At 40.0% G+C, this 144,179-nt stretch overlaps 5 protein-coding genes across 8 annotated transcripts; 3 read left to right on the top strand and 2 right to left on the bottom strand.

Annotated features, from left to right (window-relative positions):
• Positions 1–15,760: 15,760 nt before the first annotated feature.
• On the top strand, positions 15,761–26,904 carry c1ql4a (complement component 1, q subcomponent-like 4). Its single transcript, XM_030138404.1, has 4 exons — positions 15,761–16,154; positions 16,422–16,834; positions 16,959–17,808; positions 25,581–26,904. Exons 3-4 carry the CDS (start codon positions 17,266–17,268, stop codon positions 25,758–25,760), a joined length of 723 nt encoding a protein of 240 aa, XP_029994264.1. The 5' UTR covers positions 15,761–16,154; positions 16,422–16,834; positions 16,959–17,265; the 3' UTR covers positions 25,761–26,904.
• A 1,939-nt stretch (positions 26,905–28,843) lies between these two features.
• On the bottom strand, positions 28,844–36,741 carry LOC115422222 (myosin light polypeptide 6). 3 transcript variants are annotated; one of them, XM_030138402.1, is made up of 8 exons: positions 36,550–36,741; positions 34,336–34,482; positions 33,921–33,948; positions 31,691–31,834; positions 31,410–31,583; positions 31,196–31,273; positions 30,702–30,757; positions 28,844–29,363 (listed from the first exon to the last, which is right to left on the bottom strand). In XM_030138402.1, the coding sequence occupies exons 1-7, from the start codon at positions 36,724–36,726 to the stop codon at positions 30,729–30,731; spliced, it is 777 nt and encodes a 258-aa protein (XP_029994262.1). In that variant the 5' UTR covers positions 36,727–36,741; the 3' UTR covers positions 28,844–29,363; positions 30,702–30,728. The 3 variants fall into 3 exon arrangements, with proteins under 3 accessions (XP_029994262.1, XP_029994261.1, XP_029994263.1); XM_030138401.1 differs by having other exon boundaries at positions 30,723–30,757; XM_030138403.1 differs by lacking the exon at positions 30,702–30,757.
• Positions 36,742–48,107: 11,366 nt separating this feature from the next.
• Positions 48,108–51,107, top strand: neurod4 (neuronal differentiation 4). The gene is made up of 2 exons (XM_030139505.1): positions 48,108–48,303; positions 49,264–51,107. The coding sequence occupies exon 2, from the start codon at positions 49,270–49,272 to the stop codon at positions 50,335–50,337; it is 1,068 nt and encodes a 355-aa protein (XP_029995365.1). The 5' UTR covers positions 48,108–48,303; positions 49,264–49,269; the 3' UTR covers positions 50,338–51,107.
• Positions 51,108–57,266: 6,159 nt separating this feature from the next.
• On the bottom strand, positions 57,267–60,909 carry birc5b (baculoviral IAP repeat containing 5b). Its single transcript, XM_030139613.1, has 4 exons — positions 60,684–60,909; positions 59,389–59,498; positions 57,526–57,643; positions 57,267–57,431 (listed from the first exon to the last, which is right to left on the bottom strand). The coding sequence occupies exons 1-4, from the start codon at positions 60,807–60,809 to the stop codon at positions 57,345–57,347; spliced, it is 441 nt and encodes a 146-aa protein (XP_029995473.1). The 5' UTR covers positions 60,810–60,909; the 3' UTR covers positions 57,267–57,344.
• An 11,401-nt stretch (positions 60,910–72,310) lies between these two features.
• Positions 72,311–139,668, top strand: znf385a (zinc finger protein 385A). Of its 2 annotated transcripts, XM_030138532.1 has the most exons (8): positions 72,311–72,968; positions 106,218–106,369; positions 114,570–114,680; positions 120,759–120,933; positions 129,482–129,847; positions 134,287–134,471; positions 135,228–135,320; positions 135,771–139,668. In XM_030138532.1, the coding sequence occupies exons 1-8, from the start codon at positions 72,959–72,961 to the stop codon at positions 136,017–136,019; spliced, it is 1,341 nt and encodes a 446-aa protein (XP_029994392.1). In that variant the 5' UTR covers positions 72,311–72,958; the 3' UTR covers positions 136,020–139,668. The 2 variants fall into 2 exon arrangements, with proteins under 2 accessions (XP_029994392.1, XP_029994393.1); XM_030138533.1 differs by lacking the exons at positions 72,311–72,968; positions 106,218–106,369 and adding an exon at positions 109,120–109,514.
• Positions 139,669–144,179: the final 4,511 nt, after the last annotated feature.

Raw genomic sequence — 144,179 nt, 5'->3', positions numbered from 1 at the left:
GATTAATAATGAGGATGATGACATACCATTACATTTTCAATATTTTGACTTCCCCAATATACTGAAGTATAAATATACATGGAATGAAAAACACATGTACTGCAAAAACATCTGACTGATTATGGGTATAGAACACAGTAAACAATTTTCCTTGTATTTGCCATTTGGGAAAAAAATAAAAACATTTGTAGATAAACAAAGAAATCCTATTTAATCTGCCTCAGTCACTTGTTTGTGGTCTGGATCAGACTAAGATTCTCCTCAACATCACAGATGATGTTAGTCCTATAATAGCACAGCTGGGTTCAGAGTTCAAGGAACTGGAGCACAGTTGAGAAAACTGCAAAAAACATAAATAAAGGAAAAATAATTTCAGTGCATTCACCAGTATAAACAAAATGTGTGTTTTTTGGTGGATAGCGTCATGGTTTAGGATGTTAAAAATGTCAGCAGAAGCCGGAATAAAGTTTAAGGAATCAAGAAAAACATTTGTCAGCCTATACTAGTATGTGGTTAGTTTATTTTAATGTTGACACAATTTCTGAGTTAATTTGAGGTTTTTCACTGTTGGTAAAAGTGAAGAACAAGTCCAGCCTGTGCTCCTTTCATGTATTTTATTTTAGCTGTTTGTCTCCTATTGTAGTTTTATATAATCCTACTACCAAACACATAAACAAAGAAACCAATGTGGATTTGGAAGTAAAAACCTGACTTAAACAATATTACATAACTTAATAAGCAACATGAATTATTCTGGTAAACTTATAATTAAAACCACCCGAGGATGTAATGTGTCCAATAACCACAGTAGGGTTACACTAATGAAAAGTTAACCTAATGTCACCTTCAATAATAGGTTTAAGAAAGTAGCGTGAGATACTCCTGGGTAAAATGTCCAAATAAAAGAGGATACAGAAGCAAAGGTGTCAGAAAAGTGGGCAGTGATGACTGGGAGTACAGTTGGTGTCGGCTGCTGCCTTATCGGTACAGACAGCTGCCTGTCAGCCAGCTGAGCCCATGCAGAGGAGAGGTGTCTGCTGAGGAGCTGGTGTCAGCAAGGTGAGAGCAGAGCCTGGCTACGCTGAGCCGAGCTGAAATGGATGCAGAGGAGAGAGCGTCTTCTGCCTCTGAGGGACACAGATTTTCAGCGAGGAAACAGAGACTGCTGGAGCAGGAGACTCAGCCAGACAGAACATGAAAGCCAAGAGCGGCCATGACACTTGATGGACACAAACGCAGGAAGAGAAGCTGCCTCCTCCTCCTCCACCTCCTCTACCTCCACCTCCTTTTCCTTCTCTTTCCTCCCCCTGCTCACTTTTCCTCTCTTTTGGCAATGTTGTAGTGAAACACGACCTCTGAAGATGAGGGGAAAGGGGAAAAGGAGAAATGATGTTCCAGATGCAGTGACTCCCAGTTGAACTCTGGCCCCCTGTAATATGTGGTCTTTGATGTAGCCCAGGATGTTAAGAGAAATGCAGGGGAGCTTCAGAGAGCGCTCCATAGGCCAATCATAGACTTGTGGCATGCTGGTAGAGAAAAAAAACTAAGCTGCCAGAAAACCACATGCATCTTTCAAGAGAGACCAGGGGTCATGCAGGAAGACAGCTGAAAACAATAGAGAGAAATGAAAAGTGACACGAATTGAAAGGTAGGTAAATAGCTGCAGGTGGATGGAAGTTTGTTGTTGGTATAAAATGATGCAATGTAGGCTCTGGTCATGGCGAGGCTGTCAGGTTCTTTAACAAGGCTTGGCAGGCTGGTCAACGCACAAGCATTAACATCCACATTTCATAAAAACTAAATTATATATTCATCCAGCGATGCATGGAATCCTTAAAGAAAAAAACACTACAAATGTTATTGATCAAGACTGTAAGCAAAAGTGAACAAATTTCTTGTTTCAACTCACACCAGTCCACATAAAAATAGCATGTGACACGTCTCTTCATGTCAGCTGCCTCAATGAATAAAGGGTAACAAGCTTGACAGTCAAAGGCCGCATAGAGTCTGAGAATTTGTCTGATGAAACCGTGACAGATCTGGAAATCTTGTCATGTTGAATCCTGCAGAGAGGGACCTCATCTTCCGTTTCTCTAGGGTGGTGGGGGCGGGTGTCTTTACATGGGAGAGGGGTTTCATCGGATAGTGTTGAATTACAGTGATGTCTTCTTATTCTGTCTGCAGTGATTGTCTTGTTGTGGCAGTTTGAGATCCACCTGCCCCAGCTGTAGGCCACATCTGCAGGCATGATGGATCTTGTCCACAGGGGCCGCCTTTTCCAAATGCCACCGTTACTCACCTGCTTTGGTTTCAGCATTTATCGCGATCTGTCCTGGCAGCTCAGCGGTGCGCTATAAAGGATTGCCCCTGGCACTTTGACAAACATAAACCTAAACAATAGGCTAGTGAGGATAATGTAAACATCTATGCGTATATCAGTTTTACAGATGAGCAGCTATATTTCATTGCTATTTCCTATTTTCTCCCTGAGACCACAAGCGGCTGGCAGTGAATCAGATGTAAACAGGGTGATCTGAGACCAAACTTGTCATCTCACAGCTTCAAAAATCAATAGAGCCCTACATTCTGCCTCTAATCTCAGCACATGTGTGGAGTAAGCTTGGGCTGAGCGGCCATGAAAAGGAGGCAGGCAAGCAGAAAGAGGAGTAAAGGGAGGGAAGAGAGGAGAAGATGAAGGGGGGGTCTTCTCATGGGAAAATAATAAATGGAGTTGACCAAATTAGACTGGAAAGTGAGAGTTTCCCATTAATAAAACGTGCCTACTTCTGTGTGATTTCTTCATGTAATTCGCCCGGTAGATTTCAGCCCCTGGTGAATGGATTTTCTTTTTTTTTTTTTTTTTTAATGGTACTTTGAGTTGTTTTGAATTTCAGACGTCCAGTAGCAATGTGTCCTTCCAAAAAGCAGTATTCGCATAAAAACACTGTAATCAGTCTTCTCTGGAGATATTCAGCACTGTAAGATTGACCAAACACACCTAATGTAAATTTAATGGTTAATACACAGTTTTAATACGGAGTAGCTCAATAAAATGTGACACATTTTTGCTTCAAATATGGAGTAGCATTAGCATTTATATATGACTTTTGCACATTATCTATTATATTCCACACTTTTTTGTAGCAAATTGTTATATCCACCAATGGTGATGGTTTTACTGGTAGGTGTCTGTTTGTTTGTGTCTTTTTCTGTTTGCAGTCTAGCATGATTTTGAACCAATCCTCTGATATAACAAAGACAGAGGTGCATTTTCTTTTAATAACAATTCCAGGTCAACTCTAAGGTCACAAGGTCAAGAAAAATCTTCACATTCCGAATTTTTTTTTTACTTGCCATTCTTGTTTATTTTTTAAAGAATTCTGATCTGATCTGATTTTAGTCTAATTTACCACATAGATGTATAGTGTCAAGACCTAGTGTCAAAAAAGGTCAAAGGTCAAGGACAGAGTTTCTACAAATCATGTCACAATTTTATTCACATGTTTCTTCTAATATAAACTGAGGTTTCTTTGGATCACTGTTTTCCAGAATATAATGTAATGTCTTGAGTAATTTGCATACTTTTACATGTATCATGCTGGGGATGATATATTGTTGTGGGGAATTTACCTGCCTTGATGGAGGTTTTTGCTTTTGAGTTGCACTCTTTTATATGTAATACAATTGTATGGTACACTGAATTAAAGTGACTGAAATTATTTTAGTCTCACAAATGAGTGAAACATGGAGACATAAAAGCAAACGTCATGACTTGGTCCCAAAAGCCCCATCAAAAAGTTTCACATTAAAATCAAGACTAGACTAGACTAGACTAGACTAGAATAGAATAGAATAGAATAGAATAGAATAGAATAGAATAGAATATTGTGCAGTCCAATTTAAACATTACACACACACTCACAAACACACACACACACACACACACACACACACACACACACACACACACACACACACATAGGTATTATTACATTATGAAGTGAATTTTTTCACATTATGTTATTTTATTATGTATTTAAGACCTTTTTACAGCAATTTATGTGAACATTAAATTAAAAAAGCTTTTATTTTAACATTTGATATTAAAATGTGACCATTGGAGGTTTTTATTTACATCATAGAACATCTAGATTAATGCAATAATGCAACATTGTGGCACAATCAAATAAAAAAGTGCAGTGTTGAAATTTACAGTGCTGCAAGGACCTTGAATGACCTTATTAGCAGGTTTTTCCAGATTTTTACATACTGGCACATATTCACTTAAATATTATGTCTGTTTAGAGGCACTTTGCACCGATTGTTTATTCTGTCTTGTTCCCACTGTATGACACCTAAAGGTAACACTGACTTTTATTAGATTCTTTCTATCACAGGGGTCTGTCTGTCGCTGTAATGACTGTATCAAAAGACCTTCCATTTGAAGAGGAGACAGCAGGCTGTTGAAGAGACCAGAGGAAACACGAAACAAGGAAAAAACACACAGAGCTGAAGAAAGAGGTGGAGGTTTAGAGAGAGGAGAAAGAAAAGGAAAAGACAGAGAACTAGGAGGAGGTGGGGTTAGTGGGAGACGCTCCACTGCTTGGCTGACAAACAGAGGGTCCCTCCAGAGCCAGGCAGATGAGAAGGAGAGGAGGAGGAAGGGAGAGGGGTGAGAGAAAAGGAGGGGAGTTTGATGTGGGCAGTCAACCCCACCACCCTCCAACAGCCTCTCCCTCGCTTCCTCCACCCTCAGCAGAAAATCTATGCCTGCTCTTTTAGTATTCCTCCCATCTCTTGTGAAGGCTCTGCGGAGGGAAGACTAGACAAGTGGACTGCTAGTGAGGCTATGGCCAGCGGTGTGTGATGCTAGCTGGGAGTTTTTTTCCCCCCTTCTTCCTTTTTAGGATGGGGTGTTTGCACAGGGCTGACAGGACAGACAGAGCGCCCAGCCACTTGAAAACCTCCACCAGGGACCTGAACTGGACACATCCTCCCTGTACACCTCCTTCTTCTCCCCTTCCTCTTTTTTAACCTGCAGATCAATGGGTCTACGGTGCAGACTGCCTGTTCTCAGACTGGACCTGAGAGCACTGACAGTCAAGGAGGGCACTGTGATAAAATAATGAGTGTAGCCGAGTTGGAGCTGGATATAACCTACATCACTATTTACATATATATAGGCCTGTCACAATTATTATGTAATCCCCTTACTGCAAGAATTTTGCATAATCGTGATAATCCGCTCTATTCACCTGTATCAAAACAGCTGGATAAAACCAACAGAACTGTCATACTTCATTACTATTTCTACATTATTTTCCAGATTTTACTGGTGCCCTTGCCATTAGATATAAAGTTTTCAATAACAGGGCTAAACTGTAGCTCAAACAACCCTGACTTCATTGATCTTAACTGTCATTACACTATTTTTGTTCATTATTGTGTTTGCTATTCTTGTTTTTACCTCCGCCAAGGAGGTACACTTATGCTATATTTACTAAATGCTGCTGACAGTCGGGGACCTGAGAACAATATTTTGTTTCTGTGTATTTTTTTATATGCTGAAATGACAAATAAGCCTGAATCTGAGGTTATGTTTTTGTCAGTGTTGGTTTGTTTGTCTGTCTGTCTGATTGTGTGCAAGATAACTCAAAAAGTTATGGACAGATTTGGATGAAAATTTCAGGAAATGTTGATACTGGCACAAGGAACAAATGATTAAATTTTGGTGGTGATCAGGGGTGGTGGAGGGGTGGGGGGGCCACAGGGGTCCACTGATCTGCCTTGGAGAAGGTCTGCGCTCTCCGAGTGCTTTTAGTTTTAACCTGCACTGTTTGTTTTTTGATGTTTTCTTTATCTATTGATTTTAATATTGTTTTGTAATGCATTTTGTCTCTCTGTCTGTTAAGTGTAGTTTCCTAAAATCCTAACCAGTGATAAAATCTGTAAATTAGCGACTACAGATAGTTCTATACACATTGCACTGGTTGCATTCTGATAAAGCTGATGTAAACAAAGATGGAGGAAAACATAAACACAGAGTAGGGTATTTCTAAACAGGATTCTTCTTTGTATGTATCTTCCAAATAAAAGAGTAAAATAATCAAATGTGATAATACTTTGTGCAGCTTCTTTTATTTTTATCTTTAATGAATCTAGAAAACAGGATCTATATAAAATTAAACTCACAATAATAAGAGATTTGGACCATATCACCCACCCCTGGTAGTATACTGATCCATTATTTAAAAAAAAACAAAAAAACCCAACTCTTTACAAGAATCATAGCTGACAAATTGATCTCACTTTAACACATTGTTAGTGAAGCTGTAGGAATAAATGTCAGAAAACAAAACAAAATGAAACACTATAGGGTGTTCCCATACACAGATGAAATATATAACATATGTGCACTGATATTAAGAGTGATGTTGACATATTTGTTGCTTTTAGGGTGATATATTATCATTGTACATGTGCTGTATATTTTCTGATATATGTTTATAAAATACATGACACCCGTTTAGTAAAATGTGTGCATATAAAAAATATTAAAAAGGGTTTTTATGAACATGAGATATATGTCAATATTTGGAATTGTTCCAGTTTCTAAGAGCCTTTACAGATGGTTTACACATGCTGTATATGTTCATAAACTGTGTGTTTCACTTCATATAGACACATTTTCCATTTTTATTATGGACTGAGTGACACAATGGCTTTGGATGACATAGGTTCATAAGCTGTGGACAGAAATATGGGTACACGTCACACCTGGTACGAGTTTCCATTCCCAAATGATCAGGGCAGTTGTTGTCAATAATTATCACGATAAATTTCAATTCAATATTTAATCAATAAAATGTAAAGGTTGATTTTTATTCCAGAGTGAGAGGTGAAGAAAGCAGATGGTGTACAATTATTATTTATGGTCAGAATTGGCACATTTAACACAATTATAATACATGAGCATAAATTAAGTAAAAAGCAATTAGTAAAAAATGTAGATGATAATCTAAACCACATCAAATAAAATGTTAATTACAATGCTATTTATTGCAATATAAAATTATATTATGCCATCATTGTTTCATATCCCAGCCTCATTACCAATGAAACACCTGAGTTCAGCCCTCGGCTACTTCTGTCCATACTGTGTATAATACGATGAACAAGGACACAACAGTGTATTTCAAGCAAAGCCCTGCACATGCTGCCCTGGTGCCATAAATAGATGCATTACCACTCTCATGTCAAGCAGTGTTAGGAAAATCTTTACCTTTTTAAAAAGTACACAACAAAATAATGATGACACATATGGTTCCTCAGTATTTTTTTGATAGTGGGTGACTTTGGGTTTCCATTTAACCTACAAAGACTGAGCTTCATATCCTGTGAAACTACTTCTGTTTGTCTGTCTCACCTTTAAACATCTTTTCCTTTAAAAATGCAAAACCGCTATTCAGTAACTACCACTACAAGGCACATAATCCATGTGCTTTGGGGGTTCTGAGAGGTAAACAAAAAAAGGTGTGTGTGAGAATTCTGCTCTCTATGCAACTGGTGTGTGTGCGGATTATAGTTCTTCCCTTAATAAATAAATATTAATAAATGTTGTTGCTCCCTCTGATAGTTTCCCTGTCTGAGTAAATTATCTGTAACCACAGTCACACACTGTCAACCAGTGTCTGGGCAAACATTGTAGTGATATTGATCACCTGTGTGCCCATAATCTCCATTTTTACTTCTGCAGCATGACTGCTAAACCACAGACACACAAAGCTTTATTGTCCTTAACATCGTCTTTCAAAATAGGCCGTTTCTCTGTCACCTTGAGCCTGGTTCGTCATGCTTGTGTGATCACTTTAAAGGTCACAGCTTGTAGCTACTGTCATTAGCTGTCACTCTCCCACACTCCCTCCCTTCCTGCTTCACTCCTCCTTCAAGTTGCTCCGTGTCACGCATTTCTCTCTTTGACTGTGGAACACGGATCAGAAGGCCATCCTTGGTTGGACTGTGAAGGCTATGAGTAGGGAGAAAAGATCCTGGTTCACAATAGACCTGGTATGTGTCTCGGTGCAGATGGAGTTGGCGTACACATGTTTATCAGTGTCTCTGATAGAGGCACAGTTCCTTTAAGTATTACAAAATCAGACATTATCAGTTTGCTGCAATTACAGAGACAGAGGATATCTAAGGGCCTTTTTCATCGCCTGAGGGGACAGAAAGAGAAGATGCTTTTCAAAACCTCAACGCCAACTAATCAAGGTCTAATATTTGAAATTGCAGTTAGAACATAGATTAATTATATGTTTCATCGGGGAGTGGATAACACAACAGCACTAGACTGTTTTCTGAATACAAACACAGCAGTTAATGAACTGAATTTTGCTTGAGCACCCAGATGAATACACAGGGAAGACAGGAAATTTAACTTGCTGCAGGAAATCCAACTGACAATATGAGACAGAAACAATACTGAAGTGTCTTACATTCCATCAGACAGTGTGATCACATGTGGTTAATTGAAACATATTTGAGTGAGAGGAAGGAGCCAAAGAGGAGAAGAAGTGAAGAGACAGCAAACACAGGTGTGGTGTTTTATCTGCTGGGGAGGTGAGGGGTAATCACGGTAAACTTTAATCAGTTCAGATCAATTATTCATGGTCAGGGGCCTAGCGAACTGATTTCTAAAATGCCCCTTCTCTCTCTCTCTGACAGCCCTGTATGAATTATTCACACTGCATTTACACAAAGAACTCCATCTCTGATACCTGATCAGTCAGTTAGAAACATTATGCAACAGGGAATGTCAATTAGAAATTGGGGAACAGGTCTCCTGATATGTGCACAATAAAAAGAATGACAAAGAAAAGTAAGTGGATAACATACTCTACGAAAAGCCTTGAAGAACCTGAAACTTCCTGATCTTTGGGAATTATTATTCATTGAGAGAGCGAATCTCGGCTTTAATGGGCTCTGCCAAAGTCAAGATGGCTCCTGTGGTGTGTGTCCACTCATCATCTATCAGTTTCTCCACCTGAACTCCACCTACAATGTATGCTCCATCAGACCCTGCTCCATGTTAAAGCTTTAATCATTTCCCTTCCAACTCTGTCCTCCTACTCCCTCAAAAACAACTCATTCAGCCCCTGCTGCTCATTTAGAATGATGCCTGCCGCCTCATTTTCATTCTTAGCAAATCGCTCTTGTGCCCTTCCTCATACAGTTACCTGTACCGGCTGCCGCAGGCTGTTTGTGGGGAAATTAAAACCTAGAGCTCATATAAAAACACACGCTTTGTTCCTCAAGGCCATCATCCAGGTCCATGCACATTTGACCACTGAAATATGTTCAGCCTCATCTTGCTGTAGTTGTTCTTCCACTTGGTCACTGCTGGGTCCCTGAAGATATGACCTTCCTTTTCTGGTCTGTAAAGCAGACTCACCCCTGATTGTCCCTTGTTTACTGTGATGTATCCTCTCAGCTTGTACACATACTTTTGTGTAGAGGAAGTGAACAACTCCTTATGGTTGCTCCTGTGTGACTTACTCTCTCTATTCTTCTGCTTTCCAGTGGCAACAATACCTAACACAAGCAACTCTTTGCCTATAAATGAAACTCCACCAACTAAGAGCCAACAATGGGCAAAAATCTAAAAGAGACTTAAAGCACACATAAATTATAGATCTAACACTTTCCTTTTAATATACATAAAGGGAGTTAGAAAACGAGGTGTAAATTCCCCCTTTGAACAACAAAATTAGGAGATGTAGTGTAAGTTACAGGAAGTCAAGGAGGAAAGTGTACAGGTGAGATTTTATTCCTTTTATCACTTTAAATAAGCAAATGTACACAGTATGAAAACCAACAATTTTCACACCACATTGTAATTTGGAAGAATATACTGCTGCACCTTCAATCTAGAATGAACTGTCCCTTAACCAACATGTTTTTGTATGGGACCCAGCGTGTAGACAGTATTATAAGGGCACAGTGATCCTAGTTTTTGACATCCCTCAAATGTTCCCTCGAACAGCAGACATGACGAAATTTGGTCCAGATGATAAGACTGTCACCAAATTGCTTCAAATTTAGGTAAAATTGTGAAAAAGATATAACAAACCTAAGTATCCTGAAACTGAACTCACAGTTAACCAACACGCTGTTTCATTCTAGGTTTTTTGAGGACATTCTGTACCAAAAGTCTCTGAGAACTTACTAGTACAAGGACAGAGAAGGTAGAGGGATGTTGGTACAGAAGGGGTGGTCTCACAGAGAAAGGCAGATAAATAGACGTTGGAGAAATGAGAAAGTGTAATTCTTCCCTAGCACAATTTGTCATACCTCGCCTGTCAGCCACCAACCATAAGTCACCAAATAATCACTCTCAATAATTTAGAGGGATCGCTCAAGTCCTCCTTGCCCTTGTAACACATTCCCATGACATGAGGTCAAACCGTGTGCCCGCTGACACTCTAAGCTCTTTATAAATGCAGTTTGACCAGAATGGGTTTGTCTGGACTGACTGTATCGCTGCGGTGCATGACAACAGGTTAGAGGGAGGTGTGCAGCAGAAGGCAGGATGTGTCGCTCATTCCTCGCAGTGTTTCTTAGCAATCCTGCATCTCACTGGCTGGACTAATAGGCTATCACAGTTGACATCTCCATGGGAACGTCCCACTGAATCACTAATACACAATTCACTGCTGGTTTCTTACATTCCAATAATATCTGTCTATGCTGTGCAGACACTTAGAGTGAGCCATGTTTGTTTTTGTGGTTCAGTGTCTCATATGTCCACAAAAATTATATCATATAGTAAGGCCACAGAACTAATTACATTTAACTCTTGCAATTTATGATTTTAAGTGCGAATTCTCATAAATAGACTTGTAAAAGATAATTGAATGAAAGGACTGAATGTTGACTACTCGACATTGACTGAAAGAAATTATGAAGCAGATAAATGTATCATCTCTCCCACAGTAAGTGTCTTGCTTGGGACAACCGGACAGTCCATTCATCCTCGTCATGTTGCTGTCAGAGTCCCTCTGCAGGCGAGTGATGACCACCCTTGTCAGACCAAACGCTGTCTGTCTCCCTCTGAATGATAGAAATGTACAGAGCGTCTGTTCAGAAGGACGGATCAATTTCTTTCAGTCTGTTCCTTTCGTCTCTGCACTTTCCCTTGTCATACATTGAACATCTTTGTAATCTCTCCTCCCTCAAAATGGAAGATTTGGGTGTTTTTTTTCTGTTTCTATCTCAGTGTTCAATCCACACCTTTCGTACATTGGTGAGTTTTTGCTGTGACATCTGTCCCTGCTGTGTGTCACTCCTCGACCTTTTCTCTATGTGGGTGCCCATCATCTCTTTTGTCTGTGACTGCTGGCTTGGGTGATCATGTGTGTGGTGCGTGTTTATTTCACTGCGTAGCACAGGAGGGGATCAGCACCAACTTGGGGATGCTCGGAAAATGTCATTGTTTGGTTGTGCTCTGCTTTATGACACAGTTTATACAGCGGCAATGATTTTTTCTTTCCCGTGTGGCCTTCTGCTTTGTCTGCCTGGAATCAGGAACGGTAAATAAGTGGTAATGGGAGTGAATGGGAGGGGAAGTCAGGCAACGTCTTTCTGTCATCACTTTAGAAGGTTGCGACCCTAAAGCACGGTGGCACAGAGCTGCTAAATTATTCAGGCTGTGTCTCAAGCCCTGATCTCTGGAGAAGACGGGCCTGTGATTGCTGGGAGCGGACTGACTGACATTTGCACATGAAAATCGCCTCTGTTTCCCCCAAACACCAGTTCTGCTCAAGGAAAACAGTAGAGGGACCTTGGTTTTTGTGTGAGGAGGCAGCGGGTTGCATGAGGTTTGGTCGAAGGTGTTGTAATTAGCAGAACACAGCTGCCACGAAGCACAACACACAGCAATGAAAGCACTGAAATCAGAAGTGGTGAACGGTGAACAATCAGAGGCTCAGGCTCACTCGACATGTTTGTACATGCTTGCAACTCCTCAACAAACTTCTACTGCATCATAAAATTCACTTTCAGGGAAAATGAATATCTAAAAAGTGTCAATATAATGAGCATAAACACAGCTTGAAAACTGGAGTGGCAGAACAGGACCTCTGGGATTAGCTAACTCATAAATCATCTTTCTGAGTAGGGTCAAGGGCCATTTGACTGAGACATGAGCAGAAATGTGATTTTATTTTCTCACCAATAATGCAATATTACAGTGTGCATATCGCAGCATACATATTGATTAAATGCCAGGATTTTGTGTACATAGAAATTTTAGATGTCTGGGATTAAAAAAAAAAAAGAAAAAAAAAAGAATCAATGTGGTCTAAAAAGCAACCACATGCTTCCTCTGTTAATCCCTATGATACATTACACTGCAGAAGTTTTTTTATGTGTTGCCAAGCATGAGCATTATAGCTATTCAGTAATTGCAAATTGAGATTTGTTTTATTATAATTTATTATAATGCTCAGAATGTTGTTAACAAAACAGTCTACATTATTCCAAGTTGTTTGCTGTTATTTAGCCAATTAAAGCTGGAGTGTGTTTGATTAATTTCACACTCCTTCCAGAGAGCAGTTAAGGAGAGAGAGCAGCAGTGTGCGAGGGAGGAGAGTGAGTGCATCCCTATGTATTCTGGACCATGTCTCTGAGCTGGAGGCGAGCGGAGCTGGGGCGAGGGGTGGGGAGGTGCAGGGGATAACTGGCCCTGCTGGGAGGGAGGGAAGAGGAGGGGAGTACAGCCACAGAGAGGGACTGCAAAAAAAAAGGGAGAAGGAGAGGGTGGAGCATCAGACAGATGACAAATTGTGATTAATAAATGTGGTTCTGGACGGCAGTGTGGAGGGTTGTTATTAATAGACAGAATTAGAGTGGCTGTGCAACTCAATCTGCGCACTGTCACTCTGCATCAGGCCCCATAATCAGAGCCTAATGAAACAGCACAACACCAGGATGTGGACATCCACACCTGCACACACTGCTTACAAATTTACACTTATTTTACAGTAACACATGCCTAGGCAAATCTGGAATAAAATACTACTTTTCATGTCATGGCACAAGAGCAGTGTGACATGTTGAAACTCAATCACCAGAATAAAATCTTGCCATTATGCATTTCTGCAAACTATGGACATATGTAAACAAAAAAAAAAAAATACAATAAAATAGAAGTTATGTCATATATCGACATGTCTATATTCAATATATGGGTGTTTAAAGACAGCATATTTTTTTGCCTTTTTATGGTTTACTGCAGGTTTAAGGAAAGATACCAGGGCTTGGTTAATTAATCTTTGAACTGTGTCAACACAAGTATATTTTCTATTTGACGTGGATCCCATTTCTTATTTTCCTCATGACATGTAACACAATAGCATGATTTTCACTTGTTAAAACAAAACAAATACACGTACCTGACATAAACTGTTGTACTTCTGTTATATCTTTTTCATAACTTTTACAGTTCCCATACATTCTGTGGATTTATACTCACCCCAAATCATGTCTTTATATCCCTAATGACCTCTAAATCGATTTACAAGAGTAATCTACATAGCGGGTATGGGGGATTGATGACTGTATTCCTGTCAGTGTTAACAGTGGAGGATGTGAGCGGTGGTCCCCCTGGGAGTGACGGCCCTCTGGCAGCTACGTGCCTTTTGGGAAAGAAATGTCATCATCCCTCTGAGCCAATACTCAGTATGTGATGGTCACAGTCGCTGCACTGGTGTTGATTGTGAGATGGCCCTGCTATCTTTGAGGAAAACCAAAAAACTCACATACCAATACACCTACATACAGACACTGTGCATTGTATTTCGTGCATGTAAAGAGAATTTGTATTTTTTCAATGTTGACATAAATGTCTGAATTGAAGAATGTGGAGGAAACATCCAAACAAAACAGTCATCGCAGAAAAGAAATATAACATAATGTGAGTAATGTTGTCGTAAATATGCTCCTGCCCCTCTCTTACTTGTTTGCACAGAACAGAGCAGAAAAACGCTGGAACTGAAATTATGCAGGAGTGTGCACAAAGACAGAGATTTATTCTTGGTGTATCATAATATATGAAATGAATTATTTAACAAACTAATAACTCAAACAGCCCTGTTCTGATTCTCCTATGGCCTATGTGAGGCGCAATGAAGTTAAAGCAAGTGACATGATAAAGCAATCGCACTGAATAAAAAAAAAACAAAAAACATTTCATCAACATAATGCATAATGTTGAAATTTTAGGTGAGTGTGAATACCAACGGGAGCAAATGAAGAAGATAATAGGGAGAAAGGGAGACAGACAGCTGAAAGACAACCGCATATTTCAATATTAATCACCTCAGTAATATTTTAACAGGCTTTAAAAATCCAATCCTGAGCATATTGCCTCTGAATGTTGGCAATGATTATCTGTCCCATGCTGCTTAGAAGACCTCGGAGCACTGTTCTTGTGGGCCAGACCGACTAACCTGCAAACTCAGACTGACGCAGCATTTAGCTTGTCCCTGCAGCTCAACGCTAACATTTCCTAACAGAAATACCTCAAAGCTATCTCTACCCTGCTTGAAAAATCTCTCCACCTCAATTTTCCCTGTAATCCCACCCATCCTTGGAAAAGCACCTTAAAACTGGGTGAGTATCCGCCTCTCCATGTCTGGAAGGATCAGGTCAGATGATCCCTACATTTCCAGACAGTGGTCATCATATCATAAGGAGAGGGAGGTCGAGGAGGTGGGGGTTGATGAAAGGGGAGTCATCAATACTGAATGTGGACCTATTCCTCTTGCTCCCACTGCTTCACCCATTAAACTTTAAACTCACAGATTATGCCTGTCAGACAGGTGATACAAACCTCCAAGGAAATGCTGATTTGAGGAAAAATTCTGCTTGAGATATGTGATAAGATATTACAAATAAAAGATGATCACTGGTGAATGTCATTTAGTAGCTCAGCAAAAGGAAATATGTATTTTCACTGAACATATAGACCATAACCATTTCAACAAAGACTCATCCCTGTCTGCTGAAAGAAATGCCATCGTCTTTGCATTTTTCTTCATGTGTATGTGTGTTTGTGTGTGTGCTGAGTGCAGGCATTGTAAGGTTTTAGGTGGAGGAAAAAGAGCAGCTCCATGTGTGGGGCAGGGTGTCTCACTAATGAGGCTTTATAGCTGTGGGATGCGAGTCACACACACAGAGAATGGTCTAGGGAACATTTAGTGTCTCCTCTCCATTCCTCACACATCACGCCGAAGCAGCTTTTACTTAGTCACCCTCCTCTGTCCTCCCTTCCCCGGCACACAGAAGATGAAAACATCTGCCTTCGTTTTGCAAGTCTTTATGAAACATTTGTTTGCAATGAGTTAGCTGCTGACAACAGGTGAATGCCAGACTAACAAGGCATTACAGGGAGCATCAGTGGAGTGTGGTCTGCACTGTTTTCAGTTCACAGCCAAATGCATCTGCAGTTATGGCTCACAATTGTAAACATTTAAATTACCATTCAATCATGTTTCACTTATAGTTAGAAATACATTTAAAGTAATGTAATAGAAGACACAGCATTCATTTTCAATGACAACAAATTATATTATTGTATATATTGATGGAGAGAGAGAGAGAGAGAGAGAGAGAGAGAGAGAGAGAGAGAGAGAGAGAGAGAGAGAGAGAGAGAGAGAGAGAGAGAGAGATCGGTCTAACAGGTGTTGAGTAGGACTGCCCACGGACCAAACCCCAAACACTGATACGATAGGCGGTACAGTGGACATCCACTGTGGGTACGAGCGCCAGGCTGCCGTGCGTCCCTTCTTTTGGAATTGAGTTTTTAAAAAAAAAAAAAATCAAGCGTGGTTGTAAGTATTTGCCAGGAATCATTTACGGCATTAAAACTCTTTTTTTTTCTTCCTTGGAAAGAAAAGAGGGGATTACGCGCTGCTTAAGAAACTCTCATCACTTTGCTGGCGTCTGGTGTGCGTGCGCCCGTCGGCTCCACACCTCTGCGCCTGGCACCGCAACAGTCCAAAGTCCTTCAGTCAGTTTGGTGGGACGCGGACTGGACTGACACACGGATAATTTCAACCAGTGATATTTTTGGAATATAGCCTAATGAACAAATGGTAAGTTTTATTTCCCACTTTACCTTTGCCTTTCTTTTTATATTATGAAGTATACACATTAGTGAATAACGCACCTGTATCACTTTAAAAATATGAAATATAATATTCGTACTTATTTTTACTGAGCATATTTTATTTTATTTATTAAAAATGTAATCTTTACATCTGATCTTTGTCATATGATTCCTCGTCATATAACGTATAAACTGAGATAAATGAGGGTAAATTTATGATTGAGCTTTTTTGCTTTTTCCCTTTGCTTTCCAGATCCAGATATAACCTCAGAAGGAATCTATCAAATACACTTCCAACAAAATTATTTTTTTTATATGTGGACGGTGGAAAAAAGTTATAAGAAGCAGTCATAAGATGATTGTGTCAAGAAAAGATCTCTGAATAACATTTGTCACACAGTCATGGCATTCAGGAAGACATTCATACTGAGTGTTGGGGGGCTTAGAGGAAAGAACATTTTTCTTTGAAGAAACTCTAAATTATACTTCATCCAACAAAACAAACAATACATCTTCTCAGTCCTCAATGAGCTGAGTTTGGCACCAGCCATCAGCATACTTTTAATAAGCTCTGCTTTGAAAACAACGAACTCACTGCCAGTCATGGTTTCTGTTTGATGCTGAAAATTGAAGTGAACTGGAGGACAACAGCAGAAGTAAAAGGAGGTGAATAATACTTCATCAGATAATTAATAGTTTTGTATTGTGTCAAAACAGATACAGATTCATGTGTGTATTCCCTTAAGCATTGTGGTGTCTAATTTTTTTTCTTCTTTTCTTTGAATTACAGGTATTTGAAACCCTTGTTGGACACCGTTATCTTTTCTCTTGGAACATCTAATCCAGCTGTTTGCTGTTCTCATCAGCTCTGGCTATCTGCCATTTTGCATTATTTCCTGTTCTTGGCTGTGTAATATACCTCTTAACCCCCACTCACCCCACTACCCTTAAGCACTTTTTTATTCCATACTGGTTCTCTGAGAGGCTTCATCCTGGCCGGCACTATTCCAGCTAAGGGGGAAGAGGACTTCCTGACGCTGGCCGCCTCACGGCTCAGCCGCAGGAAACGTGTCATTGGAGCTGCAGTAGGTGTGGCCATGGTTCTCATACTGTTGGTCGCCATTCCTCTGCTGGTCCACACAACCAAAGGGGGGAACACTGGAAATGCAGGAAGCCATTATGAAATGCTTGGAAGCTGCAGGATGGTATGCGACCCTTACTCCACCTCTCAACCAGGCCAGGAGCTGACACCCGTGTCCCCAACACCCCAGGATTACTCTGGAAAGAAGAAGTCTGGCCTCCGGGGGCCTCCTGGGATTCCTGGCCCACCAGGAGCACGTGGACCTCCAGGAGAGCCAGGCAAGCCAGGGCCGCAGGGGCCTCCAGGTCCAGGTCCTGGTGGCTACTCCCCTTCTCTCTACACTCCTAAAATTGCCTTTTATGCAGGGCTACGCAAACAGCATGAGGGGAATGAGATACTAAAATTTGACGATGTGGTGACCAATGTGGGTAACTACTATGAGCCCAGCACCGGGAAGTTCACCTGCCCTCTGCCTGGCATCTACTTCTTCACGTACCACGTCCTAATGCGAGGTGGTGATGGGACCAGCATGTGGGCAGACCTGAAGAAGAACGGACTGGTTAGTGAGTGAGCGTGTGAGCATGTGGGAGAATAGGTGCACGTGCAACAGAAGATGTGTATGTGTTCATATGCATGCACACATATGACCATACATCATTTTTTTCCAGTTATTGACCATCCTCTGTTACCATTGACTCACATTCACCTTTGCACAATTGAGCTCTTCAAATTCAGAGCACATTCCACTTAGCAGGTGGCAACATGACAGGCAAAGAATGAAATAGAAATCTTTCTCCTCATTAAGAGGAATCCATGGTATACAGTCTGAAATCGCAGCTACAGTTATTTGCATTCCCACATGTACTGTGGCTAAATGACAAGTGGCAGAATGCAGCTGCCACCGCCAAAAGGAACAGTCTAATTAGTAACTATCATACACAGAGCTTGATTATTGCCTAAACAGCAGTGCAAAAGAGCACAGGAGAAATGTCTGTCAGTACGTGGACTAGTCAGTTTACACCTCAGCTAAATAAATAATGAATGTAAAATTGACAGTCCACTCATCCACTCCCTCATTCCCCAGACACTAATTAAAGACACAGGGGCTGATGGGGGGGTAGAGGAGCGAAGAGGTGGGATAAATCACAAGGATTTCATCAGAGGACTCCAAATTCAGGAAACATTCTTCAAGTTGCTTTTATAAATTCATTCATTCATCAAGGACATTCAATGCTAATATCGTCTACACAGACTTCACTCTCTAAACATGTGGTTTATCAAAGAATAATCAAACAAGTGCACACAGGCTAAAACACCTCATGTTTACTTTAATACTGCAGCTGCACTGAACTAAATAAGACAATACATTTAGACTTTATTCGGTGGAAAAGGTAAATGTTTAAAATTATATTTTACTACCATTTAATTGTATATGTATTAGACTGCAAAGGTGAATTTGCATCTAAGGTGCCTACCTAATGTCTGAATTGTCATTCAAGTCATCGTAGTCTGCTTAATAATTTATACATCTTAGATTAGATCCTCTGAACACCCGCTATACTTTCCTCCTCTAACCCTTACCCAGCTTGTTCATTGATTCTCCATTAATTATCTTTTCACTCAACTCAATTATTTAACCTCACCTCGGTCCGTCTGACACCTATCATGTGCCCCCCCCCCTTAAATAGCTTTGTTAAATAGAGCACTCACCTAACAGGAGTGTCCTAAACAGAACAGCCGGTAGATGAAAATGGAGTGTAAATAAAATACTGCAGAATGCCTGATCATGTTTGGAGTTATAGAAGCCCCGAGGCAGGCGGGTACTCCGCCTGAGGCCAGTCAGTGGCTAGAGTTTGTTAAATGGGCACTATGTCTGACAGGTTGCATTCCTAACTGTAGAATCAAACGGCCTGTTTTACCATTGCCGTAGGTGCTAAAGCTTTATTGGATATTTTGTCTGACCACATGTTTTTTTTAATTTTTTTTTTATTCTAAGCCAAAAAACAGATTGCTGGAGCAACAAATGTACCACTTCTCCTTTCTGTGAGTGTTATAACTTTTACACCCTAACAGATAAGGTCATTTAACTCACTTTTTTTTCCTTTGTTGGCCGCTCGACAAATTCAAACTCACAAACACACAAGCCTCGACATGACAGGGACATGCTGAGATGTCCACTTGGAGAGAGTGAAAGGGAGAGCAAGACAAGACTAGTGAGTTGACGGAAGATCAGGGGTGGAGCAGAGGAAGATAGATGACTTAATGGAGGTATGGAGACAGTGGGCTTGTAGACGAGGCATCGGGGAGGCTGGTAGTGAAGGCCAGAATGAGATCAGGCCCGATGACCAATGGACGCCCACACAACACGTCTCAGCTTGACAAGTCATCAAGGCCGACCAGACAAAGAGAGAAAATTGGTCTATAAACTGTTTTTGCACCGGTTCAGTGTTTAGAGATCCCATTAAAGTACTAAATTAATTAATTCTGCGCTTAGTGATAGATTTATTCAGGGAATGCTTAACAGCCTGTGCAGCTTTAGTCATATATTTCATAATGATGCTTAAATTAACAGTATTGGCTGCTGGAGTGAGTCATGGCTGGTTCACAGGTTCAAGGCATTTCACTTATGTCAGGTGACAGGAGTGTGGTGTAATGCGAATGCCAGGATCTCAGGAGGATGTGCTGACTGAGGCCGGGCTTCCATGGGATTCCTATAGATCCAATACCTATTACTTTCACTTAATCCCCACTCTGTAAAGCCTACCTGCTCACACCTCAATCTAACTTTCACAAATCACCGCAGCATGACAAGGCTTTCAGATTCAGGGGATTTGTGATTGAGAGGGGTCACACTTCAGCTGCTTCCATGTTCGTAACATGCCGGTAACTGACATACAGAACAGCTCTAATGTGTGATGGGAATATTTGCACAACCCTATTCATGTTCAGTTGAGCAAACTTCAGGTGTGTTATTTGCACACAGAAAAAGCATGTGCAGTCGGATTTTCATCCAGCTTTAGAGGATGATGAATCCTTATAATATTCTTATAGTACTTAATGATTTAATATTGATTCAGCCTTGTCTGACTGCCATGGATAAATGGCTTGTACACTACTTAATATTCAAACTGCGTAGCAAATGTTATTAAGACAGTCTATGCTAATGTTGGTATGTTTTATGCTGTGAAGGCAGGCAATATGTCATCCATGCCTTCTTAACAGACCTACTACCCCCTCTCCTCATTAATTTGTTTGTATGCTGTTCACCTATTCATGTATACTGCGTGAACGCACCACCCTATATCTATATTAAACATTCTTAACACCAAGTGCAATGTAGTCAAATGGATACTAGCTTGGCTCCCATTTAATCTCTCCCTTGTTTTTCACCTGTCATAGACTCTTTTAATAGCTCTGTTAAAGGTCAAGTTATTTCACAGAGTAGTGTTAAAATGTCATCACTCACTGTAATGAGCGGTACCTGTATTACATGTACATGCTACAGGTGAAATATTATTATAACATCATATAAATTAGCCTGAGCTGGCCCAGAGAGAGTTAAAAACACAGCAGAGTGTGGTCAAAATGCGATCTATTTTGTGCCACAAGAAATGTGAAAGCAGGATCAGTTTAAAAGACAAGTATACTGTCTCCTTTAAAACAGTAATTAAGCACATTAAGACATTTTCACTCATGCAGTGGGCAGGTGTGACTGTCATTGTGCTGTACGCCACAGACTGTAATCCTGAATGGCAGTTAATAGCAATCTAAGGTAAGGCCTGATGCTATAGTCACTTGTCGCCATGTAATCCGTGGGCTCCCAGAGGAGAAGGGAAAACCTATTCAATAAATATTCTATTTCCACAACATCGCCCCCTCAATCCTTCCCCAACCCATCTGCTATGTGCTGGGGTCCCTTAGGTAAGTTTAACAGCTACTTTTCTATTGTCTCTGCTCTAAGAGGTCAGTATATCACAGTGAATGAATCCTGTCAGTTTTATTACCAGTGGAGCACGGCACCACAGATAAAAACAAGACTTCATATACCCCCCCCCCCCCCCCCAATCTCCCCGGTCTCGCAAAATAGCCTCGCTTGATCAGTCTGTTACCCTAGACCCCTCCCTTCTCTTCCCTCAACCCTCTGGCCCTTGTTTTTGTTTTGTTTTTTTCCCTGTCTCCTCTCTTTTTGTCTTTCCTTGTCTGTCTCCTGTGTTGCGGTTCCACTTGTATAAATGACACTGCAGCTGCTCCCCACACCACCTCCACCACCGCCTTCCTGCTTGATTCCTGCTCGCCTGTGGCCCCCTCTGCTCTCAGGCACGTTTACAGGAGGCCCCGTAATGAAAGCAATAGGCGGAGACAGAGACAGCCACAGGCAAGCCCTAGGGGCCCCTGCCTCACGGCTCACAACCCTTCCAGCTCCAAGATCAGCTCGGTGTGCCGCCTGGTTCACACGGATCAGACTGTGTCCTCCAGCTGAATCCGTCCCCTCTGTGGGAATTCCCGTCCTAATCCCACCACGGTTCCCTCATGCCTATCTGTACCAGATCTGCATTTATAGGCGTCTTGTATTATCCTGTCATGCACAGGAGCATGAAGCACCAATTATACACTATATATATCACACACAACCCTTTGATGAATGAGTGACTGATGAATTCTATTCTGTTGTACAAAATTCAACCAGGCTGCCTTGTGCATGAAACCATGAGAATCTAAGATGACCTGAAGGGGGGGGATGAGCTCTGTACATCTCCCTGTGTTACACTGTTTGGCCAAAATAATGAGCAGGATGACATATGCCTGGTGTCGATAGAAAGTCACAATAACAGCATCACTGTCAGAAGCAGCCAAAGATGCAAATGTGATATTGGCTGTCACTATACATGTCAAGTAGAACAACAATATAACCTTTGCAGTTGACAATGGATTGGTGTCATTATGTGAGAGATGGTCTTGAGAGGGTCTAAAAAAGGGTAAATTATGGTCAGTGTTTAATTATACTCATTGAACAGTCTGAGCAACTTCAGGATAATCAAAACTTTTTGAACATGAATTATTTATATAAGTGACATCCAAGAATATGTGAAACATGTGAAAATAGATATAATACAAAAATAGCTGTAGCAATTGTATTTTTTTCACTCATCAAGTGTATACTGTTCATAAAAAATAATATGCTGATTAAATTAAAAAAGTTTACACAAGAATTAGTCAACTTTTTTTTAATTCAACCTTTATTTATACAGGTGGTCCCATTGAGACAAACAGTTTTATTTAACAGACAGATCTGTTTTGGACAGATATAAAACAACATTTGGTATCATATTTGTATAAAATGTGCAAAAAACAACACAAGATTTGAAGGCATGGACAAGCATTAGCAGCTCTCAGGTCATAGACAGTTTACCTTTTATTTCCTGGCACATTTCACAGCCAAAAAAAAAAAAAAAAGAAGCCATGTTTAATTGTGTTTATTCAGACATTTCAAGCATTATACATTTGTGCAGGATACAATGTTTGAAAGATGCAAGAGTCTGAAAAGGAATAGGCTGAAGCCTAAGCTTATTTTGCCTACCCCCTTATTCATATCACCAAACAAAATGAAATAAAACAGCTACCAATGCTTTTTGCTTAGTAACAATAGCAACAACAAAAAAACAAAACAATTTAATAGTTTGAGTAGTGGAAAAATTGACATTCACATTCTTCGTATATTTTCATAACATTTCTTTTAAACATAAATAATATTATACAGTCTTTTAACTCAGGATTTAACTTGTTCCAAACATTTACTCCAACAACAGAAAGACAAAATTGCTCCATATTTGTTCTAACATTAGGTTTTTTGAACACATTACTTCCTCTGAAATTATAATTACTTTCCTGCATTTAAAAAAAGCTCTGAATATGAACAGGCAGCTGATTATTTTTTAGTTTGAACATAAATTGTGCTGTTTTAAAGTAGACTAAGTCACTAAACTTTAAAGCTTTTAACTTGAAAAAAAAAAAAAAAATTTGTGTGTTCCCTATAGGATACTTTATTGATCATTTATATTGGCCTTTTGTGAATGATGGTAATTGGATTTGTATTAGTTTTGTAAGTATTGCCCCACACCTTGATGCAGTACGTCATATAGGGGAGAACAAGAGAGCTATACAGCAGATACAAGGTGGATATCATCAATAATGTACAGTATAATATACACTGATCCTTCACTCAGTCCCATAGTCTTTATTTTTTTCTAGAACAGGTAAAAAAAAAAGAAATAAAATAAATATGTATAAATATAAATATATATATATATACTGTATACTATATATATATATACTGTATACTAGCACGCTGCCCCATGGAGAACCACGGGCTCTAGATTCTCTGATATAGTTCATTCCTTTCCTTTCTTGATAAATTCCACTGTCATTTTAAGTTGAATAACCTCTCAGCTGGCATATCTGTTTCTGCACATGAAATTTGACTCCATGGCAATGTGGTCCTATTGTTTATCTCTTGCTAAGAAACCCACTTCAATGATGATTGTATGATTCTGGGCATAGCAACATGATTGGCCATTGGGAGGCCATCATATTCCAAAATTACCAATAAATCCAAAAATTTTGGTCCTATCAACTTGCCGTTTTCGCTAGTCTCTTCCTTGACCAAAAATACATAAGTATGCCAAACTACAGCAGTCAGACCTTTCCGGATTTTGTGTGATACCCGAGACACACACACAGAGAGTCCACTTCCCTTGTATAATATAGATACCAGTATCAAATAGTTCTGCACAAGACATTAGACATAAAACAAGACAGCTGTCATTAAAGCATTATAGTTTATGCAAAATGGCTGTTTTGGATAGATACAAGGATCTGAAGTCTAATACCAAAACAATGTTGAAGTTGAAATAATAGATGTGGTAAGTATCACCAAATAGATATGAGTTAAGATTAGAAGCACTTCCCTGCTCATTAGAGAGAATAGATTCATGCTTAACCGGCGGTCACCAACCTGCTGAAAGTTGACACATCCTCCATGACCTACATCTCATTTATGGAGATAGATACAGACAGTGTCCAGGCAATGGAACACAACTGATAGATGGGGGATAGGTGAGTAGACCAGGGCAAAATGGATTGATGCAGGGGGGGAAAGAGGATATTTTTTTTTCAGTTACAATAATTCAGGCTCTGTTGCTCGTCAACTGACTGTTTTCAAATTGATGCATGCTTACTGGGGAGAAAAGGGTCCCTGTGATGGGGATGACATGATGGTAGTTGAGTTGCAGATCATATTCTGTGGCTGTCATAGATATGTGCGTGGCTTGTCTGGCTGCTGACATAGATTGAGTGCTCCCACTGTAGATGGACACTGAGCCAGACACAAGGCCACTGATGGCTGACATATGTCGGATGATTGGGGCATCTCCATCAGAATTATTGATACATCTTGTTCAGGAGGTTTTTAGGGATGCAGCATGGGGTATGATTATAGATTCTGCATTTGTCAAAAGGATATTAATAATGCAACATTTAAAAGCAGCAGCTAAAGAAGAACAAAAAGTATTCTAGTGGATTACAATAAATGAAAATTGTTGCGCAGTCTGGTGTAAAGCCTACAATAATAATTAAAACCTTTACAGCTACAAACAGCAGAGATCTTTCCTGACCAGCTGTAATTCAGTCCAGCATGTGTATTTAAATCTCTACAATGAGTAAACCCAATTAAATGTGTTAACAAACAAGTAAAGATCCACTGACACTAGGTCAATAAGACCACGCTCACATACAGCATGCAAATGTGAAAGTGTCTGGCTTAGGCCTAGCCACTCAATATCATGCATATTGAGTCGACCTGGGATCATAAGCAACAGGTCAATAGTCGGTGTGATAGTAATGCTGTTTCTCGGCTGAGCTAGTTTCCCCATAGACAACCTGTTGTCCCCAGCGAGCCAACTTATCTCCACATCCCAATCAGATGTTCATATAGGTTCTTTTGGCCCTGAGCCCCCTGTCACAGCAGATCAATAAGTGGCCATGCTTTTAGCCCACCTCTGGGGTCACAGGTCACAGTGCCATCCATCTGTTTATCAAGTGTGAATGTGGACTCCATCAGGGGGTGATGTCATTCTCATGGGTGTCTCTTATGAAAGCTGTTAATAATTGATTAACCTGGAAAATGGGTAAAAATGTTTTACGGTGGTTTCCTTTTAAAGTGAGGAGCTGCTGAGTACTAAAGGCTGTTGAGTAAGTGGCAGTGACATTTGCAAGTGTTTGTTCACTTTCGTCCATGTTCTAATTGTCAATGCGTATGTCCTCTGTGGGTGACAGGTAAGAGCCAGCGCCATCGCTCAGGATGCTGATCAGAATTACGACTATGCCTCCAACAGTGTGATCCTGCATTTAGACGTGGGCGATGAGGTTTGTGTGCAGCTGGACGGAGGGAAGGTCCACGGAGGGAACACAAACAAGTACAGCACCTTCTCCGGTTTCCTCATCTATCCAGATTGAACCTAATCCTTTCTCACGCAGAATGGAGTGATTAGATACACACTGACATCATACATATTCACACTTACACAGACAGCTATGCACACACTATTCAGACCCACACACATATGCATGCAAGAAAACACACAAACACACACACTCAAACAACACACATCCTAGAATACAACAGACTACAAAACAGTGAATACAGTAAAAATCAGAGATAAGTGGAATTAAGAGGAAATGTATGATACTGAGCCAACGATCAGCTGCATTTACTGGCGCCTTTTGTGTGCAAAATGAATTACTGAATATGTACAGTATAGGTGCACATAACGACTGCACATTGTGGCTCTAAAATATCTAAGATATTTTAATGTGTTCCATATTTACTGACATTGTGAGAACAAGAATATAATAAACACCATCAGTCTGATTGTTTTTAATGCAATAATGGTGTTAAAAGTGCCATAAATCAAGATGACTAAGCTGAGACAAAGGCACCCTTACTGTATGCCAAACAGCATTTACTTTAACATGACCTCTAGTCTTTCCAGTAACCTCTGATTAAACAATCTACTACTTTTGCAAACATTTTTTTGTGAAATATTTGCTTCCCTATGCTTTAAAGTGAATTACCCCAGCTGACATGAATAAAATCCCTGTTGTGATTCACCTTGCAGTGGGAAAGTACTGATTAAAATGAGGCCAGTTGAGTAAACTCCGATGTTTGACCCATCTTTACTGTTCCCATCATGACATGGGACGTTCTACAGATGGTACTTGTGTGTGAGGAAGTTTTAACTGCCAAGTGCTTTTTTGATTCTGTGTGTATAAATACTGTATGATACTGAGGCAGTGTGGATGTGACAGCTGCGGTGTTTTACTTCAATTCAATGTTGTACAAAACGTTACAGCCATGTTAATGGAACTACACTGCCATACCTACATAGTCCTTTATTTTTGAGAAACCATGTCAAGTATCATCATATGTATAAACAGTAATCTTGGGATGGGATATCTGGTATGTTAAATAGGCTGAGTAGATAATTACTATTAAAATATCTACATTACTGCTGTCTTTTTTTGTGTTCTTACGTGGTGTTCTGGTGTGTTGACAGTCAGGACTGAATAAAGGCATGTACATTTAAGAGACATAAACACACGCAGACCCTTGTTCGGTTTTATTTGAAGCGACCACTTAAACTCACTGTGGAGAATTGGATCTGTGGAGAAGCTGTGTGGACTACATCTGAGATCGAAGCAACAGGGGCTGACCACAGCTTCTGCCTGCTACAACATGGATTTCCAATACGTCTTAAGACACAGTCTAACACACAAACATTAATACCAGTTTATTGATCCCATCTCATCACACACAGAGGACCTACAAAATCCAGCCCATGTATACATTTTAACTGTAACAATATTGTGATCAATTGCATAAAAACAGACCAAATTGGTCCAGTATTCGATGACGCTTAACACTCTTTGGTTTTCAACCCGCAAGATAATTTATTACAAAGCATTAAGTCATGTATCCGGGAAACTGGTTAATATGAACTTTTCACTCACTTCATTGATATTTGCACAGTGATTTTATGGTTATGGTGTGCTCCTTCTCCCACTAACAAATCCACTGTATCCATCTAAATCTACATTTCTGAACATACTCAGAAATAAAATGTACAGTGCTGTTTTAAGTAGCCCAAACAGCCAAGAGCAGATACTGAATATGATTTAGGCAAAAACAATTATGCTAATGTATTATTGTGCTAATAATTTGCATTGCTTTAACTTTAATAGGATATGTAACTGAGGTTTGGGAGAGACTTGTTTTTTTCTTCAAATAATTTTTCCATTATTTTCAATAGAGCATTCTTTATAACTGAGTGATATGTCTTATCCCTTTACCTTCTCAAATGTCATGGAATGGCTGAACTATACACTTGATTAAACTGTACCTGTCACTCTATGATAGACTATTATCAAATACATAGAAAAAACAGCTATGTTAACAAATATACAGGTAGAAATGACTAAAAAAAACTATTATTTTAAAAAGTTGCGGATAGTTGCTGCAAATTTCCATGTGGTTTTCTGCACATGCCAACTACTCAAGTATATTCATAAGACCCTCTTAACAGTTCCTTAACTGGAGTGAGACATGCATCATCACCATGTTAAAGGAGACAAATGTTGACACCTCCTAGATTACTAGCAAAATGGAAGTACCTAATTAGAGTACAGATCTGATGGCATGCTAGACTTAAAGGATTTGGTGAATCTGTTGCTTCTGAGAGGAGAAAGAGGGATGTTACCGCGCCATGCCTGGGCCCAGCCCCCGGCTCTCTCTCCTGGCAGATTTCAGTTGAAAGTTAATTGGACGGAGAGAGGTCTGAGACAGGCTGCGCTGAGGCCCATTAGTGATTCCCCTGTCGAATGCAGAGCCACGAGGATCACAGACTCACAAATAGGAGGATTAAAATAATCAATAGCCTTGACTTCCATCGACCACACACATACACACACTGAGTAATTAGTGGGCAACCTATTCAGCAGTGGACTGTGACACCCTCCTGAACCTTACCCCACACACATAAGCTCCATACTCCAATAGCTGTGGTGCCTAATGAGGGGAAATAGTTGTGGCTGCTTGTGAGGAAAATGAAGAAAAGGTCAGGAAGCCACCAAACAGTCTTCTACTTCTCATATGCCACTTGTGCCACCGAATCATTTCTCTAAAAATGTACAGCAAAACTACAGAGCTCACTCATTTTTAAAATGAAATTTGGCCTGATTTGAAGCACCTACACACCAGGAGAAATTCAGGAGTGGCATACAACTATAGCATTTTCTTTAAATCCTACAAACTCATGAAAACATAAAGAGCTAATTATTACATTCCTACTGCAGTACCTACTGTACAGTCGTATAATACAGAAATAGTTTGATCTGTAGAGTCTAGCAGCAATACTGCCCCCTTGTGTCATTGTAGAGCAGTACAAATAAAATCATGTATCATACCTTCACCATAATGCAAAACAGCAAAGCACAAAATATTTTCCAACTGCAGTAAATAAATCAAGTCTCAAAAATCAGGATGGGTTTTCAGGAAAAAAACATTTATTTAAATGCAGCAAATAATGAGAGTGACTAAAAATGAGTGAATCCATTAGAAATGTATCCTTTTACCTCAATACTATGGCTTTAAATATATTGTATTACAGCAATATCAGTTTTCAGAGCCAGTCTTAGCCAATAATACAGTAGGTTGTTGAAAGTTACTACAATATATTAATGTCCCTTCCCGTGTTGACACAGCAGGTATCAATAGTTACAGTATATCATCATCATTATCCAAATTTAAGTGGTCTCAAGTGCTGCATCTTGGAATGTTATTGCAAACAATGCAAGCACAAAGCTGCATGCACATGTTTTGTCAGGCCAATTTATGATGTTTTCAGGGAATGTAAAGGCACTTCTTAAATTAAATGTTTAAAATGAATCTGTGGAAATGTCTGGAGGGACTGTACAAGCAAACGGCAAAAAAGGTACATGTGACAGGGTAAAAAAAGTCAGATGCTCGTCATCTTCAACCATTCATGACCATCCTGACCAGTTCTGTAAAAAGCAGAGAAAGAGACATATTAGAGTGTCAGTTTAGAGGTCTGCAGAGACCTACCCCAACTACAGCATGTGAACCTCAGTTTCCTTCTCACCGATCCTTGGTGAGCATGCTGCATTTGGAGACAGATCCCACTTATTCTACTGACCCAGAGGAAAAGGGGGGTTGAAGAGGGTACTGAGAAAGAGGAGAGGTAATCATCTCTATCTCCTATTCAGCCAAAGCAGTTGGCCATGTCTATGATCCAAGAAGAGCTGGTTAGAGAAGCCATCCTCGCTGTATGCTTTCCTCTAGTGGAACAGCAAAGAAAGGAGGGAGAATATCAAGGGAGCTAAAGTCCAGTCAGAGAGCGGCCAGCTACAAATTCAGCTTCCATCAGTACAGAGAAGAAAACAATCAGCACAAGAGCAATTTACTGCACTTCTCTGGTTAGTAGAAAAAGGGACTGGTCCACTCTCCCAAAGCTGGTGGCTATTTGCACATGTAAACCTATCTCTACTGTAATTCAATGTGAAAAGACCAACACCACTAGAAGAAGGCCTGTTTTAACTGCACCAATAACATGCAAATGAGATCAGAACAACTACACCTTGACCATCACACCCTAACCCAGTCGGCAGAATAAAATGCTGCAAATGTACTCATCTGCAAACCTGTAGTTTGTCATTGCACTTTTTCAGGTTTTTATGTATTAAACCAAATCCTGGTATCTTTCGGAAACTAGGAAGTGTTTTTATTATTACCTCTTAACAAAAAATGAAATGAGAGTAAAACATTGCAACAGTGATGCGCATATATCTAGAAATTTTGGTTGAGAACATACATATATCAAGAAATGCTTATGTGAAATGCATCTGTGACTCAGAAACACCACACTTAATGTATCCATAGTTTGCAAAACAGTACAAAGCAGCATTTTATTCTTGCAATGAGTTTGAAAACCCATCAGTTCAGTATCTACCCTGACCCTGGCCACCAGGCTTTCCCTGAATGAGACCAGTCTCTTCCCTGTGTGTCCACCATGTCCCCTTTATATACTGAGGGGAGTCCCAGACACATGCAGAGGGGCATGCTGCAGCCAGGGGCCAAGACAGAGGGCTGCAGGAGAGAGAGACAGAACAGCAGGAGGCTACATATGGGTCAAAGCCTCAGGACTAATGATGAGAGGGACCACCAGGCTTTCCTTCTGGTAATAAAGAGGGCAAACCTGTCACACATATTGGTCTTGTTTGCCAGAATTAAGAGAGTGAAAGGCTAAGCAGTTGATTAGTGCAACAATGTCATGGTGGGATGGGAGTGTGCAACCATTAAAAAGCAGGAATGCCTGGTAGTACCATCTCATAGTATACCCGTACCGGCCTTCAGCCAGACATGATGTGGCGGACAAATGCTGCAGAGGAAAAACAGTTAACATATTTTAAGCAGTTGACATTTACTCTGGGCGTCTTCAAGCAGTTAAGTAACCGTAAGTGTAAAATGAGAGCATATAAAAGCCAATAACATTAACTATCAGTACTTCATTAGACTAAATCGAACATTAGCTACCTGTCAGTCTAGCACTTACAGTGCTTACAAAATAGCTATTATAACTAAGATAAAAAGCACAATTGCAATTAGTTTATTACCCATAGATGACTTGGCAGTAATATCTTGTGTCAAAACAACACTACGACACAGGGCAACACATGAGCAGCGACACACATCAGATTGTCAAGACTAGTCACAATGTCACATTGATTAATATGCATGTTTATAGCGATGTCACACAGCCTCTTCCTAATTATAGCAAGCATGTGATCTTGTTACTATTCATTTCTTTTGCTCTAACCTTCATAATTGATGGAACCATTTGCATCTTCATGTCCTGCCAAGAGCGTTTCCACTTCTTCCTCTGTCATTTTCTCACCTGAAAATGCAATGTAAAAATCAGACATAAATTCTACTTTTAAACAACTGTAATTCAACATGAAGTAAATCAGATGAGAAATGAGAAATAGCAGTAATCACAAAAAGTGTCAAGAGTGACAAAATGTTTAACTTGCCTAACGTGGTGAGGACGTGACGTAGCTCTGCTCCCATTACTGTGCCATTGCCCTCCTTGTCAAAGACACGCAGTCCCTCCACAAAATCCTCCATGGAGCCCTGATCTTTATTCTTAGCAATAGCCTGGAACATGGGCAGAAACTGCTCAAAGTCCAGCATTTTGGAGTTCATGTCTGGAAAAACAAAAAGAAAAACAAATAAAAACCAAGGTCTGCAACTACTTTTCAGCTGCATTTTTACATTTCAGAGACTGACTGTGTTGAATATTTTCTCCCCTTACCCTCAGCCTTGGGATTGCCCAGGACTTTAAGCACCTCAGCGTTGACAGGGTTCTGTCCCAGGGCCCGCATGACATCCCCAGCCTGGCTGTAGCTGATCTTACCCTCTCCTGTCTTGTCAAACAGCAGGAAGGCCTCCTTAAACTCTGTAGGGTACGTAAACACACAAAGAATTAAGAAAAGAATTAAAGGGTTAAGAATAACTATAGTATACTAAAAAGATGAGCAAACATGCAAAATATGAGCAGGTGACATGGAGATAGAAAATCAAGTGGGAAAAGTAGAAAGTAGAAAGACATGAGTGCAAACAACACAAACAAGAAGCAGCAAAAGAGAAAGCAGATATGATGGCAAATTATGACACTTGTCACCTGGTACTCTGCTTAATTTAGAGTGAACACATGTATTTTCAACATACTTTCCATACTTGGGTTTCATTTGCTGCAATAGGCAAGTTAAAGCTTCCTCTTTTGGATATCCAACATCATGAACAGATTACATAACTACATTAACTCTCAGATCTGTATATCATTTTTCACAACAATACTCCATTCCAAAGCTCTAAGAATAATAAAAATAAAAAAACTGAACTCTGCAGACTTTATGCAATGATTTCAATCTTGATTGCATCACGTAATCCAACCACTAAGAAAACAGCCTGCTTTCCTGATGAAAACACACTCATTTTATTTAGTATGAAGTGCATTTGTGTTAGTCATTAGGTCAGTCTGATATTTTTCCACAATGCAACCAAAAATGTGCAGAAACTTCACCAACATGGCACGCTTTAGTATGAAGGGCAAAAAACATATGACCTCAGTTTCATAAAAAAACAAAAAACAACAAACAAACATGCACATAACTTAAAGTGAATAGCACTGAAATTATTTAATCTGCATGATTGTTTAACAAGTTACCACCAGAATTTCAAAGTTTAGGGAAATAAAGAGTTTTACCAACAATATGTATATGACGTATTAGATAAAAATGATATCTTATGGTTTAAAGACCTTGGCTTGACCCCCAGCTGCCCACAAAGTCTCCTTGGGCATAAATATTTCACACTACTAAATAATCAATAAGGCTGTGAGTTAGGCATGTCTCCTTGAGAATTAAAATGAGACAGAGGTTAAAAAAAAGTTTGAGGAAGTACTGTATCCTCTTCAACTGTCAGCAATGCAATCTTGTTAGGGATCAAAAAGTCGATTACTTTGGCTTTGTTTTAAGGTTATATGATCTACTAGATAACAAAACAGTGAGAGTTTGGAACAGATTTTCAAATAAACTGAAAATAGATTTCGATTAAACAATATCCAGATATGAGGCTGAGCAACACTACTGTTTTGGGACAAGCTTTTCCCAAAAAAGTTCAGACACTATTGTGGAGTTTTTCCTGTTCTCAGGAATGTGCCTCTTTCCCTTCTGGCATGTGAGTACTTTTCCCAGCACCATATTTGGTATTAGAGGAGTGGAGGAAAAGAGGAGGAGAGAGAGTAGCTATAGCCTATTATGTCAGTGGTGATTAAACAAACCAGCCCCGAGACAAAAACCAACCACCACTGTATCCACACCAAAAAAGGACACTCTTCTGAAGATGAGCCGCTTACAAGATAACAGACAAAGTTTATGGCAAGCTCACATAGGCAGGGATGACTACAGTGAAACAGAACAAGGTTTAACAGATATGAGTTTTGGCAGTGTCTAACAATAATAATAATAATAATAATAATAATAATAATAATAATAATAATAACGAGTGCATGACTGCCACATTCAAACACATTGCAACACACAGTCTATGCTTGTAAGTAGGTATCATTATCTTAAATGCATATTATGACTATGCTGGCAAACTAAGCAACGGTTAAAAGCCTCTTTCATCCACATTTAAGACGGGTTTGGCTGATACAAAGCCAACATGCAGATCACACCCTAAACACACCGAGATAGCCATCAGTTGATTTCCTCAAGCAGCCCCCTTACACTGACTTACCATGAATCTGATCCAGGTTAAACTCAATCTGGAAAGGACAAGCAGTTGCAAGTGGAAAGTGGTGAAACAGTACGAAAATAAAGAAGAAAAACTTAAAGCCTAAAACCACGGCTACTATGACAGGCGGGCATAGAGCAGGGCGATAGTGGAGATAGGGCAAAGTATCATCTGAACAAAGCAAGAGTGAAGGCATGCAAAAGAAGCAAGACTTTGTGTCACAACACAAACTCAAAACTTACCAAGGATTTGATCTTCCGAGAAGTCACACTGTTCAAAGAGAAATTAGGCTAATGAAAATGGTTCCTGTTGCGACGGGCAAAGCTAGCTAACATTTTCTTTAAGAAAGCGTTTCGTCTTATTTTCTAGATAGTTAGGCTCCGTGTCAGCAGAAACTATTTACCTAAAGCACATTTAGCTGTGTTTTATCTAGCAGCCGCTATTCTGGTAAACCTTACTGTTAAAGTTGTCAATCATATTAGCTAACGTTAGCTTATCTGAAGTTGCACTTCCGCTAGCGAGCTGCAAATCGAACCAAGAAATCCTTACTTAATTTAACATCTTTGCAAAATTAGACCTTATCGAAACATTATTTAAAAATCTAACAGTACAATATTGATGATTATTCTGTTTTAGTCGGATCGAACAAAAACCCACCATGGCTGTTTGAGCTGAGGTGTGTCCGAGGCGTCGGCCAAGCAAAGAATGTGACGGGCTTCTGAGTACAGCAGGGGGAGAAAAGGAAAACTCTGACGGCCGTGCGTGATGACGCACAGCACGCACCACGTACAACAGAGGGCGGGCCTTGAACGTTCATTTAGTCCATATATAGAAAGCGGACAGTTTATGACAGAAAAGCACGTCCAGATCCAGCCTTAAATGACTTATAAAGTATGAAACGTATGGAAGTATACTACAGCCAGGCCAGGGAAACAAAAATAAAAGTATCTAGTAGGAAAAGTGTCATAATATACTTAGAATCTAAGAAAATATCTAAGTGTTAGATATTTTCATGTTATGTGAAAGTATTTTAACATCGTTGTTAAGGCTGTTTTCAGGTTATAAATATTTTGACATTATAGCATCACATTTTGATGTGACAATGACATACACACTAATCATGCGATAGTGATAGTTTATTGATATGACACAAAGTATTTAATGTTAAAATATAGTTTATAACATTAGCCTGCCACTACTGACCTTGCAGTCATATGCTTCCACAGAAATGATCTGATTAGCACCTAGTTTGTGACTGAGGTGGCATTTACATGGAATAAGCAACAGGGTTACAGGCTCTATGCGACACATCAGTCTATAAAGCCGCATAAATGAAAAACAACACTTGCAACACAAACGTGAGCATGGTAGCAAAGCATAAGTGCAAAGTCTGATGTGGGCATCAGATGATTAATAGCCTATATTCACTCTCAGCTATTCAACACATTTTGGATTAAAATCTTTACTCAATTGTCTCAAGCCTTCCTTTTGTCCTGTAAAGTTTTGTACACAACAATTCAAATTCTTTGACAAAGTAAAAGGAATCCAGAACTTTGCAAAAGTCCTAGGATTACTTTAGGTTTATTGGTTTAGTAAAGCTATAATGAGCACGCATATGCATTTCTCAAATTTGAATATATGGGAAGTATGTACAGCAGAAAACACAGAAGTTTCAAGGAAAAAGCATCTTCTGTAAATAACATGGTAGTATGTAGTGTGACCTCCCTTTGCCCTTAACATGTCTTTAACCTTTTGTTCAGATGATATGAGATTTGTGGCATTCAGTTCCTGATGTTTTACACCAGGTTTCATTCATCTCATGTCACATGTTTGTAATTGTTCATTGTGTACGTGTCTTTTAAGGCTATGCACAAATTCCCTAAATTTATCTGAAGGAAAGAGAATGATAAATAAATATGTACACTCATTTCAACCCTGCAAAAACAACAAACCCAGGTGGCCCAATATTTTTGCACATTACTGTTTATTCTCATAATATTAAATATAGACTAACATTGAGGTTGAGAAAATATAACCTAGTTTATTCCGGTTTTATGCAATCTAATGCAGTTTTAAATGATAAAGACAGATGTTTTGATACATGACAGATATTTCTTTTATTATCAAATGGTTGTGATAAATTAGACATATTGCATGAGGGGCTTTCATAACTGTAAAATTACATACTCTGATACTCTATTTACGTGTATGCTACTCTAAAGAGAGTTACAAATTGGAGAAAGCTTTGAATACAAATACAGCGACTAAATTCTTCAAGCTATTTTCTTGATATCTCACTGTCTTTAAGTATTTTTACACGAATAGTTTTTCATTCACTGGATCTTTTTGGAGTGTATATATATATATATATATATATATATATATATATATATATATATATATATATATATATTTTTTTTTTTTTTTTTTTTTTTTTTTTAAATATATATGAATAAAGCAAACTGGGGTACATAAAATATCCTACTGAGTTTTTAGGCTACTAATTTGATGGAATCACCCACCTTATAAAAGAAATAGCACAGACTGGGGCAGGAAAGAACCCTTTCCTCCCTAAGGAGGCCGGATGACACTCAGTGCCCCATTTCTTTTCTTAGATTAGAATCACTCTCATTACAGATTGATGCAGAAAGTTTCATTGGACAGATTAGTCAAATTACTGCAGACATTCTCATGCAATGTTTGTCGCAAAACAGATCATTATTATGTATCTTTGGCAGGCTAAGTTTGATAAGTGTTACTATAGGCAGAAATTTTGATGAGTGAAAGATTTGTAAGTAATATAATGTAAATGTCCCACATTAGCCTTTACACAAATTAATATAAACTGTACAATACTTTAAGTTCACTCACCTCCAGAGTACTGGGATCAAATGGTGAATCTGAAGGACGTAGCATCCTCGGCTTCAGCTCAGGAGCTGGTTTTGGACTTTGAGGAGTGGCAGGGAGGCAGGGGAAAGGGGGTCCCAGTCTGGGCTGTGCCACTGGTGAAGGTGACTTCTTAATGGAGGCTTCTCTTTTAGGAGCCATTCTTAGCCTTTCTTAATGCTCTAAACTTAGGCCGCTCTCAGATCTCTGCACCAGCTACTGGTATGGCTGCTGAGAGCTGTGAAATAAAAGTGTGTCAGATGTGTGTATCCCGTGGTTGGGTGGGGGGAGGATGATGCTGATGATGCTCAGGGACAGAAAGGTGGATGAAGCAGAGGTAGATGTATGGAGAGATTTGAGTAATACCGTCTGCTAAAGCGTAGGAGTAGAGTAGGAGACATGAAAGCTTTAGTTGGGAATAAGGAAAGGGATTGAAAAATACAGAACCAGGCTCAGCTGGATGACTCCAAGCATATGCTTTTATTTGGGTCAGAAATGCATGTATGTGTGGGGGTGAAGCAGTAATCAGAGGAGTTTTGTGTCAAGCTTAATACACAGACATTAGCCAGACATCAGTGGTTTTATTGCAATAAAGAGGTGTTTTAAGTCCTTTTCAATACATTATTACAAAATACTGTCTGCAGAGATTGTCTGAACTCTTCATTATACAGGTAATAAGTTCTATGCAGATGGAAAGGATAAAATTTTAATAATTTTACTAATAATTGCCTAACATGTGTAGGTCACCTTTGTGCTGCCCAAACAACAACAACAACCATCATCATCATCACCTCTAAAAGTGTGATAGCGTGGTATCTGACACCAAAATGTGAAGTGAATCTGGGCCCCTGAATCTGACTGTCCAGGACCTCTCACACATCCTCTCCAGTTGTCCTTCCATAGACGACTTTTGGAAGATATCGACCATGGAGACCACTTGCAGTTTTGGAGGTGTTCTGAGCTGTAACAAATTTTCCCATTAAATAACAGTAAAACACAGGCAGCTAGAGTTGCCAACAGTTTACTGTTATTCTACAGTATCCCTACTGTAATCTACAACTACAGTTTATTACTGTAAAATGTATTACAGTACTGGGCTGTAAATAATGTACCTTTTACAGTAAAATGCTGTTAGCCACAGTTGCTGCATTTTACTTTAATTTTACAGTAACTTTCGTATTCCAAAAAAACAATATTTTACTGTAAAAGGATTTTATGTAATATTTACAGTATAACACTGAAAAAAGCTAAGAGTTTAACATTTCAAATAACATTTCAAAGTACAATATCAAACAAGGGATGACCTTATAAGATGGATCTTTTATTAAATTCACTGTCAAACATATTATGTGAATTGGCTCAAAGTGCATAGGTTAGTACATGTGCCGTGAATTCAGTTTGTCTCCTTTTTTTTTCTTGAACTTTATTAACAAGAGATTGTACATTACATTACATTAACTGAAACTACCACATCAAACACATTCAGTAGTTAACACATTTTCTTAAAGTCTTGCAAGAACATTCAAGTCAGTCTCTCAAAATGAATGATTTGGTTACAGCTTGAATACTTTTCTACCCTGTTTTCTGCAAAGAGCAAAACACAGTAAGGGAATAAAGAAACCTATAGTTGCACAAGTGAGACTGGAATAAACTATACTGAACATAACTAAGTTCTGAGGCTGGTTACCTTAAAATGACTGCACCTGTCTAGAGTGCGAAAGACTTATCTCTGAAAGTGAGGTCCTCTGTACAGATGTCTTTTGTGTTATATAAAGCCCCACTCAAAGAAATCATTCAGAAATCAGGAATATTTTTTCAATCCCAGGATGAGAAATTATTGATTGCTGCATACACAGAAAAAAGAGAAATGCAAAATACTAGTTAAATATACAATAGTATAATACAATAATAAAATCCAGACAGATTGAAAAATCATTTGAAGTTTATGATTAACCAATATTATTGCCACTTAGTATGAATATTATTAGTTTGATATGTTCAGAATGTAGGTAATAATTGGTCAAATGTGTTGAAAGTATGTTGTTGCATCTTCTGCAACACCGATTCACCAATAAAACCCATTCAGTTTGATAAATGACAGAGGCTGGACACACTTGTTTTACGTTCAGTTATTGATATCTTTGCTGAAAAATAAATAAATAAATAAATAAATAAATAAATCACTTTTTCATCAGCTTTCTCTGTTTCTGATACAATAACCCTTGATTTTAAAATGTGTGCTTATGAAAATCTACATGATCAGTAAATTAAATACAATTGACAGAAGAAAATATTAGAATAGATGGAGTCTGCTCCTACCTACTTGGGTGCACTGATAAAAGTCTATGTTACCCCACGACCACTCCGCTCATCTATGAAATGTTGTCTGGCAGTCCCCAAACCTTGTACAAGACAATCCAGGCTCTTTTCATGGGTCGTTCCACACTGGTGGAACAACTGACCAAGCACTACCAGAACAGGGGCGTCCCTACCCGTCTACAAGATGCTCTTGAAGACCCAGCTCTTCAGAGAGCACCTGTTGTCCTAGCACTTTCATACATTCCATTTTAAATGTATTATCATATCTATTCTGTTGTTTTTACTTGGTATTTTTATTTCACTGTTTTTGAGTGTACATCTGGTTTTATGTCTTTTTAATCTATTCTTGTATTTTAGTCTATTATCTTGCAGTTTATTCTTCTGTACGACACTGTTTTAATTGTACAGCTGTTTTTATGTTTTTAATCTATTCTTGTATTTTTCTTTCATTTTTGTTTTTTCCCCTGTAAGTTGCTTTGGAAAAAAAGCATCTGCCAAATGCATAAATGTAAATGTAAATGTGAATGTAAATGGTGACAAATCACTTGAGAAAGGTTAAATAAAGAGAAAATTTCATTTGGGAACTGCCACAAAGTACCACTGGGTCTTAATGGATTATAATGTAATATGTCATGTATTAAATGGACCTGTAATGGAGCAATGTATTTCTTAGGTCACTGTTACAACAATGTATTTGGCTGACCTAAGGAGGTGTGTAATTCAGAAAGTTGCCACTAGATGTCCCCATTACACAACACGAACGTCTGAGAAAGACAAACTAAAGGGGGGGAAATCCTGCCTTGAATTAAATTCAGTCAAATTTGAACAGAGTTTTGATAAGTACTGCCTCTAAAAGTTGAACCATCACAGTGGGTAACATATGAAAGAAGAGTGAAACTATTTCCTTTAGAGGAACAGGAGGAGGTCTGGCCTTGGGGTGATTCCAGGCTCATGTGTGTATTTATGTATGAATGTGTCCGTTTAACTCTGTTTCAAAAATGTGAAATCATTAATCAGTGTTGGGTGATTGGCTGTGCCGCCAGGGTTCAGATCCAGACTAGACTGACTGCTATTGGCGTCCCTCCACCCGCTCCCAATAATCGATGCTCTTCACTCCTCAGCAGATTTCGGCCACAATCCATCGCGCGCTCAATGGGCCTTGAAATCACCACTTCTGTGTCTCCGGCGTCAAAACAATAGGGACATGCGACCCTCGCTGCGAGACTAACGGCACTTCTGGCGCTTTATTTGGAGATCGAACACGCGAAAGGACGAAGAAAAAAACAAAACAAAAAAACAAAAAAACAAAAAACTCCTAATGAAATAATGCAGATTGATCAAAACTACAGAAAACATCCCAGAGTAAAAAACATCCTCAGATATAAAGCACGTCCTGTTTTTCTCATATGAACTCTTTATGATTGTATCAGTGCTCAGTATTATTTCTCTGGTGGCCCATTCAGAGGACAGCTGATTGCTGATGAGTCTGCCGAGCAAACAGCTCAGTGTCAAACAGTTTAAGAAGATTAGCAGAGCCTCACGTTTTTCTCATCATTCGAACAATAATCCTCCACAAGAGGCTAATAATGGCGACACGAATATCCTTTGTATACGTTCAGTTAGATTATTAAATGCTGTAAGAAAATTGAAATATTTTACTAATATGCAAGTCAGCCTTTTTCAAAAGGTGTATTGAAATTAAATAACCTTTTTTTCTTTAGTTTTTAATTCAGTTTGAGATGATAGATTTGATTGTTGTTGGTTTTTTTTTTTTACTGTTTTAACTAGTTTTTTTAGTTTGTTTTATTTTATTTATTTGTCCTCATGTTTGCATACAGCACTTCTTCCAAATGTGTTTTTATAAATAAAGTTGGTACTGGATTAGAATATACAGAATTAATAGCCACTTACTACAGACATTATTTTCATTTCTTTAATTTTCTGTTCAATTAGTGTTTGCCTCCTTGAAGAAATTTTCTCAGCAGATCCTATGAGGTGCCCCAACTAACTAATGAAATTATAGCCGTTGTCCCACCTAATGTCATTCAAAGTCGTCTCTGCAACAGCAAATCTCCAAACCACCTGATTTATTTTTAATGATATTACACCCCTCAGTCGGCTGTGTCATGGTAATAATCTGGGCTGCTCCAGCTGCCTCTAGATCACATTAGCCAGGCTTAATATTGACAGTGCTGGACCTACTAAACAATAAGGCTACGGGATAGACAGCTTAGCGGCTGCTTAGCCAATGGGTATACTGCAGGAGGTGCAGGCCAGGATGCTCCAGTTCCCAATGCCCTGGAGGACTGGCACCATCATTAGACAGCTTCTTATATAGTCCCGTGGAGCCTTAAACCCACCACTACCAGATCTATACCCCACCCAGGCCCCAGACATCAAAACCATACTGACAAGGGACCATGAAACTAGTGGCAACTTGATTCCCTGCTATTCTTTCACAGTGGGGAAAGACCTGGAAGGATAGCTCAGCAGCTGCACCTTGAGCAGGGTCCTGCTGTGACAAAGTCTTTGCATGAGGATCAGGAGAAAAATAAATCTCAGGCTCACCTTGTGACAGCATGAAGTCTAATGTTGGGAGTATATCTTCAAGAAAACAGACAAATTACACTGCAAACGATGCCCTGTTAGAAGTAAGCCTAATATTCCTAAATCTGGTCAAACTGGCTTATATTGAGCAAAAAAAAAAAAAATCTGCCAATGGAGTAAGAAAAAATTCTTGACTAGAATTCTTAAAACAAGCAAAAAGTCTATCAAAAAAACAATGTGCCTTAAAACTAGACAAAAATGCTAGATTTTTAGCAAACAGTGCTTCGTACAATGAGTAAAAATCACACTCATTTCAGACAGAATTACTTTAAATGAGGAATTTTAGTCTCTGACGGAGCTGGCTATGAGAATTTAAGTCTGAAAATAAGAGTAACAAGTAGGAAATGTTAAATTCACCAAGAAACCACTTCTCAAACAAACTGATATTGATCCATAACCGTACACCCCATCTCCAAAATTCTTGCAGGTGAGACTTGTGGAGAATCTTATGAATGTATCGATGTATAATACAGGGTGGGGAAGCAAAATTTACAATATTTTGAGGTAGGGATTGAAAGACAGTGTACGACCAATTAGTTTATTGAAAGTCATGAGAATTTAAATCTTCAAATCATATTTTACTGCATTTCTAACGGTCTTGTTGTCTACCTCAAGTTCAGTTGCCATTTTTCTCATGGATTTGGTTGGATCCTTTAGGATTTTGGATTTGAGAGCTTTAATAAAAGCTGTGGTACGTTTTTTGTTGCTTCCTCCACTTCCAGACTTTCTCGTAATAGTTTTGCTCATAGTCATTCTCTTCTTTACATTATAAAAAGTCTTTACGGACACTCAAACTATTTTTGAAATCTCCTTTGATGTGACGAGTGCATTCAGCAAATCACACACTCTTTGACGTTTGCTTTCCTGATTACTCATATGGGCAAAAGTTTCTGAAAAGGTATGGATAATAGTGTTAGGTATGATTATGACATCAATATATGTTTGGTTTCAAAACAATTGATATAGTGCCTGCAGAGAAAAAACAACTAAATGTTCATTGTAAATTTTGCTTCCCCACCCTGTATGTGGGGAAAAAAACAGTCAGAACTGAAATAGCATTGATTGTGGGAACATGTAGTTTGTCAAACATGTTAGTGACAGAAATTTAACATGGGAGTGAATGAGAGAAAAAAAATCGGGCATTAGTTTCGCGTCTCTACAACATTCCTACTGGCCGTAGAAATTTTTCAGTTATTTTTCAAATTAGTCAAGGGTCATGTTAAACTGTGTTATCATTTTGTCATGTTTTAAGCCTGTAAGTAACAATAAATGGTTTATAAAAGTTAGTTGCTGTCATTTCTTCAGATTCTTAAATTGAGAAGTTGTGCTAGTGGTTTCAGTCTTAAAATAAGGAAAACAGTCTGGATCCTTTGCTGGGATAATTTACAAAATATTGCCATATCTTGTTACTGGTAAAGTCTGGCTTGATATTAGCTGGAAAATCTTATTAAGAAAAAGTTGACGTAATTTTTAAAAATAAGAATATTTTTCTTATGTAAAAAATTCTTGGCAAGCTCTTTTTTCTATTTAGATGAAAAAAAAGACAAATGTTTTAGAAATAAGGCTTTTCTCACTTTCTTAGAAATTATTTTTTGCAGTGTACTAGATGTGTTTGGATTCCTGCCAACAGAAAAGATAAAAATAAAATCTAATACCCAATATAAAAGCCTACAGGAGCCACTGATGAAAGATGTTTCACTTCAGAAACTGACCAGTATTTTGTTTTTTTTTTGGTTGTTATTTTAAGTTGTAAACACCAACAGAAAGATCTTTTACAATCTGATTTGATTAGAAAAGTGCCTTTATCCGTTAGACTAATTTATGTTGCAGGCTTGTCTAGTTGCTGTATTTGCATAATGGTCACACTGGGAATCAGACTGGGACACTTGTGGGACACTTGCACCTGATCACAGACACACTATATGGCTCTTTGCCAATCACACCTTCACACTTCACATTCTCCCAATTAAACATCACCTGTATTTGTCTTTGTATTTATCAGGTTGTTCAACATCAGTTAGATGATCCTGTACACTGAGGTTTTATCTTCTGTCCCAAATTGTTGTTTGGATCGTAGGGGATTTTGTATGGGGGCCCACAGATTACCGTTGTTGATTAGTGGTTGGGTGTAATCCTTTCAGCCCCTCTCTCTCCAAAACACCCCTGGGATATGCCCGTCTCCCTGAGGACGGCAGCATGGCAGATGGATCCTCCTCCCCCTCTTTTGCCCCCTCTAGCAGCACACCCAAAAAACACTGTTGATGTCCTGGGACGGAGGTTGTAAAGTATCCTGAATATGAAACCACAGGCACCTTTGTTTAATGGCTCTCTCCCCACTTAGTGAGAATTGCCCCCAGGCCTGATTCCCATTCTGTAGCTACATTTCTGCCCAATTGGAATGTTTTCCAAATCCATTAGCCCAAAGGAAGAGGAATAAGCTGCAAACAATCTGCTCATATCGCTTAAATGAAATACTAGATCTTACCAAATCTTATCTTGTGATCGACGAAACTAGTAACACGGTTTTTCAATTATTTGTGTTGTTAGTATGAAGTCAAACATTAGATTAAAAGCAGTTCTGTTTGCAAAAACATGAGAGACTATATTTAGTTAACAGTTGAAAAACTAATCCGAATGCGGGTTCATTCTTAAACCAAAGGGATTAATTTATGAGTGTACATTTTCATTCTGAAATGTAAAAGGCATCATGAATTTCCCATAATACCCCTGTATTATGTAGCACAACAGTCTATTTGCATCAGAGGAGATCAGCGCAGCCTCTGTTCATACACAATGCAGAGGATGGAGTTACAATGAACAATCAAGTTGCATATTCAACTAAAGACTAAAATTTTTTGTTATTCTTGACTATGATTTTCTATCTATTGCTTTCACCTGCTTAGTGCTGTGTGGAAAAAAAAAATCCCCAAAAACATAAAAACTGCCTTTACTGGTGCTATTTTTATTTTAAGCGGATTAGTCGCAAGGCAATAAAGGTCCTTCAGAAACTAAGTGGTCTAACATGGAACTGTCAATTAATATTGTTTTATTTGCTTTTAACCATTTACTGTAATTTGATGCTGTGAAAATAAAAAGGTCATGGGTAAAAAAAATGTCTTCATCCCTTTTGCCAGACAAAACATCACACAGCTTTTGTGTTTACATAATATGTAGAGCTATACATTCAGGGTGACTCACAAGTCCCATCTACTTTCACAGTATTGTATGTCACATCCATTATATATATTTAAAACACTTTACCCTCTTAAGTTGAAAGAAATACATGTCACATTGCATTTAATGATATATTCCATTGTCTGTTGTGAAATATATTTTAAAATGAACCCTCCCAACACAGGATTATACATGCTGTGCAATGTCTAGATACGAAAAAAAGATACAAATAAAAATCTTGGGCAACAATTTAGACACATTCCCATTATATCACCTTAAATCTCTCATGTGTCATGTGCATAAAAGTGTAACATACAGTGTGTTTAGTGTACTGCAGGACAGATATGGTCGCTGATATGGCTTCAGACATAGAGAAAAAACACTCAGTTAGCGACTTGTTGATATTCTAACATAAGATTTCAACTTCATCAACGTGAGTATCAAGAGAGTTGACTGAATTTAAATGTCAATGACTCATGATCATGTGTGTGGTGTTTCTGTGTGTGTGTGTGTGTGTGTGTGTGTTCCCCCTGTGTACAGCAGAGTTAGTATGGCTGTCAGTCTCTCCCTCAGGAAAGTCTGCTATGTAACCATATTCAGCATCAGTGAGCAGCAAATGGAGAGAACTGAGCCCTGGGATTTCTTAACGCATACACACAAACACACACACACCTCTAAATGAAAGGCCAGTAACTCCATAATCATCAGCAAAACTGCAAATCCAAGTATGGTCCAAGGAGACGGTTGAACCCTAACAAGAACTTCATATAAAACTTTAAACCTGCTTACAAATGTATCACATGGAAAAACTTTTTTTTTCCCCGACAATACAATATCACCTCTCTAGTCCGTTTACTCTGTGCCAAGAGACCCCCCACGCCCCCACCACATCACACTGCTTCACAAATCCACGCTCCCTCTATCTTTTATGATCACTACAAGGGGCTCAGCTTTCAGGAGCGTCCCAGGCAACATGTGTGCAGAGCTTTAATTCCTATTGTATTCGTGCAGTCTTGGTGTGTGCGAGTGTGTCTGTGTTTCAGCAAAAGGAGGAGAGGGAGATAGAGATGAAGAAAAAGACAGAAACAAGGACCCATCTGTCAGCAGAGAAGCACGAATCCCTCCCATTCCACTCTGAGTCCCAGGGGACAAGAGCGAGAGACAACTCACTTGTGGTAGTGATTTTTTTTTTTGTAAAGAAGAGGGTGACCTCCATTAATGACAACAACGGTGCTTAAATAGCTAATGCAAGGCTGGTACTAATTTGGTGAAATCTCTAATCAAAAACCTATCTCTGATAAACAAAGTATATTCCAGTGGCAAACTCACAAAACATTTTCAACAGAATAAACAAATTGTATCTGTCTGTTCTTGGAAAGTCTTGTTATGGATTCCCTATTGAATTTTTTTATTACTTTTTTATGGAGTTGCAGGCTAAAAATAATACAAACTGATCCAAAGTTAGATTTGAACTGTGTACTTAAGTGTTCTTTGTGACCTCTTTCAGAACATTGGCTATCTATGTTAAATGGGAGCAGGGCAATTCCCTTCAGTTCCTGAGCCACTCATTTGGGAAACTGACGAGATTGTGGGAGAGGCGAGGTTCAAATTCCCTATGCATGCTGCAGGTGTAGTGGAGGCCATGCACAGACTCATGGGACACAAGGGTAGGCCTATGCGTGTGTTTGTGTGTGTGAGTGTCGTGGGGTGCAGAGGGGTGTAAAGGGGTGAATGCATGTACCTGGGGATCTCTAGGTTCATCACATTAGTCTAGAGTTTTTTGCGCGGCACACATGCAATGTCTGTATCTCCAGGGGGCAACACAAACACACAAACACACACACAGTGACGGGGCTCCTCTGTCCACATTCGTGCCCCTGTCCAGGAGTGATGAGGGCCGTTGGTGAGGTGCGTAAACGCCGCTTCAACAGGATACATCATTCTGAGAGAGCGAGTGACGCGTGAGCATCCAAGCAACGGATGCCTCCACCCCCCAACGCTTCCTATATCCAGCCATCTGTTCGGGTCCGTTCAATAAATCGTTGGATAAGTGCCTGTTTTATGCGATGTTGCCGATTAGCCACGTGACCATTCCTCTATTTGTGAGACGTGGAAACGTGTCGCACACTTGGAAACAAGACGCGTTGGCAAAGTTCAGTCTCTCAGTTACTGAATCTCAGTCACAGCTGTGCGCAGTCGCGCGCACAATGGGATCAGTGCGGGGGCACGTGCGACTCGCGAGACCCCGGCTGTCAATGGCCAGTGATGACAATGGACCCCCTCTGCGCCGGCTCCATGCGCACGACGACCGGCGAGCGTTTATTGTGCCGTGGCATTTGTTGTGAAAACTAGTAAAATGCTCAATATTGAAATGTGATTAACAATAAAGACCAGAGTGTTTATGAGACACCAGGCCCCTTTGTGCTGAAATAAAAGTCACAAGAATAATTTAAGTCAGTGTTAAGAACTAACAAAACTAACATTTTAAGGCAAGAAAAGACTTGAGCCAGCGGTAATTTTAACACCCTAATAGAATATACATCAGAAGCTCACAACAATTCTCCCGACTCCTAATTATCTTAGTTTAGGATTAGTTTTCTGTTGACAATCCAACCCACAAGACTGAACAACGCGTAAAATACCTGCATGTACATCACTGCACTAATCGATTCAATTATCTGGGAGTTCATGTAGATACAATATGACGTTAAATATGGAACAAGACAACTGGGTGAACAACACACACACCTGCTCTATGCACAGCAAGCTGTCAAAATCACTTAAACGCGCACATGGAAGAGCGTCTCTTTACGCAGCAAAGACTACGCTGTGGTTAATTAAGTGGAAAATTCATAATCCAACCGACTAATGAAGAGATAGACAATCGATTAGGGTAGTTAATACAGCGCGAAGCATAGGCCCATACAGGATTAAAATAGCACAGTGGAGTTACAGGCCACCAGTATTTTACAGTTATTAAACACTGTGACGTGAAACTTCCAAACGTGAACGCGCATTACACATTTAAGGAGTAAAACACAGCGTGGTGATGAAAGGATTTTAGGAGAACAGGAGGTAGTGGACAGTTTTTGCAACAATGAGCAAGTGCGCAAATGGAATGTAGGTCAATTATTGTGTTGAAAACTTCAACTTGGAATTAAACTTGTTGGAAAATACATGTATATGATGCTGAGCGTGTTCCTAATCATTTTTGGGGCTCGTAGACTGTTCAGGACTCGGGTGTTTGGATGCGTTGTAGAATAGGCTCCCCTCTTGTAGGTACACCCTCTGTTTTAGTACCTCCCGGTTTACAAATAAAACACTGGCTACGAGTCCACCCCGGCTGTGGCCACGAGCCCGCCACGCGCATTTGGAAGATTTGGCCGTGGGTGGGGCGCCAGAGGGAGGGGCTTACACGGCTAAAGGCAAAATATCAGCCCAGTTGTGCCATTTGGAGATGAAAGTTCCACGCGCACTGATGGCTATCTGAAAGAACATAGGAGTTAAGGACACTGGTGCATGAGCTACGACAGACAGACGCACGACTCTGGACTAATAACTCTGTTCAGTCACTGCTCTTATAAAAGTAGCCATATCTTTTCTGCTATTTTACGCACAGGGAGCAGACAACCCTGACAGGTGAGTTATCTGAGGAAGATATAAGGACGAAAATAAAACTAAATAAGAAAAAAAAAAAGATGAAAAAGTAGCTATTATGAATTACAAACAAATGTACGATACTAATCAAAAAAGTTAAACGTTCACTTGTTTTCTTTCTCCTGGAAAGAATTAAATCTGATTTATAGAAATTAATGCTCGATTTTAGATCAATTAAATAAAACTCTTAGCCTATATTTGTTAGGTTTTATGTACCAGATTGTCCAGACAGAACTGCGTCCTCAAAGTTACCGAGCTAGGTTATTTAAATTAATAAATTCCAATAATCTGTCCCACTTTTACGCACTATTTCACAAGTAAATAGGACAATCTTTCAAAACAAAAACTAATTCTTTGGGTAAGATCTGCGTCTCACTCCTTGTTAATTACAAGATTACATATTAGTTCTTGCAACGTTTTGTCTTTTTGCCATTTTTCTAAACGATGTAAAGATTTCCAAGAAAAAAAACAAACAAATCAGTTGTTTTCTAACCTTACATTCGGTGAGCCTGTGTACATGTTTGTTGATTTGTGTGTTGCCTATTTAATCTTTGATGTTTATATGCTGGGTAAATCCCGTCGTGTCCCAGATTGACAGCGTCTCTACAGCGGCTGCACCAAAACAGCAGGGAGCCATTCAACCAACTTATTCTGCACAACATCCCATAATGTATCAGACTATCTGATTATGATACTTTCCAATTAAATGAAGGACTGTTATGTCTAAATAGTTGGGATAGTCTGTCAGACAGTGCTCTTTAAAGGAGTGAGCTGTCCACACTACAGTGCTGAAATGAGAAGGAGGCACTTAAGATTCTTCTGTGTCTGTCTCTAATCACTAACAAAATAAACTCAGTCATTGCATCAGCATGTGGGGTAAGGGATAAAGCATTTCCTTTATTTTTATTTGATTGCTTTGTTTTGTGTATTTTGTATTTCCAGATCAAAATGATGACCAAAACATTTGGGAAAAATGGGGATGTGAGTGAGCTGGTTAGCTCCCTCAGCTGGCTGGAGGAGGATGGCAGCTCACAGGACGGAGATGAAAGCCCAGAGATAAGAGGACGTCATGGTTTGATTGTAGGTGGCCGGATCCACTCCTGCACAGAACTGGGCAGTGAGGATATGGAGGAAGAAGAAGAAGAGGATGATGAGGAGGAGATCGGACCAAATGGAGAGAAGGCTCCCAAACGCAGAGGCCCCAAGAAGAAGAAAATGACCAAAGCTAGACAAGAGAGGTTTCGTGCTCGACGGATCAAGGCCAACGCTAGAGAACGTTCACGTATGCATGGGCTGAATGATGCTCTGGATAATCTTCGCAGAGTGATGCCCTGCTACTCCAAGACACAGAAGCTGTCAAAGATTGAGACTCTGCGGCTTGCCCGCAACTACATCTGGGCCCTGTCTGAAGTGCTTGAGAGTGGTCAGTCCCCAGAGAGCCATGGTTTTGTGGAGATGCTATGCAAAGGTCTGTCTCAGCCCACTAGTAATCTAGTGGCTGGCTGCCTGCAGTTGGGATCCACACCAGTACTGAAGCTGGAGGACAAGTGTGGAGGTCCAGGGATGGGTGGCATAGCAGGTCAGGCTGGTCATCCTCTCAGTTTCCCATCCCCAGGCCTTCCAAGCCCCCCCTATGGATCCCTGGAGGCATCCCACCTTCTCCAGATGAAGGGGTTCAAGGGGCCCACTTATGACAACCCCTCCTCAAATGAGTGCAGCAGCGGCACTCCACCATACGATGGGCCTCTAACTCCCCCTCTGAGTATCAGTGGCAACTTTACCCTGAAGCAGGAACCCTCTCCCCATGAGTCAGACAGGAACTTCACATCCCACGCTGGTCACCATGCCCACTACCTCTCCTCTCACCATTACTCCACTTCCACAACTGGCAGCCTAGTAGCAGGCCCTCAGGCCCACCCACTGTTTCAGGCTTCCCGTTATGAGCTGCCCCTGGATGTGGCCTTTGACTCATTCACTCCCCCTCACCTGGTCACTTCACAGATGGGCAGCATCTGAAATGTGTGAGAGAGAAGCAGCGAGTGAATCCACAGTCACACCGGCCAGTGGAGACATGTTGTTACTGTATAAACTGCTGTAAAGATTGGGGCTGTGGTACTGGCTGTACAGAGAATGGTACTGAACACTCAGAGAGACTTCACCTCAGCTCAATCTACCTGATAAAACATGCACCCATAAATTTTAATATTTTATTTATTGTTTTTGTAATGGTCATATGTTGATATTTGGATTATAATTATTTTGTTAATGAGTCATATCCTCAGTTGTTGTCAATTGTTGGAACTAAGAATTAGATGACCAAATATCTGCATGTATGCACCACACAGGTGCTTTAAGTGCAGGGTTAAAAAGTAAAACAAAAAAAAACAAAAAAAAACAAAAACAAACAAACAGCACAATATGACAGCTTTGTAAGAAAAGTTTGCAGAATGATTTCAAAGTCATCCAACTTAAGTCTGAACTGTGCACTGGGGCCTGCAGTCAATGTTTCTCCCACCATAAAAAAGCAATGCATATTTATATCTGTATTTAATATTTATTTTGATAACGTCTTGTCCTTTTTTTTGTATTTTTCACAGCACAGCTTTTTTTTCACTGTCTTCTTGGTTTGATGTCAGTCACTCGCACCTGTACTGTATTTAAATTATTTATTCGAGGTCTTTCAGGTACTATGTTCATTTGGTGTAACAATTTTTGTCAGACGATACTGTTGTAAATATTTTGCTGTTTCGCACTTAATTGAATAAATATTCTTATATTATATGCTATTTCCATAGTAACAAGGCTGCCATGTGTGTTCTGTTCTTCTGACAGTCTGTATCACTGATAAGGTGAAGTGAATATCACGTCCAGGGCTGAATAATCATGTATTTCAATCAAATGTTCTCCTATGTAAAGGCCTATAATTTAACCTTTAGTTAAGTTTCATGAATACTGGTGCAGTTATTGATGTCCAGTCCTGTTGATAGGCAAACTTACAAATAAACAGATTACATAACTTCCTTGGGGGAGACAATTAGTTTAGAAGTTGACAGTTTTAGCTTTGGTGAACTTATACATATAAGTTTATATAAATCCTACATAAATCCATACAGATGTGTGTTAAATAATCAACTAATGTCACAAGGCTTTAAGTTGTTGTACTGGTATTTTTCTATTGCCCGTCCATATGGGATAAATATTATCAAAAGTACGATATAAATACTTTGGCTGTAGTCAGTGACAGGACTATAATTTATCTTTGCTTTTCACTTCATTTTAAAACTAAATACATTTAGCACTACTTATATTAATTACTTAACATGCAATCCCTCTGCACATACAGCTCTATACAGTAGCTGTTTGGATTACATAAGCATTTCCGAGTATTTTAATATCATGGCCTTTATATAAACAAGAAACTTAATCTTTGCCTCACAGCATCATTGGTGCCATTGCATAAACATTGCAATGAGAGATGAGTCATGAAATCTTGGACTTAAGACAAAGAATAATTCAATACCCTTGTTTTGTTTCTCAATATAGCTGAGCTTGACACACCAACATCAAACCAGAGAATTTATAACTAAAATAACCCATGGGGACACAAGAGGACTTTACTGCTACATGTGCTGCAGGATGTATGAGTGTGTGTTAGCGTGTGTGTATGATGCCATCTAGAAGCTTGCTCCGGGGTTTCTATCAGGTCAGGCAGGAGGCTGTTGTGGGCCATGGGAAAACTGCTCTGGGGAACAGGTGAATGTGTCACAGAGGCCTTTCTGAGTCTCTATCGTTTGTCGTCTCTCCCACATGTCCCATTTTCCCACCTCGTTCATGCCAAAGCACTGTAGGGCAAGAACTCATTATCAACAAATTCACCCATACTAACTTAGAAAAAGACCAGACTATATTTAGAGAGATGTATGAACATGAATGATATATCTAATACTCATATTTTCACATGTATTTATAGCATGATCTGAGATAATGGCGAAATAACACTTTTTGAAGCTGATCATTTTTCTGAGGCAGTGACATCTCTTTCTGATAAGTGTGACACAAATTAGCGTGGGTCCTAACACATTTATATCAGTCTAATGACAAAAGTCTCCATTTTGACTTTAATGACTGTGTTTATAGACGTGATGGCTCTTGAGATAGACAAAAGGAAGGAGTGGCAGAGTGTACAAATGGAGTGGTGAGAGCAGGCTCTGGTGTGTACAAGTGTGTTTATCACTGTGGCCTTTTAGACAATTGTAAGAAGGGGGAGTTGCCTCAAAGGCTGCTCTCCAAGAGGACTCCCCACCTCTTCAGCTACCTCTCCAAAGGTTTGTCATTTCCAGTCCTGGCAACAGGGCAGAAAGGCTGGAGGAGAAAAAGGGAACGATTGTTTTACTGGGCGCCGCTGGTCCATTGTGAATGCAGCCTGTTCTTTCTCTTGACCTGTGACCTGTATTGTTGTGGGGCTTCTAGTTTGGGGAGGGCAGACAGCTGGGGTAACTGCGGGGGGCTGATGGACAGCTGGGCCAATTTAAGGGGAGAGATAGAGAGAAGAGGGTGAGAGCATGAGAGAGAGGGATAAGAGAGGAAAGGGAAAGGGGAATTAAGAGTGTTTGGGGGCAAAATAGAGAAGAGAGCAAAGAGAGTAAGAGGGCAACAGGGGTGACTGAGGTCCTTGCTCCTCATTGAAAGACTTGTCCTGTGCTTCTGCGTGTCAGCCCAGGCATAGGAATGACACATAGCTTTACACACATGCAGACATTTGGCCTATGAGAAAAGTACTGGCAGAGTTAGCTGGCGAACACCCTCTTTGTGCCTTTGCCGTTTTGTTTCAGCAAAAACGACTGGGGGGCAGGGTATTGTGGATTATCCTCTCCAAACACACGAGAGGGTAGATATGGAAATAATCTAGGTAAATTAACTCTGGATGCAAGATTACAAAACTGGGAGATGCAGGACTGTCTAAAGACTGGTGCACGACTGAGGGGAGGTAATTTGCATGAAGCAATTTTAGAAAAGTTTAAGAATGAAGAAGAATTAATGTTTTATACATTAAAATGCACGGATCAGCACCATTCCCTGTTACAAACATTAGATTTAATGATGTACAAATAATAAAAGAGGACATGTTAGTGCGTTGTGGAAATATGCAAAAGTACTTTATATCGCAGCTGGCAAAGGTCAAAAGAGGTTATCAAGTGGCTTCTATCTCTAATAAGGCCATGAGTGTCTCTTACTGGGAAAGGAACACATGCTCTGTAATGCCATCTTGGCCGAGGGGGCAGGGAGCAGAGCACAACCTGTAGCTCAATCCCTTCAGGGACTGAGGTCATGTCAAATGTGATGTAGCTGCACTTCAAATCCAGATTCCTTAACTTTCTATCTAGACTTTTGTCTTACTTCATTCTTTAGTTTTTCACATTAGGTATCATTAGAGTGTCCCAGTATTAGAACTTGAAATGTTAAAAATGCAAGAAATGCTATTTGACATATAAACATGACAAACAGAAAAAAATAAATAAATAAGAGTGTCATATACATGTTTTTAAAGGATATGTGACAGCAAAATGAAGCGTGAATTTTTCTCTCTTTCTCTGTCATTCTCTTGTGCTTATATTTTAGTTTGTGTGCAGCACACTTAATCCATGGGCCAAACAAGAGTAGCTCCCACTAAAATGAAAAGGTCCTGATCCATAGGAGCTAGATGGAGGGATAAAGCATTGTGATTAAGATTGTATTAATGGGGCCATAGGAGGCTGGAAGGCTTTAATCAGTGTCTGTGTGCCGGTAATCCCTCTGCCTTTAAGCTGAGGCGAACACAGTGATCCCCCCCCCCCCCTCTCCTCTTGGACTACAGTGCACACACACACATCCACACACACACATACACGCCTCTGTCGGGAGCGTAGGGATATTGAATGCCCAGGTTGAGAGGTGGAGCACCATGCAACGGAGACGCCCTAGACTTAGAGGAGCAGCTGGTAGAAGAAAGACTGAGGTTATGGATGGAGAAAAATTTGGGCAAAGGAAAACAATAAAAGATGGCAAGGTTGGCGTGGTGACAACGTGGACTGGAGGAGGGGAAATTACAATGATTAGCACTGGGCTGGACTTCACCTCCTTATAAATAAAGTTAATCTTCACTTTATATTTACTTATATACTGTATATTATTTTAGGAAAGACAGTCAAGGTAAAAGCAGGCAACTTCGAAGGTATAAAAGAAAACAAAAGAAAAGCACAGTTAAGATACATTTAAGATGAGCTCAAAAAAAGATGCCCAAAGAGAAAGACATGCACTATGGAAGTTCTTAAAGACACACAAGGGCCCACTTATTTTGGCATCAGAGCAGGCATTTGCGATCATTTATTAAATAAATCCTGCACCACATTTTACTATTTACAACCATAAACAATAAGTAATAAAAGATGAAGCAGAGTTTTCAGGTAACTAAAAACGTGAAAGAGTGAAGAAAATGGCCTATATAGAGTATATACCTAAAAAAGAAAAGCAAAATAAAAAGCAGGCGAGATGGAGAGCAGCCCTGCGGACTTATTACCTATGGGAGTGGGTTTTAAAGGTGACATTGTGTGCATGCGAATAAGGGGTGGGCTCTCTCCTCCCAAAATTCTCTGAGAGTATTAGGGTGTAGGAGTTAAAGAGCTTCTAATGGGATCTGGATGCTGTCGTGTTTACCCTGGCCCCCCTCTGCACGCCCACTGCATTGTGGAAGTTGCTCAGCTTTGGGGCACCACAATAGGCCGAGTGTAGGGACAGATGGAGGTCCCTTTCGAAGAGGGCACAAAAAAAAAAAAAAAAAAAAAAAACAGCCAAAGTAGGAGGGCTGTGGTGTCTGAGAGCAAGCAGCCAGCATGCCCTACTGCCAGAGACGTGGGAGAACATTACATGTGGAGGAGGGAGAGGGTAAACTAAAAAGGGATTTGAGTTTCTACCCAATTATAATGCGAGGAAGAGTGTTACTCTGAGTGTCCCTTTGCTTGGGTAATCTGTTAGTAAATTTAGTAGGATCTAGACATATTCAGCTTTGGTTCAGGATCACTGTGCACACTTGGCTTTGTGTCATCTGGCCTATATACACACCAGCCTTATTTTTTGCTTTGTATATTTCTTTTTCATACAGACAGGTGAAAGATAGAAGTTGTTTAAATCCCTTACAGCTCTGCTCAGATGTGCTAATATGCCATACATTTGGTCTTTATTTATGAAGGGTTAAACCAGGTCAGGCGAGCGGGTAAATGCTGATGTCATTCATTTAGGGCAGCAGAGTTGAGGAGCATCATGGGAGAGGGTCCTGTGATAGATGCTGATGAGGATATTGGGGCGGGGGGGGGGGGGGGGGGGGGGGCGCTGGAGGAGGGTAGAGGGAGGTACCAGGCGCAGGAGCAACAGATGGGGCCTAATGGAAAGCTCAGGTTGTAAACTTTCTGTTAGTAACATCTGTCAGTTTGTCCATCTGCTACACTCACTGTTTACAGTTTGTTTAGCAGAAATTCATTAATTAGGGAACAGCAATAGAGGCAAAACGGCGTAAACCCGCAGCTATAGTACATTAATGAGATCAGAAAAGACCCAAATCCAGTGCAATTCAGACTCCTATTAGCTTAATGACTCAGTTTAAATACATTTATGGGCTTATTCTTATAACCACTATACCATTTGGCTGGGGGGGGGGGGTATGAAAGCCAGCCCCACCTTAGTTATGATCCAATCAAATCACTACTACTGCACCATTCCCACAGATAAGCTCATCTATCACATCTGTGCCATGCTGGGATAAAAGTCACGCCATGCCGTCCTTTGTTCATTTTCTGGAGCACACATAAATAAATGGATTGACACAGGGTGTGTGGGCATAAACCCTGATTAGAGCTACATTAGCAATTACTGTAAACACGCTCTTCATGATCTGTGCAGTTATGCAAATGCCACATCACTTACGCAACTAAAAACCACAAATCTATATCAAAATGCTATATCTGCCATATGTTGTGGATGCTTACTTTTGTAACGTAACTGAAGCAAAGGCAGAATGAGCAAAACAATGGAATGTCTCACAATAGTGTCAGTTTAAAAGACCAGAATCAAGTGAAGTAAAACAGTTTCATTAGACATGTTACATCACCTATGGGTTTACTTTTTCAGCTAAAAATATTCTCCCTTCAATTTGCTCTGTAGTGAGCGGATAAAAGAGAATTAAGCAGCTGATCTGGGCCCAGTGGCCAGTGTTACATTAGACATTAATCCAAAACAGTGGAAGGTTGGAAAAGGGATAGCGTCTTTAATCCTGCACTCCATCTAGCCAAACCTCCCATCACACAGAGGGAGTCTCATTTCTACAAACTGAGCTCAACCTCATCTCTTTTTGCAGCCATAGAAGAATCTCGAGACCTTAAAAAGAATTTGAGGGTTATGGGTATTGCAGTGTGGCAGAGCTCACTGTGGGTGCAAACTGCATGAACACCTTTTCCACAGTTTCCATTGTTGACTCCATCCAGTATTTCCTAAACCTCAGTCCTTCTCATAGGGTTAGAGAAGTGTCCTGGTGAGCCCTCTCAGTGCACAGTCCCCCTATATGTAACAGATGTTACTGGGGCAACAGTTGGTATTGAAAGGGAGGGGCTTCAGGCCATCTGTCCAGGGTCAAGGTTTGAAAAGGGGTGGTAGAGATGGTGGCACGTTCAGGAAAATGGTAAGTATTTGGTTGGAAAAAAGGGAATATAGCTCACATTGTAATCCTGCTCAATGTGTGCTTTCATTTAAGATTGCCTTTGTAAAGGTTTGGGGAACTTCAGGATGTGTGTGTATTTGCTGAGTGGGAACTAACGTTAAAGACAAAAGCACCATCTTGTGGTTAAACTCAATACTACAATCAACCTGTAATTTTTCTTTATTAATATTTCAGCCTGACATAACATTGTGACATTGAATTAAAACTATAAGCTCATGCCCAATTAATGTATGCAAAGCAGCAGTAAAATATTTCCATAATCTGCCATGTAGAGTCGTCAAGACTCCAACAGGGATTTGAGTATCTCAAGTGTACGGTCAATGTCATCCCGGAAATACGCCATCTTCTTATGACAAATTTTTCTCTAGAAGAAAAGAGCAAGGGTGAATAACTGCTACATTAGTATTCAAATAAAGTTTGATGCCATCATACTCCTGACAGACAGAGGAGACACTCACAATGTAGACCTTGAGCCTGTCCTTTTCCAAATTATAGTATTCAGCCACTGTCAACTCTGTGAAGTCTTTCTTCATGGTTAAGAATCCACAGGTAGGGGATCGTTTAGCGTGTTCAGACCTGGCCACAAAAAAAAAGGTTATGATAAAAGAAAAGTATCAGAGACAACATGTATTGAACATAGGGCAATGTTCATGTTTTCTAACATCAAGCTAAAATGGATAATTGTTGAATATTTTGCTTTTTCTTCTAGAAAATTAAATCCCCTTGTGCAAAATTTTAAATAAAATGTGTTGAGCCTTTTGAGTTACAGTTGTAGACAGACTGGTTTCTAATGTAACCACTAAGTTGTATTACTTTTCTAACAAATCTTTTAAATTAAAAATTTAAAAAGGTGAGTAATACAAACCTGATTTTAAAGCAACAATGTGCCGTCTTCAGTTCAAAGGATATTGCTGAATTTTTACTCAAAGGCATTTTGTCCAACATGGTCATAGCAGAATATATTCTGTTTCAACCTGTTTCAAATTTCCCACATTGTATAAATTAATCATAACTTCATAAACTGTATGTCAGAAAAATCCAAAACATAACCTCCAATCCACTTTTCAGTTTACCTTAACCTTGATTAAAAGCATTGTGGGGTTGAGAAAAGATGACGAGGATGATTCATAAACTGACTGAAAATCTGACTGCACTTAGACTAGTGTCAGCTGTGGTGAAACAACAATACCCTTAAAATGAACTACAAAAAGCAAATATTCAATCTTTCACAATATGCATTCCACTGTTGTTTAATACGGGATATAGACAATGACAAACCAGTGGAAACAAGGACTTATTTAGATGGTTGCGACTGAAATCAAGATAGAAAATTAGTATAAAATACACTAAATTTATGCAAGACGAGCCTAAAGCTACAAATCAAGTCAACAAATCTACAACTGTACATCTAATCACTCAAGATTACATGTTGAATTAACAGCATCTACCTAAATTCCGGATCCAATTCACCCTTCAGAGTTTTATTAAGGCATCTGTGTGTGCTTAATATACTACTGCAAACTAAGCACTAGTTCTGCTACTGCTTTACATTTTACACCGACAGTCATGTCAAGATTCATCTGTGGTTTGAAGTTCAAAATACATCAGAATATTAGACAGTTGTGGGATATGATGGATGCATGTCATGCTTGTTTTTGTCAGGTTGGCTGATGTTACTGCCACAGTGAATTATGAAATGGCATTCACTCGTGTCTTTTAGTACAGGATTGTCCAGTGTATCCTATGCTAAAGGGGATACTGAAGGAAGCACTGAAGCGTCTTTCCTTTGCATTTAGAGAATTCAGACAGTTCTTATCATGGCTCAACTCATAGACTCCACTAAAATCCTTCTTAAGCAAAAATGATTGAATTTGGATGCACCCTGTTATAAATTAAGCCCCTGTGTGGAAATAAGTGAACGAAAGATAAATAAAGCTGAGCAGGTTTTGTGTACAAGTTGTGCTCACAACAGAGCAATGTATGATTAAAAAAAACAGCATGCAACTTAAATATTGCTTTTCTCTGTGTTTGACAGACACCATTATTTTCCAATGCAGACAATGAAAACGTTTGTCACATAAAACAGGGACTTTCATATTGCAGTGGTTGAAGCTGCACTTAGGTTAATGGCACATTTATGCCATCACTTTGTGAGCATTGTGAGAACCTAGTGTTAAGTGTACTTAGTATGTATGGGACACAGCTACAGTCTTCACTGATAAAAGGCTGAATTACTTAAAGATCTTAACATTATTCAGTAAGCGTATATGGAAGTGAAAAGCAATTGTAAGGGCCTGGGAAAGTGGACATGCTCTTCCTACCAGGGGTCGTCATCTGGTTCCCAGCCCTCCAGCTCAATCAGACAGAAGAAACAACACGCAACATCAGGGGCATTCTCACTGGGGGAGTGCACAAAGCCAGCCTTGACCATCTAGAAAACAAAAACCAGTGGTCAAGACCAGGGGTGTCAAACAATTTTAGTTCAGGGACCACATTCAGCCCAATAGGATCTCAAGTGGGCTGGACCAGTACAATAACACCATAACTTCTCACTATGTTCTAGAATGAAAAAGGTAAAATTACATTATGAAAATGTTTACAAACTATCCTTTAAAAACATATGAAAAACACAAACAACCTGAGATTTAAAAAAAAAAAAAAAAAAAAAAAAAAGCACAATTTGAACAATATTGTCTCATCTTATTTAAACATGTACAAATTACAGATTACAGCAGACCTACAAAAGGCACAAAACATTTGTTAACAGGCAGAATTCTGTTAGAACTGCACTTAGAAGTTGGTCATATTTGCTCTGATTATTCACATTTTTGCAAATGGATAGCTTTTTGTAAATGTAAGCATTTTCTTGCAAGTTTACTTTTTCACACTAAAAGAAAAATTTGGAGTTGTCATTATTTATAGGTTACTATGATAGTATTTTACTGATCCGACCATCTTGAGATTGGACTGTATATGGCCCCTGGACTAAAGGGATTTTAACATCCTTTATTGTTAATATCTTCACTGTCATTTTTGCATTTCACAAATTCAGCCCATGAGCTGGATTGGACCCTTTGGTGGGCCGAGTTTGACATCCCTTGCCAAAACAGTGCAACATTTGTCCTAAGGAATCAGTCAATATTGAGTAATCTAATGTGCTGGTGATAGCTCAGCGACAGCCATGAGAGGAACAAAAGGCTCTAAGCTGTAGGAAGCTGAGCTGTCAGTGAAAATGAAGCCAGAGCTCATCTCCTTTTAGCTCCTGGAGGGTCAGAAGCTGGGTACATGGCATATAGTGTTGCTCCTTCATTGGGGTGTCAGCAGCTAATCCATCATGAAGAGACCAGAGTAGGATGAGGGTCTGCGCATGAGACACCTGATACAATGAAACAGAACCTAGCACCTGCTTAGCCGTAAATCAGACTGACTGTCGTAGCCTTTGATAAGAGTCTGGACTGGGTTATTGCTGTGTAAACAAGGCTGAGAGCAATCATTCGTTCGACTAACCACAGTAATGTGATTTGTAGGTGAATGTAACCGAAGCTTGAAAGAAAAACACCTTCATATCCTTTAAGTCTGTCTTCATTAGATAACATCTTAGTCCAGTTCAGTTTACCTTTTCAGGTGTGCAGTTGCTGTCTTCTCGAAAAGGCCAATCTGCAAAGGTCTGGTGGCGCATTTCATGACAGTACATTTTGTCGAAAGAGATAAACCTACTTCTCAGTACCTCTCTGTCCGCCATATCGTCGGCAAAAGCAGCCTCAATACACCTATATTAAATTTATTTTAGTTTTTAGGTGAGGTCAGTGACTCCACACAGGTAAAGACAGCTAACTATAATAATTCAGGTGTAGAGTGGACACCTGTAGTCAGCCAGAAAAACAGATAATAGACCAGTTGAACAAGTTTAAGAGAGACATCCCGACTGCGCATGCTCACGCATGTGTGAAACGCTTTAATTGTGTGTCTAATCAGGTGAGTTAAGTAAAAACACCTGTGCGCGCGCCGCCATGCAGGCTGAAGCGCCATCTGCTGACCAGATGGTTCATTACAGGGTGGATGTCAGCCATAACTACCACTCATGCACACTCACTCTGGAAGCACAGTAAGTTTATTCTATGATGACTGCACACCACATATAGGACACTTTGGCATTTCTGGAGAAACCATTATGTTTAATTTCTCACAGGTGGGAAGATTCACCTCAATAGAAAACCAAATGGAGCATTGACGGACCACACTGACTACAGGAAGCACGTAAGGACATAAAACCATATGTTTACAAACTGACTTTAACATTTAACACTGTCATGCAGTAACACTTTTCACCTCTGCTCAGGGTATATAAACGACATATAGGTGACATTTTACAAGACAAAGTGCAGGGGGCTCAGACTCCCCCTTGTGGCAGTATCCAGAATAAGGACGATTATTATAGAGTTAACTAATACTGATATTAATACATATGTTTCTATATCTAAAAAGACTTACCTTGGATTTATACAGGGTGGGGAAGCAAAATTTACAATATTTTGAGGCAGGGATTGAAAGACAGTGTATGACTAGTTAGTTTATTGAAAGTCATGAGAATTTATTTGCCTCAAGAAAATTTACATAATAGAAAATGTTTTTATTCTATGTGTCCTCCTTCTTTCTCAATAACTGCCTTCACACATTTCCTGAAACTTGCGCAAATGTTCCTCAAATATTCGGGTGACAACTTCTCCCATTCTTCTTTAATAGTATCTTCCAGACTTTCTCGTAATAGTTTTGCTCATAGTCATTCTCTTCTTTTACATTATAAACAGTCTTTATGGACACTCCAACTATTTTTGAAATCTCCTTTGGTGTGGCGAGTGCATTCAGCAAATCACACACTCTTTGACGTTTGCTTTCCTGATTACTCATATGGGCAAAAGTTTCTGAAAAGGTATGGATAATAGAGTTAGGTATGATTATGGCATCAATATATGTTTGGTTTCAAAACAATTGACGTAGTGCCTGCTGAGAAAAAACAACTAAATGTTCATTGTAAATTTTGCTTCCCCACCCTGTAGATCATTTAATTTTTCTTTTTCTACTAAATCTCTACAGTATTTACTGGTATATGTGTGACTGATCCTTTATTTATATACTGTGAATATTGTGCGTTATGAATTTTATACAGCAGTTTTATATACAGACATTTATTAGACCACCACCCAATGCAAGGTTTATGCTTTTATACCACAGTTGCCTTAAGTTAACAGCATTATAATGGCCAAAGTCAGTTCACTTTAACATTTTTCATTCCTGTTCAAAATGACAAAACACCAAGAGCTCACTGAAAATGAGAGTCTGCGTTGAGGCACTTCATCATGCTGAACGGTCCTGAATAGGTGGTGTAATGAATTTGTTAAGCACTGGATATACTATACATTATTACATTATATATATCAGTAATTCTCAAATTTTTTACAGTGGAGTACCCCCTGAAATATATTTTTTTAGCCAAGTACCCCCAACTCTCGCTTCACTTTTGTGTGCAAAATAGAAACTGAAAAGTGCACTCTTTCATTGATAAGAAAAATAAATTAATTGGTCATTAATTGATAAATTAACCTTTCATCAACAAAAAATAATTACCTAGCTACTTAAAATAAACTCATTTTGAATAATATAAAATAGAAATGTTCTTAAAATGTTACCAAAGCTTCAACAAGATGATTGACAATAAAACTATTACATGAATCTATTTATTGTGTTTTATATTTCAGCATTAATTCTCATTATTTATTTTGTATTCGGTACACCATGACTTATTGAATATATTTTTAGCAAAAAATTTGAAGTACCCCCTGGACTTCTTCCAAGTACTCCTGAGGGTACGCGTGCCTCACTTTGGGAACCCCTGATATACATATGATTTATTTGTATTTGTTTTGTAGTATCTGTGACATCCATGCAGTGCTATAAAAATGCCATTTAGGATTTCTGTAATTATTACATAACACATTTTCCACATGAATGTGTTGCATAACTGCACAAAAAAAAGGTATTGTGATTGAAACTGCTCTTTCAAATCTGAATTAGATGGAATTGCAACTGCTACAAATATGAATACTATTCAGAGGTTAACAGCAATTGTCCACTGAACTGTAAACTTTACTAGCATGTTTATTACAGTGAGCGGCAGGGACAGTCCAGACCCACAGTGTGTCAGTGTAACACTATCCCTCTGCCCCCTAACTGCCAAAATGTGCTTACATCTGTAAACTGTGGTCCTTTTCCCCCTTCTAACCTTCAGTTCCAGTAAAGAGCGTGCTTACAAGGCAGAGACTGTGTGATTTTTTTTATCTATTTAAGTGTTAAGGTGGCAGTCCATCTAAGGTGATGATAACTTATTGAGCTGTAGATCTAGATTGAACCAGACAACTGTTGTATACGTGATGACATGTTACTGTAGCTCCAAATGCCCTTTAAGGTGTGTGGCTGCTTTCTGTAGACACTGCAGAATCACGTCTACCTCCGAGTTTCCTCATGTGTGTGCTACTGTTGTCACTCTGCATTTTTCCGTACATTCAGATTGTTCACAGTTTCTCTCAACTTTTGCTCTTCCTCTCAGCGCTGATGCTCCAGTAAGTATGTGTCATGTTTACAAGTTTGACCTTAATCTCAAACAGTTTTTGTGTTGAATGCACTGGCCTCACATGTTTCCACAGTGAAAGTTTATGTTCTTTAAAGAGCAGAAAGGTTTTACTTTGCCTCTCAACCTGGATGCTCTCCCATGAGGGACAGTTTTGCAGCTGTTTTGACTCAAAGAGAATCAGTTTTCTTTACCACAGGCCATTTTTCATAGGCTGTAATATCTCTCCCTTCTGTACCTCACCTCATCTACTCTTCTTACTTTCATTGACATTTGACTCCTGATAACGTCATAGACTCTCTGCAATTGCCTTCAACGCTCTGCTCTCCTCTTCATCAGACACAATTCCCCTGACTTGCTAAGGTCTAGTGTGATTAACTGCTGGAATCTCCTGCTCTTGCTTTGTTTTCACACAGGCCTGACAAAGAGAGAGAAAGAGAAAGAGAGAGAGAGAGAGAGAGAGAGAGAGAGACGGAGGGAGGAGAGTATGCTCAGAGGTGGAGGGGAGGTCAAAGAGGTTTGTGGTCTCCATTTCCACATGTCCTTTACATTGCCATCGTGGGTGTACGTCTGAGATGTTTGTGTATGCAGCTCATGGAATGTTTTCAAATTAACGGGAATAGCCGCACATCTTCACGGTCATTTTTATCCCTGACCAGTTTCATGCTGGAAAGGATTTCTCAGAGGACACAGTTGCTTCCTTCCTAGTGTGTCACAGCAGAACTGGAAACTGAAGTCACACAGGAGGGGCAGCAGGAGGACAAAAGGTACAATCAATGTGGAGCTCAGGTAAGACAAGAGCTGCTAATGATCTATCTGCCTCTACTGAAATGACATTTGCAGGTTTATTTTACACTCATGCTGTGTATTTGTGACTGCAGGTGATGATTGTTGCTTTTATTTGATGCCAAATGAATCAAACTTGTGGAGAATTATAAAACAAATAGAGGAAAAGCTGATACTAAGAATTTTATGCGTGTGAGTGACAGATCTTCATGCTTGTCATTCTTGACTTAAATATATTCATGTCCGAGCGGAGCTGACAACTGTTGTTACAGCTCCACCTGTTATCTGCTCCCCACACACCCACACTGAACACTACTGGCTCAAACTGATCGTATCTTATGTTTGTTTGTGTATAGCATGATGGTGTAGTTTTATGAGCGACAAAAGATGTGTAATGTCTGATGAGTACAAGGATAAAACATTTTTAGTGGAGATAATTGACCCATGGCCTCTAAGAGATTATTTTGTCAAATCCCTCTGAGCTGAAGAATGTCTGAGATGTAAAAATAGATCATGATGTGTGGGTAAGAAAATTAACAAAAAAACATACAAGAAAAAAATGCACCACGTTGCACAATAGTAACTGGGAATGCAAATGTGTGAGTATTTAGTGTAGTGGGCAGGATAGCAGACATTAGTGTAGCAAAGTTTGAACAAGCATGAATACAAACAGCAATGTGTGATCTGACTGTGGTCAGAGAGAAAGACATCCTGTCCTCCAGTGCTGGTGTAAAAATGGCAGAGATGTGTCAGAGTGTGACAGTCAACATCAACATTCTCCATCTCTGTAGGCAGTGAGGGAGGGGGGGTTATAAAACGGACACACCCACCTGTGAGCACACATCCCCAAAATCCCAAATCCATATGACTCACTTTCTTTTTCTGTCTTCTCTCTAAAGAAGTTTAGTCCAATAAATTATTAATATTTGGTCACTGCGCTACATAAACACTCTTAACACTCATTGTTATTATTTTTATACATATGCATATTTTTGCACATGTTGTAGATCCTATTCTGTTTATATTTTGTTCTTTTTTTATACTATGTTTTTACTGTTGCATGCTTTCTCTTATGAACTGTGTGGGGCAGTGCTCCAATTTTATTTTACTATCTTATCTTATCTTATCTTATCTTATCTTATCTTATCTTATCTTATCTTATCTTATCTTATCTTATCTTATCTTATCTTATCTTATGTAAAATGATGTACAGAGTGACAACAGAGCTAACCTGTGATATATAGTACAGTACATGCAGTTAAACATCAACTTAACAACAGAGGTGTCAAGTACAAGTACAGGAGTACAAACACTTTGTTAACTTACTTAAGTAGACATTTTGGGTATCTATACTTCACTGGAGTAATTATTTTTCAGCCGACTTTTTATTCCTGTTCCTTACATTTTCACAGAATTATCTGTATTTTCTACTCCTTACATTTTAAAAACGGCCTCGTTACTCCTATTTCATTTCGACTTGTTTTCATTCCGGCTTGTCATTGTTCAAATAAAAAAAAATTATCCAGATAAATTACACCATCCGGATAGAGTGAATTTGATTGTGGTTGGATGAGAAGTATAATCATACACCATCCTGACACCCTATTGATTTGTACGCGATCCATTGCACCTGACTTTTTGCACCATTACAATACTTACATTCAACAAGTCATCATATCGTCTGCTCCATGAAACACATGTTAATGCTCAGTCGTACATGTACACAACATATATGGTTCTTTAATACATTTGCATTGAACTAAATGCATTCATTTTCAATGGGCATATATGCAACTGAAACAGGTAGACTAGTGCATCCCTAATGCTTCAACATTAACAGTTTAATATAACATTATAATCATTATGGCCTTTAGAAACATGTTTTCTGGGGAGGTGGGGTAGTGCACTATAGGCCCCTGTGGTGCCGCCTAAGCTTTTGTCCAAATGGCTTTTTTTGCCCTTACATTTACTTTTATACTTAGTAGTAGTATTAGTAGTTTTGAAATCAATACTTTTACACTTTTACTTGAGTAAAAAGCTTGAGTTGATACTTCAACTTCTACAAACCCTAGTATCTAGACTTGTACCTGAGTAATGAATGGGAATACTTTTGACACCTCTGCTTAGCAATAATATTTAACCTAGAAAACAATCACATGTATGTTTCATGACCATACGTATCATCACAATCATGGCTCTTGCTGTTAAGTTTCTGTGTATTCACAGCACAGTGTGATTATTCAGCTTGGTGAATATGGTCTAAGATGGGAGACTGAACATCTTACTGTATGACAAGCAGTTATTATATATTGTCAAACCAGTTACATCCGAATACTTTTTCCCAAATATTTGACTTAGACACCATCACCTCCTGAATTGTTGGGTAGTTTGAGGGAAATGTATTTGTATTTTTGAGTCGAAAATTTCTGTTGATGCACAACGTACTTTAAATACAGTTTTCTGTTCTGATGTCTTCATCAAGCTATTTTTTCTTATAACGGCTATTTTTAGAAGGATGGTTTACTGTAAAAGTTTAAAAATATCTTAAATATAGGATACACTGTCTGATTATCTTATTTACATTGACTTACTTAACGTAGCCCAATAATTAAAGGCACACAATTCTCCTGTTAAATTATGCAACAAAAAAAAAATCCTACATTGTTCCTGGAAGTAATTAATGTACAGGAAACATATTGTACAGTGGGCTACATTTCCTCCATATATCCACACCTGATCGATAGTCTAAATTTAGTGCGATGATTATCCCTCGCAGCTGCAAACTGATATGCTTAACAGTCAGATTGCAGGCTCCGGTCAGTTGAAGGGGAATGCAGAGGACCTTTCATTACTTCTCAGTTGGCTTACTTGTTATCATCTATGCGTGCTCTTAATAGTGTCATTAAACAGTGTGAGCGATGACAGGCCCATTCTTCTGATATATAGACAGACAGTTGCCACTCTCTTAAACATTATACAATTCCATAGCTTAGGTATTTATTGCTTGGTAACTTTAGAGAATGTTTTGCTAAATTATTAGGGGAAGTGCAAGTATGCTGCCTGGAGCTTGACTCCCCTGTAACCTTTGACCTTCATAGGCAGTGTCTAAATTCACCACCACAGTGCCAGGGAGACACCCAGTGCGTGATATATGACTCGTGTGTCGACTCTGTATCAACAGAAATCCTTTTCATTACCAGCAGAGACTGCCGAAAAGAAATAAGGGCAAAGTCATGTTTCTGGAAAGTCACAAAGTGCCTGCAGGCCTCATGAAATATGAGTAGAATTTATGATCAACTGAAGTCGGTTTTTGACATTGCATTTGAGCCGTTCCGAGGAAGTGAGTTACAGTCCACCTCGAAATGACTGCAGATTTACAGTGCTACCTCCAGGAAAAAATGAAGAAGACAGATCATAGCATTTATTATGTGAATGTAAGAATTTGATCTTTCCTTCAGCTTTGATTAATCCTCCCAAGGCTGTTGCTGCATCTCAATCTGAAATAGTCTTTTTCAGTCCGTCATACTCAACACTTAGGTCTTTAATGTTTGACTTGCTGCACTCACACTTGGTGCAGTAATGTCCAACTCACCCTTCTGCCAATAAAATCAGTTACAGTAATGATTCAGACATTAGCAGCTTTATCAAGTTTTGCTGCACAGATAGTTGAGTGTTTGAGTAATATCTGAGAGGCCATCAATACCAGCTGTCCCTCATGTCTGCTGGGTGCCCTTATTCTCCCCTCGGTGTGTTGACATGACTCAGAGAGCACATTAGTCATCTCAGTTCACATAGGATCATTTTCCAAAAAGGCTGTCTATTATGAGGGTTGCTAAAGCAGGCATACTTAGACAGATTCTCACTGGCTATTTACAGGAACTCAATCATGTGATGACAGGCTTATACCAGTAGAGGGCAGCACAGGTTAAATACCAATAACCATCTAAATACAACCACGTCTTCAATATCAAGTCTTTTCTTCACTCTGAGGGGTGAGTATCAAATTCCACTCTCGATTATTTTTGTGTACGAGGACATACTGTCGTGAGCATGACTTACATCCTTCTTCAGCTAGTTTACACAAAATAGTATCCACAAACGCAACTCCTGTAGTGTGTTTCAACCACTGAAACTTTGTCCTCACTTTAAGACGCATGATTAATTAATTAACTAAACCGTTTCTGTCCTAGACTAAATGTCAGACCTCACAATGTGATTTCAAACAAAAAAAAAGAAGATTGTTGTCCTCAGCATGCACAGCTTTGTTAATAATTATTACATCCTGTGATATTTTCTGTAGAAATTCAATATAACAGCCCTTCAATGTGACTTTTTGATATTTAGTTTTTTGAATATTGATTGTTTCTAGATCTACTCATTAGCTAGTGATGCTAGTTATTGAGATATTTGGGAGTTTCTTGTTGTTACAGACAGTTTGTGCCTTTGTTAAACTGTGTCTCGTGTCTTTTATCACATTTCTACTCACATTTGAATGGTAGCTTCAAGTCACATTTATACTAAATGTTGACTTTTCAGAACTTTGCCATAGTAGTCCCATGATAGTTCCTACATTCTGTATGATTAAAAAGAGTAGATGAGAGTTGAGTTGACACATTTTGAGGCTCTCTGACTCTCAGTAATTTTCACTGGTCATATACTTAATGGTATGAGGTAACTCTTGATATGTAATAGGTTAAATATTACAGTTTATACTGTTAAAATGTTATGTAAGTACATCACTATTAAGACCAATGTATTTAATTTTGTTTCTCAAGCAAATTTGAAAGTCTGCTTTAGACCAGCTCTAAATGTAAAGTGTCATAAGATAACTTTTGTGATGATGTGACACTATAAATAGCATTTGATTGACTGATTGAAATGCTTTAAACTGAACATTAATGGCGAAAAGCCTTAAAAACATAAAAGTAGAGCTGAATGATATATCCAAAAATTAAATCTCAGTTTTTGTTCAATGTTATGGATGATTTACAATTTTATACAATTGTTGTCTGGCTAAATTAACTGAAGACAGAATATGTCTCAAAAATACTCTTTGTTTACTAAACTCTCTGCCATATATGACTGGAGAAACATGTGCACATTTACAAGAAGCAAAATTTGGAATTTATATTCAGCAATAAATGTCTCAGAGGAATTTCTGTGTGGAGTTTGCATGTTCTCCCTGTTTTTGTGTGGGTTCCCTCCAGGTACTCTGGCTTCCTCCCACCATCCAAAGACATGCACTGATAGGTTAATTGGTGAATCTAATTTGCCCATAGGTGTGAATGTGAGAGTGATTGTTTGTCTCTATATGTCAGCCCTGCGATGAACTGGTGACGTGTCCAGGGTGTACCCCGCCTTCACCCATAAGTGGCTGGGATAGGCTCCAGTGAGTCCCGTGACCCTAGTGTGGATAAAGAGGGTTCAGAAAATGAATGAATGAATGAATGTCTCAGAGGAATAACTTCAATTTAGCTTATTTTTGTTGTTGTTGCATTTTTCATGATTTCAAGAAAGAAAAACCTTGATTAATAAAATAATTCAGTATGTTTCCCACTCCTACATATATGTATAAATATTGTATACTAAATTAAATGTTTAATTTGCAGCATTGGAAGTTGTTCATTTCTATCTCTGTTATATTTTACAAAGAAGCTTTTTATTCAAAAACATATATTTAGATGCACTAATATCTCTATTAGTAACCAGATTTTTTTTTTTTTCAGTAACTGTCATGGATAACACATATATGTGTTATCCATTACAGTTATTATTTATTTTGTAATGTGACATGAATTCTGTTTCAAATAAGTAGTCATTCCCCAGCTCTGTAAATACTCTGTAAATATACATATATATATATATATATATATATATATATATATATATATATATATATATATACTGTATAGGAGGTGTATCCAGTGGCCAATCTAATAGTGCCGTTTCTTCCCTCCTTTGCTTTTCCCAGCCCTCCTCTCACGTACCTGTGCAATAATGACATCTGTCGTCGCCCCAGTGGATTTACCTCAGACCTTTTTCCCCACTCCTCTGCCCTGCTCTTCCCTCCCACCTCCATCTTGCCTTTGGATGATACAGTATCTCCATGCTCCGATTTCACCCTCTCATCATGACATCCATTAAAAGTGGTGCTGGGCCCTGGGCCCCCGTTGGCCCAACAGCACATTAGCACTCGGACCATTGAACGCCAACAAGGACTGGCTCTGAATTATTGATACCAACACAACTAATGAGGAAACCCTATCTGGGTTCTTTTGCTGACATACACACTCACAGGTGCTCGTAGAGAAACCCGCATCCTTTGCTGTATTGATAACTGCAGCTGCTAGTGCCACCTTTTCAAAATATTCTTAACGCATGTGCCAGCTTTTGCAGAAATTCTGTTTTCTCAATGATGCACAGTGTTTCCAAACCATTCTGATACTTTATAAGATGATGGCCGCACATACCACTTCAAAGGAACTTTTTATTGCTATTGCAGTGGCTGGAGTTTTGTGATGTTTGTTTAAAATTCAGTGAAGAGCTAAATCCAAATCGTCCTCATTCGCTCAATGATACCAAGTGTTTTGTCAGTGGATTTTTATTCCAATTTACAGTCTGTTAGATATCATGTGGGTGTGTGTGACTCTCAGTGTCTGTCAGTGTTTACATACATTAGCTTAAATGTGTGCAGTGGGGCTGCTGTGCAGAGAGGTACTGAAGGTGTCAGCCAACCTCCTTAGTATTCACTCCAACACCCTGTGACTCACAGCCTCAGCCTGAGAGCGTGAGAAGGGTGGGGGTGCAGGAGTGTTGGGTAGAGATAGAAAGGGGGAGAAGAGAAACAGAGAGCAGGACAAGAGGAGTCACTATGAACAACAGGCGATGGTTTCTGTAGCCCCAGGCTCACGTGTTTGTAGCTGTGTGTTTGCAAGCATGCCCGCCCAAAGGGATTAATTTTTTGACAGCTTTGTTAAGCCTTCTCTTAAGCGCTGAGCTTCTCTATAACATCGTGGTTGTGTGATGCTCAGCGGTCTCATTCTAGATTTTTTAGGATTCCTCTTCACTTGGACATGACAGCAGATTTAGGGGCTTCATGGTGTGGAGGAAGTGGACCATAAGCCGCTGGCTGTGAAGTTCAATTAGTGACTGCATTGTTGTGGTCCACACTTTATTTCTCTGCAGTCATTTTCGTGTGTCCAGCTCTCTGTCTGTCTTTGTCTCTATATTCTGTCCTCCCGGTCGTCTCTTCTTGTCACTCCATGTCTCTTCATCCCTCTGTCAGTTTGTATTTAGTTTAATCTCTGCCCCTCCTTCTACTGCTTCCTCCGCTCTGTCGCTTTTCATTTCATCTCTCTTTTTTTGCTTGCCACCCCCTCCTCTCCACTCCCAGTCTGAATTCCATCCCTTTGACGAAAACACAGAGGTTGATCAAATGTGTAACCTTGCCTGGGCAGGTTAAGAGATAGAGGCAGAGCAGGGGAGAAGGACAGAGCCACAGAGATAAAAGGTTAATCCTTAAACAAGTCCATGCGCACACAGAATCAAAGGGCAGAGAGGGGGAGGGGCAATAAACAACAAACGCAATAAACAGATCTGGCAATCAGCTTCTTTTTAAGGAGAGGAGTGAGGAGAATGTAGGATATTGAACCAGTGGTTGGGGGAGACAGACATTTTCAGTCAAGCTCTGTCTCTCCTTCATGACTTCCACTCTGCATGATGACAAGTGTCTGCCGCTGTTCCCATTGGTCGAGGCTGCCACCAATCAGAGCAAAGGCATGTAAGGTGCCTTTAGGTTATACCCAACCCCAAAAAACAAGAAACAGTGAGAGGGAGAGGGAGAGAGAGTGGGGAAAGAGTGTTTTACAGAGAGGGAAACCAAAGGACGCACCGACTTTACACTGCGTTGAAGATCTATCTGAGGCTCCCCTGTGAAATGATACAGTTGAGAAGAAATTGCTTGTCAGCTTTTTGTTGGAGTCCAATGCAATTCCTCCTGGCTGCTGTGGAGAAGAAGATCTTGGCTGCGTAGCCTCCCCTTGTGATTGGCTGTTACACTTTAGGCTCCCCCTCCTCTCTCTCTCTTACTCCCCCTTTATCTCTCTCTTTTTCTCTCTCCTCACTGCAACCAAACCCCCCTCGTACTCTCCTCACAATTACCTGAGACACAACTGCAGAAACGCCTGACCCCCCTCCTGCACACAAACATATATTAACACACTCACACTCTCTCACTCACACACTCTCAGCTTTTTACCTGGAGAGGGGCAGGCATAGGGACGGCATGTGTAGCAGCAGCAGCAGCAGCAGCAGCAGTCTCTCCTCACATCTAGTGCTGCCTCTCTGAGTTGCCTCTTTCTGGAGAGTGGAGAGGAACTCTGAAAAGACATTCTGGTGCCATTGTCCCTTGGTGAAAGCAGGAGAGACGGGGAAATTAAGGAGCACTTGTCAGCCCAGGGACAGCAAAGGCAAAAGACAGCATGATTTTAGGTGAGTTGTTGATTTTCTGGTTGTTCTTGTTGTTGTTTACTGAGACACATGGGATTTTTCAGAGGTCAGTCATGTTGTTGGATCACTAATCCCTACTTAAACTTGGTCACCAGCTACTCTTTATTATCAGTGTGCTCTGCTTGGGTTCCACACAAGACATCCGTCAATACTGAGCGCAGGGAAAAAAAGATCTTTAAATCATGGTTAGTGCTTGTAATTATGATAATAGTGAGCCATTATTATGGCAGGTGTGAGTGATGACAGGGAAGGTCAAAGTGTTTGGAGCTGCACTGTATCATTATTGACTGTTTGGTCACATGACTGGACTCCACCATTCTCCTGTCTCACTACAAAGGTGAAAAGACAAATTTGGCTTCACATCAGTCCACTGATGTTTGTTGAAATGCTAATTTATGCAAAATGTCACTACAAAAATAATGTAACATACATTCCTGTATGTGATTTCTCATACCTCATTGCTTTCCTTATAACACGGCTAATCATTTATCAGCAGAAAGATAATCACACAGTTAATATATTCTTAACAACATCAAGAGATTGTGTGTGGATGCAGCAGAGTATATGTCTTTTTTGCAGGGTTGTTGTGCTCTGAGTCAGCCAGCTTTCTTCTTTAGTATTCTGGTCTCATAGTGCCCATGTCTGAGAGTGGGTCTGTGTGGTCTCTGTGCTCTACATAGTCAGCTTTTACATCCATACAGGAATTGCATGTATTTCACTGTACATTCAACAATATGACCTGGATGTACCACTGTACTGACATGAAAAAGATGTGCATTTTAAAAAGCAACACAATGCGAGTCAGCTGGTGAAAGTGTTCAGGACTTTGCTAATTTGTGGACGGTATTGTCTCTGAGACCGTGTGTGCTTACTGTGTGTGCTTTGTTTTAAGTGTGTGTTGCTATGTTCTCTGCCGGAGAGGCCACTTTGTTTTAACGCATGCCTGGGCTGATTCAGGCGCAGCTCTGCTCCTCTGCCCTCCCGGCAGGCATGTTTTTCAAGCAGACATCTCTAATGATTATAGGGAGTCATGTAGTCTGAGGTGTAGGGGTTTGAAGTGTGTGTGTGAAGTGTATGTATTCCTGTGAGCTAAAGGCTCAAAGTAAGCCACTGAAGTTTGCGTCTATTAAAACAACAATTTGAATGAGTAAATGAGTAACTTTGGGACTCACTTAAATTTGTCTAAAGTATAAAATGTTATGTCATTTTTGGGATTTTCTCTCATGTATTAATCAGATCTGTTATTCTTTTCTATATATATGCACTTCAGTTCCAGTGTCTGTTGCTGGTCACAAATGACATATTACCTGCCTTGAGCCTTGTCTAACTCTTACTGTAGACAAGCTCTGTCTTGCAGGTGGCAGCAGTTCACATAAATGATTTTTGGCCAGTGTGTGTTCCCAGCACAAGGACTCAGCTACAGCTGGCTCACTGTAACAAGCGGCAGGTAAAATCACCCAGCAGACTAATGGTTTGAGCTAAAGGTAGTTATTACTGAATCTATTTTAACTGCTTAAGGCAGTTATTACAGTGCGTCTATTTTAACAGTTTGGAATTTCGGCTGTGGCAGAAGTAATAAAACATGGAATGTGCCTCCTCTTTTGCAGTCCTATGAGTTATGCCTTTCAGAAAACACTGAATACAGTTCAAGCAGATGTTTTTAAAGGTACATTTTACTGACAGAATGAATAGTATGTTAGTAATACTTTTCTGTAGCTCATAGGTACCCAGTCTAAGTATTTTTCATCCCGATTAATGGTCTGTAAAATATTCCGTCCTTCACACCTTCCAAGAAAGCTGACCTAGACTCCTTCATATAACATTGTCACTCAGATAAGATTCTTCCATTATTTCTGTCTGAACGTCAGATATTAGATCTGATTCTTCTGTGTCTAACTTTCTGCTCCATTTGCATGATGATGTGGCTGCTGAGCGATTTGACATTTCTGGATTTTCTTCTCTGAAAAGGGTAATGTCATTGTAATGACCTTTACATTTCTTACGCTAGCTAATCGAGACCCCCCCAATCACCAAGTTTCCCGATTTATCCCACAGATGTAAATTTGCAGATTGCACTGATAACATATCTTTGACAAACAGCGATATAAACAGATTTAGACTGCATGTGTATGGTTTGTGTGTCTAAAGTGTATTTAACTCCAGCTGTGTCTGAATGGCAATTTGCCTTTTGCTAGGCAATGTTTTGTATGACCTTGAGGAAATATCCATCTAATGGTGCTGTGTCCTTGATGTTGCATTCACAAGTCCATGATAACTAGCTTTACTGACAATCCAGGGTCCTGGCAGACATCTTTGGCCAGGGGGATGGTGATGACAATCCTGATGCTGATAATGGCAATGGATGTGTGGTTGTGTTATACAGTGTGCTCTATAGAGAGCCGCAGGCAGCCAGCTCTCTGCCTAACATGGGCTCTGCACCAAGGTATTAGACTGCTGCTACTGCTGTGTGTCTTTGTGTAACAAACTGTGTGTATGTTATCTGGGCAGAGAACAGAGCAAAGTAGAAAGAGAGCAATGGCAAGCTAATGGAGAACATGATCACTGGGCTCCTGATGAAGGAAACCTCTCAATTGACTGTGGTGTCATTGTTATCACCTGCCATGTTGTTTCAAAACCTTCTGTTCTTTTAGCTTCCAGATGCTTAGAGCCAGCTCCTGGTGTGAAATGATGGGTGCCTGATGAGCAATTAAATGTTCATGGGACATTTTACTTTGTTAGCTTTCAGTGTTCAGACCTTGCATTACATCCTAGTAACCTTTGAGCAGCACAGCAAGTAATTTTTGCCACTTCAATTCAACTTCACTCCTCAGAGGGTGTCTTTATGATGCATTTACACAGAAGCATTACAATGCCAGCTTGTAAGACTTGACAGTTTGTACTGCATCCAGAATGCCTGCAGGAAATGAATGAATGTTTTAGACTATTTGAGCTGCTTTATTTGCATATAGCGTGAGGAGGTGAAATCTGATCATGAGTGGGATGCATGTGGAAGCACATTCTAATGCCTGGTGTGGACAGATGTACTTACAGCTGTCCACTTGTGATCAGATCATGACAAAATGCATGTTAAAGCCATGTCTGAACAAGGCTTATATCTCTTTTTATATTCTTCCATTTGCACACTTCCTTTCAATATACTGGGTACACTATGTGTTTATTTTCACACTGTTCTATCCAGTGAAACTTTTTAATGGAAATGGGCAGATTGTTATCAGCAATATTTGACCATGAAACACACTGGCTTGCTTGTTCACTGATCTTCAGTTCAGTTCTCCTAAAAATGACCATACTTTTAATTTCACTGTCTCCTGTTTGTAAATTATGCTGCCATCTGCACTGATGACATGTCATGTCATTGCCGCAGGCACATTGAAACAACAAACCTGCTTCCTCAGCCACTATTTTCAAAGGTTTTATACCCCTTTATACTATGTAGCTGAGATGGTGAGAGGAGACGCATCCACCATTTCTCACTTTTTGACCAATTTGACCTTGTGGTGCACTGGATTTTACCATATTTATCTGTGTGAGGTCACTTTAAATTTGCACTGAGATGCAGTGTTTCTCGGAGGTTTTGGGCACCTCAGTCACTATCAGGTCATATTTTGGTGTTGTTTTATGTCTCATCTGTCTTGACTATTTGAGTCAGGGTTGGCCTCCCCAGCTCAGGGCCATGCAGTCTATCGGTCTCTTTGTCTTTTGGTGCTCGCTCTGGCCTCATCTGTCTTCATAAAATCTGTCTCTGTGTTGACCTGTCTGCATAGCTATTGCTCATTCTTTTTAACCAGCTCTCTACTCCCCGCCCCCTACTCTAATAACCTGCACACACTCACCTGGTCCAGAGGTCAAACCAAAGAGACACTAGAGAATACATCTTTGGGCACATCAGCAGTTCTTTCCCATTTTCTCCATGACTGCTCTGCTCTCTTTGTTTATGTCAAAGTGACACAGTAATTATAACTCCGTAATGAGCCAGATATTGGTATGCATGGCACACTTTGTCTTTTGGCTTCTTTGCATACCCAACATATCATTTGCATGCTTTAGATCAGTCTAAACTTCAGAATTCTGCAGTCAGATACATTATGCTGAATGACTTATGCATGTATAGTTCTAGATGCTTTGGCAATAGTTAGACGCAAGTTTCATAAGTGATTAATACTTGTGAATGCAAAATATGACTAAAGCCCTCTCCTGCTCACTCTGCTAAAATGGCTTTTCTGTTACTTTGTTTAAACTAAGTGTGCACTTTTTATGTTTTCCTTGTAAGTAGGACATTGGGTTTGAATTTCATCATTTTTGTTTTACAGAATATCCCATTTCCCAATAGTGGATTTTTTTCCCCCTGGTGTGCAGGGATGGCTGTGAGTTAGAGCTATGTGATGGCATACACCACTGCACTTGACCCATTTCACCTTTAAATAACTCCTCAGTGTGGCACAGCACTCATTGAGAAGAATTATTCCCATTATGGTAATTACAATAGGCCACATATCTAAAGAGTGAGTGAGGATGTATGAAGTGATAGTCATCTGAAAGGAAACCGTTGTCTGTGCAGCCATGTTTTTCTTATGTTATGGTGACATTAATGTGCTTACACAGGCAACTGGGGGTGGTTCAGCTCCGTTATGGGGACAAAATGTATGTCTTTTATATATATAAATCATGTAAGCGCAATCTTACAAAGGCTAAAGTTATGGGTTAGTGTTAAAGTGTAAGGAATGCTCTGTCTTAGGGTTGAACATTTAAGCAAAATATTATTGAAAATGCAACTTGGTTAAGTGGAATATCCAAATCATGGCAGATGCAAGTTAAAATGTGTGACAGCAGACTGTTATAAATTGAGCATTTTGGAGCCACAGAGGTGCCCCCGACTTAAAAAATCATATTCATCAGCTGTAATGGAATGTGATAGTTTGGTCCAGATGCCAGTAGAAATCATATTATCATTTTTTCAGTGAAAATGAAATGCAAAAAATTCCATTCCCTTTAAAATTGAGGCTAATATTGCCATTATAGTGCCTGCCAAAATAATCCCAATATGAGAAAATCAATATAAGTCAATCATTATGTGTTTCTATGTGAGATGTGAGTGGAATGTAGAAATCACATCAGTAGAAGTACAAGCAGTACCTTTTCTCTTTGTGTCACTTTTGAAGTCTGTCTTAGACCTGATTTGCAGAGAGGACTCCTCAGTCAAAAAGCCACTATAACAGGTCTCTCCCTTCTTCCCTCCCACACTTGCTCTCCTCTATTGCTCCATTTGTTTATGCTGGAGTGACTGTGTGTCAGCAGGTTGTCAATACTGTCTGTAAGAGACTCTAATGAATAGGCCTGTTATTGGACTGGTGGGAAGGCAACCTATTGTGTCTGTGAGCACATCTGTGTGTGTGTGTGTGTGTGTGTGTGGTCCATCAGTGTGTGTAGCACTGCAGAGCAGAAGGAGGTGGAGGTGTTTGTTTCTCAGACTCCTACTGCTTCAGAGGCCTTACTGCAGTGCCCTCAGTCAATGACCATTCACAAAAGTAAAGGCCAACAGGCTAGAGCAATATGCATGGTTTACATTTGTGAATAAGTGCAATTACCTCTTTTCTACTCCGAGCACACACTGAATATAAACATGTTACACTTTTATAGAAGTTGCTTACACTTAAATAAAAGGTGCAGCTTATGAGATACACACCAGTGCCGGCACCTGCCACCACTATCAGCGCTGTGCTATTGCTCTATGAAGCACAAAAATGCACCTGTGCGTGATTATGGTGTCACATTAGTGCATTCACCAAGGCAGCCTCACTGAGTACTTACTGGGAATCCTGGGGCTACAAGACACCTGGGATTTGGAGCCTGGAAAATGTTCTGTATGCTTCAATAGTCGCTGTGATCACAAAGTGGAAAGAGGCACAGATGATTCTACACACTGCAGCTCTCTAGTGTTTGCAAAGTGACACTGTTGCCTTCATCATGTAGAATATCTATTGTCATATACTTTCCTGCAGCATTTTCTGTTTTCTCTTCTATTTCTTACCTTATTAGCTTAATTGTCTGATTGATTTTTTTTTTATCGATTTTGCTGCTATTTCACAACTAGCTACACCTTTGAAAAAAAAAAAAAGAAATTAAGAGAGCAGTCCAAATATTCAGATCTGACCCCAATTGTGTAACTCTGGAATGCAATGAAGACGAAGATGAATGGTCATCAAACAAAGCCGAGCAACTTGAATTTTTGTGCCAGGAGAGGGACATATGTACCCAGCAACGACGTGAAAGACTGGTGGAGAGCATGCAGATGCATTCAAATGTGGGTTTGTGAACCAATACTAAGACAGAAAAACAGTAATCTGTTGGAATACAAACTTGTTTTTGTTGTATAATTCAAGGTCTGAAACACTGTTGTTTTGAACAGTTATCAATATATAATAACTGTAATTTTGGAATTTAGGAGAAATGTTGTCAGTTGCATCTTTATTTTTTATCAGAGCTGCAGTATGTATTAAAATATATGCATACTTATATAATATAATTTATGCCAGGCTAAGCAGTAATTTCTCCTTACCATCTTTAGAATTAGGTAAAAGAGTTTGACAGTTTGGACAATATCATAGAGTAGATGTGTTTGATGCTTTTGATTTTTTTTAGACACAGTATTGTTATTCCAAATATTGGGAATGAAATTTTGGAAAGTTCGAGAAGAGAACAACAGCATATACTGACATAATCACATATTGTATATATGCTATATAAGTACCCACTTTTTCCTAAAAAAAAAGATATATGAAGGAGCACAAAGATATGTTATCAATTTTATTTTAAATGTTTTATTTCTATATAGCTATATGTTCTGGGTGCACTCAGTAACAACAGAATTTATGATAATATACCTGAGAGATCCATGTTCAGTCAATATCTGATCCTGTCCCCTTTTCCAGATGCTGCTTATCAAAAGTAAAAAGTCAAACTGTTTTATTGATCAGCTAATGTGATAATTCAGTGACGGTGTTGGAAGGGGCATGGATAACAATTTCCCAAACAGCAGCCAAGCATAAAAAGGTTCAGCAAAGCTAATGTTTGGCGGCGATAGATGTTGCATTAATCATGCCTGCTCTATTTCTGTGTGCTCAGAGGAGAAGAGGGGAATGAGAGGAGGGGGAGGAAGGAGAAAAGCAGACAGATAAAACGAAGTGAAAAGTGTCCTCATGAAAGAGAATTAGCACCATCCAGTTTTGGGGGAGGAGGAAATTCCTCCAAGTGCTGTTAAGATACAGTTTCACACAAAGACCTACAGAGAAATCAATTCTCCTTGAGATGCAGGAAGGTCACTTCATGGGGCCATGGTTAGAGAGGAAGAAGCAAAAGGCGAGGAGGAGAGGAAGTTGATGAAGCAACCAGAGAATGAGGGAGCAGGATTGAGGTAATAGTGTAGGAGAGAGATTTAACGGTGTATTGAAAGGATAAAAGCGGAGAGGAACTGAGAAAACTACAAGATGAGAAAGACTGGAACACAGAGTGGGATGACAGTTTTTCTGTTGAAACTGGCCTACAGGGAGAAACGGATGCTGCAGTTCAACAGCAGACATACAGCCTCAGTCTCTGTGTATGATCTGACTCATCCAACAAGGAAATATGAGCAGTATATCTAGCATGTTATTAGCAGTGTCGTGCTACAGTTTCCGTCTGAACTTTACTTATGACCAAAAAGGCACCTCCTCAATCTGCCACCTCATCCATCGAAAGCTCTCACTTTACGACCAAAGGGTTTTCCAGGCACACAGACTGCAGACTGAAAGAATAGTATTAGCTTTTCTTTCTAAGAAGCCTTGAGCTATAGCTTTTAATCCTTAATGTTGCAAGAACACCTCAAAATAGCCTAAATCCACACCCTTGACGCCTTCCCCCTGCCAGATAAATCTCTTGCAGTGTGTGTTTATAGTGACTAACGAGATGCAGAAAGACCTGATGTTAAAACGTGAAACTAGTTTGAGCTCAGACCTGCCCTCTGTGGCTGCATGTCCATTGACAGTCGCTGAAGTAACAGCAAGCAGCAGGCATCTTTGAAAAAAAAAAAAACATTGGATGAGAGCCGTGGAAGCCTTGCTAGCAGATAGTTATAGAATCTGCATGGCGCAGGTCTTAGTGCAGGCGTCTGGTATGCACACCTGTCTCCACACAAGCCCTTCCCTGAATACGCAGCCCTGCCCCTTAGAGAGAGAGAGAGACAGAGAGAGAGAGAGAGAGAAGGGACTCTGCCAGGACCTGCACCACAGCTTCCTGCCCCCGCCTAGGGGGAACAGAGGGGGCGGAGAGAGGGAGGCAGGGAGGATCAGGAAGGTAAGATGCCAGAGGTATGGATTAGAAGGCTGTAAGGGACACAGAGGTAATGTGGTGTCTAAGGTCATCCATTTACTCTATATAATTATGTCAGTTCACCCTTTCACTGCTGATTGTCACACGCTGCATGCCACTGTCTCTCCTGGAAGAACACCTTGTATGGCGGACCGAACATGTTGTGTGGGTGGTCTAGTGTCTCTGGCAGCAGTGTAGCTTGATGTGCATTTACATACGTATGTGAACAAACTCACATATATTTTGTGGGCACATCCTAATGTTTCTTAATAAATGAGAACTTTTCCATAATTTCTCGATTGCCAACATCCATGATATCAGCCTTTTTACTCCACTTTTCTCCAGTGGCAACAGTAGTCACATTTAGCTCAAGAATGTTGTCAGTCTGTACAACACAAACTGGTGCATGAACATGTGTGGATGTTACATATTGCACATTCAAGATTTACTAAATAAGAAAAAAGGTAAATGTATAAGATTTGATATGTTAATTTTTCCACATGTGCAATGAGTTCATTAGCTGTTGATGTCAGATAACAGTGAGTCTCCCTAAAGGTCTTGTGTTGTATTTCAATAAAAATCCCTATGGTTGGTACCAAGTCCTTCAACGCCTCTCTTCTTTAGTGGGAACAATGTGGAAAACTATAGTCAGTTTAGAAATGGAATTAGCTAACACAAACATTAAGTTGTAAACCCATCAAATTAACCCTTCAAGACTAAATTAATAATCTGACACAGTCTGTTCTTGTGTAGTAGTTGCATTATTCTAAAAACTAAGATCAATATTTTATGGCTAAATACACTGTAGGTGTTGGTCATATCAAGACTTTTTGCAGTGTAGAGATCAAAGTACTGGCAACTTGAAATGAGTCATGCCAGAAGCAGGTCTTTAAGTTTGTACTAATGCAGTTTTAGTCATAGCATGGAATGAACTCCTGCTTACATGTTTACCACAGCTCTTACCACAGACGTTGACTGTTAAGGCACAGAGGAGGGAGAAAAACAGGCATTTCCATAAAATTAACATAGTCAGGATTGGGGCAATTTCATTCTGCACATCTGAGTAATGTTGGTTAATCATTGGGCTAGTAAAGGGTTGCTTACTAATTTTGCATCAGGGGTTTGACAGCGTGTCGGTGCACAGCAATAGCCAACCCCTATACATTGTAATGTCGCTGTTTCTGCCTCCATCCTAATCTTTTCATTTGCGGTTGTGATGGGTTGTGTAAATGTGAGAAATTGTATTTACAGTAGCACAGAAGATGGTTTTTGTCTCCGTGCAGGGCCAATAATCACCAGCCAGCCACTGCCACAAATCTTCATTAGAGGATTAGCCAGCAGGGAGACAGCTTGTGTTCTTTGGCTTTTATTGGTAGCCCTGCGTCCAGTGCTTTCAGCCTCAGTTTCTCCCCTTCCTGTCTCCTCCACTTAACCCTGTGAACATGGCTAAAGCTTACCAGAGAGCCACACATGCATGAAATACACACATGCATACCTGTACACCAGCACACCAACACGTATACACTCTCCATTTGACCCTTTTTGTTTCATTCAATGTTCTCCTATTTCTGTCTCTCTCTCCTACATATGCTAAAACCCATGGAATAATGCTCACACATCCTGTCACTTTGTTCCCTTGAGGTGCATCAGCTGCCCGGTGGGCACTCATACTCAAGACAGAACAAATTAAGGTCACAGCAGGGAGAGCCAAGCCAGCAAAGGACACCGCAATCTGCCAAGCGTATGTGTGTATGTGCCCGCATATATTTTTTGTCTTCACTGACCTCCAAAGAGTGGCATATCTCCAGAGAAAGCTGTTGTCAGATGGCTCCTGTCCCACTCAAAGGAAAACTGACCCTCATTGCACCATTTTGCAAGATAAAAGGTGCCATTCCCCCCTTTGAATTCATGCTAGAAAACAGAGTGATGAATGCTCTTTTGAAGGCTCTTTGATATCACCCGAGGATGACTAGGGGATTAGATTCCCTCTTGTGTTTCAGGGAGTGTTGTGACTCAACTAGGGCTGTTGTTGGCCCATAAATGGTGTTCTGATACATGAGTTTCACACGCTTTGGTGGTGGGCTTCACAGAAGCCATGGACATGGAGTTTGGGCACAGCAATCTCCGCATTTCGATAGATAGACAAACACAACCCAAAGTATCTGCTTACAATGAAAGACAATCTATGATCAAGCAACAAGGACCTTGGCTCCAAAATGAGGGCTGTTGCATAAGTATCTTATATAGCTGGGGTTGGTTCCAAAAAACACCAGCTCCCATAGACTTATATTTAACTTCTCCCTAATCTGTTTTATTTAGATGCTCTATTGAGGCACGTGGTGAACTGTTGAAGTTAAATCTCAGGTCAAATAGAAGGCTTTGATATCTTCCATGTTGGACTATGAAAGGTAAATCTGTATGACACCTCACTCACCTGCCAAGTACAACTTTTGGAGTTTTGGTTTATTACACAAACATTTTCTTCTGACAGACAAACACATTATAGTTCTGGTTAATACATTCCACTGACAATACTGTAAATTTACTTACATTATTATGCAATGTCCCTGCAGGTTCCCCGTGACCATCTAGAGCAGGGGTCACCAACTCTGGTCCTCAAGAGCCACTATCCTATATGTTTTAGATGTATCCCTCTTCCAACACACCTGATTCAAATGATAAGCCGATGATCAAGCTCTGCAGAAGCCTGATAAAGACTGTCCGGTGTGCTGAAAGAGGGATACATCGAAAGCATGTGGATAGCGGCTCTCAAGGACCAGGGTTGGTGACCCCTGATCTAGAAGATTAAGCGGTATGGAAAATGAATGAATGAATGAATGTTATGCAGTGCATGATGAGGTTGACTGTTTTACTGAGTCAGTAAGCTAGCACTCAGCATTAGCTGACCTCTGACCCTTGTGGCTAACATAGGTCCGCCCCTTTTATCCCAATATGGTCACTCAGGCTCAAAAAGCCAACATGGCAACAGCTACATTACAAAATGAAGGCTTCAGATTGGCAGTCCAGAAACACATGGGTGATGTCATATGTCTATGATGCATCACAATGATTGTGTTTCCACAGAAGAAAAATGCCTCTAAAGGAGCAAGAATGAGGAGCAAAGTATTCACTATATTGTTTTGTTTCATAGCAAGACATGAAATGACATACAAAAATAGTCCATATACTATTAATTGAGTGTCTTTACAACATAAACCAACATCGACAGAAAATTTAGTATCCACTTGTGTGCCATCATTCCAGGACGTACTCTGGTAAGTCCAACTAGCATGGGTATTCGTTCTTAGTGCCTGCATGTTTTTGTAAAATTATCGACATTTGGTGCCAGTGTATTGATAGTGCATGGCAAACGAAAGCGATATGATGTTCATTATTCCCATATTGATATTCTTCCCAAATAGTTAAATCCACCTTCAAGTTCTTCATCTTTATTTGCCTTTTCATTTCCTTTTGCCATAAGCACTGAAGGGAGCTCCATTATCACACTAGCTGGTCATGGTGTGGTCCAGAAGTTCCAGAGGTCTCATCTCTGCCAGTCTGAGCCCCAGACCTCCCCTCAAGGGCAGTATCGTATTCTGCCTGGCTGTGCGCGGCTGTGTAATCCATAGCTGCAGGGAGGGTGACCTTCACAGCAGGCAGCCTCTCAGCAGGCTGCGACACAGGCACTTAGGAGAAAGAATAGGCCAGGCAAAATGGTGCTGGGGCAGGACATGGCAGTTCTTAGATAATTACCTTTTTATATTTCAGTCCCCGCATGCAGTTGCTCTCTATCTTGTGCGTCAACTACAATGAATATTAAAGTGTTCTTTAGCAAAAGGCCATATTTTAATTTGAAAAATGCAACATTATCTGCTCGTAGTCTTTATAAATCAGTTTCACTGGTTCTAACAGAGCATGCTTGAATTTTAGCAAAGTCTTGAATGGTAAGTTCGCACAGCTTCCCTTTATTGGCTCAGAGAAAAATGCTGTCTATCATTTAATATTTGCTGTGCATCCAGTGTACTGAGTAAAGGTGAAAGCAGGAACACAAAAAGTTATTGACAGATATGTGAGGAGATGACGCAGCCAAATAAGTCCCCACTCATGAATGATGCATGTTCCCACCGGCCCCAATGGAGAAGGAGAGCAAAGCTGGATGACAGCTGGGGTTCTGTGTGTGCATGGTGCAGAACAAGGTGAGACTGAAGGTACAGCCCAGTTCTCTCCCTCTGTTTCATCTTTTATCGCCTCTCCTTTTCTCTTGTCCACTCACTCACTCACTCACTCACTCACTCACTCACTCACAGAATGAGGAGTTCTCAGTGGAGCTGTTACTCTACTCGTCTCCCCTGAGCCCATAGCCACACAGTGACCTTAAAAATACTCTAATGCTCTCTCTCTTCTCTCTTGCTCCGTCATCCTTTGACTCCCTCTCTTCTTCTTTAGAATCTCCCTCTCACTGAGCCCCTCTATTTTTTCTTGAAACAATCACTGTATTTTCCGTCTCACTGCCCCGCGCTGCCGCAGTCTGAGACTGTGATAGCAAGAAGGGGAGAGAATGAGAGATGTAAGACGGGGTGGGCGTGGGATGTGCAGAACACGCAGGGCAGAACAGGAAAGGCTACATAATGGTTTATTGTCGTCGTCACCGTAGCGTCACATCTGTCTGTCCTTTTAGCAGCAGTGGAGCAAGCAGCAAGTACAAGAAATCACTCTGTCTGCATCACAAAGACACTCCACCGGTGTCAGCACCCTCACGCACATTTCTAGGGTGTCATGTACAAGCATTCAAAATATATGCATACTGCATCATTATTATGAGTGGAGAGACGCTACCATTCAGAGTAGTTGCCACAACAGTGCTTTTGATTTTTTAGTTATGCATGCAACACGTCCCAAAACCAAACATAAAAATATGGCTGAAGTTAGAGTTTATCTGAGCCTTCAGCAAATCATCAATTCACATGCCAAACCTGTAAAAAGCTGCGGTCAGATCTAGAAGCCCTCTAAGAGCTACAATTGCAGCCTTTGATATGCATGACATTTTAGCACAGTACATATCTTCAAAATAGCAACAACTTGGCAAAAAAGGGGAGTGAAGTGGAAATGACGCCAGTGCTTCTTTCTTTTTTCCTGTGGCTGTTTGTTTTGTTTCATATACCCACCAGTCAACGAGCTGATCCTTGCTGTCATTCAATCTGGGCACAAACATGATGCACAGATATATATATATATGTCAGTGTTGTCCTTAGGGGCTGCATCAATATTCATTGAATCTGAAACTCTGTCTTGTCTTATTTGCTTGGTTTGAGACAGACAAGAGGAGTATTACTTGGAGGATAATTGCCGGTGATAAACTACCTCTTCAGACACGACTACATTGATTTGGACGGAGCATTTGTGTAAGGGAAAGTAACAGTGATAGATCTCAACACTTATCACAAATGGACTGAGCAAGCATTTGAATAAAACATTGTGCATGGGAACAACATCATTGGGGAAAGCCATTAAGTCACAGATTAGTAGCAAGCGGCTAATGCAGTTGGTTGATGTGTAAAGCTGTGTAGTCCTGAACCCCTCAAACAAACACATCAATCTGACTAACAGTGTGTGTCAACATGCGCCATGATTACCATACTAATCCCACAGCAACACACGGGAGATCATTACAATCAGAGAAGCAGACTCTACTGTGGTCTCAATTCAAATAAATGTGGATTTCATTTGCACTCAGATACCGATGCTAACATTCACAATTTTACAGGCCATTGGTGGACTGATGGTTTTACCAATCAGCACAATGCAAATGGGAGCTGACATTACCCCTGTTGTGCCTTGAATCACATCGCATGTGCATGTACACACATATAAACACACAGTGCAACGCAGTCGATGCTGTTCAGACAAGAATTTTATAGCATTTCAGCGATAATGTCATGCAAATGTATTGTGAGTGTTAGGGATTTCATGGTGTGTTAGTTGTATGGGGAGCGCCTCAGGGGTAAAGAGCAAGGCTGTGGTACGATGTGGAAAAGGCTATGTGTGCGTGCATGTGTATGTGTGTAACAGCATACATAGTTTTCAGATGAGAGCCCTTCAGTTGGTGATGTTATGTTAGAACACGTCGTGATTAGAGATGTAATGACATGAAAATTTCATATCACGGTTTTTGTGACAGCAACTATCACGGTTATCATTATTATCTCGGTATTGTTGAAATGTGCTCAAAATGTTCAAAAAGTACTTATACACACACTGAAGTAATTTAACCAAGTTTTATTTTGAAAAAAAAACCCACATAAAATAACACGCACAATCCCCCTTTGCTGAGACGTTTTTTCTGCATTTTCTGCAGACAGGTTCACCATCTTCAATTAGTTTCCCCCTAAGCAGCCTTTGAAAATCCTAAATACGTCCAGACTTCTGACTTTGTCCTTTTAGTTGGAGGAAAAATCTCCAGAGCACTGTCCAGGCGGGTACCTTCCGCCATGTTGTCACAGGCCAAACATTGCAAACTGTGCATGCACGCCTGGAGTGCTGCTGCTTCTTCAGGAAATGAGCAGTATATCAACGTGAGTTTTTCAAAGTGTGGTAATTAAACATGGTTTTAATGATAATTAGAATTTGAAATGGTAATACTAACCGTTGGGATTTTTTACCATGGTTTATCATTATACCTGTAATTGTTACATCCCTAGTCGTGATTGTGATGGGTCAGGTCGAAACATTAATGTTGTGAAAGAAAAAAGATGAGGTGCTGTATGTTATAGGGTAAAGAGGTGCTGAGAATTTTATTTTAATCAATTTAATGGTCCTGATTTAAGTATCCTGTCGACTCTAATATAATGTAAAAGGACATTGTGCCCTTGGAATAATTTACCTACCTGGCTTTCACACGAAATGTGCCAACATTGCATTGTATAGACCAAGGTTATAGTATTTAATGAAAGAACTCTAGAATACCTTTCTTTTTTAAGATACACAACAGCCACAGCACTGTCAGATGGGATATGTTAAACAGGCTTAAAATGACTGCATTTTGAACAAAATCTTACCAAGTGTATTTTTGTCATTTAGTCAAAATATCTCATCACACTTAAAATAAGACATAATCACCTAAAGAGTAACTTTTCATTGAGATATAAGAACTTATTTTTAGACAGTAGATCTTGAAAATTATTCTATTATTATTATTATTATTTCAAGAAATCTTACCAAAATAATTTTCACTTGTTCCATTGGCAGATTTTTTTTTACTTGAATTGAGCAAAAAAAAATCTTGAATTAAGCACACACACACACAAAAAAAAAAATCTGGAATTGTGAAAAAAAAAAAAAAAAAAAAAAAAGTCTGCCAATGGAACAAATGAAAAATGAAAGATTTCTTGAAATAAGATTTTCAAGATCTGTTGTCCAAAAATAAGTTCTTATATCTCACTGAAAAGTTACTCTGTAGGTGATTATGTCTTATTTTAAGTGTGATGAGATATTTTGATTAGAAATGAGAAAAATACACTTGATAAGATTTAGATTTTTTCCAGCGTAACCATGAGATTTGCTCCGGGTAAATATAGCACTGGGCCTGTAAGTTACTGAATTCAATCCATAATAACTACAATTTATGATTTGTTAAGAGGATTTAACGGCAGCCGGGCTCATGAGTCACATTCATCATGACAACAAGCATGATTAACTGAAAGACACTGCGTGAGAAAGGCTGTGTATACTCAGATACATACTTTAATATGCTGATCATGTTGGAAAATGAATTACTGCTACAAATATGATAATTATTGTACATCTGTTATTGCGGAACAGTTGGTGCCACCTTTATTTTCTGCAAATTATTACTTTCAAAGTTAAACAACATTCACCGAATTCGCTATGTGATATGAAGCGAACATTTGGAATCTGTTTTTGTTTTGTTTTTTTTATCCTAGAAGAACAGAAATGCTAGAGCACTTGTACAGTTTTTTTGTGTGCATATACTGATTAAAACAGAGCCTGGATAGTAGTCTGTACTGAAGTTGATGGATTAAGCTGCCTTATTTGACAATAAGACCTGAGAGAATTAACCCAGCACTTTAATTATGTCATTAGTAAATCTATCCAGTCTATTTGAAACTGTCTTATGACATAATGTGCTTTGTGTCTCTGATATGAAAACTCCATTGTTCCCACATATTCACATGCAACACACATATATTCATTCTGTCACGTCATTGAAGTTATTTCTGTAAGACCATTAAAAAAAAGGCCCAAACAATAAACAAAAACAACCTGTCATCCAGCTACTCTGTGTAAACAGTAAGACAGTCACTGATAGGAATGCAGAATCAAATTAAAACTACTGAGTCAGGATTACACGTCGGCTGTTGACAATAGTGAGCTCCTTTTTGCAATGTTGTGAATTTTTGGGATGCAAGTACCTCTGTGTGCTTGACATCTTTCATTGTCACCTGGTCTCCAAGGATTGGAATTGTGCTGGCGCTGCACATCAGTCTCCCACACATAGAGTACCCCCATACACGCTCACTCACTGTGGTGCCATTGGGCTGTCCTCCAATATTAATGCACAAGGCTGATGATGCTGTGGGACTGCATGCATGTCACACTGTCACAGCAGAGCACCAGAGAGCAGAGAGGAGACGCAGGGCAGAGAGAGTGAGAGGGCTAATTTTGGATGCATGGCATGTGGAGTTAGGATAACCATCTTTTTCTGCAGCTCTGCTCCTCCTCCTCCTCCTCCACTGTTTGTTCAATTACCACTTACTGCAGCGAGAGAGAGGGACACAGAGAAAGAGAGGAAGAGTTTGAGATGAGGAGAGAGAACGAACAGAGCAGAGCGAAGCAAGGGTGACAGAGAGAGAGAAAGAGAGAGGAGGGGATGGCGGAGAGGAGATGCTCAGCGATGCAGGGGATGAGGAAGTAGATGTGGAAGAGTTGGAGAGAATCGCTTGAGTGCAAAAACAGTCTGTATACAGAGGTGAGGAGAAAGCAGAGGACATGGGGTGAGATGTGGTGCAATGCTGACAGGAAGAGGAGCAAACACGCACACTGGCACAGAAAAGTGTCAGGTACACTGTCATACCTTTACCAAACATGACAAGCTCTGCTCATAGGTGCCAACATTACAAACAAACAACAGAAAATCAAGTGCAGCTTAGACTGGAGTATTACCGCGCAGCATATCAGCCTGTAAGGAGGCTCTAAATCAAAATAACAAACAACATAGTTTAATATGTCGAGAACGAGAGCGGGGTTATGGGAGTTGTTTTCACCACCTTGGCAGATAAAGTCTATGTGATCATTTACAGATAAGGTCGTGTATTAAAGCTGAGTGACATGTACTGAAATCTACCAGAGGTTATTTGATCACTGTGTTTGTCTGCAGGATCACAAAGTCTACAGCATTGATTTTCATAAAACTAAGTGGAAATATAGAGCATGAGACAAGGTCAAACCCCATACATATTACACACGTTTTTTTTTTCTTTTTAACATTTTATTTCATCTTTAACATCAGTGTGCTCCAAGCTAATTTAGACCTTAGAAAAGTCACAATAAAAAGGAAAAAAAAAAAAAAAAAGAGGAAAACATGGGCTATAATTTGTGGTTTACTCGCAGTTTAAAATTGAGAGGAAGAGTGTAATATAATTCAACTGATGGACGACTATACATCAAATTAAATTTCTTTGTCTTTGAGCAAGTGCCCACATTAACAAAACATATAATATAGCTCTTTTACAGATTTCAATGGCAAATACTCCTAAAAAAGTAGTTTGGGGGAGAGTCTACATGACATAGTTTCCATGTATAACAGTGCTGCTCTTGCAGGAATTCCATTATGAAACACCACCACTGTTTCTGCTTTGGTAAGTGTAGCTTTAAAAAGTCTTATTCAAGCAAACTATTCCCAGCTCTCTGGAAGGGGTCTCAACTGTACAAACCTGAGATATACAGAGATGCAGCTCAGTCCAACAGCTTCTATCATCAATCCCCGCATCCTTCCTTTAAAATCCTAATCCCCTTCCTCCCTATCTCCCTTCACCCCCTTCTCTACAGAATCCCTCCCTATCTCTCTCTTGCTCGCTCTCTCTCTCTCTCTCTGGCTCTGGCGTCAGTACAGAGCAATTACAGAGATGATATCCACTGTCAGTCAGCAGCTCATAGATGAAGCTAGGCCTCTTTAACATGCTAATGGAACGCCAGATTCAATCAGGCCTTTGTATGGCAGAGGGGAGGGCTGCGCAGCTCATTAAAAAATAAATCATAATAACAATGTGGTCTCGGCCACAAAGACAAGCAGCACCTATAAGCCTCGGCGTTGAACCCTCTCTTCCTCTTTCCTCTCTCTGAAAAAAACACTTGTGGTCTGTTTCCGTCTTGTTTCTCTCTTTTCCCTTCGATGTTTCGTCGCAGAGTGCCTCTGAACGGCGGTGCGTGGGTGGAAGTGTGTGGGGAGAGGAGTGAGTGGGGGTGTGGGCTCCCTGAATCATCCAACAAACAAAAAAGATGTCATGTAGAAGACTGTCAAGTCAGCACTCTGCCTCTCACTCTCCCTATCCGTCCTCTTCCTCTCTCTTTTGTCCGTCCCCACACTTCACCAGTAGACCTCAAGGTCATCTGCATGCCTTACATGCATACAATAATAACCATGCTGTGCTACACCATAGGAATTTTTAAGGCCTTAATAGCAAGAAACATTACTTGTTCACCTACTGAGACATAAGTGTTGTGTTTACTGAGTGGTTGGTAGCACTTTATCACTTTCAAGTGAAAGCACAGTCTGTAGTCCAAGGTTAAATCCAATCACTTATTTAAAAGGCATCTCAGCTTTTTATTATTGTGGTTTCATAAATTCAGACTCTATATACCTTTAGCTCTTAGTTCTTTAGTTAGTTCTGTCGTATGACTTGTTCTCAAAAAGATCTCTAAATGCGTCTTTCAGTAATCTATTCTTTAAGAGTTTTTCAGTGTCTACTCCTTCAGTCTGTTCTTTAAGATTCCTATCTAATATTTGTCCATTTCAAAGGTAACCCTCACTGATCACACACTCCAAAGTCACTGAATATCACATACAAGTTGTTGCCATATTTTACAATAGGAACTAATTTTTTTCCTGTTGGGTTTCCTTCTATTTTTGACTGAAGCATGATCTTTTTATATGACTTTACAACACTACCGTCATGCTATACTTATTGTAGTTTAGGAAGAGACCATCACATATTTCCACATGAAAACTTGAGTCAAAACTTGTGGAATATGGATGGTCACAAATCATCACACAAAGCATTTTAGCACCAAGAGTGACATAAAGACGCATAATGCATGTTGAGTTATTCCAGCAAATATTGATTTCTGAACTCTTCATTGGTTAAAACATTAGTGTTGTGTTTGGAACATGAATTTTGTTTTAGTTGAAGTCTGAGATATATGTATTTTTTAAAAATTATTATTATTTTGATCAGTCTTTTTTTTTTCTTTTCTTTTTTTTTTTTTTTTTTTAAATATATGCTCTAAAGAGTAAAATCTGAAATTTGGAAAATCTCCAAAATCAACAATAATGTTAATTTACTCAAACACATAATCATAATAGTAATTCTTGTGGTCTTTTAGGTTTTTTTTCCCCCTAAACTGTATGTATGAAAACCTGAAGGCCAAATATTGTTGAGTAGAATATTCGCATCAGCACTGTTTAGCTTTACAGGGATGATCCTCTGATGTAACTCAACTGTCACATTTAGAGAGCACACTGCACCACATCCAGTGTCTGATACTCTCATTACTCTCATTACCATGCAGCATTGGATCGATTTTCAAAAGCCCAATTCTCCTTTCATCCATGGTACGCTTTGTTTAAGATCTCTCCATGGAGGTGTGATTCATAGATGCTCAGTTCACTTTATTCATCATAGATGAACACTAGAGAATGCAATTGTGTGTGTGTATGTGTGCCTCCATGTGTCTATAGACCAGAGATTTATAATAGCTAAGATCAACCAGAGCTCGCTGAATAATTCATGATCCGCTATCTTGAAAAAATATGCTGAATAAACCTCGGCTGAACTTGAAGGTGTGGGAGGAGGTACAAAAAGGGAGGAAGCCTGCTCACAACGTAGCTTCTATGTATGAGACAACTGAGAGAAAAACGTTGTTTCGAGCTTTGACAAATGAGCTCAGGTCTGGTTCAAGGTGGTTTCTCTCGTTCATATAATGAGCTCTACCTGGGGAATTAGTATCCATGCAGGAACTTTCATGTGTCTTTCGCTTACAATGTGCCACTTACATTAGTGCACATTTTTAACCTGGTGTTTTTTTTTTTACATAAATCATTTTGTTGTAACTTCTAAGGATTGCTCGTGTTATCTTAGCGTGCAGAGTTGCCTGGCTGCCAACGATTTCTTTACTAAGAGGAGGTGATGGATGCTGATTTAAACAGAAGTGTCATTTGTGGTCACTCCAATGACAAGTGACATTACAGAGGAGACCCCCTAGCACTTAAAGAGATTGGACTTTGGTTGCATTGCCCAGGGAACAGAGAGCACTGTGTTAGAGGACATCATTTGTTAGGCTTCTCCATATTCATAGACAACACACTGCAGGGCTGAAATGAACGCAGTGGCCGTCAACCACATCAAGCCTCCTCCCCCAGCTCTATTAGGCTGATAGCATTTTGCCCTCTACCCTCTTTTGGGAATGGAAGTCAATGAAATGAACTGGCAAACATTAGTCAGGACAGGATACTTTATGGTTTGTGCTGTTCAAACAAAGCTGGTGTATATTTAAAATCCCCACATCCCCCCTTTCCTTTAGTTCCTCCTCCCTTCCTTTTCCCTAAGGGCTGAGGGTCTAATCTCATAGAGAATCTGGTGCCTTTGTCGATCTCCTGCGAAGTGTATTTGGGTTTATCCACCTGTTTGTGGCTGAGTGATAGAGTTCCATACCTGAGGGCATAGGTTTCTGGGAGGTGCATGGGAATAAAGTCACTGGCTATTGTTCCACCTGGGCGTGTGACCACCATCTTGACAAGGGAAGGACTGAAGGAGATGGGAGAGAAATGTGGGTTTGGGTGGGGGCAGGGAGGCAGGGGGGCGGGGAGCAAGTGGGAGGGAATTTGAACAGGCTACTGGGAGGAAAACAAGGGACAACAGAGGACAGGTGGAGAGAGGGGGAGAGGTAGAAAAGCTACATGTTCTGGTGTGCAACCTATCTTGGACGAAGAATGTCACCTTGTCCTCTTTCTGTTCCTCTCTCCCTCACTTTGTCGTTTTCCTCTATCTCTTTATCCCTCTGTACCTGCTGCGCCATGCTGATATACCGACAGCGTACATTTTCTCCCCTTTCAACCAGTACCATGAGTCTAATCTCCTTCTACTGCAGTGGATCACTGTCTTTCAACAGACACAACAAAGCAACGCTGTGCTTTGTCTTCCATAGCATTCCAACAGTCCATCCATCATTGGCTCAGACATCGCCTTCAGCTAGTGACATTCAGACACATCTTCACTGGACAACTCTGTGATCATCTTACAAACCTGGCTGGCCCCCATCCAAGGGAGGAGCATCTGTTACAAAAGCAAAATACATTAAAAAAAAAACAGAAACCTGAGAAAAAGGAGAGCAGACGGCAGGGAATTTAAAAGGGGGCAGAGAAGACAAATGGCAGACATGGCATATGCTGTGAAACTCTTTAGTTGATGCAGTCACTTTTTCCCTGGTGGGTGTTTAGTCAGTGGGCCTAGTTTTCAGATTTTAAGTGAAGTGATTATGGTGACCACAGCAGATATAAATGTAATATAGAAAACACATAGACTATAAAGGACAATATCGCTCACTGAGTTCTGGACTGCCATTTTGAAGCCTTATTTTTGTGTTTTTACTGTCACCATTTTGATTTTTTTGGAGCCAAAAGTGACCGTATTTGGACAAGATGGGTGAGCTAACACTAATGCTAACTTAATAACGCAGTAAAATGGGAAACTTCATGAATCATTTGCGCAAGAAAATCATTTCACTGCCTTGTTAGTGCAACTTATTCTGCACAACTATAGTAGAACTGTCTGTCAGGGTGAAACAATGTTTTATTCAGTTAAGAGAAAGCTCTAAGAGAAGTCCGACTCTGAAGGCGAGTCGGCTGTCAAACACAGCTGTCAATCAAAACACAGACACCAAAGCCTTGCATTACATATAAAATCTTATTAAGGGCGAGATATTTTACTAAAAGACCATCAGTGTGTTGATTACAGGTTCCAAATAAAGCAAATGAGATCATAAAGACAGATATTTTCACTTAGTACTTATATTTAAAGACAAGTTTTGATCAAAGAATAAGGGAGTCAGACTTTTTTAAGGGATGACTGAAGCTGCTTCTGTGATATAACACTGTTGTTTTCCCTTCAGAGTACGTCAGCCCTCTATTTGGTTTATATGGTATGTATGGTGAAACTACAGTCTTTTTGGTTATACTTTAATGGCAGCCTGGCATACAAAAAGCTGATTTTTTTGTCACAAACCACTGTTGCAGTTTGATCATTTTCTTGTCAACAGCCCCCTCCCAAGTACTTTAATAAACTATTAACTTTCCACAATCTGTTTTAAGGAGTGGAATAATATTTTTTTGTCATAACACCAAAAAAACGTGTAATATGTTGTGGGATTTATGAACTCCAACAAGTGATTCATGTTCATTGCTTTGGTTGTCTCTCACTGACATCATATGCCCTTTGGGGAGAAACACAGTAAACACAGTATTCAGCATCAGATTAGCTAACATTACTTGCAGCTATTTCATTTTTGAATGAAACTTTAATACCTTACCTCACTCCTGAGTCACATCAGGTAGATTTTCATCTGTAACTTCTATGATTCTCACACAACTTCACAACGTCAGACTACATATGTTGTTGTTCTAAATACAACATACATAATTTAAGGTGACATCTAGGATGGACCCCTGTCCCCTCCCTCTAATGCAGTGCCGAAGTCCCTTTGTCTGTGATAGAATTTTTGTTAAGACTTAACTCTGGTGAACACTGAAACAGTGGTTGATGGTTATGCACTGTGCTGGATGCCGTGAATGAAGAGGATGATGAAGATGAAGAGGAAGTCTGAGCTGCTGTAGAAACATGGTGGTACAAAATGCCTCCATGTAGATGAAAATGTCTCATTCTAAGGCAGTGAAAGCATAACAATTCTCTTTTTTGTGTGGTTCTACTTTAATGAAGACATGATTATCAGTATTATGTTTCACTCATACCATTAAATCTTCTTATATCTTACACACTGGACTTTAAGTAGTGAGTATTCCTGGTGATCAATGCATTTTTTGGTAAAGTTGTCCATGAAGCATCAGGATTTAACACACTGAGGTTAGTTTGCTGCTTGTGGTTGTGGTTAGATTTTAGGGTATGAGAGTAAAGTGCAGCAATGTTCTTGTGTTTGTTGTGTGCTCTCATTGTGACCTCTCTATGTGAACAGTGTAACAATGTTGTATGCCTCGTTTCCACAGTCGGCCTACGTTGAGCTGCTCTGTGCTGTTCTCTCTGTGTTCCCGTCATCTCTGGCTGTCCCCTCCCATTAGCCCTGACAGCTATTTGTCTGTCATTACTGACCTCAAAACAGCACAAACACTCTCCATCACGACACGCACAAACACATAGACATGCACACGCACTAAACACAGCCTCTGCCCGGCTAAATAATTTGTGTCTGCACTATACTTAAAATCTAATTATGTGGTGCTGTCATCATGTTAGGCGCTATAGAGATAAATATCACACTGGAATGTATTGAGACTGATGCCAATTCAGACATATTTTCAGTAAGTTTATTAATTCTGTTCTCAATGGGTTGGTGCAAGTTGATACATGAAGCCTAACATACGGCGACTCTTCCAAAGAAGCGTCGATATTAGTGCTGTCATTGATTTAAGGTGGAACCAGAGACAAACAGGATATCAGTTATGTTTGGAAGGAATAGAGCTGTATCATATTACCAGCCCACCTTTACTGCCCTTGGATGGATAGATAATACAGATCCCTTGTAAAAGGAAAATTACTGAGTCAAAGGATTTGCTTTCGCAGAGCTGATCGCAGTGCTACCCCATATCTACAGTATGAATGAGGAAGGTCACGACCTGCTCCGGAGTGACCCATATGCATGTCAGAGGGTGACTATGTCCCTGTGTTTGTTTGTTTGTAGGATGCACAATCCCTCAGTCCACAAGTAACAAAAGCCAACAGCCTCTAAAAGTTCAGTTACTGCCGGACTAGGTGCCAGCAGGAGATTTATCCAAAGGATTAAGAGGGTTTGCATCTGCTTTTGGACTCGAGCATGTGCACTGGCCCTGTGTTTTTGACACTGTCTATCATGGAGTTATATAGACAAGACATCAGGGGTATCAGAGGCAGCTTGTCTTCATCTGCGCCTGTTATTTTTTACATCATAAATCCTCCTCTAGCACATATTTCTTCTCTTCATCTCTTGGAATCCCAAGGCAGCTCCTTTGTGTCTACCAAAGAGACAGACTGGCAATTAAACCCTCCCAAACTTGATTCAGTTACTTAGGAGAGATCTAGGATCTTTTGGGGAGGGGCTTTTTGGGACCTTCCACTGTCATATTATCTCACTAGGGTGTCATTACCAGCCCATCCACTCTGTCATTATGCACAATAGTTCCCTTTGGTAGAGACTTAAGGTTTATCTTGACTTAAATAAAGTACAGTAAGTGTGTATGTGAAGGTTTTGAAGTGGTGTTTTTCGATATATGTGATGAAATGTGGCAAAAGAAGTTTCACGCACGTGAAATTTCTGAAGTAAAGCTCAATTGGTCAGAAAGAGATAGAAGTGTTCTAATAAACTCACACATGGATGACCTTTCACCTTATAAGGTAGAGTACGCCTGTGAGATTTGCAGCTTGAATACTCTGATCGCTCACTTGAGGCTGTTTAGTCTTTGCTTGACCTTTATGTTGCTGCTACTAAGCATTTTTTCATTCCAGCCACAGAACATTATACTAAACGTGCTGCAGGCTGTACTTACACATACCTTACAGTACAAGGAAATTAGTCAAATTGCTGTTTTCCAAATTGGTAGGTTGAGTAAAATCTAAAAGACCTACAATTAGAGGGGAAAGTTTAACACCCTCCCACTGATGCAGAAAAATGTACACAGACACAAACATGTTGCGTGTGCAATTAGATTACATACTGACTTTGACAAACGCAACAGTAACAAAGCCAGTATTCATTTGTTAGCTGTTCAGATCGTGATGTTTTACTGCTGGCACTTGTGCAGAGTTGTTTGCAATTGTGCGAGTTAACATGAGCGTGCTTTATGGGTCTCCTTGCCATGTGTATTTTTGGATTAAGGACTGAAACATGTTCTGACTAATACTTAGCACTGTGCTGATGTCTTGAGTAGCAACTGCCCTATCAGTTCACAGAAACTAAGCCCTGGTAACCTTTTACACTACCTGTCATGTACACAGGCACGCTCTCACACACATACCTTACATGCAACATGAATGTAAACGGTGAGGCCAACTGGGATCTGTAGCAAGGAAACCAATTCTAGTTTTCTTGGCTTCCCCCCGCATAATCCTCCATTAAAGCGTAGCGTAACACCAGCAGTTCCAGGCAGCAAATCAAACAGATCTTTATCTCTATCCACCTTCCTTGTGTGCATGCATTAACCTTCACAAGATGCTAAAAATTAGCATACCATGATTAGAAAGGATGGAGATGATAATATTTGATAGGAACTTACTTTTTTTTTTATATTTAATAATCATTTTCAGACACTATAATAAGAACTCTGAGTGACTGCTTTGATGTTTACAGAGGGGCTCAGCAGCACACTCTTGTGGTCATTTACACTCAAAGCCATCCACGTTTGCATTCCTGGCATCAAAGTAAAAAGCCTCACTGTGAGGCTTAAAGTACGGTGTGAGCCTTGTTGCTCTCTCTGCTTTGTCTGATGAGGTGCATCACAGCCTGTAAGGCAGAGTCTCCAAGTCCATAATTCATTTCCATCAGAGGACGAGGCAGCTAACTGGGGGAGGCTGCAGCTGCCACAGCTGTCTGTGAAGGTAGCAACCAAGAAGGTATAAGCAGCTCAGGATACAGACGCCAGACAAACAGTCTGTGCTAATTACCTGAGCAGTGCTTTGTGCTGCAGGATCTGGAGGTGACAGGTGGAGTATCAGGCCAGTCTGTGTGTTCTATGAGTAGGTGGGTGTGCGTCAACTTAAAACAAAGTGATCTGCTTTATGATGGACTAAGGTACAAAGCCAAAGAGACATATGAGTCAAAGGAATGTTGCTTTTATGTAGGCCTGGCTGGATAATCTCCTCTGTAACTGGGTGCATTGAAGTGTACGTGTGCATTAGAGAGAAAGACAACATTAGAGGGAAGATGAATACCATCTTTCATGAATCCCTGTGGTTGTGTAAGTTTGATATGTGTGTTTGTGCATATTTATTTCATGAATGTGTTTTTGTGCCAACCTTTGGATGCATGAGCCGTTTTCTTTGTGCATTTGAGCAGGGCTTTTGGCCAGGCCTGTGATCACGTTGATTGCGCTTATGATCAGGTGAAAGGGGGAGGCACAGTATCCTGCTGAGCTTGAGATTGGAAGGGAATACTCGGTGGAACAGGGCCAAATTTTCATTCTCTCTCTCCCCCCTTTGACCATGTGTCTGTACTCTATCACGCTGCCTCAACTGCTAAAATGAATTGGTTATTCCTGTAGGCCAGGGCACAGCTGTGTACAGCAGAGGATACACACTGAGCTGATCATGAGGGAGGCAACATTCGAATGGGAGTGAGCGATGAGAGGGAGAGATGATAGAAGAAATGAAGACAGACACACAGACAGATGGGCAGCCATCCGCCACACACTGCAAACCATATGAAACAGTAGACCAGTGGGACTGTCAGTTTTGCCTGATCACAAATACAGTAATCATGGTAAGTCAGGCATTTGGATTGCCTGCGTTCTCATCTTCAGTGGTTATGAAATAAGTCTGGCAGACCCCTCTTTGCATCTCTGCCATGAGCTGGTTAATGTGCAAACAGCCACCATCCTCTGAACTGTCAAGTGAGGTCTGAGGAGCAGCTAATGGTATTTCTGCAGTCTTGCGTACTCTGGAGTGTGTAGATGTGGGAGGGAGAGAAAGTAAAAAAGCTGTTTGATGAGGGAGACTATGTTAGGGGTTATGTAGAGGAAGCTCCCAGTACAGCCTCCGGTCTCTTTAAATCATCTCACTGACTCAGAGTTCTCTCAATAATGTATACATAAGCCGAGGGCAGGTTTTCTCAGGATTTAGAGCCAGCAGTTAGTCAGAAATTTCAAAGCGCCTCACTCACGAGGTCGATAAAGTAAATTATGAACGGCGCACAGTTAATCACTAAAGCTGCTGCCTGGCACAAAACTTTTAAGATGCCAGAAAATATTTCTTGATTGTCATGTCATTATGTTAATCTCAGTCAGGTACTGTTTTATCAAATGCACTGACTCTTATCAGTGCTTCTGCTGGTGATATTCCAACATTAAACATACTGGCAGCACGGACTAAACTGTGCCTGTTGTCCTGATGTCTCCCTGGCCTGAGGGCCATGTGGAGGACAGGTGCCTGCTTCACGGCCCGGCAGAAAGGCAAGTTGGCAGCCTGACTGCTACCACCTCCTTCTCCCTGCTTCCATTGCCAACAACCCTGGCACATCTGTGCCTGTCCAGTGTGCCTGGTGCCAGCTACCCTGCTCCCATTGTTCTCCCCTGAATGCACCCAACGCCCATGGGAAAGAAGGCTGAACAGTGTGTGCCACAACCTACACAGGCTGTTAGATAATCTCAAGACATGAAAAGATTCTCTTAGCCTAGATTCTAGAAACAGCTTTTTGTCTTGTATCATAGGAAAGGAAAACACCCCATAGTAACTTTTATGAGATGTTTCCTGTTAAATTCTGTCTCAGTCAGACTAATCCTCCATGATGATAATAATTGCCTGCTTTTAAAGCATATTGAAAAGGAAAAAAATCATATGCGTGTGTTGTTTTTCATCTGTTAACATCATACTCTGGTAATGATTAATTATAGTTTGGTCTGTTTTTGATCGTTTGGTTTCACTTCTCATATGAGGACATGTTCAGCAGGTGAGGTAACAGCACAGGCACCAAGCACATCACCATATTGACTACATCTGTTATTTACACTTTGCTTGTGCTTTATTTGCCTTCTCTCTTTAAACTCAAACACACATACACACAAAGTCTGTGAATTAAATTCGTCCCATGGAGAAATAGGATTGGGGAGCATTGATTTGTGTGTATGTGTGAGGAATATGCAGGATGTGGCCAATAGCAGATTTATCAGGGCCACGCAGGCTGGCGAATTATTCCAAATAGGAGAATCAGACACTCTTCCCTTTGATCTCTCTTCTGCCAGCTCTCTAATTTTAACCCGCCTTCTTTTCCCCCTCCACTATGTCTGTTCTGCACCAGTTTTCGTCTTTAACTCTCGCCCCTCTGCATCTACCTGGAAGTAGTTTGTCTGTCTTTGTTCTGTCCTTCTGTTTACCAGTTATCTCAGCATGTGATGGAGGGTGTGAACACGTATGTCCACCCCACTCATACTTCTATATTTATGAGGACCCAAATAAAAATGCGTTTTATGGATCTAACCATGACTGCCAACACTAGATACCCAACCCCAAATGTTTTCCTGGGTTTATTTACACTGAAAAATGATCCTACATCCAAAACTCTAATTGGTCCTCAAAAAGAGAAAATAAAAGCTCATACACAGAATTAAAGCCAACCTCTGGCTGCAGTAGAAAGCCCTGTGGCAGTGTCCCACAGGCTGTTTAAGAGCTCTGATTATGGCCCCTATGAGCTGGGTTGGATTCTTGGCATGTCAGAGGGTTTAACAACATCCAAAACACTGTCTGAGTCCTCTCAGCTCTCACAGACTGCCCTGTCTGTCACTCATGCACACACATTTTCACATATCAGGCACAGAGAGTAAGTAGGTCGATGTGAGGGAGGGAATTTGCAAATACATGGACGCTGTAAAACTCACATTTCTGTCATGATACTGCTATCAGTCATCTCATTTTAGCAGCAGTGTTGCAGATCTATACAAACTGGATGTGTGGTGCAGTGTGTAGGCCTGTAGACCATTAAGCCTCTGGTTAAATTGGTGGCAATTTAAACACCTGCTGTTTAATGTGGCGTGGATTTATTTATATTTTACAAAAACAATTTACCAGAGTTATTTTGTTTTTCATTATGTGGGAGCATTTTGATCTTTCATTATACAGAAAGCAGAGGTAGTCTGAAAATGCATTGGAACCAAACCAGAAACAGCCAGACAAAACCCAAGTGAAAGTTAGAAAGACTCATAGTACATGGAATAGATTCACACATTCAAAAACTTCAGCATAATAATAATATCAAATGGGACACCAAAGTACTAGACTTAATTGAACCTGTATTCTGTTCATTGTCTCTGCTGAAGTCGATCTATTCTGGCCTCAGTCTGCAGTGCATTTATTTTACATTTTCAAACACTAACACTGTTCTACAGCAGGCACACTGATAAGGCTTCCCGCCACTGTCTCTGCTGCCTGCACTGCAGATGTGTCTGTGCTCTGATTTGTTTACTACCCTTGTCCTATAATTGTCCGATCATCTAAAAAAGGACATTTAATCTGCCCGTTTAATCCCCAACTGGTTCATTGGTCTATTACTAGTCTCATCCTGCTACCAAAACAGTTCCATGAAATTTACACCATTTTATTTTATACGATCTGGCTCAAATACAGGATTTCGTCCTCATGTAGAGAAAGGCCTGTTGGGACCACATGCATAAATATAGACATATTGACACACTGGACAAAAACACACAGTCTGCACATGAACTTGAATGGGTCACATAGACACTCTACTGCACCATACAGTGATCTGTTTGATTTACACTGTGAGCAGGTCCCCAAAGAGGTGTTTAAATTAATGGGGTAATTATACACTGAGAGGAGAAGGAAGCCACACTCTGATTTATGCTGGGAGATAAAAACACACATGCTTACACACACCCAGCCACACACACACATACACACACACACGCACACACACCTACACACACACACACACACACACACACACACACACACATACACACGCTGGGCTCCTCGTGGGACAGGCTATGTCTTTGCTCCAAGGACAACTGCTCCCCTCTCTCCTGTCTGCTCCTCAGCTCCATTCACTTCCTCAGGTTTCAGCTCCTCCTGCTGCAGATACACATTCTGTTCCCCACTCATCTAGTCTGTGTTTGTGTGTGTGCCAAAGGCCAGCTGACCCACTGCCAGTAACAGCCTCCATGTTCAAGTGTAGACTCACTGGGGAGCTGTGAACATTACTACCGTGCAACTTTAGCTAACAGAATGTCATTCCTTTCAAACAAAACACACACACTCACATATTTGCGCAAAGAGCAGAGGCCATGTATCAACATGCGGTACAGCGGTGTGATAAATGCAGTCGAGTGGCTTTGTATTAGTCATGTTGTTAGTGGCACAGCCCCAGAGGAGGAGCTGCCTTCATCAGTCATCGAGGTATAGGTGGAGGAGAGAGCATCCACAGGACCTCCCATCTTCTCTCATCACAAGAAAAAGCATCAAGGAGGAGCTCGGCTGAAATGAGGAAACTACATGCTTGTACTTCAGTACTCCAGATTGTTTTGTGGCATTGCATGTATACTGTGCAATAGGAAATATTTTAGGAAACATTTCCGCAGTGTTGTTTTTGTACTTGTGATGCTGTTTTTGTACTGTGTTGTGTTTTGTTGTTATCTTGTGCCCCTGACTGCAAGCCAACTTTCCCATCTGGAAAGATAAAATGACTGAGCTGAACTGAGCTGAGCATCACCCAAAATCCACATTGCATTTCAATATTTATGCTGAAACATTGCAAAAAGGATTAGTGCGATAGGAATTTGGACAACAAGGGATTTTTAAGAGTGCTGAGTCAGCTTGGAATGACTAAACAAATATAATCTAACAGCTATAAATACACAGGTACACGGCCAAAGAATTAATTTGCATGATAAAGGAGTGGTTCTCTGCTTGGAACTTGATTTGATCATGTTTATATTTGTGGTTTTTTTAAGCAGAAGAAACTTACATGACTACCTAGAGGTAATGATGCAGCCCTCTCAACCTCAAGGCCCACAGATGTGCAGCAGAAGGCAGCTTGGCTTCAGCTGAGACAGCACTTTCACTTCTCTGACAAAGTCAGGCTCGCTCTCATTTTTTCTCTTTTCTTTCACACATCTATAATCCAAACTTTACAGACCGCGCCTGCTAACACTATATATTCCTTCATGCAGCAGCCATATTATTTTCAATAATCACATTCCAGTTGACGTAAAGCTTGATGAAAATGCGGAGGTGTCAAATAATGCGCAAATTACCATGTGAAAGTGTGGAGGCAGGTAAAAAACCAAACTGCAGCAGGGAGGAGAGTGAAGGACAGCAAGGAACGGAGCGAGAGAGAGTAGCTTAGAGCAATCCCAAAAAGGAGAGCAGCAGAGCTTTAAGTCTCGGGGGAATTTGAAAGCCACAGAAATCCAGTTGCGGATATTAAGAAGCTTAATCTAAGAGCTTGCTGAGGCTGAGTTTTGCTGTGTGGGCCCCATCACTATCATCCTTGACGGAGGTTAAAGAGGAGACGGAGGGGGATAAGGAGAAGAGGAAGAGAGACAGATGGGAGCAATGACGAGAATAGGGAGCTGTGTATCATTATGACAGCCTTACATGCTTTTATAGAAGAATTAAAAGTTGGTGTAGTGTACAGGTGTGTGTGTGTGTGTGTGTGTGTATGTGTGTGTGCGTGTGTGTGTGTGTGTGTGTGCGTGTGTGTGTGTGTGTGTGTGTGTGTGTGTGTGTAGGTGTGTGTCTGTGTGTGTGGTTTAAGCACTGTTGCACTGGTGCTTATAAGTACAGCCTTTTTGCAACTCTTATGAAATCCCCTCAAACAGCATGTTGGATACAATTAAAGCCAGAGAGCATATGTCAGTGCTTAGAGAAATCTGTCTATGATTCATTCATTCCATAATTAGACACAACCAAGTGATCCGACTCTAGCGCACGAGTCAGGATAACATAAAGCAACGCTCTCTGAGATGAAACTCATTATCATCAAGCCCCACATGTCTCCCAGGAGAGGGGAGGAGAAGAGAGGAGACTGGCAGGCAGGTGGATAAGAGGAATCCCCGCCGCCTCTGTGGCATTCTTTTCTTCCTCGTGGCATTCCTGCTTCATTTGATCTGAATGTTTGAGCATAATGAAATGCTTTGCTGATGTAAGGTCTACAAAGGCCACAAAACCCTCAGTAGGGCAGAGATGGTGCGCAACAGTGCTGCTGCACTTTGGCGCTTCAGTCTCGTCAATTTGTCAGGGGAACCAGAATGTCTGTCCACAGCAATCATTCAAGCGTCTTTAACGGCTGCCTCTTCACACAGATTAGAGATTGCGTGTTCCACTGCAGTGCCACATAGCTTTGCTCTGTCTGTGGAGAAATAATTGGTTTTGCAGTGCAATTATGGCTCGCTGTGCTCTTTGGAATTCAGCGACATATTCTAGGAAGCATCAGCACACAGTCTGTTATCTGCTAGCTGCATAATTTGTATTTTACTCCGTGTGGCTCTGTATCTCTAACTTTCAATTTTTATGACATTAAAACACAGAGACTGCCACGATACCAAAGCCAAAACAAACAAAACATAAAGTCTGTGGTTTTATTTAGTATTATTTAAATCAGGTGTAAGAATTTGGCTTGTATTTATCTTTCTCTCTGTGTTTGTAGGAGGAATAAACCGGGCTGGGGCAGCAGTGCCGACATTCTTGCGGACCCCCACCGTGATTCAGCCCCACCTGGACATGAAGCCGTTCCTGCAGTTTCCCATGGAGACCCCTCCACCCCCACACAGCATGAGCCTCTTCCATAACTTCAACACAGTAAGAGTTTATGCAAAAACATGTACTAGCACACAGAGACTGCAGAGTTATAACTCAGCAAGAACGAGGAAAATACACAACACTCAGGAACCTTGTTACTGCAAGATTTGCTGTCAGTGTGATGTCTCTACTCTACAGATTTCACATGCTATGTTCGCTTCATTCCTGCCCATAAAATAGAATTTTTTGTGTGTTTTTAGAAGTCAAATAAAAAATGAACACATTGAGAGGCCTCCAAAAGGCAGGGTATTCCTAAAAACGGTTTTCTTTCATATTCACACATGCATCTCCACTTCTAAAATCAAAGAGCACAAAGTTCTAAGGCTATCCTTATAGCTGTATTCTCCAAACACTGCATTTTGTCTGATGTGATATTTATTCTAACTGAGAAGGGTTCTGTCTTCCTGCTTCTCCAGGTTTGGCTAACATCTTATCATTTAGATTAGACTGTAGAGACATTTAGCATTTCACCAACTCAGCATAATGCACCGCCTGCTCCTTCAGACACCATTAGGGATTCAACGCATCTTGCATCAGCAATATGTAAAGTCAGTGTACTTTGTGTGTTGGAAATGTGGGGCGATGCTATTCTTGGACCAGACCTGTAGCAGACTTATTCTGTCAGCCTGGTATATTTGGATGCAGTTTGGTGACATATTATCCTCTTGTCACTAATTGGAAATATTCATGGGGAGAGTAACAAGTATCCAGACACTGTTAAACACATTTTGTCTATATAGTCCTTTTAATAGCCCTCCATGGGCCATGACATAAGTGGAATCATTTCCACTGATGTTAAACTGCACTGCACCCAGCAGACACAGATTAATAGACACACTGAAATTATGCAGGCACTCAGTTTCCACTCTAATGTCTGTTGCACAGGAATCATTCTTGCCTGCTCTTTCTTCATTCTGTTTCGCTGCCTCTGCAGCACTCTCCGAGAATCTCTTGTTCTCTCTCTCTCCCTTGTATCTCTCTATTCCCCATCCTCCTCCTCAGAACGTTAAGTATATCTGAAGGTCCAAAGGGACGCTCTGAATGTTAATAGCTGTTGCTGCTGATGACTGTAAGTTGGCCCCGAGTGGTGCTTTACAGGCCTGTGGCCAGAAGATGGGGCCATAGGAGAGGCTTGGAGGACATTCTGACCTTACACTGGAGCTCCACTGCACTGACACATACGTACTGTACTTCAGTGCTTTTACTGCATTGCAAGTGCTAGAAATCAATGGTAAAATGAAATGGTATACTCAAGCTGATAGTAAAGTTGCTATTTGATAGAAAGATAAAAGGGAGGAAAATGATCCCAGTCAATCTGAATGCGTGGCATGTGAAGTGTTGCTTAGGAAAGCATTTTTGAGCTGTAGGAATGCAGAGAGATACAACTCGCTGCTAATGAAGATATTGTCTTGATGTTTTCCAACAGAAAAAGTCATGGCCCCCAGCCTTCTCTGAGATGATTTATGTTTAATTTAGTGTTATGCAGTTGTACAGGAAGGACCTAGGGTTTCAGTGTAAGTGTCTGCAGCTCTGTTTACATCACTGGCTATATTTTATGGCTTGTTGGACTTTCAGGCTAAAGAATGTTTAGTCAGAGAAGGATACTCTGCTTGGTATTTACACAACTGTAAGAGGATGAACCAAGATTCATTTACACTGAAGGGATCATTTTAAATAGCTTTCATGCCTCCTGGTTTTAGTCTGCAAAAACATGCTGTGGTGAATATTAATGACTGCATTATTGAAGACATGAAGACATAACGGTAATAACACTGAAAACATGTCCCTGTGCTGCAGAACGGTGTTTTTGAATGAAGCTGGCTGCTAGTTATTGTATCACTCTCGCTTAATAAGTGAGCTGCGCTGAGTTTGTACAGCCTTAATGAGGCTCCACTTCACTTTGAGGGTTATTAGCCCCATAAGAGAGGAATAGCCTCTCCTAGAGCCATATGCAGCTTTAATGGTTTTCTAATGTGATTTGCCCTCTACCTGGCTGTCTCACCCGATGTGCCTCTAGACAGTGACGAGGCTGAATTATTTATCTGCAGCAGCTGGTCCTGATATAGACGCATACATATACCGTGGTCACACACACATCTAAACTGAGCTGGCTGAATTGATGTGCACTCACTCACACTGCTAAGTCAGGAATTTCTGATGAAAATGTCTCATCATGCAAAGCCAAGTACAGACTTGTTGAATCTCACCTTCTGTCCACTCCTTTTTTTTTCTTAGTCGCATGTTCCAACAGCATTACCTTTATTCTCCACAACTGCACTTACTGAAGAGTTTCTTTGCATTTCATCATTGTTTCACCATCCCTGGTTCCTGTGCAAGTTCTAAACTGGGGCTCCTTTAAAACAGTAAGGATGTAGAATATTTTTTCTGTTTGTTTAGCTTCAATTGAAAGGAAGTTTAGCTGAAAAGGAATGCATGTGTCCTTTTGTGTAGAAAGAAACAAACATAAGAGTCTATAGTGTGTGACTGTATGACTTCATGTGTGGTTTGGGGGAATTTTGTTGGGGTTCTTGGAGAGGGCAGCAGCTCCAGTTGCTGATGATGACATTTGATAGATGGTGTGAACATGGAAAAGGGGGGTGAGTCAAGCAGGAGGAAAGCGGGGCACGCTGCATCTGGACAGATTCAGCATGCATGAAGAAGGGGGAGAGAGAGAGAGAGAAATAGAGAGCGAGAAGGGGAGGAGAAAACTGAAAACCACGCTACAGTGAAGCCTGAGACAGAGGGAGAGCAAGCAGCTGTGAAGAGAGGAGGAGGAGGCTGAACAAAAGGGAAAGGCACTTGTTAGGTGATGTGTCAGTGAAAAAAGAGAGAGTAAGGGAAAGATTTGAGAAAATCCTTACAGCAGACACTCACTTCTTCTCTCACAGCCTCACAAAGAGAAGCAGAGAGTGCACCAAAGGAGAAAAAACAAAGAAATCTTTGCTGGCAATGCATCACTAGTCAGAAGCCCTTTAAGTTTGTATTCTGAATTGACAACCAACCAGGAGGCTGAATGAGTGAGGAAAGTGCAGTGCACACTCTTAGTCTCACACATGCTGAGACCCAAATACACACCTTGGCTAGCAGCACACACACAGGAGGACCAATGCAGCTCCAAGCTTCTACAGACACAGAGGAAAAGAAGGTGAGTCTCTAAAGCTTGGAATGGCTGGATCTTTCTGCTGCTTTTGTTTTTCTCTCAGCTATGTCTTAAACTGGGAACAGCCCAAAAAGAACAGGAGAACTTGTGCTTCAAAGGCGGTTGTTATCTGGCACAGCACAGAAATTACTATGACTGCCAGAGCTGTTTCACAGAGCAGTGCATTCCTCATTGTTGGAATTCAACCCTTCTAAACATGTTGTTGAAGGGCAGTGATCAAACACCAAAAGAAGAAATGGGAAAAAAACGGACGATAAAAGGCAGGCAAGATGAAATGAGTAAAGTAACCAGTCCAGCTAAAAATATGTAGGTACGAAGTTGAGGTGCATGGTGTTGGGTGGTACAGTGCAGTCAGGGAAATGTTAGCAGACAGGTTACTTTTTGGGCCATTTCACTTAAGTACCTCTGTGTTAACTCAAGGCATTTGGACTTGGAATCCTTGCAGTGCTGTTGACGTGACTGCAGTTTGATGCTTAACTTAGTGGTCTGTGTGGTTTATTTACATCTGCCAGAGCTCTCACCACATACAAATAGTACTATAACTAACACTACCAAAACACTCCATTTACTTTTATTCAACAGACTGATTTTATGTTTATTGTCATTCCATCTCTATGGCTTTGCATTTCTTTTATATTACTCATGTGCTGTATATCAGTATTTTTGCTATCATTTTTAGAAAGTTACATGATTACTATTGTCTGCAGGGTTTTGTAAAAACTATATTCATTAAAGTTCACAGAGGGTTAGGGCATAGGCCAAGGACAAACCCCTCTGTCACTTTGTTTTTTTAACGTTGAACAGTCCCAGGCTAACGTTGAATCATAGCCATAGTCATAGTCATAATTATAATCATAATAACAATAACAATAACTAAGCATCAACTAACATATTCAAGACCGTTGCTCACATGTTAGGTAAACTAACCAATGGCATCAGTTGACAAAAATGGAAAAAGGAAAATATAGCTCATGATTTAATAATATTATGGAATAAGAAGCACAGTGGATCTGAGTGTAAGTCTGATTGCCCTTTCAGTTTTTATTTAGAACTGAACATTTGACCACTGGCAAATAAATGTAAACACAGATCTTCTCCAGGATGGTTAAAATGACGGCAAAGAAACTAAAGCCCCTTATGAGAGTTTTGGAAAAATCCCTCTTTAGTTACATCACAATGCTGTACTCCTATTTCATGAGGACATGTTTTGGACAGCACTTCAGCAAGAGGCTCTGACTAGCCAATCCAAAAAGGCTTACTGGCAGCTGGACAGTGTTTTTAACAGCTGAATCGACTGGCTAGGTTGATCGTAGTTGATCCACACCAAGGGTACTGGACTGACCAGCTCGGGGAGAAGCCAGTGAATCATTTGCACATTTACAATATTACACCAAGTCTGTTCAAGTGTTTAGAGGAGTCATGGGTTGCAGCATCGACACACACACTGACACACACACCTACACACACACACACACACACACACACACACACACACACACACACACACACACACACACACACACACACACACACACACACACACACACACACACACACACACACACACACACACAATGATTAATGTTTTTGCTGTTGGTGTTTGAGTTGGGATAATATTTGGCAGGAGTTTGAAGGGTTCGATAAAGAATACTAAACATGTCTCAGTTCTGGGGTATTGCTGAGCAGTTGTTGGACTTATTCAGGTAGTTCATGTATCCACTAAGCCATTTCCAGCCAGTATCATCACTTTAGTACATCAAAATTCCCAGCATACAGCTGCAGTAAAGACAACTGCAAGCTGTTTCTGGGGGAGAAAAAAGGGAGTCATGGAACTTAGTATGAGCATGGGAGTGGGAGCCAAGTGAGATAAGACTGTGAGATGCGAGGATGTCCGGTCTGGGCCCCCTCTCTGTTTTAGTTTCTGGTCTCTTTCCCATTTCTCCTTCGTTCTCTCATTTATTCATCCCAATTCATCTTCCTCCTTCGCTCTCGTACTCATTCACTCCTCCAGATGGTGTATTTCTGTACCATCTTGTCACACAGCCACATGCTTCCAGTCTCCTCCCTGTTTCTTCCTTCCTCTGTTTACCGTTTTTGTGCAGGGTTGCCGAGTAACAGTCTCTTTGTGCAGAGAGTCAAAGTGCTGACAAAATTCAATTGTGTTTAAGTTATGAGAATATTCTTTTCAGTGAGTCTTTTCTTTCTGTCACTCCCGAGGCCAAAATCTTGAGCCATTTGTATATTACATGAGTCTGTTGCTCTGGGTGTAAAATAGCCCAGGGGAATGCTTGGTGATTAGCCAAATTAAACACAGTGATGAGCCAAATTGAGTCATTTAGAGTCTGTTGGGCTCTCCAAACCGACAGCATCACACTTGGAGGACTCTCTGGAACATTCCCCTGCTGCCTCACGAATTCAAAACACAGCATCATGTCCATTTGTTTTGCACGCTTTGACTTTTGTTTCTCTTCATTCCAATTGCGTGCTCATATAGTGCCACATCATCTTGTATCATTTCCCTGCTGTAGTCACTGTAACAGAGCCAGACACTTGTCTCTGTGTGGAAATCCACACCAGCCACTGACTCCAAGCTAATGCTAAGATCAACTAACACTGGATAGGTAAAATTAATCTTCAAACATAACAAATAATTGGAATGGATCCCTTCTAGATCAGCACAGACTGGGTCTTTCATGTCCTGGACAAGAGTTTTAATGGAGGGCTTAGCATGTTTGAGAGTTGCAAAAGCAAGTCAGTTAAATTTATACAAGGTGCTTAACACAACACCAGCGATGGACGTCCCAGCTGAAACAATTAGCACAGGGACAGTACGAAGCTAGAACCTGGTCAGGGTCAGAGACGTGAGCTTGGTAGGTTGGAAGAGGTGTCTCAGTTATAGCAACATGGTGTCAACACTGCTGAACATAAAAACACATATACAGTAAACACAAGTTAGATGCTGCACACCAAGATTATAATAGTTTTGGATTTTTCATTATAGTTTAGTTTTATTTAGTTTTGACTTTTCTCTCTAATTCAGTTAGTTTTAATTCGTTTTTAAAGCAGGCTTGCTAGTTAGCTTACCGGCCGACAGGCCGTAAGCTATTGTTGTCATGCGGTGTCGGCGTTTGTCGTCTGTTACAGAATTTTCAATCGTCTTCTCCGAAACTACAATTCCGATTGACTTCAAACTTGGTGTACAGCTTCTTTATGATGATGTCAACAAAAGTTAGTGAAATTATTTGGATCCGGATCTGATTCTGGATTTGGTGCGACTTTGAAAAATTTTCCCTTTATAAGAGATAGGAAGTGGATTGATCTAACAAATCAGTAAGTATCAATGATATCAAGGTGGAATTTAAATTTTTTACAGATCTGACTAGAATATGACCAAAACATGGGCTATTTCTGTAATATGATAAATACACAGAACCGGGTGATAATAAATGGCATCTGGATACATTTCCCAAAGCTTTTAATTTGGCCAGTAAACTACAGGGTCATTGGTCCTATTTTTTTAGCTTACCGGGCGACAGGCCGAAAGCTATTGTCGTCATGCGGCGTCCGTCGGCATCATCGTCGTCTGTCGTCCGTTACAAAAATTTCAATCGTCTTCTTCTCCGAAACTACAATTGCGATTGACTTCAAACTTGGTATGCAGCTTCTTTATGATGATGTCAACAAAAGTGAAATTATTCGGATCTGGATCTGATTCTGGATTTGGTGCGACTTTGAAAAATTTCCCCATTATAAGAGATAGGAAGTGGATCGATGCAATAACTCCGTAAATATAAATGATATCAAGTTGAAATTTCTATAGTACAGCCCTGATGGGGAGATGACCAAAACATAATAGCCACATGCTGATCAGGATCTTCTGGAACTTACGGAAAATTTAACATGGGCTCTTATGGGGAAAAAATTTCAATCGTCTTTTTCTGTTAACACAAGGTATTGAAATTATTGTGATCTGGATCTGATTCTGGATTTGGTGCCACTTTGAAAAATTTTCCCATTATAACAGATAGGAAGTGGATTGATGCAATAAATCAGTAAGTATCAATGATATCAAGTTGGAATTTGAATTTTTTACAGATCTGATCAGAATATGACCAAAACATGGGCTATCTCTGTAATATAATAAATACACAGAACTGGGTGATAATAAATGGCATCTGGATACATTTCCCAAAGCTTTTAATTTGGCCAGTAAGCTACAGGGCCATTGCTCCTTTTTTTTTAAAATTAGTTTTCTTTTTTTTTCTAAATGCTTAGTTTTAGTTTAGTTTTAGTTTTTTTCATCTTTTATCTTCTTCGCCATCGTATTCAAATAAATCCCAGACAGGACTCTGCTGCTTTCTCCCAGCTTTAGTCTCCATGTTTCCAGGTAGAATGGGGACCAGAAGACGACTCTAAACAACAAGTGATGACCAATGATGGGCTGTGAAGTGCCGTATGGTGCCACCAGCTAAAATTGCTCGAGTGAAATAAATCGCTTTCATATCAATCCGACATTTACAAAGACGAAAACGAAGGGAATTTTACCCATAATTTTTGTACGTTTTAGTTAGTTTTGTAAGCACACAATATAGTTTCAGTTAGTTATAATTTTTTTCTTTTAATTATAGTTTTTATTTATTTCGGTTAACGAAAATGTTTTTTCAAGTCCAGTTTTCATCATTTCGGTAGTTTTCGTTAACGACAATAACCTTGCTGCACACACTGTTTTCTGTACTTTATATCCACCCTGCAGGAGGTCTTTAAAGTTTGGTCTCGGCTAAACAGCAATCCCGAGTAATTGGTCAAATATCTAACATCCTGCTTGGTTCAGACTGATGGTAAAGGGCACAGCGTATTGACCCTAATACATTACCGTGATGGACTGGCCTGTCGACTTCTAACACCAGGACTCTGGCAAAACAAGTCCTGGAGCTCAGAGACCTGTAGTGAATGAATTATAGCTGACACACTCTTTCTCTCTCTCTCTCCTCTTTTGTCTGCTTTCTCTTTTGTCCCTTCTTCTGTTATTCTCTCTGTCAGATGGATCCGGTGCAGAAGGCCGTGATCAACCACACCTTTGGAGTCCCGCTGGTCAAGACCAAGCGACCGGTCATCTCCTGTAACGTGTGCCAGATCCGCTTCAACTCAGAGGTAACAGGAGCGACAAAAATCTACAGTTTTACTCCCCTCCTCATCATCCCTCACAGGTTTAGAAGTGTGTTTGAAGGGTTCTTATCCCAACCGGAGGCAGCGACACAGTTGTTTGGGCTGTGTTTTTAGCAGTTGTGACCCCGTTGGAATTTAATTTGTTTCAAGACAGTGTATAGAGTTAGCAGAAGCAATAATCCCTCCAGCACAAAACGCTCAGACGCTGAAAGCAAGAAGCAATGTTTTTGCCTGCCTTTTAAAACGGATTTTGTTTTGCTCGTCAAAGCTGGTAAAGCTTGGTTAAGATCTTGAACTTGTGGAGGGTTATTTCAGCGTGTCATGAAATCGGAATCCTTCAAATTAATTGCATGATTTTATATAATTATATTAATTCTTAATTTTTAAAGCAGTTTCATCTTCTCGTCCATATGGTGCAGTTTATTCTCAGCATAGACTCATAATGAGAGTTTAATCGCGCATTTTACCCACAGGCATACATGACTGATGACAAATTAATGAAAACACAAATCGTATGGAAGCATTTACATGTGATGCCAACCTTTTCTCATTCTTTTTTTCTCTGTAGACTAATAGGATAGACATGTGACAGCATTAGTGCCAAATGTCATGTGTGCAGTGTATAATTTGGCTGTGATTCTCTCTATTCACTGGGCCAGGGCGTACATTCATCCACAATACACAACATTAGGGAGTGGACCGGTGCTATATATACTCCTCAGGTCTACAATCATGGTTTCCATGTGGTCAGAGAGCTGCAAGCCTGTAATCTTGAGCACTCTCTGCAGATTTCTTGTCTGTAAATCTTCATAGTCAACAGGAAGCAGTTATACAGATATGTTTATACAATGAAGTAGCTTTGGGCCCAGTTTTAACTATTAAATACTGTCTGTTTTGGTGAAGATGTGCCTTGTTATTAGAATATATATAATTCTGTGGAGAGTTTAAATATTTACTTTAAGAGTTAAATATTATTTTGAAGGAGTCTGCAACTAATAATAGTGTTGAGTAAATATCATATTTACAGGGTTCCCTCCGGGTCTTAAAAAGTTTTAAGTCTTGAATTTACAAATATGCATTTAATACCTTAAAAAAAGTCTTTAAAAGGTATTACATTTAATATGCTAGGTCTTAGGTTATGTAGGCATAAACTTGTTTGCCGTAATATGTTTAAATATGTCTGGGAAATTTCCAAGCTGCAAAGAAAGTTACATTAGTCGACTCAGTTCCAACCTGACAATTTATATTGAAATTAGGAACCAGTTATTACTAACTTTGCAGCTCCTGGTGAGAAATGGCTCAGAACAGTGGGATTCAAGGCACAAGAGTAAGTAAATACAATTCTAGGAGTCATACATTTTTGCTAGTATGACCATGAAATGGGCATTAAATTCTGTTCTAAGTAGTCTTAAAAAGTCTTAAATTTAACTTGTAGGAACCTGTAGGAACCCTGTATTTACAGGAGAGAATACTGTATGTAACTCGGAGCAAAAATATAGTTTCAAGTGAAGCTCAAGTAATGCAAATTTGTGCTCACATTTGAGAGGTAACATTTGGTGACATCTACAGCAGCCTTGGTTTATGTGCTGGCTCCTGACAGATAAGAGGCACAAACACACGTGTACAAGCATCTGAATCCTTGGGAATGTGGCATGCAGGACTACATCACCACTGCTGTCATTGTCACTTCCACCAGAAAAAACACACACATACACACACACACACACACACACACACTGCAGAGTATCAGCAATGTGAAATTTAAGGAAGGCTGTGTAAAGTTTGTGCTCTTCTACTAAGCTCTGCCGGTGAAAACCTGTCCCCCATATTGCCATAGAATAATTCCTTCCCCACAGTGTTCTCTTTTACATAATGTCAAGTCAGGATGAATATTTCATGGATTAAAATAATACAGCGGGGAACCTCGACGATTAAAGTGCTGCTTCCACGGATTCATTTCAGACAGTCCTCAGGAAAAAAACACCATTATTCTGTGATATTTTTCTTTCTTTATCCACCATGTGTGAGTTGATTGCTTAGGTCAAAGAAAGTGAAAGGGCTTTGCCATGTAATCCGTGTCATCATGAATGGTTTGTCTTCCGACGTCCTGCTCCTAACCCGTGGTCTCCTCATTTCACGCATCATTTTGCCAACATTCATTCGACCCATTTGATGATTCTCTTCATGCCTCCCTGTTTTTTCTGCCTGTCTCTCTCTCCCCCAACCTTCTCCTTCCTTTCTGACTGTCTCCCTCTCTTTTGCTGCATTATTTACAGTGTGGAAATGCCTAAAATTGCCTGCCACTACTTATTATATGATGCATTCGTCAAGGGCATGTATTAGTGTCTGGCTCTGACAGCCCCATTGCATCTTGGGAAAGAGGGAGAGAGGAGACTCAGAGGGGACGAATGGGGGGAGGGTGTGTACCCCACTGTCCCTGCATCGTGTGGTGGTGTGAGGTGTTAAACGGTGGTTTATGCAGAATAACCTTGGTGGCGTGCTGCATTAGTGACATCACAGGCTCTGTCGCGCTGCATTGACCAATGTCACAGCTGCTGCAGCAGGACTACAGCATCTCCCCTCTCCTATTCTACTGTCCAGCCTGTTATTTCCTCTCACTTCTCTAACCTTCTCTCATTTTTTGGTCTTTGATTTAGAGTTGCAGCTGCCACACTGTGAAAATCTGGCATCCTCCTTAAAATGATAGTCATGCACTTGAACAGTTTGTGCATAATGAAGCATACGCATCACATGCTGGTACAGTGCAGCTTTTTTCTGTTTCATTTTTTTAGTCTCTTTTTTCCACTCCCATTCCCTGGCGTTGGGGAGTAACTAGTTACATACAATGGCATTACATAATTAAATGACAGGTATTGAAATGTTAGTGATTACAAAGGTCGTATATTTCAGTACAACACATACATTTCTGTGTAACATCCATTCTGTTGCTTTAAAATATGAGTCTGCAAAGCCTTTTGGCCACAAATAAGTTACCATCAAGAGTAAGATGGTTTACAGGAGCTGTCTATGTCAAGAATGCGCCTTCATTTGGTAGCATGTAATTGAATTTTATAGTACTCAAATTGTTTTTAAGTGCCATTATGAGGTTCACATTGTATAATTTAACTGAATGTTTTTAGAACATTTTAGCTTAAAAAGGCAAAAAAAAAAAAAAAAAATCAAATGTACTTTGCTGATGTAATTGAATTAGTTCCCTTACTTTTATCGAGCAGCCCATAAACTATATCAAAACTAACCTCTACAACACTGCCATCCTCCAGCTCTTTATGTCCACTTCCCTTCATGGTTTAGCACCATTTCTTTTTCTGTTTCTCAATCCAGGACCTCACATTCACAGTTAGCTGTTTGACAGTTGATCCCCTTGGCTTGGCCGGTGGGGTTAAGAAAGCCTCTGTGGCCGTTTGACCGTGCACCACCATATATCTTTCGATCTCCCTTCAGTCCTTCTTTGTACCTCAGAGATCCTTTCGCCTTTAGCGCCGCTCAAGCCCTCCCTCTTTCTACCCACAGCTCTGTCCACCTTGATCTGGAGGCTTTGCTAGAGCAGCTCCTTAAGACCCTTTTGCTTGGGTACAGTTTCAGATGGTTTGCTATATCTAGACCCCGGTATATCACCAAGATTTATTAGAAACATGTGATCTTCTAAATCCTTGAAGCCAGTGCATGTGGTTTACTGTGCCGATTCACATCCTGGATGCCATCAGGCGCACAGTTACTGCCGACATATGTGCCCATGAGCATTACTCATCACCCCCTGCGTACTTTGCCAAGCCACTCTATCTCACTCTTGATCCTGTGGTCAGTGTGATGTCCTAAGTGTCAGTCAAAATATCCCAGCCTTTCAGCACATATGGCAGCTGTCAGCCAGTCTTCAAACCCAGGCCTGCCCGGTGATCCAGCCACTTAATAATAATCTTTATCATTAGCTCTTTGATAGATGTATTATTTGGTCAACAAAGCACATCTGTTCATCGCATATATTTGCAGAGAGAAGCTATATCGGATTCATTGAAGTCCTGATAGAAGGTGTTTGTTTCAGCAAGGTGCCTATTTGTGTTTATAACTGTAGGACATGTAAACCCTGCTTATCAATACAAAGACAGGGCATACCGAGGACAAACAGGGTTATATAAATACCCACTGTCCACCTGTGTGTGTATGTTTCTGTGTTTGTGTTTTAGATACACACACTGTAATAGTGAAGCTAAGCAGTTGTCGGCAGCCCTGTATCTCATCTGCTGTGTTGTCCTGGATTTGCATACCTCTGCAGAGACGCAGAAACATACGCAGACTAGAAACAGTCTCCGCTGATGTCCTGGTAGTCTTCTGATGAATGACTCACCTCTGTTGTTTATTCTCTGAACAAACACATTAGCTAGTAGCTGGCCTTTCATCTGGAGATTATCCACAGTAGCTTCTGTAATAGATCTCTGCACCATTTACGATCATCACATCCCCATTTTTATCTTCACCATCTAGCCTGGTGGTATAGCGTACTTAGATTTAAATACATTCACAAGTAAGCAATTGCACTGTTAGCCCTCACTTCAGTAAGAAACTGATTTGTATCAAAAGCCACACATTTACTAGGACTGACAGTGTGTGCTGTAATATGTGTGTTGTCAGAGGGAAGGCAGTGTCAGAAATGAGGCGTATGGGTCCTGCAGGCAGATAGCATGGCATCCCACTGACCTCAAGTTCAACTCCCACTGGCATGTCTGTCAGCATGGCCATAATATTGAACGCTGGAGCCAAGAACTGTCAGGCAGAATGTGAAAGTTTAGACTATGGTCATCTGCAGAGGCTATATGTCAAAACTCTGAGCTGAGCAGTTATGTACAAAGACATGACCCTGCAACAGTTGTAACTGTTGGTGTGAATATACTGCATGATATACAGTACATTGGAGGGGGGGGAATTTAATACTGTTACATACTTTAAGTACAAAATAAATGTCATTATAATCCGTTACAGTTGCTGAGGAAAAAATGTGATATTAAATTACAGTAAAAAATGTTGGTGTTTACAAAGTGGTTACATCAGAATATACTCTTTTCATTCATTCTGTTGCTTTGCATCTTTTCGCCGTGCAGGAATGCCTTCTTTTGGCGGGTCAGCAAAGCCGTTGGAACAAATTTGAGTGCAACACAATCAAGGGTAGGATGGCTTACAGGGGGTTGTCTATGAAGACAGGCTCCATTCATTTGGCTGTATGCGCTCAAATTTTGGACATTGTTTTTGATTGGCTCTCCTGTTTGAATTTGCACCGCCTCTCGTCTGCCAATCAAACGAATACGCACTGCTCTAAGCAACCTGAGTATGCCATGCCTGGCTGCGACCAGCCGACCACACCAAGGCGGGTGGCCATGTCGTCGGACAAAAACGCCTTTCAGTGCTGGAAATTCAACAATATATTGTATAATATACCGAATAATATATTGTTGAATATTAAATAATATATTGTTGAAATCAATATATTGAAGAACTTTTAATAAAAGTTTGACAGTAATTCGTGTTGAGTGCTGTTGTGAGGTTTACACTGCCTGGTTTAAATTACTTTTCAGATTTATTGCCCACTTTAAAACATTTGTCAGAAAAGTAATTAAAATAACCAAATGTAATAAGTTACATTATGAAGTGATTCATATAGTTATAGTTAACAAGGTAATTAATAATCTGCAACTTCCAAAGTAACTTTCCCAACCCTGATGATCTGTTGTAGTGATGATAAATAAGTCACAGAGGACAAAGAGGACAGAGAGGTCTAGGTCTCGAATATCTCCACTACTACATCAGTGCATCTATGTTGCCATGCTTGTAATCCATCTATCTATCCACTGTAAACCTGCCTGCCGTCTGTGGCTCTACTCTCATGTGTATATTGAATAACATGCTGTCATAATGACATGCATGTGTGTGTGTGGGTGTGCATATGTGAGTGTCACACTGAGTCTAAGCCAGCTTAGAATGTTTTATTCACCTGCTCACGTTGGTGTTCACTTACAACATAAACTTGTTTGGTTTTCCATTTTTCTCCTACAGAGCCAGGCAGAAGCCCATTACAAAGGAAACCGCCATGCCAGGAGGGTCAAAGGCATCGAGACGTCAAAGAGTCGTCCTCAAGAGGGGGACAAGCCTCCTACTGTGCCCCCCACCTCATCCCCATCTCCACCCGGAGCCCCTGGCACTACCCCTGACAGTGAGCCAAGCAAACCGGGTGAGCGCCGCAGTGCAGGAAGCAAGCAAACAAACTAGAAAGAAAAACAAGAAAAAGACAGTTTGTGTTTTGTTGGAGAGGTAATTGTTGCCACGCAGGATGGTCAGAGGTTTATCATTTTGCTGGGAAAACAAGTGCGGAAATGGAAAATATGCAGCAACAACAAACACATCTAATCATGGCTTTGGTTTGCATTGTTGTGTTTTGTAAGCGTCTCAACTCTTTGTGTGGTCGCATATCTCTCCAGCATAACTTAAAGGTAACAGTTTGCACTGACAATAGGTCCCCCAAAACAAAATTCTTTTGTGAAAGAAAGGAACCTGAACAACAGTTTCAATATGTTGATTTAATTAAAACTACTACCTTTTGAAATCAATATTTATTTATGACATACATAGAAAATAATGTATTTAGAGGATATTTAAAGTTTTCAAAGTCAGACACAGAAAAGCATTGTAATACTTTATTTGGTATCAAATGCATGAAATCACAGTACTAGTTGTGGGTCAGTGGGTCCAAGTCAGCTTGAATCTAGCTACATTTTCTGGCAAATGCCTGATGAAAGCAGATGATGATCAAATGACTGACAGGAACCAGACTGAAGGGAACATTTAACTAAAAGCAGAAGAGATTCAGATCTACAGGCTTGAGCCAAAACTGAAAGTCAAACTTTGGCCACATATTGAGTATTTAAGGTGTACTCACTGCACTCACTAGTCCCTGATTGAGTCAATTACAAGCATTTTTATCTTGCGTCAACAGTGTATTTTTTTTTGACTAGCGTACTCTCAGAGCACACACTGATCAAGAGCTGCAGAATTATTTAGTGCCAGACACCAGCACCATCTTATAATTTAATTTAAGCCTAATATGGTCTCAATTTATATCATCTGGTCTGTGTGAATATAGTGGCCAACTTGAAAACCAGACATCAAGTGTTTTGGATACTGAGTGACAGCATCATTAGCGTACCACAGTCAAATAGTCCTCCATATTAATCCAGCCTAGCCACAGTAATGCTTTGTTCAACTCAGCAATGTGAAGCTGCCTTAGTACCCATCCGTTTAGACTGAGAGCAGGTGGGTGGCATCCTTTCAAGGTACCACACTGTGTTGTGCGTGTGTTTGTGTGTGTCATTGTGTTGGTTTTAGTTGAATATTATTTGCAAGAGAGTCAAAATAGACCATGCTGCCTAAACATAATGTGGCGGTAATAAGTGCTAATACTGAGAAAAATAAAGATGACACCATTATAGAAGAGTCTGAAAGGCTGAGCTGAATCTAAGCCAACATCTGAAAGGACAGAGACAGCAGCTGATCTGACTTTAATGAAAAGTAATTCACTGTTGGCAGATTAATTTGTTAGTTAGCATGGACGCGGGGCATGATCAAGGCATTGCAGGCTCTTTCTTTAGAGGGATCACATTGGCTTTGGTCTGTGTTGTCTCCATCTTACTTTCTCTCACCCTCTCATCTTCCTATTTCAAGCTATAATTCAGAGACTGGGTACAGTGTGCCTCTGCCCTTCTCCTTCCTCCACCCATGATTTTCCATTCTCTCAGTGTCACCGCTCTGTCCTTGGATCAAATAAGGCAATGAATAGACCAGCAATGTTTTGGTGACATTTACAAAGGTTTCTGGAGCTGACAGAAGGGCACAGAGCAAACATGATGAATGAAAAGATGAAACACAACCAGTAAAAGGCCAATATGTAGTAACATCCCAGAGCAAAGGTCTCCACATTTTGCTATCTGTTGGCATTCCTGTAAAATTAATGGTTTGTGCCTGTATTTTATTTTATTTTTCACTATAACCTCACATTCTGCCCCTCATGGGCACTCTGAGATAAGGCAGTCAAACTTCTCTGACCAAACTCCAGGAGGTTGGAGAGCCAAAACAAGCTTGCCATGATCGAGATCTCAAAGTAGTAACATGTGAAAGAATGCCTTTTTCCATCCAAGTCTTTTTCTCGTGACCCTGGAACCTTGCCTCTTCCTGGTTTTCTTTCCTGCTCACTAAGATGTGTATATGTGTCCTGTCACGCCGCTCTATGGTATGGGGACAGATCTCTGGGAGCAGACAGCTGTGCGTGGCCCCAGCTGGGGAAAACCGTGTCTGGAGAATGAACTTTGTGGTGTGGACTGTGGAGCTGAGCTTCACACAGGTCACTGTGGGGCAGTTAGTCTGAAATAGACAAAGACAGTTAGAATACACACACACGTATGCACACACATACACAAACACTGCGGACAGGCCTATGTGAGCCTGCGAAGGGAAGGATGAAGACATTTCCCACAGTGCAGATCTTTTACAACACAGAGGGCCATTTGTTGTTGATGCTCAGTTATTTCTCCTGTGAATGGTCTATTTGTTGTTTGGAGATTTAATAAAATGTCTGTAACACTTTATTATTCATTATTTGTGAAACATTCAGTTTTGGGGAGTTGTGAAATACATGTATTTAGTTAAAGGTTAATTTTAAAGAAGTGGTTATCAGAATACGGTTACATTCCTGAAATCATTACTTGCTACTCAATAATCTCTACTTACTTTTTAAAGGTGTCTCTGATTTCCCATAAGCCCCTAATTTAAAACAAAGTCCAAAAATATACCTGCATATAGCTGCACCTACATTCTACAGGATGTGGTCTAGTCTGTCCATATACAGCACAGAGGATGGAGGTGACAGAGCTAATCAAGTTTCATGTTCAGCTGAACAGTTACACTGTGTGTTTCATCTTTTTAATCCATTTCATAGTGTGGGAAAACACACTTTTCTGATGCCACATTTATTTTAAGAGGATTTGGCAACTGTTTAGACACCACAGTACTGTGCAAATGTCTGTCCTCAATTACACTTTAAACCTCCAATCAGACCAACCAACTCCAATAAAAAAATCTAATTTGAATACATACAGTGTTGTGCTTAGGCCTCCTCTAGATTTGTTGATGTGCTGGGTTGTAAAGAGCATACAAACAAGTATTTCTCATTCTCTGCTCTTCAGATACAACAAGAAAATACAGGGAATATGTGCACAGCCTTAAAAAAAAGGTTCTAAAGGTTAAATTGACTATTTAGTGTGAACCCTGACCCCATGACAAGAAGCAGCACAAATAATAAGAAACATCTGTGTTGAATGAAACCAGGTATAAAACGTTAGAAAATCTCATATTGTCTGAACAAAAAGGTTAAAGACGAGTTAAGTGCAAAGGGAGGTCACGCTAAATACTAGCACTTTGGTTTATAGAAGCTGTTTTTTTCCCTGAAACTTTACTGCTGTACATACTTCACATATATCCAGACTATATCTTAATACAGACTGCAGAATACATACGTGTGGTCATGACGTTGGCCTAGGACTTTTTGCACAGCATTATATGCTAACACAAAAAGCACGGGATTGCAAATATATAGTTATATTTATTTGCTGGTTTTCATTCTTACTTGATGTTGCAGAAAAAAGATCAAGACAAAAGAAAGACATTACTAATGCTGGCAGTGGCTTTGACCATAAACACGACACATTAGACTTTGCTGTGGGCTGCAGAAGTCAGGGGGTCAGTTGTAGAGCACTGTGTGAATGCTGTTGGTCCTTTAGCCTCAGAGTTATCAGAACAGGTCATGAGGTTTTCAGCCCTCAAAGGGTTTGTGGTCAGCATTGCCCCTAAAGAGGAGGCCCTTGGCTTTAGGGGATTTGGCGTGTTGAGCAAAGGGTTTGGCTCGGCCTGCGGGAGATGTTGAGGCAGCTGTTTACTTGGAGAGAAACTGTGCTCTTCCCTCCTTGCTTCCCCTCCTCTTTATCCCTCTGCTGTCTGACGCTCTAATGAAGGGCCCTGTTAAAACCACCCTGATATTATGGCACTCTTTAGTCCACACAAACACACAGACGTGCACACACCCAAGGTCAATTAAACAGATGACTTTCATGTGAGGGCTAGGGTTGCACGTCTGTGAGGTGACAAGTATGAAGTTACACTAAAGCCCATATGCTTTTTATGCTCTGTCTTGTCACTGTTGAAATCTGACTTTCAGGGAGTTGCCCAGGTTCTTTATCTGTGGCTTGTTATGTGATGACATGTGAAATAATCAACACGTGTTTCTAAATATATTGCTTGTGTGCAAGTTTTTTGTATTTTGTGTGTGTGTGTGTGTGTGTGTGTGTGTCTCAGAGTTTGGGGGTAGGCCAGACTGGGTGAAAGGCATCCAACTGCATTATGAATGAGTCTCGGCTCTCATAAGGCCAGCATCAGGTTTCGTAGCTTGTTAATCATTAAGAAGGGGTGTTGGAGGAGGGTGGGGGGGTGTGGTGGCAGACAGACTCATCTTGTCTAAGTTACCTTTACCCTTAATGTCACAACCCCAGCATGCACACCGAAACATGCCCTCATTACCTACTTTTCAATATACCTATTAAATGATGGTGTTTTTGCTGGAACTGTGCATTTGTGGCTTATAATATGAAATATTGAAATATACCCCATTAAACTGTTTTCCTTGTTTTAAACTCCCTCGATTACATTTGACATTTAGATTAATCTCACTTAGATAACAGCACTGTTTTCCATTTTCAGCATAATAATTTGAGCATGATGTCATGTCTATTGTTCTACCTCCAGTGCTATAGATCTGTATAATAACCAAAGCTGTACTATTTATCTGGTTCTTCCCATATTTGAAGGTAACACGTGTTTATATAACATTAGAATGTAGAGCTGTGTGAAAAACAGGACAAGCAAAGAAGACTGTCACAAATAATCAGTAGTCAATGTTTAAAATATAGTTCAAACATTAAACAATAGTTATTAAAAATGTTTGAGGCACTTTGATATAAAAATAAATTTCCTTTATTACCTACAGGGAAACCATCGCTAACACATTGTACATAGAGTCTTAAAGAGGGTTTAATATTAAATATGTGCCTAATTTTAAAACCTTAGTGCATCATGTTACATCGTTGTCACCAAGTATAGCTGAAAGGATGAAATCAGCAAATTAGGCAAATAATTGTAATTTGGATGAAAAGAAAAAACAATTTTGTTATTATTTTCCTGTTTACTTATCATTCTATTTTATATATTATTTAACCTTTATTTTGATTTCTGTCATTGATGATTTCCTTCATTTCATCCAGGTTTTAAAATTGACTTAGATTTTTAATTGAACCCTAGTAAAGACTATGTGTAGCTGAAATGCGTTGATGATTGTGTGCCTGTTGATAATGAGTGACATTTTTTCATCAGATACTTTTCTTATTACCTCGCCCCCCAAAAGGGAGGCAAGAGGTATTGATTTTGGTTTGGTTTGCATGTTTCTTTGTTTGTTTCTTAGATTTTAAACACTCTAGCGGCAAAACTATCGCTTCAATTCATACCAAAATGGGTATATAGATTGCCAGTGACCTAGAATAGATGTGGTTATATTTTGGGAAAAGTAGATCAAAGTTCACGTTTTTAATGATTTTTTTTTTCCATCTTTTTTTTTCTCCCATTTACTTATAATGGGCAAAATTTCAAATGTCTATAAAAGCATCAGTTTTGTTTCAATTTACTTTAAACTTGGCACATATATGCAGCCAGTTGATATGCTGACAACAGCACATATATAGACATGATGACATCAGCGGGATCGATGCCAAAATAAGCTACAATACGTGCGAGGGGTGGGGTTTGTTGTACCTGGCACCATTTGTTTACTTACTTTTTTCATCGTAATATAAGATGGTAAAATAGATTAATGCATGATGACATGGAATTTACAGTACACAGTATTATAGAGAAGAGAAGAAGAAAAACATTCTAAACAAAAACAAAATGTGAAATCCAGTGAGATAAAGTGTCAAGTGTTTTGGCTAAACACACACATTCATACTGGACAAAGCTCACAAGTAGTGAGTATATGAAGGCAAAATCACAGCGCTAACTGAACTAATTAAATTCATTAAATGGCAGTTTTTTGCATTGCTAATAGTTTAGCATTGACATCTATTATTATTATTTATGACTGTCTTTCTTATGCTCTACCTCTGTCATCACTGAACTTTATGTACATCTATATTTTATGATTTTGACCCAGTGAAGCATCCAGTCCTAATGTATTTTTTCCTTCAATGCTGAAGAGTTTGAGGCTAAATTGTTTTATGTTTCCAACGAACTCTAGCAGACGTGAAAAAAAAAATCAGGGTGAACTTTACATGAAACAATGTAAGCCATTTTTACTGACCGTGAATAAGTTTCTAAAAAATGGCTTTATCAACAAACCCTTCCCCACAGGCTTCATGCTATACTGTACATTGCTTTAATTTCCTGAAAAGGATTAAGGCAATGCAAACACTCCAGGCTGTAGTGTAAAGCATCTGGACTGAGTTATCTCCCTCTGCTGACCTCTCCCACTTAATACTGCCTCCCTGTGTTCGGCTATGAGGACAGCGAGCGTTGGGGAAAGTCAGCTAACTGCCTTATCAATGTTTAATTAGAGCATATCCTTAGGTTCTGGAGAACCACATCACACTGATGGTGGGATTTTCTAGGCAAGCAAAGAAATATGTAACGATTTGTCTCTGCTACTTGGAGATAGTGGCAGATCTAGAGTGAATCTTTCATGGTGTTCATTTTAGTCAGTAAATATGACAAAAAAGGAACACTCTCCGGTAAGATTCATGATTCTGTGGAGCCGAGACAGACAGTAAATTACTGGAGCTACGAAGGCCCTGAGGGGCTTAGCCTCAAGCTGAACTTGTTCACATGCGGATGAATGTTGGAGATAGTCACTGTGCTACGGAGAAACGTTAACTGGATGTGATGGTTTGGTGTGGCAGTCCTCCAGCCCATCGTGGATCATGAAATCCCTTATTACTATTTGGCCAAGCACCTCTGTTTCTCCCCACTTGACTTTAACTCAAACCACATGTTTTCGACTGTGGGGATCATGGCTTTGTTTCCTGGCATCGTAATGAAGTCATGCGTATGTTTACATGCCTGTGTGTGGGCACTTGTGGATAAAACTAAAAGAAACTTCAACAAAAATACCTCAGAACAATACTTTAAGATTAGATTACTTTTTTTAATAGTCTGCCATCATGCACTTGCAGGTACGAGGTCTGCAATGAACCTGACTAATTCGGTCAGCATTTTGGCAAAGTAGACACATTATGAGTTACAATCCTCTCCAAGGCATTCTTACCCACACACAGCACTTTGATCCATGCCCAGTTTATAGACTCCTCAATGCCATATAGACTCAGAATCAGAAATATGTTTCTTTTTTCTTTTTTCTCACAAAACATCTGTCTGACAGCAGCTATGCAACTGGAAACTTCCAATATGGAAAGAGAGAGAATTTTGATCTTGGAAAGCAATGGAATGGAAAGCACTCAGAAAGGCATTTTCATCAGGGATGATGCAATAGAGCAGCCACGGCAGCTCTGGAGTCACCATTTATGCAACAAATGATTTATCATACGGTCAGATTTTTACAAAGTGTCACTATCATACCTAAAAAAAACATGATATCTCCTACTAACTATCAATGTAACAAAAATAAAGCTTATGTGGATCCTTAAAAGGGAAATTGAGCAGTTAAAGTCAATATTTATTTTCTTCCCAGAAATACTCTCTGTTATCCCTTTAATACTATAATCTAGTGGGGCTTTCCATTGCCTGCCTTCGGCGGTACATCCTGTAGAGTTTGGAAAAGGGCCTGCTGGTCCCTGCTGATGGGGGAGTTCTGAATATCCCACCCAAATTTAGGGGGTCTTTATTCAGCCTACACCCATTGCTTAGTGAATACCAAAGCCATTGCGTATGGGAGTGGCTGACCAGAAACATGTGTGTGCAGATGCATGTATAAACATATGTACTCAGATTACAAAAGAAAGTGTAATGCACATACATTAAAAAAAAAACATACAATAATAAAAAATGCACTGGAGGCGAAAGGGAAGGGAGTGTAAAGAGAGAGCAGAGTAAGAGGAGAGCTCTTGTCATGATATTTTCCTTGGATGTCAGGTCTTGCCCTGTGACAAAACAAGTGCCATTTTGCTCCTACTCCAGCCAAAAACAACAGGTGTGTGGGAAAGAGTCACAACTCTTCTGTGTGTGTGTGAGGCTTCATGTGTGTTTCTCACATGAACATCTCACATATGATGAGACCACATCAGTGACCACATCACTGCAAAAAGCCTCGAAACATATTAACCATGTGCTCTCTCCATAGCACATGGGACATACGTTTGCCTCTTTTAATCCCCTTTATGTGTAACTTAAATTAAAAGGAGCTTCTCAACCAATTATGGTCTGCACTGTCGGAACTAAAAAGAACGTTTTATGTTGGTTTGTCTGAACTACTCGGCAGGCTGTGCTTTCCACATTTAACTGGGAGTGGTTAAAGATGTTAGCAGATATATTTTTTTTCCACAGGACTTTGCTTCACCACAGAGTTTAAAGACTGTTAAGTCAATAGTAAAACACATTTTATATGTTTGAGTCATGTATAGTACTCTACTTTAGACTTTATTTTGACATTTATTCCGTGTCTTTGTTTCTCTTTACAGATGAAGCACGGCCTCTGTCACAGTTAAACGGGCCCCTGCTGGCCCCGGGACCTCTTCCACCTCCTCTTACCAACCCGCCCACACCACCTATGGACTCCCCCGTGCTCCCAGTGTGCCCCATCCTGCCCACAACCACTCCACCCCTGGTCCCCCCTTCCTCCTCCTCTTCCCCCGGCTGCGGCAGTGGCAGCGCCAACTCAGAGCAGCCCGGATCTGGGCCCCCGGTCTCAGGAGCTGCTGGCACCTCGGCCTCCAGCGGCACAGCTAACCCAGAGACAGAGGAGGACAAGGCCAAGAAGCTACTGTATTGCTCACTGTGCAAAGTGGCTGTCAATTCTTTGTCACAGTTGGAGGCTCACAACAAAGGTAGGTAACTTCTGCAGTGCTGACTGTTTGGTAATGTGTGTAATTCGTTTTTCTTTTTTTTTTCCTATTTAGATTCTGGATGTTACACTTCCTTCTCAATCTAAAGAGCTATAGTTAAATTCTTCTCTGTTTACTGAAACCACAGAGCCGTTGTTTTTGCTAGAATCATAATTACTTACTTCCTGTGAGGGCAGAGGAATTTGACCAAAAAAGATCTATGTTGCAATTTCCAAAGAAGGAACTGCCAGATGTTGTTTTGATGCTAAAGTGGAGATCTATTAAAAAAAAAAAAAATTATGACATAGAATGGTTGTTGGTTTGAACAAATGAAGATTTGGGTTTTTATTAAACTAATGTCAGTTTATGTTAGTGAAGCAGCACTGATCGAACTTGATGAACTGATTCCACTGCATGAAAATGATAATATTTAACACATAAAAGTGAACATTTTGCTAACTAAGCTGTAAATAATACTGTAACATTAATATAAAAAGAGTATGTTTCGTTTAGTTAGATTATAAATGTAGTTCTAGTCAGTGGCAATATTGCAAACATAAAAATATGACATTAGTCATAGTTAGTCATAACCATTCTTCACAGTTGCAGCTAAAAACAGCTAAAAAGCACAGACATCCACTAAAGCCACTATTCTACTCTTCTTCCTGTTCAGAAACTTGTTACAAATACAAATTATACAACTTATAAATTAACATCACAAATTATGATAAATGTTTTCCTTGTAGTTTATTTACTTTTTTTTTTGACTGACTGACTGCTACCAGTCTAAATTAGTCCAGAGCTCTCAAAAACAATTCTAGCCTCTGTTTCGGTTTATGGCTCTGCTCCAAAATACAAGTAGTCCATCCTTGGCCCGTGCACTACCTTTCCAGTAAGTTTCATGAAAATCGAGCTGTCGTTTTTGGGTAATCATGCTCACCGATGGACTGACTGGCAGACAGACAGATGGTGATCACATAACCTCCTCAGTGGAGGTAATAAATGACATTCAAAAGCCTGTAAGTGCTACCTTTTGGTGTCACAGGATTGATTAGAAAATCCCAGTAAGTGTTTCAGGTTGAGTGCAGCCCAGCAGAGGGTACTGAGAAGAACATCTGATCAGCAGATAACTGATCTGTTTGACACTAACGGGCACAACCTCTGTAACTGAGCACTGCTCTCTTCATTTCACAAGCTCTGTCAAGGTGCCTCACCTGTGCATTCCTGCCTCTGCTTCAAAGAGCACGCTGCTAAAACACCAACAACAACCCACCCCACCTCCGTAATTATTTAAAAGAAAACCCTGCCCACTCAAAGATTCATGATTTGTCTTGTCATTGGCAGTGCACAGCATAAAAACTGCAAGCCTGGAGGCTTCCACTTGAATAAGTAACAAAGGAGGATGGTTAAGGTGGGTAACCACTGCATGAGGGATTTAAGTAGAGACTGAAAGAAAATAAGCTGCTATGTGGTGAGCTCACCACAATACCTGTGCAACCCCCAAAATTCTGTCAAGCAGCTTTCACACATGACAACACTTTCACAGGGTTCCAAAAGTCCCTGAGGAGCCCACAGCCTGCTTTAATCCTTTATGCCCTGCCAACTTTAGCTCTCTGCGTGTGTTTGTATCTGTTTCACCTCCACTCTTTATTTGGGGAGATGAAGCTCCATACCCCCCCCCCCCCCCCCCCCCCCCACACACACACACACACACACACACCCATACACACACATACATGCCCTGCACAGAAAGAAATAGTAATTGAACCCATTCCTTCATTGACCTCCTCAGTATAATTGTATTTCACTTGCTTTGAACAATTTTGACAAAGCTCAACTCAGTCAGACATGAAAGCAGAAAACAACAATCTCTCATTTCTGTGTAAAGTGTAATCACAGCCACCATAATGATTTGATTAAACTCTGGCAGACAATCAGAAGTCATGCTTTACAATGATCCCATCAATGGTTTGTCATTTGCAGCTACAACAATAAATGTGTTGCATCTGCCTACCATGATGTCTTTAAATACATGCACATGGAAGTACAGTATGAAAACAGATCACACCCAGTCTATGAAAAATCTAAACACAATTCTGGGTCATAGCCTGTTGTCGACTTGTTGGCTCCGAACTTCAACCCCTGGATGACTAAGAGTTGAAACAGTTGAAATTATATGAGGAAAATGATCTGGAAGCAATCACTGTTGCCCATTCCAAAAACAAACGGTGCATGTTAGAGGGGTTCAGAAATAATAGCATATGTCCTGCAGACATGAGCAGTATGCGTGGCACGAGGTGAACAGAGGAAAAGACCTAAAAATTGAAACAGGAGAAAAAAAGAATATCTATGTTATTTTAACATTGACGCAACAGTTTACTGTCAGCATTGCTTATTTTTGTGTTTTCCAATGTGCCTTGTCTGCTTGTGTGTTGGTTTGCACTGTGAGTCAACCTTCCAAAGACGAAAAATCCACTGGGCCATCTATTGTCAGACAAAAATAGAACAAAGGCAAAAACAGGCACCCCAAGAGCACATTTTTGGCCACAAGCAAAATCAGCCATTTCAGCCCCTTTGTCCCCAGTGGAGCCCCCAGCCTCCCTGTTCCCCACCACCCACCCGACCCTGATGATTTCTCTCTCGTCTGTAACCTTAACTCTGTTCAAAGGGATTGCACAGAGTGACTCAAAGTCAGCGCCAATGACAGTGGGATACTTTACTTTGAGGGAACAGAGGCACAGTCGTGTGAGTGGGAGGGTATAGGAGGCTGGAGGGAGGGGGCGTGAGTAGAATTCATAAGAGCGAATCGTGTGATTATTTAATGAGAAATTAGTCTAGCACATATTTCAGCTCACAGCTTTCTTAAAAGGAAAGTAATATGCAAGAGCACTTTCATGTATGCTGTCCTTTTGAGGGAAACCTCCCAGAGTGGAATCTGTCCATATTGCTAATGTAGAGTAATAAATACAGTAGAAATAAAGGAGATGAATAAGGAGATCTAAGTCAGTTTATGCAGGGGACGCTGGGGACATGTCCCGATCACTCTTCAAAAGCATAAGAATAAAAGATGTTCTGAAAAATAGCTGACACATAGAAAGGCATTGAGAGGTGCAATAAGAAAATATGGTGTAAATATAGAAGAAATCCCCTTTTTGTACTGATTCTATAATAACCCAAAAATGTACATGTGCCAATCAGGTCAAAACAATACAACAACTTTACCAAATTATCAACACGGGCTCTCTGTGAACATGACAAGCAGCAACACTATTTTATTTGATCATATTTCCAGTCAGTGATATTGGATAATGTTTGGCTTTCTACAGTATTGTGCATTGATCTTGTTCGAATGACGCTGTGGTGGAGCTGTTGATGAATATGGATGAGTGTAACTTGTGCAGTCGATGTCATGCTGTTGCCAAGAAAGGCACTGTTATGCAATTTTTTCCTCCACCATTATCTCCTCCGGCCTAATCTTACTGTTGAAGACTGTTTAAATTTATCTGCCCCCTTCTGTCCCCACCACTTTCCAACAAAAACAGATACCCTTGACCTGAATACATATGCAGCTATTATATGTGGTCCAGTTAATAAAGCAGGCTTTTATTTTGCTCAGTGCTATTGAAGGTTTGGTCCTTGCAGAAATATTGAATGTTTGATTTACATGCTGATAGATGTTCAGAGATATTATTTCTTTACGCTGAGACAAACCGAAGGTCAAAATCTACTACTATTTCATCATATACAAATTTTGTGAACAGGTGGCAGGTCGCTGTAGGAGTACTTAAATGTCACTCTACAAATATCTATCCCAATACAAAATCTGCTTCTAATAAAAAGCTACTCTTAAATTTCTTTGACATTTACAATCTACACTATTGATCTTGACAGTAAGGATTTACTGGTTCGGCTCTGAGTCACTGATATTGGCACATATGGTGATTTAATTTCCTGTAGGTAAAATGTATGACCCTTTCTTTCCGACTCCACTAATTCAAAAATTATGGATCACTTATTGTAATATTAACATTCGAGAGGGCTCCAAGTTCATCCTCCACATCACCATGTGCACAGCTGTCTGTCTGCAGCCCTCTAGTGGTGAAAATATAGCATCACACAATTGCATAATGTCATACACTGTGTGTTGTGCATATGTGGTCATTTTCAAGCCAGTGGTGCATATTTTACCTACCTTTTTTTTTAGCATGGTCTGATATTTGTCACTGTCACTGTTTCTCCGTCTGTGCTTTGAGTTAAAAAGAAATGCAGACCAGACTCAATTTAGTTCAGAGATAGACGCAGCATGACTCACTGTTATAAATAGTGATTCATCTCCACTGTATTATTTCATTCTATTAGCCTGTAAATATGTAATTTCATCTAGGTTAATGACATTTGCTGACCTGTGTGTGTTTGTGTGTTATGTTTTTGTCTGCTGTCAGGTACCAAACACAAAACCATCCTGGAAGCACGGAGCGGGCTGGGCCCTATTAAGGCGTATCCCCGTCTGGGTCCTAAACCCAGTGGAGAACAGGGAGGGGGCCCAGTGGACCCCAACACTCAGGAACGAACCTTCCACTGTGAGATCTGCAATGTGCGGGTCAACTCTGAACTGCAACTTAAACAGGTATGAAGAGACAAAAGCAACTGCACGGTCTCAAGGAGTGAAATATTTTTAGTGTGAGAATTTTGCTCCTGGAAGGTATGAATAGATTTGTAAGCCAGAGCATAACCATCTGTCAGGGTCCTTTTCTTAAAACAAAATGTTCCTTTTGGAGGGACAGCTTAAAAACAGCTCTGAAGTATTAAGAGGCCACTGTTTTGTACTTTATAGGTATGTGGAGGTGTAAAATGAACATTTTTCAAACTACTAACAATATTTCTCTCAAGTTTTCAATAAATATCCTGTCATTTGGAGTATTTATTGTCAGAAAAGTATTACTGCTCCAAACAAAGAATATTGCATTGTTGTCAGACTTCATAAAATGTAAACAAAACAGGTCTGTGTTCATTTGTTCATATGTTTTTACTCAGGCAGAGGTGAGAAAGAAGAAATATTTGTATGGATTTTTCTAACTTTTGTATCACAGTTTGATGTTTTATGCCACTTGTAGCACAAAAATGCAAGCAATTCAGCTTTATTTGATGGATTGTGATCATTCGTCTTCCTCTTGATCACATCACAGAGGTGTTCAGTGAGGTTAAGCTTTGGAAATTTGGGTGGTCTTTTAATTCTTGCAGAATTGGAATAGTATCATAACTCTGTAAACATACATATTGTAAGGCTGACATTTTAAACATCCTACTGTTTAACACACACAGTTTAAAGTCAAACTTATTTTCTGAGGTGGTCTAACACTGAATCCGTCTGCCTCCTCTTCAGCACATATCAAGTCGAAGGCACCGGGACGGCATGGCCGGCAAGCCTAACCCACTCCTCAGTCGACACAAGAAGCACAGGGGAGCTGATCTGACGGTGAGTTTAATGTTGCACTCTTACTCGTGTGACACAGTCAGAAAACCTGAAACTCACAGGCCACAGACAGTAATAATCTAGATCGGTCTTTGCAGTGGTTTAGAGTTTTTGTATTGGTCCTTATCCAAGCCTAGTGCAGCTTTTGGCTCTGTCCTCCTGAAGCTCAAACTCAATGAAAACAACAACAGAATGAGCCAAATATTACTCAGGTCAAATATCAGTGTTGTTAAATTTTACTGTATGCTCCAAATGTGGATGTGCTGTGAGAGAGATGAGAGGGAGTTTAAGTAATGAAAATATTAACTGAAACCTCTACATTATGACAGATCAAAAGGGTCTGGAGACGGAGGTCTGTTTTCCCTCTATGTGCAGACTTTCTGGAACTAATCATTTTATTTCTGTCTCTCTCTCTCCTCTTTCTCTCTCGGCTTGTGTTGTTTCTTATTTTAGTCTTCTTTGACCTTCTCCAAGGATCTCACCAAAGCTTTGGGTGCCGGGCTCTTGCCCAACCCCTTGGCTGTTGCTGCAGCAATGGCCGCTGCGGCTTCCTCAAACCCACTAGCTCTCCGTGCAGCAGCTCCTGCGCCCCACCCGCACCATCACCTATTGCAAGGCCCGCCTCTCAGCCACGCCATCCTGAGACCAGCCCCCGGGCCCATCCGCACCACGCACGGGCCAATCCTCTTCTCCCCTTACTGACACATCATCCTCTGACTTAAACCAGTCAGGAACAGCCACTCCAAAAGCACACTGTGAAGATACAAATATGATCAACAAATAGCAAATGATAGGGGAAAAAATCCAACCATTTAAATAATAACTGAGAGAAAAGCGAGGAAAAGGAGCAGCGAAGAGGAGTAGAAGAATATGTCTCTCTTTTTTTCCCTTTACCTGAAACTCTCCCTCCATTTCAAAGACTTCTGAGTGATTCACAGATGGAATGAGCAGAGGAGAGGTATTCATTATGCATCGGACTCCTTTAATACATCTCTCACCTCTCCTGGTCCCTCTCCCTGTGCTGTGGCCCTGTCACAGTCGCCTCAGTAGCTACAGAAGAAACACATGCAGACCTTTTTAGAAAAACATTAAACCACATTTAGTGTTGCATAATTATTCGGGGCCAGGTTGTTTTTTCTCCTGTTATCATGGCTCAACGTGTCCTTCTCATCCTATGCACCTCAAAAACCAAGACAATAATGCTATGTCAGTAGGGTAGCTGCTTCCATCAGTCTTTGCTGTATTCGCCACATGAAGCTGTGGCAGCCTCTGCGATACTGCACACGTCCCATTGTGACACTAGGTCCTCACTAGATACAAACATGACTTCAGCTGACAGGCAGGTGGTAGCCGCATCTGAATATGTCTGACGGTTGGGGGGTTGAGAGAGCAGAAAAGTGACTGTGGGGGATTGCACTCCCCTGTCATTTCCTGAGAAGGTGAGGTGAGAGGAGGGCTGGCACGGGTCAGCGGATGGATTGACCCCAGGCAGCATGCAGACACACACAGGCCTGAACAAATCTGTGTTTTAAAATAGACCGTACTAACAAAAATTACTACAGGGCACATCTGCCAACCTCTATAACAGTCAGAGAAGGGCCTCACCAAAGGGAAGAGGAGATAGGAGAAACAGCAGAAGTCACACATTAGTACATACTGCACTGATGTGTTACGAGTTATGCAAACATGAAGTGTAATGAAATTATAGTTACTAATCAGAAAATTGGTGATTACAAAAGGATTATATCTGAATATGTTCCTTCTATACATTCTGAGTATATTCTTGTTTGATTCATTTAGTGGGCAGATGTAAGTGCAGGATGGCCACAAGATCAATTCCATTCATTTTGAGGTTATGCACAAATCTTGTGGCTGGTGGAATTTGCACAACCTCAGAGTAACCGGAGTCTGCCATGTTTGGCTGCAACTAGGTGACCATGCCAATGCAAGGGGCCACGTCCTCAGACAGAAAAATGTCTGAATATTTTCTCCCCAAATTCCATCCTAGGATCTGACATCACTGTATATATAGCTCATTGACCAGAGGTAGAAAATACTGTTGACACCAAAATAAATAAGTTGCATTCGATGAAATAATTAAAGTAGTTAATTCCAGATTACAGGCTAACTAGTAATCTACTCCCTATTACAAAACCAACCTTCCCAGTACTGCTTATAGCTTATAGATTGATTTGATGGCAAAACTCTGTGCTATCACTTAAGGCTTACAGTTGTAGGAGGTATTTACTGAAGAGATCATAGTTCGTTCAGTCATAGTTTGTTCATAACTAGCAATTAAAAAGAATGGTTTGAACCGCATCATAGCTCCCACATTATAGGTGGGAGGTTTGACCTCAGTGTGAACCTGTGTACTGATGTATTTACATTTCAGCACGCAACCTTACATTGGGATCCTGCAGGGTCAGGCTTCTGCATCACTGGGTTGACCTCTCCCATTTTTACCCTGTCCTCCTCCTCCTCCTCCTCTGCTTCCTGCTCCTTACTTCCCCCATCTTTCATACCCAACAGTTCATATGAGTATATAGTAGAGGGCACACTGACAATGGCAGCCATAATGCTGGAAGGGAAAAAAATTATAGAGTGGAAGATGAAAGCCAAATACATTCTCGGAGAAATGATCTTGAGCTGGCGTGACAACCAAGCAAGAAGCCCAGCAAGGCTGCCAGGAGCAGGAGCGGAGACGTCTAGCCCAAGGCATCTATCAATATTTTCTCTCTTACAACTGAAAGCCATGAAGCACACCATGATTAGCTTTCTTTTACAATGACTGGTGAGCACTTTGTTTGGTTTGACCTCCTATTTTGCATTTATATCACATATTTAAAAAAAAAAATCTGAAAACAAAATGAAACTATTTTTGTAGGTAGGAAATGTTAATAACTGCATCCATGAAGAGAAAACAAGAGGGGGGGAATCATAGTGTGATGGATTATATAAGTGTTAACCCAGACAGACATGCAGGCAGACCAACTGACTCAGCGGGAAGCCACAAAGCTAAGCAGCAGTAGACCTATCTTGCTTAACAGCTTGAAACTATCACCCTTTTCTGAACAAGATGTACACTGTGCCCTTTCATTGAGAAGCAATGAGCTCTAATGTCTTACCTTTGTCTGAATATTGCAATGCAATGAGCAATTTTTATCAGAGTGACTTGTTATCATTGTGACATGTTGTGACATGTTGTCTGGAGTCGTGTGTAAACTGGGAGTACGCCAGCTGACAGACTTTTCTGTTCTTCCATGAGGAGTAAAAGCCCTTGAAGGGATTGAGAGGGGTATATAGACCTGCAGAGGTGCAGCTGGGCTTAAGGACCGGCCCTTCATATTAAAGGGCCTTTTTACTATGGTAATCTCTGCTTGGGGAACAGGGTACAACGCCAGGTATCAAGGGATTAAAGCTAGATTTGCTCAACAGGCTTATTTTTAGTTGGACTTACTGAATTGCATTTTTTTTCTTTTTTCTGTGTGTGAGAAATGTGTTTAAGTCCTGAAGAACATTTAATAATGCCATTACTTAAAGAAGAGGCTGGCTTGGAGTCAGCTCCCACCGTTGTGCTCTTTTTATTTCTCGCTGAACAAACCTTCTTTGCAGAGTTCATTTTGTGAGTGAGATGCTATTCCAGGATCCGTGCTCTCCTTCCTGTTGGTGTGTGTACCATATGTATTCTAGTGTGTGTTGGGACCTGCTTTCTCTCCACTTCCCACCAATCAGAGACAGAGACAACCTGGAGCTATAAAGTGGCCTAACACAATACCAGAGACAAAAGCCTGCACGTTTGGATTGGGAAAATTGATTGATCGTTCTGGAGACTTGATCAATAACCCAACATACTCAAAGTACTGCAATCTTGTCCCTGGTAGGTCAGTTAAGTAGCAACACCACAGATATGCTCATATTGTCCTTGAAATATGCTCATACTGTGGTAATTCCAACCAATTCATTGTCATTATTCACATATGGGAAATAAATGTTAGATTCCTATGTTCTGGGCAGGTATTTCATGTTAGCTGTGTTTAGGCTACTAGCCTTAGCCTTATTCTGCCCTCTGATGGAGAGGCTTTGGTGTAATTTTGTCTTGCCAATAAAGTTATTTTTGAATTTCATTGTCAGAGGGACAAAGAGTTTGTATGGCGAACTGTAGCAATACCTGACTCATTCTGGCTACTCTTGTTTATTGCAATAAGAAAATGAAACAATAAATGTGTATGTGAGTAAAACATTATAAATGTAATTTAAATGAAAAAGAAACTTTATGGTAAATACTATTGGTATCAAGAGACACCATGGTGGAAAAAAGTAAATGTCAATAAATCATTAAATGAAACAAAAATCTGCAGAATTGTTTTTATTTTTCAACATTTGTATAAAGTCATCAAGGAATATCTGTTTATGAAGCTTTATTCTTTACTTAAACACTGCATCTCTTTGTGGATATCAGTTTGATCACTACATTCAGCAAAGACATTTAAACATTTTGCAAATCTGTTGTAATCAGATATCTAGAATGTAGCAGACTATTTGAGAAAAGAGAAATGACAGATTACAGAAATAAGCTACAATTGTTGTAGTCTATTTACAGAGAATTAGTGACTGGCTCCTAAATTCAGACTTTACAAATTAGATCAAAATGACTCAATGTACTGCAAATGCGGGGCTTCTGGTTGCAGCTAATGCACCACGCTTATCCCATTTAAACAGCCAAGGCAGCTGTGAAGAGTTAGGGTCCTATTTTTAACTGCATGTGGAAAAGTGTGGGATTTTTCTGGAGATGACATCATGTTTGTACCATTCAGACAAGACAAGACAAGACAGAGACTTGATTCAATTTGCAAATTGAAATGTTGATATTAAAGATAAATTCTATTATAAGGATAGCTCTGTTTGCCAATGGAAAACAACTGTGGGGTTTTGGAATGAATGAAGAAAATAAGACTATATTCTATTTGTTGTATTTGTCTGTTGGCCCTAAGTTAGAGGAAGAAAAATGCACTTTTGGTACTGTAATTGCGTGTAATATATTTACACAGTAGTGTATTTTCCTTTTATTCCAGTATTTCATATAGGTGTCCCTAAAATTAAGTATACTTTTTCATTTGATTATACACTTTCACCTATAAAGGTGGAATCATTTTGTTTTCAGACACATTCTTCTTTTTATTCCTGTTTATATACATCAGTAATAACTTTTGACCAGGTACAATGATTACATACTAAGTCCCAGTTACTCTTTATCAAGAATAAATCACATTGTCACAATCATTTCATGAGAGGAGGGAAAAAAAACTATTTCATTCCAACTTCACTGGCAACAGTATATATACATTTAAAATAAATATCTCAGTGAAAAGAATTTTGTCAGGATGAAACTTAAACTGCAGCATACTTTTATGACGATAAAATCCACCCTATGGTTCAATAGCTCAGCCGCTGTCAGTCAGACGTTGCTGAGGCGTCTTTGTGATCAACAGATGCATCTTGTAGTAGGAGCGTCTGACTGGTGCCGCATTGTACTGTGTGATGAAGAGCGGCATTGTGCTGTCTGCTGAGTTTTACTGATTTCCTGTTATGGACGGCTTTCATTCCCTGGGGGCTTTTCTCAAGCATTCCCAAACAGAGTGACAGCTTGCCAGCAATTGTTTGGATTCATCTGCTGTTAACGTTTTGCGTTTCAGCCACTAGATGGTCCTACTGTCATAACTGTGCAGCAGGTGCACTCTTACACCTACGACAAAAGCCTAAATCAGCTCTTAGTGGGCAGTTAAAACCACACACGCTATGTCTGTGCAGTATCTTGTGATAATGTGATAAGGTGACCAGTGATCAAGGCCATCGAGTACTCACTCAGTACATATAGTACATTTTATAGCTGCCTTTAAACATCTGTGAACATACTGCGGTATATAAACGTATATATATTACAGAGACATAGCCAAGAGCAGAATATCCACATGGCTGCTATGCTCCTCTTTCTGTTGTGATGTAGTTTTCATGGACATTATAAAACTATATGACCCATAAGATCATGTTTTATTCTGAAAAAATTGTCACGATTCAGATCTGGATTGTTGATATTGTTATCCAACCTACTACAGTTTCAGGTGTGAAGAAAAATAGTTATACCTGGTTAAGAACTACACCAACATTAGGTTTGTTGGTTTAGTAAAGTTAGAATAGAATAGAATAGAATAGAATAGAATAGAATAGAATAGAATAGAATAGAATAGAATAGAATAGAATAGAATAGATCTTTATTGTCACTGTCAGTGAAAATCAGTTTAGCAGCTCAGCTCAATTTAGCAGCAAAACACTTAGTGCAAAAGGGACTGTATAAGAAAAAAAATAAAGTAAAAAATGACCACACATATGCACTTCTCAGTCTCTGTATTAAGATACAGTCTGGATATAGCCTGTGAAGTAAGACAAGTAAAGTAAGTAAAAACAAACGTTTTAGGGAAAAAACTGCCTCTATAAACCAGTGGTAGTATTTAGTGTGACCTCCTTTTGCACTTAACATGTCTTTAACCCTTTTGCTCAGACAATATGAGATTCATTGGATTATAGTCATTTTCTGATATTTTATACCAGGTTTCATTCAACACATGTCAGCTGTTTCTAGCTGTTTGTGTTGCTTCTTATCACACCAAATACTGACTTTAACCCTTAGAACACATTTAGTTCCGTTTTTTGGGTGCCTTTTATGGCTGTGCGCATATTTCCTGTATAGTGTTTCTGAAATAAAGAGAATGAGAAATAAATATGAATGCTCAATTTAACTCTACAAAAACAATAAAGCCAAACAATGCCTAAGATTCTGCACGGTACTGTGTGTATTCAAATTACTTTTTTTTTTTTTTTGCAGCAGGAGAATCACATTGGTTGGACTGATTTGAGGTTTCAAAGTGTAATTGAGGACAGACATTTGTTACCAGTCAATATTAAGCTCACTTACTGTTGGATCTTCCATGTCAAAATGTCATTTAGCATACTTTTTAGGAGCATTAGTGGTTCTTCTCAATATGCTTCCCTCCAATTCCCAACACTTACCTCACACCGCGTTCTGGTTTTCCATTTCTATACGTCAGACGTAATGGCAGACAACTTCTTTTGGTGCTAGACAACTCTTTACCTGAGAGCATGGTGATCTGAGATGTGGTAATAACACAGAAAGATGGTCAGGCAGGGATCTTCAAATGGAATCTGAAGAGGCACAGATACCTGCACTTTTCTCGAAATGGAAGTCTGCATCCAAGAGGAGAGGGTACACTCTTTGGTCTCCCTATTACTTTCCCAATATCTCTTCCCTTTTACAGACTTAATGGTTTGCATCAGAAATGTCATTTTCAGACTACCTCTTTCTCTTTTGTTTTTCTTCTGGGTTAAAATAAATGAAATCTCTTCAGTTACTTTGTTACATTGAACAGGACAAATTAAGATTTTGTTGTTTCAAACGCAAGAAAAATGAGATAAATCCAGGTCCAATTTTGTGCATAACAACATTTTAAACTACATTTACATGCTGTGCACTCATTTCCAATCTGAGTTCTTTTCAGCAGAAATAAACACAGAAATTATTTTCATAAGAATCACAAGGAGAAAAGAAAAAATATGACGAATAGGATAAGAACAAAGTAATCGTCTTGTATAATAGTAAACATTGTTGAAGTATTTGTGGAATTTAATAGAATATTTACTCATCTACATTTATGGAACCGATCTTTGTAGTAGAACTATAAAACACTATTGTTTACCATCTTCTAGTGATGCGAATGAAAAAGTAAAAATCAAAACCAAGCCCTTTGTGAAATTAATTATTTGCAGGTTTTGTTTACAATCTGGAGATGGGTTGACACTCATTTCCAGAGAAAAAAAAAGGGGATTCATTTTCCTCATGCCATGAATACAAAATCTTTAAAAAGTAAAAATCCTTATAGCCATTTTTTTGTTTGTTTAACATCCTCTGAGTAAACATGTCAGTGGCTAAAAGTCTGCTCATAGTCCGTGCTGCATTTTAACTATAGAACAAAGTGGAACATGTGATCACACAGCAAATTGTGCATAGTAAGTAGGAAGAGGGCATCATCAGCATGAAAATGGATTTTTCTCAGTGTTACAGAGAAGGTTAACCCAGACGTGTGCTTTCCTGTCTGTCTTTACACACACATGAGTTGAGTGGTTCAGGCGCATCATCAAGGAGATAATCACTTGACTCTCTGCAGACATTAAGCAGAGAAAAGACTCTGTGGAGCAAATGGGTTTATCATCTCATTTCTTTAACTAGTCATAAATTGTGTTGAGACGAAGTGGCTGTAACACCTGTGCTTTTCAATTCAAGTTGGTGTCTATTTTTACATGTCATTAGCAATGTTTATGCACTTTATAATGACATTACATATGGCTGTTATCTTCAAATTTACAGTACACATCCCGGTGTGAGCTCAGGAGGAAAGAGCTGATAATGAACTGCTCAGACTTGACACCCCTCCTCTTTTCATGCTTGCAGATTCTAAATAAGTTTCATCTATGTTTTCGCTCTTACTTCTTCTGAGACTCAAACAGAAACAGGAACACGCTACTTTGACATGTAATCAAAGCTGTCCTGACCATAGTTTTTCTGCAGAAACCTTAACAGTCTATACAGGCATCTCAGGACATGTGCAAAAGACAGGTCAGTCCTCTGACTAATATTTTGTTCTCTTCTGGGAAATTAAGACATTTTACACAACAGTCCACGTGATACCCAAACTCCCACTCAGGGGTCAAACAATAGCGCTGTGTTCTCTCTGGATAAAAGTGGAACGTGTCAAATAATTTTCATTCAAGTCCACAGAACTAAACCCTGAG

Source organism: Sphaeramia orbicularis, chromosome 7 (assembly GCF_902148855.1).
Source record: "Sphaeramia orbicularis chromosome 7, fSphaOr1.1, whole genome shotgun sequence".
In the NCBI taxonomy this organism is placed as follows: Eukaryota; Metazoa; Chordata; class Actinopteri; order Kurtiformes; family Apogonidae; genus Sphaeramia; species Sphaeramia orbicularis.
Note: the sequence above shows the minus strand (reverse complement) of the source record. Positions and strands in the feature narration are given on the sequence as shown.

Excerpts from the sequence above, each read along its gene's own strand:
- neurod4 (XM_030139505.1), top strand. The coding sequence starts at position 49,270 with ATGATGACCAAAACATTTGGGAAAAATGGGGATGTGAGTGAGCTGGTT.
- birc5b (XM_030139613.1), bottom strand. The coding sequence starts at position 60,809 with ATGGCGGACAGAGAGGTACTGAGAAGTAGGTTTATCTCTTTCGACAAA. Across the intron at positions 59,499-60,683 it reads GCAACTGCACACCTGAAAAG|ATGGTCAAGGCTGGCTTTGT; the intron begins GTAAACTGAACT and ends TTTGTTTTCTAG. Across the intron at positions 57,644-59,388 it reads GAACCAGATGACGACCCCTG|GTCTGAACACGCTAAACGAT; the intron begins GTAGGAAGAGCA and ends TTTTGTGGCCAG.
- znf385a (XM_030138532.1), top strand. Across the intron at positions 114,681-120,758 it reads AGATCCGCTTCAACTCAGAG|AGCCAGGCAGAAGCCCATTA; the intron begins GTAACAGGAGCG and ends TTTCTCCTACAG. Across the intron at positions 134,472-135,227 it reads CTGAACTGCAACTTAAACAG|CACATATCAAGTCGAAGGCA; the intron begins GTATGAAGAGAC and ends CCTCCTCTTCAG.
- c1ql4a (XM_030138404.1), top strand. The coding sequence starts at position 17,266 with ATGGTTCTCATACTGTTGGTCGCCATTCCTCTGCTGGTCCACACAACC. Across the intron at positions 17,809-25,580 it reads ACCTGAAGAAGAACGGACTG|GTAAGAGCCAGCGCCATCGC; the intron begins GTTAGTGAGTGA and ends TGTGGGTGACAG.
- LOC115422222 (XM_030138402.1), bottom strand. The coding sequence starts at position 36,726 with ATGGCTCCTAAAAGAGAAGCCTCCATTAAGAAGTCACCTTCACCAGTG. Across the intron at positions 34,483-36,549 it reads TTGATCCCAGTACTCTGGAG|GCCCGCCCTCTGTTGTACGT; the intron begins GTGAGTGAACTT and ends TGAACGTTCAAG. Across the intron at positions 33,949-34,335 it reads CCTCAGCTCAAACAGCCATG|TGTGACTTCTCGGAAGATCA; the intron begins GTGGGTTTTTGT and ends CTCTTTGAACAG.